The following is a 124060-nucleotide window of genomic DNA, read 5'->3' on the forward strand; positions in this document are numbered from 1 at the left end:
TATGTTCTCAAGGGGCGGGTGGGTCGTGCTCTGTGTTTTACAAGGAATAATAGTTTTTAATGTGTTCCAAGTTGCAGCTGTGTTATTTTTGCAGGTGTGTAGTTCTTGCTGGTAGTAATTTTTCTTTTATGTGGTTATTAGACGTTTGACGTTTTTCTTCATTTCTTTATATTTTTGCTGTATAATCATGTTATATCTGTGATTTTTTAATATCCTTTGAGCTTTCTTGCGTTCTGCTAATGCCTCTTTAATTTCATCATTGATCCAAGGTGCGGGGGTCGGTGAAGAACAATATTAGATATCGGAGTACTTCTGTCGAGACTGGTAGTAATGACAGATGTTAGTAAAGACACCTGTTTATCGACATCGTCAGTGCGTAATATTTCATTTAGTGTGGAGGTTTCTAGGATATGGGAGCATAGAAGGTCGCTGTTACATTTTCTTAGGTCACGTTTAGTTACGGTGATGGGTTTACGCTTGGGTTTAAGGATGTTGACAGAGGCGCCTATAAGCTCATGGTCTGCGATCGTGCAAGGGATTACGTAGGTATGAGTGACAAGATCTGGCTTATTAGTGATGATCACATCTAGGAGGGTTGCAGAAGTGGGTGTCACTCGTGTGGGTGTGTTTATAATTTGTGTAAGCTTATTGTTGGCTATTATACGTGATAGTTTACTGTTGGGTAGGAGGAGGTTGTCGTTGAGGTCACCTATTAAGAAAAATGTCTTTTACGCATAATTAATGCCTCAATGTGTCTTCTATGTGATCAAATGAAATAGAACAGGCCTTAGGATGTCGGTAGATACTGTTTATAAGGATGGAGGGTAGTTTTCGCATTGAACTTGGATACAAATTTCATCTACCAATTCGTGTTTAGGTACGCCTGTATTTATCAAAGCTGAGTATAAGTCATTATATGAACATATATACATACCCCTCCGCTTTGCCTCTGTTTTGTCTGTAAAGTTTAAAGTTAGGAATGTTCGCGTGTGAGTCTGGGGTGTGTGTGAGTAACCATGATTCACTGGTGCATAGTATGTCGATTTGCCTTTCGTTGATTAATAGGTTGATTTCATCCAAATTATTGAGTAATGATTGTGCATTTATGTGTTCTATAGTTAGGTTGTCTTTTTTGTTTGTAAACTGTGAACTAACGGCATAACATAAAGAGAGAGAGAGAGAGAGAGAGAGAGAGAGAGAGAGAGAGAGAGAGAGAGAGAGAGAGAGAGAGAGAGAGAGAGAGAGAGAGAGAGAGAGAGAGAGAGAGAGAGAGAGAGAGAGAGGCTGAAACATCTAAACTTACATTCACAAAAAAAACGAAGAGTGCGGGGAGATCGGATAGAAGTATTCAAATGCGTCAAGGGTTACAACAAAGGCGATATAAGTAAAGTACTGAGAATTAGCCAGCAGGATAGAACACGCAGTAATGGATTTAAATTAGAAAAGTATAGATTTAGGGGAGATATAGGCAAGCATTAGTTTAGTAATAGGGTGGTGGGGGAATGGAATAGACTCAGCAATCACATAGTTAGTGCAGGGACGATAGCTTGTCTTAAGAGTAGACTGGATAGCTACATGGACGAGGATGACAGGTGGCAGTGAGGTGTGGGTGCAGTAAGGAGACAGGGTACTGGAGCGTACGCCCGTACCGAAGATAAACAAGGTTCAAGCCTCTACCTGTAACCCTTGAAACTACACCTCACCCATCGCGAGTAGTGGGGGCGATTCTGGAGCTGCCCTGTGTAGGCCACTCAGCCTCTTGCAATTTCCCTATGTTCTTATATTCGTATGAGAGAGAGAGAGAGAGAGAGAGAGAGAGAGAGAGAGAGAGAGAGAGAGAGAGAGAGAGAGAGAGAGAGAGAGAGAGAGAGAGAGAGAGAGAGAGAGAGAGAGAGAGAGAGAGAGAGAGAGAGAGAGAGAGAGAGAGAGAGAGAGAGAGAGAGAGAGAGAGAGATTTACATAGATTTACATAGAAAATCAGACCACACAGACCCCATGGTCCAGACCAGTGCTGTCCAAACTTTTTCGCCTATTGTACCCTTTATTACATTCTCCCACTGTTACGAACCCCCTATGGCTGACTAAAGTCAATTATATATATCATATTTGCATTACATTACATTATATACGTACATATCGTACAATACCCGTCCTTCCTAGGTAAATCCAACCGTCCTCTTCCTTCTTTTCCTTCATAGAACATGGGAAGTTTCTGCTCTGTGTGTGTGTGTGTGTGTGTGTGTGTGTGTGTTCATCGTCTTTTCACGTACCCCTTTGATCTATGCTGCGTACCCCTAGGGGTACGCGGACCCCAGTTTGGACAACACTGGTCCAGACTATGTGGTCTGTCCTTAAACCTAAGTGATTTTACATTAATCAGATGGCTCCAAAACGTTGCTTTTCTACACTAGTTAATTTTAAGTTCAAGGAAGTGACGGTCGAGCTTGTTTTTAAAGGAGTCAATCGTGTTACACTGGACCACTGATGGTGGGAGCTTATTCCATTCTCGCACTACAACGTTGGTGAAGAAAAATTTGGTGCAGTCTGAATTCACTTGTCTACATTTGAGTTTTGTGCCATTGTTCCTCGTTCGCAAAGTGTCATCGATCATAAACAATTTTGTTCTGTCTACATTCGTGAAACCATTAAGTATTTTAAAACATTCGATCAGTTTTCCTCGGAGGCGACGTTTCTCAAGAGAGAACATGTTAAGGGTGGAAAGCCTTTCTTCGTAGGATTTGTTGCGCAAGGAAGGGATCATTTTTGTTGCTCGACGCTGAACACCTTCTAGTTTAGCAATGTCCTTTGCATGTTGGGGGGACCAAAACTGTACCGCATATTCCAAGTGGGATCTGACTAAACTATTGTAGAGCGGAAGTATTACATCTTTATTCTTGAATAAAAAGTTTCTTTTAATGAAGCCCAACATTCTGCTCGCTTTATTTGCTGCATCGATGCATTGATGTGAGAATTTGAGGTTTGACGCGATTTTAATCCCCAGGTCCTTAACGCATTGAACGCTTGTGAGTTTAACGCCGCGTATTTCGTAATCGAACTTTATTTTTGTTCCAACTTGAAGGACCTGGCACTTGTCTACGTTAAAGGGCATCTCCATTTATCTGACCAAGATGAAATTTTGTGCAAATCCTCTTGGAGGCTTTGCCTGTCTTCGTCAGTGAGAACCGAGTTACCAATCTTTGTGTCGTCTGCAAATTTACTAATGCGATTATTGAGTCCAACATCCACGTCGTTGATGTAAATAATGAAGAGCACTGGGCCAAGAATCGAGCCCTGAGGGACGCCACTAGTGACCGGCGCCCACTCTGAGTTAAATCCGTCAATCACAACTCTTTGTTGTCTGTCGCTTAACCAATTCGCGATCCATTGGTTTACTTGACCGTCAATGCCTATTGCTTTAATTTATAAAGTAATTTATGATGTGGGACTTTATCAAACGCTTTCTGGAAATCAAGATAGACTATGTCCACTGATTTGGTTACGTCATAAATAGAGAAGAGATCGTTATAAAAGGTCAGTAGGTTTGACAGGCAGGATCTTTTGTTACGGAAGCTATGTTGTGAATCCCCAATTAATGAGTGGCTTTCGAGGTAACTCACAATTTTGTCTCTAATTATGCTCTCGAGTAGCTTACCTACAATTGAAGTTAGACTAATGGGTCGGCAGTTACCTGGTATTTTTTTGTCTCCTTTCTTAAAAATCGGTGTCACGTTAGCCTTTTTCCAATTCGAAGGGAGAGAGAGAGAGAGAGAGAGAGAGAGAGAGAGAGAGAGAGAGAGAGAGAGAGAGAGAGAGAGAGAGAGAGAGAGAGAGAGAGAGAGAGAGAGAGAGAGAGAGAGAGAGAGAGAGAGAGAGAGAGAGAGAGAGAGAGAGTAATGTTCGTTATCAGGCTGTGATGCAGGAATTACACACACACACACACACACACACACACACACACACACACACACACTCGTGTGTATGAACCACACACACACACACACACACACACGCACACACACTCGTGTGCATGAACCACACACAAACACACACACACACACACACACACACACACACACACACACACACACACACACACAGCGAGGCAGGGAGAGAGGCGCATACACACACACACACACACACACACACACACACACACACACACACACAGCGAGGCAGGGAGAGAGGCGCATACACACACACACACACACACACACACACACACACACACACACACACACAGAGAGGCAGAGAGAGAGGCGCGCACACACACACACACACACACACACACACACAGCGAGGCAGGGAGAGAGGCGCATACAGACACACACACACAAACACACACACACACACACAAACACACACACACACACACACACACACACACAGAGAACATAAGAACATAAGAACGTAAGGAGTCTGCAAGAGGCCGGTTGGCCTATACAAGGCAGCTCCTGTACACTCAACCCCACCTTACCTCACCATCCATGGCTTTATCTAACCTCTTCTTGAATGTATCTATGGTATTGGCACCCACAACATGGCTCCCAAGCCTGTTCCATTCGTCCACCACTCTATTAGTGAACCAATTCTTGCCTATGTCTTTGTTGAATCTGAATTTGTCTAACTTAAAACCATTGCCACGCATCCTACCTGGCTCTTTCACTCTCAAAATTTTATTGACATCCCCTTTATTAAATCCCTTCATCCATTTATAAACTTCGATCAAGTCTCCTCGCACCCTTCGCCTTTCTAGAGAGTGTAGATTTAACTGCTTTAGCCTGTCTTCATAAGGCAAGTTCCTCACCCCCTGAATCATCTTCGTCATCCTCCTCTGTACAGATTCTAACATCTTGATATCCATTCTATAATAGGGGGACCAGAACTGAACTGCATAATCGAGATGAGGTCGAACTAGTGCTAAGTAAAGTTTGAGGAGAGAGAGAGAGAGAGAGAGAGAGAGAGAGAGAGAGAGAGAGAGAGAGAGAGAGAGAGAGAGAGAGAGAGAGAGAGAGAGAGAGAGAGAGAGAGAGAGAGAGAGAGAGAGAGAGAGAGAGAGAGAGAGAGAGAGAGAGAGAGGGGGGTATGTGTGAGAGAGAGAGAGAGAGAGAGAGAGAGAGAGAGAGAGAGAGAGAGAGAGAGAGAGAGAGAGAGAGAGAGAGAGAGAGAGAGAGAGAGAGAGAGAGAGAGAGAGAGAGAGAGAGAGAGAGAGAGAGAGAGAGTGGGGGGGGTGACACTGACAGGCAGGCAGAGGCTCGTGTGCATGAAACACACACACACACACACACACACACACACACACACACACACACACACACACACAGAGAGAGAGAGAGAGAGAGAGAGAGAGAGAGAGAGAGAGAGAGAGAGAGAGAGAGAGAGAGAGAGAGAGAGAGAGAGAGAGAGAGAGAGAGAGAGAGAGAGAGACTGTGTGTGTGTGTGTGTGACACTGACAGGCGAGGCAGAGGCGCAGAGGAGGGGGGCGGAGCTTGAAAGCCAGCCGGCGAATCAGAGAGGAGCGCGGCGCGGGGCTGAAATCGTGTGCGACATCTCGTGAATATGCGTCCGGGTCTTCTTGATACCCAGGAGCTTGCAGCACTCAGCAAGGACTGTTGACTCAAAATTCCTTCCCTGGTCGGAATGGAGCTCGTTAGGCACACCGAAGCGACAGAAGAACTCCTCCACCAATACCTTAGCGATGGTAGTGGCTTCCTGGTCAGGGATGGCGTAGGCTTCCGGCCACTTGGTGAAGTAATCCATTGTGACGCAGATGTACCTATTTCCGTTCGTCGTCAGAGGCAAGGGTCCTGCCATATCCACTGCCACCCGTTCCATGGGGGCTCCAACCTGGTATAGTTGCAATGGGGCACGGTGACGCTTCTTGGGGCCCTTCTTTGCACAGCACACCTCACACGCGTGACACCATTCTTCCACGTCCTTCCTCATGCCAACCCAGTAGAACTTTTGGCGCAGGCGACTCAGTGTCTTCTTTACCCCAAGGTGTCCGCTGGTGATGCGGTCGTGCATTTCTTTCAAGACGCCTTCCCGGGACTTCATAGGTAGCACCGTGGACCAGTAGTGGTCAAGACCATCATGAGAAACCCAGTGTCGCTGCAACACCCCGTTGTCCATCCGAAGAGTGTCCCACTGCGTCCAGTAATTTGGTGGTAGGGCTTTCTCGAGATTACCTCCCACCCAGGTCGCGTTGACGATTGACTCAGCCACTCCATAATTGGTCGCAGATCTCGGTCCTCCCGCTGCAATTTTCCCAAGTCTTCCCATGTCACCTTCGCCGTCTGTTCCACTGTAGTGCGGCGGCACATATTCTGGACGTTTTCCCTCTGGAGGCAATGTTGACACTCAGGTAGGCAGGGGCGCCGGCTCAAGCTGTCCGCGTTACCGTGTGTTAGCCCAGATCGGTGCACAATAGTGTAGTGATGCTGCTCTAGTTTGCCTATCCAGCGAGCAAGCTGGCCCTCAGGATTTTTCAATGACTTCAGCCACCGCAATGCAGCGTGATCCGTGCGGATGGTGAAAGTTGCACCGTACAGGTAAGCATGAAAAAAGTCAAGGCTCTTGGCCAGGAGTTCTTTCCGGGTCACGCAATAGTTTTTCTCGGCTGGGGTGAGCTTCTTGCTGAAGTAGGCCACAACCCGTTCCATGTCGGCACATGCCTGGGACAGCACTCCACCAATCCCCTCATCACTGGCATCACAATCCAGTATAAAAGGCTTAGAGGGGTCTGGGTAGGTGAGTACGGGCGAGCTGATGAGGGCTTCCTTGAGCTTCTCAAAGGCAACCTGAGTTTCCGCCGTCCACTCAAACTTGCGCCCCTTTTTCGTCAGGAGGTGCAGTGGTGCAGTAATCGTAGCGAAGTTTTCACAAACCTGCGGTAGTATGAGCACAATCCGAGGAAGCTCCGCAGCTCCTTCACGTTGGTGGGTGTCGGCCAGTCCCTTACCGCTGCCACCTTCTCAGGATCAGTGCGTACTCCAGCCTCGCTCACGATGTGTCCCAAGTATTGGACCTCCTTTTGGAACAGGCAGCATTTCTTCGGGCTGAGCTTAAGGTGTGCAGCTCTAAACCGGGCGAAGACCTCTGATAGCCTTTCCATCTCCTGCTCGAAGGTCTGGCCAAAGACAATTACGTCGTCGAGGTAGATGATTGCCGTCTTCCAGTGAAGTCCTTCCAGCACCCTCTCCATCAGCCGCTTGAACGTGGCCGGCGCGTTGCACAGACCAAAGGGCATGACCTTAAACTGCCACAGGCCTTGACCGTAGGAGAAGGCTGTTTTCTCTTTGTCCTGCTCCGCCATTTTTACTTGGTGATACCCAGACTTCATATGTAGTGTTGAAAACCATTTGGAGCCCTCCAAAACGTCGAGCGTGTCGTCGATCCGTGGGAGTGGGTATGAATCCTTGATGGTGAGATCGTTGAGGGCTCGGTAGTCCACGCAACACCTGAGGGAACCGTCCTTTTTCTTGACGAGCACTACAGCAGACGCTGGACCGCTCGATTAACCCCTGTTACCGGAGGTCATCCATCACCTCATCTATCTCCTTGCGACGGGCTGGTGCCATCCTTCGAGGAGCTTGCTTTACTGGGCGGTGGCTACCTGTGTCGATGTGGTGCTCTACCAGGTCCGTACACCCCAAGTCCAGGTCTCCTGTGGAAAACACATCTGTATTCCTCACGAGAAGCTCCCTGAGCTGTTCCACTTGGGGCTCCTCCAGACGCTGGGAGCTCCTGGCAAACAGGTCGCGTAGATAGTCGGGCAGCTCCTCCTGGGGCTTCGTCAGGGTTCTCCTGCAGACACAGGTTCTCGGTTCCTGGTCGATCTCTTGGCACAACCCCACCATAGTCCCTTGTTTTCTTTTCTTTGGGCTGAAGGAGACATTAGCCACGACGACAGGCACTTCCGCTGCAGCAGGGTCTGCCAAAATACTGCCTACAATCACCCCGTTTTCTACCTGGCATCGACTTCCACTCTCTACCACACACACAGACTAGCTGGGGGGACACCCGTAATTTGACAGGGTAACAGCATTTCTGACCTCGGAGGAATAATGGTGGTGCGCTTGACCGTCACTGGCGGGCCATCCTTGTGTACAGTCGTCAGTGGCACCCTCCTTCCTCCTACAGTCAGTTGCTTAGTACGGAAGTCCAGCTGTGGGAGACAAGATAATCCATACCTAGAATGCAGGGGTCGTCCATTTCAGCCACGTAGACAGAGAGGAACTCTTCCTTTCCTTCTAGCTCAAACTTCACGTCCACTGGGCCTCTGAGGTCTGCATAGTGTCCAGTGACTCCGCACAGTCGATGCGACGTCTTAGGGAGCCGACGATGACTCACCACGTCAGGCCGCACCAGTGTGCGTTCCGAGCCTATGTCGACGACCACAGGCCACAACACTCCGTCAACCTCGCCTCCACTTGGCAGGTCGTCATGGTGGTTCTCTTGCACATTGATATCTTCGGGGCATGTACAGGACAGACTGGTCGTTGCCCCCGTGAACCAGTCCTCCTTAGTTTCCCGAGTGGTGGTCCCTCGCCGGGAGCGCATTTTTCCGACACTCATTCTTCCAGCGCCCCTTTTCCACAGGTCCAGCACTTGAGTCCTTCCCTGGGCTTCTTCCTAGCGCCACCTTCATATTCCTTTTCCTCTTATAGCATTCGTTCTCCTTGTGCCCAACCTTCTCGCAGTACCAGCACGTTCCTTGGAACCTGTCTGTGTCGCTGACAGCGCCCTTTCGTGCCCTAAAGCCAGAAGTCGAGTCGTCCCTGAAGCTTGACAAGCTAGAGCTAACAAAGGACTCAAACTCCATGGCACGTGCCAGAGCTTCCTGCATTGATGTTGGCTTAGCTTGGTTCACTTGTATCTTCAGCTGAGGGCTGTCCAGGGCATCGATGAATTGATCACGCAGGAAAACCGTCAGCAGGTCAGGGCTGGCACCTGAGTATGCCTTGTGCGCCATGCTCTCAAGGTCCTGAGCGAGTTCATGAAGAGATTCGCCGCGCCTCCTGTTGCGGGTCCTGAACTTAACCCTGAAGAGCTCGTTCTGGTACTTGGTCCCATATCGTTGCTCCAGCGCCTGTGCCAGCCCCCTGTAGCTGCCCTATGTCGCATTGTCGAGCTGAGCAAGGACCTCCAGCGCCGCCCCTTTCAGGCTAGTGGCAAGCTGAACTGCGCACTCTTGGTTATCCCATCCATTCCGAGCTGCCAACAGCTCAAACTGTGCGCGGTAAGCCTCCCAGGAGACCATGCCATCAAACTCCTGAGGCTTCTTTCTGACAGGTGACCCCAGCAGACTCATGGGGCTGGTGGAACCTCGTGGGGGTAAACTCAGGCGTAAGAGGGCTCAAACTACCCCGTACTTGCGTAGGAGAAGCATCTTGGGTACAACTAGCCCCTGCAGGCACTGGCTGTCCGTTTCCAGCAAAGCAGTCTTCAAGGGCCTTCACTCTGTCACTTAATTCTAATATTTCTTTGTGTGTTGTCTCCCGTACCACCTCCATCTCTTGTTGAAGATTTGTGTGTTCTTTCTCCACTTCTATCAGGCGTTGTCCCAAGTTCGTGGTCACTTCAGTCATTTCTCTTCGCATTGACTCACTTCCATCTCGTACTGCATTTAGCTGTTGCTGTAATCCTGTGAAGGATCTTCTAGCTGTTCTTGAGTTCTTGGAGTGTTCCTTCTTGTTGTTGCTGTGCTTTTCTTGTTGTTACTGTACTCTTTCTTGTTGTTCTTGAGTTCTTGGAGTGTTTATTCTTGTTGTTGCTGTGCTCTTTCTTGTTGTTCTTTGAGTTCTTGGAGTGTTTCTTCTTGTTGTTGCTGTGCTCTTTCTTGTTGTTCTTTGTGTTCTTGGAGTGTTTCTTCTTGTTGTTGCTGTGCTCTTCTTGTTGTTCTTGAGTTCTTGGAGTGTTTCTTCTTGTTGTTGCTGTGCTCTTTCTTGTTGTTGCTGTGCTCTTCTTGTTGTTCTTTGAGTTCTTGGAGTGTTTCTTGTTGTTGTTGCTGTGCTCTTTCTTGTTGTTGCTGTGCTCTTCTTGTTGTTCTTGAGTTCTTGGAGTGTTTCTTCTTGTTGTTGCTGTGCTCTTTCTTGTTGTTCTTGAGTTCTTGGAGTGTTTCTTCTGTTGTTGCTGTGCTCTTTCTTGTTGTTGCTGTGGTCTTCTTGTTGTTCTTGGAGTTCTTGGAGTGTTTCTTCTTGTTGTTGCTGTGCTCTTCTTGTTGTTGCTGTGCTCTTCTTGTTGTTGCTGTGCTCTTTCTTGTCGTTCTTTGAGTTCTTGGAGTGTTTCTTGTTGTTGTTGCTGTGCTCTTTCTTGTTGTTGCTGTGGTCTTTCTTGTTGTTCTTTGAGTTCTTGGAGGGTTTCTTCTTGTTGTTGCTGTGCTCTTCTTGTTGTTCTTTGAGTTCTTGGAGGGTTTCTTCTTGTTGTTGCTGTGCTCTTCTTGTTGTTGCTGTGCTCTTCTTGTTGTTCTTGAGTTCTTGGAGGGTTTCTTCTTGTTGTTGCTGTGCTCTTTCTTGTCGTTCTTGAGTTCTTGGAGTGTTTATTCTGTTGTTGCTGTGCTCTTTCTTCTTGTTCTTTGAGTGCTTGGAGTGTTTCTTGTTGTTGTTGCTGTGCTCTTCTTGTTGTTCTTGAGTTCTTGCTGTGCTCTTTCTTGTTTCTCCCCTGTAGTCTCAAAGCTTCCAAGAGTTCAGTCAACACGTCGTCCCTCTGGGCAACTTGGGAACGAGTCTCCATGGCGAAAAACAAATGCCTACATTCCTGACGCCAATTGTTATGCCGGACGTGTTACTTGGGTTCCGTGTCGCCGTCAGGAGACTCCGTGAGGAGATATAAACACTTTGCACAGCTTCTGTAGTTTAATATTCTTCCTTAGTAGCACAATTCACTCTGACTCTTCACTGACCACTAGCTTACTATGACTGGGACTGACTCTTCGCCCTTCTCCTATATATATATATATATATATATATATATATATATATATATATATATATATATATATATATATATATATATATATATATATATATATTGTTATGCCGGACGTGTTACTTGGGTTCCGTGTCGCCGTCAGGAGACTCCGTGGGAGGGAGATATGTAAACACTTTGCACAGCTTCTGTAGTTTAATATTCTTCCTTAGTAGTACACTTCACTTTGACTCTTCACTTACCATTAACTTACTATGACTGGGACTGACTCCTCTCGCCCTCTTCTCCTATATATATCCAGAACAGTACAGTCTAGAATGTTACAGTATATTTTAGATCATACAAGAACATGTAGCAAAAATATATGCGAGTTGGCAACACTTCCCGCCTGGCGCCTGGACGCGCCCCGCGGGGCGCGGTCGAGGCTTTGCTACCCGCCCCCTTGCTCGTTCTTCCCAGTGCCTTCTAGAGCCCCATGGACGCCGGGGGCAGCTTCCAGCACAACACTATCCACTTTCTAATTGTGATCGTCCTGATCACACACTTAACTATATACCACCATAAGAAATATAATAAAAAACATAATAATCGTCGTATCGCTGTGGACGCCTGCGTTGTCTCTGTCTTCTGCTCTGTGCCTCCTGCGCGTCTGTCTCCTGGTGCGCCTTGTCGTCGTCCGCTTCTTGGGGTGTCCCTGGAACATCTGCCGAAGCCGGGAGGTTCTCTCCCTCGGCTGAAAGGTCCAGAAGGCCTACGTCGTCGTCGACCTCCTCTCGGTCCTGGACGTCCCTTGCGTTTTCGTCGGCTGCTGGGTGTCTGTGGTTGTTCCAAGTGTAGTTTCCCGGACCGTGGTACCTCCATAGGCGGTTGACGTGGACAACTTTCGGCTTGGTCCTTTCCGTTCTCCGGATTCGGTAAGCCTTCCCAGGGCTCTGTAACTTCGGAGACTGTCCTTCTTCCTCTGCGGGGTGTAAAGCCAGACTTGGTCTTTTTTCTTGAAGTCAACGTGGCGTGCCCTCATAGTGTAACCGCGCGTCAGGGCCTCCCCGGAGAAGTTCAAGGCACCTCTGACTTGATGGTGCTCCTCTTCCAGCCGTTCCTCTAGTTGTCGGGCAAACTGAGGCGTCCCTTGAAGGCTTTCCCAGGAGGCCTTCAGTCAGTTGCAGGTCCACCGGCAATCGCAGCTCACGTCCAAACATCAGCTTTGCCGGTGAATACCCTGTAGTCTCGTGGGCGGCAGACCTGTAGGCCATGAGGAGCGCAGGCAGCTTCTGATCCCATGAAGACTGATCATTGTTGCACTGCTTGGCCAACTCCTGACCCAACGTCCAATTAAACCTCTCCACCATTCCATCTGACTGTGGGTGCAGAGGGGTGGTCCGGGTCTTCTTGATACCCAGAAGCTTGCAGCACTCAGCAAGGACTGTTGACTCAAAATTCCTTCCCTGGTCGGAATGGAGCTCGTTAGGCACACCGAAGCGACAGAAGAACTCCTCCACCAAAACCTTGGCGATGGTAGTGGCTTCCTGGTCAGGGATGGCGTAGGCTTCCGGCCACTTGGTGAAGTAATCCATTGTGACGCATATGTACCTATTTCCGTTCGTCGTCAGAGGCAAGGGTCCTGTTATATCCACTGCCACCTCATGCTTGCTTCTCATACGCAAGTCCGGGGTAGTTTGAGCCCTGTTTCGCCTGAGTTTATCCCCGCAAGAAGTTCCGCCAGCCCCATGAGTCTGCTGGGTTCGCCTGTTAGAAAGAAGCCTCAGGAGTTTGATGGCAAGGTCTCCTGGGAGGCTTACCGCGCTCAGTTTGAGCTGTTGGCAGCTCGAACGGATGGGATGACCAAGAGGCGGTACAGCTGGCCACTAGCCTGAAAGGGGCGGCGCTGGAGGTCCTTGCTCAGCTCGACAATGCGACAAAGGGCAGCTACAGCGGGCTGGCACAGGCGCTGGAGCAACGATATGGGACCAAGCACCAGACCGAGGTCTTCAGGGTTAGGTTCAGAACCCGCAACAGGAGGCGCGGCGAGTCTCTTCAGGAACTCGCTCAGGACCTTGAGAGCATGGCGCACAAGGCATACCCAGGTGCCACCCCTGACCTGCTGACGGTTTTGCTGCGTGATCAATTCATCGATGCCCTGGACAGCCCTCAGCTGAAGATACAAGTGAACCAAGCTAAGCCAACATCAATGCAGGAAGCTCTGGCACGTGCCATGGAGTTTGAGTCCTTTGTTAGGTCTAGCTTGTCAAGCTTCAGGGACGACTCGACTTCTGGCTTTAGGGCACGAAAGGGCGCTGTCAGCGACACAGACAGGTTCCAAGGAACGTGCTGGTACTGCGAGAAGGTTGGGGACAAGGAGAACGAATGCTATAAGAGGAAGAAGGAATATGAAGGTGGCGTTAAGAAGAAGCCCAGAGAAGGACCCAAGTGCTGGACCTGTGGAGAAAAGGGGCACTGGAAGAAGGAGTGTCAGAAAACTGTGCCCCCGGCGAGGGACCACAACTCGGGAAACTAAGGAGGACTGGTTCACGGGGGCAACGACCAGTCTGTCCTATACATGCCCCGAAGATATCAATGTGCAGGAGAACCACCATGACGAGCTGCCAAGTGGAGGGCGAGGTTGACGGAGTGTTGTGGCCTGTGGTCGTCGACACAGGCTCGGAACGCACATTGGTGCGGCCTGACGTGGTGAGTCATCGTCTGCTTCCTAAGACGTCGCATCGACTGTGCGGAGTCACTGGACACTATGCAGAGCTCAGGGGCCCAGTGGACGTGAAGTTTGAGCTCGGAGGAAAGGAAGAGTCCCTCTCTGTGTACGTGGCTGACATGGACGACCCCTGCATCCTAGGTATGGATTATCTTGTCTCCCACAGGTGCGAGCTGGACTTTCGCGCTAAGCAGCTGACTGTAGGAGGAAGGAGGGTGCCACTGACGACTGTGAACAAGGAAGACCTGCCAGTGACGGTCAAGCGCACCACCATTATCCCTGCGAGGTCGGAGATGCTGTTACCCTGTCAAATTACGGGTGCCCCCCCGGCTAGCCTGTGTGTGGTAGAGAGTGGAAGTCGATGTCCGGTAGAAAACGGGGTGATTGTAGGCAGTACTTTGGTAGACCCTGCTGCAGCGGAAGTGCCTGTCGTCGTGGCCAATGTCTCCTTCAGCCCAAAGAAAATAGAACAAGGGACCATGGTGGGGTTGTGCTAAGAGATCGACCAGGAACCGAGAACCTGTGTCTGCAGGAGAACCCTGACGAAGCTCCAGGAGGAGCTGCCCGACTACCTGCGCGACCTGTTTGACAGGAGCTCCAAGTGTCTAGAGGAGCCCCAAGTGGAACAGCTCAGGGAGCTTCTCGTGAGGAATGCAGATGTGTTTTCCACAGGAGACTTGGACTTGGGGTGAACGGACCTGGTAGAGCACCACATCGACACAGGTAGCCACCGCCCAGTGAAGCTAGCTCCTCGAAGGATGGCACCAGCCCGTCGCAAGGAGATGGATGAGGTAATGGATGATCTCCGGCAACAGGGGTTAATCGAGCGGTCCAGCAGCCCGTGGGCGTCTGCTGTAGTGCTCGTCAGGAAAATGGACGGTTCCGTCAGGTGCTGCGTGGACTACCGAGCCCTCAACAATCTCACCATCAAGGATTCATACCCACTCCCACGGATCGACGACACGCTCGACGCTTTGGTGGGCTCCCAGTGGTTTTCAACCCTGGATATGAAGTCTGGGTAGCACCACGTCACCATGGCGGAGCAGGACGACGCGAAAACCGCCGTCTCCTACGGTCAAGGCCTGGGGCAGTTTAAGGTCATGCCCTTTGGCCTATGCAACGCGCCGGCCACGTTTGAACGGCTGATGGAGAGGGTGCTGGAGGGACTTCACTGCAAGACGGCACTTATCTACCTCGACGACGTGATTGTCTTTGGCCAGACCTTCGAGCAGGAGATGGAAAGGCTATCAGAGGTTTTCGCCCGGTTTAGAGCTACACATCTTAAGCTCAGCCCGAAGAAATGCTGTCTGTTCCAAAAGGAGGTCCAATACTTGGGACACATCGTGAGCGAGGTTGGAGTACGCACTGATCCTGAGAAGGTGGCTGCGGTAAGGTACTGGCCGACACCCACCAACGTGAAGGAGCTGCGGAGCTTCCTCGGGTTGTGCTCATACTACCGCAGGTTTGTGAAAGGCTTCGCTACGATTGCTGCACCATTGCACCTCCTGACGAAGAGGGGCGCAAGTTTGAGTGGACAGCGGAAACTCAGGTTGCCTTTGAGAAGCTCAAGGAGGCCCTCATCAGCTCGCCCGTACTCACCTACCCAGACCCCTCTAAGCCTTTTATACTGGATTGTGATGCCAGTGATGAGGGGATTGGTGGAGTGCTGTCCCAGGCATGTGCCGACATGGAACGGGTTGTGGCCTACTTCAGCAAGAAGCTCAACCCAGCCGAGAAAAACTATTGCGTGACCTGGAAAGAACTCCTGGCAGTAGTCAAGAGCCTTGACTTTTTCCATGCTTACCTGTACGGTGCAACTTTCACCATCCGCACGGATCACGCTGCATTGCGGTGGTTGAAGTCACTGAAAAACCCTGAGGGCCAGCTTGCTCGCTGGATAGGTAAACTAGAGCAGCATCACTACACTATTGTGCACCGATCTGGGCTAACACACGGTAACGCGGACAGCTTGAGCCGGCGCCCCTGCTCACCTGAGTGTCAACATTGCCTCCAGAGGGAAAGCGTCCAGAATATGTGCCGCCGCACTACAGTGGAACAGACAGAGGAGGTGCCATGGGAAGACTTGGGAAAACTGCAGCGGGAGGACCGAGATCTGCGACCAATTATGGAGTGGCTGAGTTAGTCGTCAACGCGACCTGGGTGGGAAGTAATCTCGAGGGAAAGCCCTACCACCAAGAATTACTGGACTCAGTGGGACACTCTTCGGATAGACGACGGGGTGTTGCAGCGACGCTGGGTCTCTCATGATGGTCTTGACCATTACTGGTCCACGGTGATACCTATGAAGTCCCGTGAAGGCTTCTTGAAAGAAATGCACGAAAGCATCACCAGCGGACAACTTGGGGTAAAGAAGACAATGAGTCGCCTGCGCCAAAGTTTCTATTGGGTTAGCATGAGGAAAGACGGGAAGAATGGTGTCACGCGTGAGGTGTGCTGTGCAAAGAAGGGCCCCAAGAAGCGTCACCGTGCCCCATTGCAACTATACCAGGTTGGAGCCCATGGAACGGGTGGCAGTGGATATAGCAGGACTTGCCTCTGACGACGAACGGAAATAGGTACATCTGCGTCACAATGGATTACTTCACCAAGTGGCCGGAAGCCTACGCCATCCCTGACCAGGAAGCCACTACCATCGCCAAGGTTTTGGTGGAGGAGTTCTTCTATCGCTTCGGTGTGCCTAACGAGCTCCATTCCGACCAGGGAAGGAATTTTGAGTCAACAGTCCTTGCTGAGTGCTGCAAGCTCCTGGGTATCAAGAAGACCCGGACCACCCCTCTGCACCCACAGTCAGATGGAATGGTGGAGAGGTTTAATTGGACGTTGGGCCAGGAGTTGGCCAAGCAGTTCAACAATGATCAGTCTTCATGGGATCAGAAGCTGCCTGCGCTTCTCATGGCCTACAGGTCTGCCGCCCACGAGACTACGGGGTAGTCACCGGCAAAGCTGATGTTTGGACGTGAGCTGCGATTGCCGGTGGACCTACTGACAGGAAGGCCTCCTGGGGAAAGCCTTCCAAGGGACGCCTCCAGTTTTGCCCGTCAACTAGAGGAACGGCTGGAAGAGGTGCACCATCAAGTCCGTGGTGCCTTGAAGTTCTCCGGGGAGACCATGAAGCGCGGTTACAATATAAGGGCAAGCCACTTTGACTTCAAGGAAGGAGACCAAGTCTGGCTTTACAACCCGCAGAGGAAGAAAGGACAGTCTCCGAAGTTACAGAGCCCTGGAAGGCCCTTTACTGTGCTAGAACGCCTCCGACGTGACTTACCGAATCCGGAGAACGGAAAGGACCAAGCCGAAAGTTGTCCACGTCAACCGCCTATGGAGGTACCACGGTCCGGGAAACTACACCTGGAACAACTTCAGACAACCAGCAACCGATGGAAACGCAAGGGACGTCCAGGACCGAGAGGAGGTCGACGACGACATAGGCCTTCTGGACCTTTCAGCCGAGGGAGAGAACCTCCCGGCTTCGGCAGATGTTCCAGGGACACCCCATGAAGTGGACGACGACGAGGCGCACCAGGAGATAGACGCGCAGGAGGCACAGAGCAGAAGACAGAGACAACGCAGGCGTCCACAGCGATACGACGATTATTATGTTTTTGATTAATTCTCTTATGTTTGTATATAGTTAAGTGTGTGATCGAGACGATCACAATTAATAGGGGGGGATAGTGTTGTGCTGGAAGCTTCCCCCGGCGTCTATAGGCCTCTAGAAGGCTCCAGGAGAAGCGAGCAGGGGGCGGGGAGCAAAGCTCGTCCGCAATCGCGGCCAGGCGCCAGGCGGGAAGTGTTGCCAACTCGCAAATACTTTAGCTACATGTTCTTGTATGATCTAAAATATACTGTAACATTCTAGACTGCACTGTTCTGGATATATATGGGAGAAGAGGGCGAGAGAGCCCCTAGTCCCAGTCATAGTAAGCTAGTGGTAAGTGAAGAGTCAGAGTGTTCGAAGTGTACTACTAAGGAAGAACATTAAACTACTGAAGCTGTGCGAAGTGTTTACATATCTCCCTCCCACGGAGTCTCCTGACGGCGACACGGAACCCAAGTAACACGTCCGGCATAATATATATATATATATATATATATATATATATATATATATATATATATATATATATATATATATATATATATATATATATATATATATATACCGAACAGTACAGTCTAGAACGTTACAGTATATATTCGATCATACAAGAATGAACATGTAGCAAAAATATGTGCGAGTTGGCAACACTTCCCGCCTGGCGTCTGGCCGTGGGCCCCGCGGGGCGCGGGCGGGGCCTTGGTCCCCACAAGGCAAGTAAAGAGAGGTATAGTCACTCTCATAGAACGTGAAGAACCAAATTTTGAAATGAGCTTTTTTATTAGGACCTCTCGGATGTTTTTTATGTTATAAACTACTACAATAAAATAAAATAAGATGTGGATTATTTGTTATATACCCTATGAAGCAATTGTCGGTGAATAAAAAATATAAATAGAAATGTTCACGGCATCTCATCCTGGGCGATGATTGGCTGGCGTCTCGATAAGCTCCGCCCCTTCCTCGAGTTTCACTTTTCAGTTGCTCACACCCTGTTTCACTTTTTTAGTTTCAGATCTCATCTGCATGCTTTCGATGGTGAGGTATACACAGGGTCAAAACACTCCAAACATAAGCTGCCGTGATGTTGTTCATAGCTGGTTAGTTTACTCGCAGACTTGCTGCTCTCACCTCACGCCTCATCGGTATGTGAGCGGCGAGTCTGACTTGAGTAAACAAATGCCGAAGTGAATGAAAGCCGTCACGGCGCGGCATATGTTCGGAGACGATTTTGACCCTGTGTATATTTTTACCTCGGGAGATACCACACACCATCAGAAGCAGAAAAGCATGCAGATTCAGGATCTGGGCTTAGAAAAGTGATGCGACGAAAACCAGCTGAGTACTAAGGAGTTGAAGGGAAATAAGTGCAAGAACATGTTTACTCCATCCTTCACTTAACTCTGATTTTCGTATGTGTAATTTTACATTATTGTTACAAATTTATGCTAGTGTGATGCATAATTTTCTCAAGAAGATGATGGTGGTCTTAGTTTTTCGTAAAAATGAATGTTGGGGTCAGGAAACAGGGTGGGAGTGAGGTGTGTGAAGTCGTCGGTTTGGGCAGACAACGAGGATGGGGCGTGGCCAAGCGTGAAGGCTATAGGAGTTGCCAACGAGTGATTTCCTCCCGCCTGTATGACGATACCTTCTCTATACTTGCCTTGGGTCCCCACCCCCCTGCTCTCTCCTCCCGGAACCTTCCAGAGGCCCATAGACCCCGGGGGAAGCTTCCAGCACAACATTACCATTGAAACGTGTTGCAACGTGTTGCTGTATAGTGTAATATTTTTTTACATATATTTAAAGAAATAATAAAAACACTTGAGGGCAAAAATTTGTACTATTTACTAATTAATGTCATTGGTAAGCTCCATATTGGGGAGCTCCCGCGGCTACCAACTCCGGCCGTTACCAGAGGTTCCAATCTCTGGTACTGATGCAAACAAACAGCGCCGCGAAAGGCGACTGTGACAGCGGCTGTCTTGTTGGTAGCGGCGATCGCCGCTCATTGGTAACGATCAACACAAACAAACGTGACTGCGAAAGCGGCCCTTAGGCTGTGAAATACGTATTATTTCTAAGTAAGCAATCAATCAATCTGTCAAATACAATTTACAAGAAATAAATATAGGGTCACTACAGCAAAGTTTTTTTTTTTTTTTTTTTTTGGCGACCCATAAATAAATATTATTTTCTCATTCAAATCATCAAAGAAAAAAGTGTCACCCTTTACCGCTTGATTGGTGACTTTTTTTTTTTTTTTTTTTGGTATTTCGTTGGGGATATACCCCAATGGAGGAAGGCGGTGCATGCCTCTCAACCCCCCAGACGGCTGGTAGAGAGATACCCAATTCTTTCAAGGAGGAGGCCCAACAACGGGGCTGATCGAGGGTGTCGGAAAGAGCCCACCTTTCCACCCCCATGGTAACTGATAGGTCTCGAACCCACGTCCCAGCAACCCGCCGAAGCGCAAGGTAGAGACTCTACCACGGGACACGGGAGCCCCCAAGATTGGTGACTAAAATACAAATTACTACAAGCATTAACATCAAATTTACTGTTTGCTGTTAGCTTGTAGCATTTATTCTTTTCAACCCACTCAAATAATAGGCTACGTACTTAAACAAATGCATATCATATATGATACTATGAGCATGTTACAATCAAATAACGGGAAAACGTAAGTTCTCTGACACGTACAAGACGTGACTCACTGAGCGCTGCGTGGGTGGCATCCTATCCTATCGTTGGACTTGACTTAAGCTTAGTGTATCAATCATTCACGTAACTAAATGGATTGTTATGCGAGAATTAGTGATTCTCATAAAAAATTAAAAAATAAGATAAAAATAAAAATATGTATTGCATTATACTAGACTGGTGATAAATCACTTTGTTTTCGTAGTTTTATAATGAATGCATCAAGATTCAGACAGCAGCCAGTACCGCCAGTTCGGATAACAACTATTTTCTGAAGTTATACGCGTCCGCCCAGTTGACACGATAAGCTCGCTCACACGCTTCTTATCACATCATCAACACTCAGCACCACGGTGAGCTCGATCTCCTCCTGCCGTGACCTACTGAGAAAGCTTTCTCCACGACTTAAGAGGAAACACACATCGAGGTAGGTTTGCCTACCGCAGAACGCTTTGGAGGCTCAGGCCCGTAATTTTGGCAGCTTTTTGGGAGGGGAGCTGGAGGGCATCATGGGTTCATGTGTTTTTTTGGGGGGCGTGGGGGAAGCGAGCATGCGCAGGTGGTGGATTTTTTTTTAAATAAGCACTATTAGGGGCATTTTGAGGCCGATATAGATATTACGCCGATATTACGCGGCGTTAAACGCAAAAGCGTTCAATGCGTTAAGGACTTGGGGGTCAAAATCGCGTCAAACAGCAAATTCTCACAGCAATGCATCGATGCAGCAAATAAAGCAAACAGAATGTTGGGCTTCATTAAAAGAAACTTCTTATTCAAAAATAAAGATGCTATACGGTACTTTACAAGAAGTCCGCCTCCCCCTCTGCCACTCCAGCCCCCCCCACCCCCCAACACAAGCCTGGGGACCTGTGGAGAACCGGGGTTTTGGGGTGGGAAGGCAAAATCACTGAAAAATGGGCTTCCAAAATTTCCCTAGAAAAATCCCTAAATTAAGGAAAATTCCCTTGTCTCAAAAGTAAGGAAAGTCAACTAACACAAATGAAAACCATTGGAGATATAAACAGTCAGGAATTTCAAGAGGTTGAGAACGAATACAGGTGCACAAATAACCAGGTGAGGAATGAAACAAGGAAACGGATAAAAAGTAGAGAACGGTTAATTGCAAGATATGCAAAAGAAAACCCAAAATTATTTTGGAAATATGTCCAAGAGAAGTTAACAAGAAGAGTTGGTGTACCAGAACTCAACATGAATGGTGACAGTATGACCAAAACTAAGACAGATAAGGAAAAGGGGGACGTATTAGCTAATCAGTTCAACAAAGTATTCACAGAGGAACCAGACGGAGATGTGCCAAATCTTCCACTAAAGCAAGTACCTGAAATGACAAGTGTGGAGATCTCATTAACGAACATTAAAAAACCCATTAAAGCCATGAAACAGAATAAATCAACTGGACCGGACGGACTGCATCCTAGGATAGTGAAGGAAGGAGGAGAGCAACTGGCAGAACCTCTCAAAATACTATTTGAAAAATCATACAGTGCTGGACAACTACCGTTGGATTGGAAAAATGCAAACATAACTGCCATATTTAAACAAGGAAGCCGTTGTGACCCTGCAAACTACAGACCAATAGGTCTCACAAGTATTGTGTGTAAATTGATGGAGTCACTAGTCAGAGAGAAAATCTTGAATCACATGAAATCAAATCAACTATTTAGCAAGAAGCAGTTTGGATTCTTACCTGGTCGATCTACAGTTCTTCAACCAATAAAGGTGTTGGATAGATGGACTCAGATATTAGACGAGAAGTAGGCAGTGGACGTGATTTACAGTGACTTTATGAAGGCCTTCGATAAAGTGCCACACAGGAGACTTCTAGAAAAAAATAAGAAGCTACAACATTGGAGAAAAGTGTTTGCAGTGGATTGGTGCTTTTGTGGAGTTCAGAAAACAATGTGTAGTAGTGAATGGCCAAAAATCAGAATGGCATGATGTGAAAAGTGGTGTCCCTCAGGGGTCTGTGGTGGGACCTTTATTGTTCATCCTTTATATTAATGATCTCCCCGAAATATTAAAGAATGGAAGTGAAATATACCTGTATGCGGATGACACCAAAATCTACAGACAAATTAAAACCCAGGATGGCATGAAACTTCTTCAAGAGGACATAGACTGTATGAGGGAATGGTCGGAAAAATGGCTATTATTAAGTCATCCAAAAAAGTGTAAATCCATGTGTATTGGAAATTGTAATGTAAGAAATAATGGATATAGCATGAATGAAAAGATAACAGAAACAAGCTCTGAAAAGGATATAGGGGTAATAATCGACAACAAGTTACAGTTCTCAAACCATCTCGCAGAAAAGGTAAATAAAGCAAATAGGATTGTGGGTCTAATCAGAAGAACCTTTGTATCTCTGGATGAAGACATTTTTAAGTCGCTCTATGTGGCGCTAGTCAGACCACACCTGGAGTATGCGAACCAAATATGGGCACCGTATTTGCTGAAGGACATAGAAGCTGTAGAAGGAGTGCAGAGAAAAGTGACCAGGCTGGTACCAACACTGAAGGAATTGAGCTATGAAGAGAGGTTGAGGAAACTGAAACTACCCACACTATCGTATAGAAGGGCACGAGGTGACATGATAGAAACATTCAAGATCCTGACAGGAGTGTACGATCCGGAAGTATGCCAAGATATTCTTGTGCTATGGGAGAATGGTAGAACCAGAGGACATCCTATGAAAATAGTGAAGTAAAGGTCAAAGTTGGATAAAAGGAAGAACTCTTTTTGTAATAGAATAGTAAATAATTGGAATGCATTACCCCTGTATGTGATAGACTCTAAATCAGTTATTAAATTTGAGAGTAATTTAGATAAAGCATGGAGTAGCCAAGAGTTATTATATAACTATAGAGCCAAAATTCAATATAGTAATATTATTCAAATTGACACCACCACCACCACCACTTATTCACTTAAGAGTCCAGAGCTGGATACACAGGCCTGAGCTGGTCCTCTTCCAGAAGACTACTGTGAGTTACTGTGAGTGAGTTATAACCTAGCAGCCAACAGGGGGGTTCGCTCCCCTGGACCCCCCCACATGTATGATGTAAAATCTTTTTCTTTTTCTAACCTCAACCCCCCCTGCTAACCAGGGGGGCCCCCCACACATGTATGATGCACCGTAAAATCTTTTTTTTTTTTTTTTTTTTTTGGTGGGGAAAGTATTTAAACTACTCTAACCTAACTTTACATAACCTAACCTAACCCCCCCACATGTAGGATGTGCTGGAAATCGGTTCCTTTGGGTGGGTGAGCATATTTACACTACTCTAACCGAACTTTACAAGACCTAACATCTAACAGGTGGGCTTTGACCCTCGACCTCCCACATGTTTGATGCGCTCGATTAATCCCTGTAGGGAACTGTGGTTTTGGTGGTGGAAGGCCAAATCACTGAAAAATAGGCTTCCAAAATGTCCCTAAAAAAATCCCAATAATAGGGAAAAATCCCTAGTCTCAAAAGTAAGGAAAGTCCCTAACATATACTCTTGTAATTTATTCCAATATAACCTAGCAGCCGCCGCAGCGGGTCTGTTGACGAGTGTCGGGCATGTAATTGATGGTCAGCATAGTGGAACCACCCACCCCACCACCGCTGCCTCCCCAATCTGTAGTTGAGCAACTCTTGGTAAATGTCATGTTTCATATGTCATATTAGCAAAAGGAAAGAAACTATACACTGCCTTCATGGATTTGGAAAAAGCTTATGACAGAGTCGATTGGATTGCATTGTGAGATGTTTTAAAGATTTATGGTGTGGGAGGAAAACTGCTTAGTGCAATAAAGTCTTTCTATGAGGATGCATCTGCATGTGTCAAAATTACTGGAGAAACAAGTGAGCATTTTGAGATAATAGTGGGCTTAAGACGAGGGTACGTCATGTCACCATGGTTATTCAATATTTATATGGATGGTGTTATTAGAGAAACTAACATGTTACCTGCGATGCGACCCACCGGTGGGTTATCAGCTTTTTATATTGTTGATATGACCCAATCGTGGGTCATAAATTTGTTTTCATATATGTCATGTTTTCTTTTTATTATTGAAAGGAATGGATTATATAGTTAAATTACAGTAGTCAGCAGGTGTAGGTGGCCATAGAAAAATGATAGATAAATAATATTGAAAATATTTCATTATTTCATTTATAAAAAAAATAATACAAAAAAAGACTTTATTTTTGTGTGACATTTTCCTGATACATATAAAAATACATATTATCTTCTATTTTTTTTCATTCAGAATAACATGGAAAACTTTCCTATAACAAATAATGCAAATAGCTCTTTCATAAATGGAATTTTTCTGGCTAGGCTTCAGTGATGTTTTTGTCAAATTTCCTTTTTTTGTGAAATTCCTTATATAATCTGCTGAACAAACTATGACAAGAAATCAATCAATGGTGAACATCATAGATCTTCTATCGTATTGATAAACACTAGTAATGTTGGCCAAATCTTCCCTTCTGATGATGATGAAGCTCTCACACAGAGTTCTTCCTCTCCTGGGAATGGAAAGGAGTGCTGTGTTATTATCATGTTTTTCCAACTACAAAAAGATGATACAGCTAAATCATCAACAAAGTCCTCCTCTTCCTCCTCCTCATCAGTCACTTCATTTTCAGAATCTTTTTTTTTTTTCTTACATATCCACCTGTAGCACCAGTAGACTTTCTTCATGGGCCTGGTGGTCGGCCCAAGCCCGTCAGGGCTCAGGCGATTTTTCATAGTGGTGCCAGTTATGCTTGGCTCATGCTGCCCCCCAGAACTCATTCTTGATTCACTTGGACAGTTTCTTCTAGAGTCCAGGTTGATGGGTGGTCTTCAGGACAGCATGTGGGTAGTCTTAGGCAACTCGGCGGTGACTAAAAAATCCCAGGTGGTAGCGTGGGGATTCGAACCTACGCTGTCCATGGCCCGGTGAATGCGGGGCCCACACGCTAATCACTCAGCCACCGCCTACCCTATATCAAGAGATTGGCTATCAAAGGAGCAAGGAGACTGTTTCATAACGCGGATCATCAGAGTCCTCATTTGGGCTTTCTTCTCTCTCCTCTGTTGAACTAGGATGACCATAAAAGCTTGCATTATTTATTTTCTCCATCTGAAACAAAGCGACAATAATATATAAACAAGCTGCTAGGTATGAAAAGTTCAGGTATGTAAAGACACGCACATAATATTGACAATTAAAGTATGTCCACTGGTGGGTCATATCGCAGTAATGTCATATATTCCTCTTGGTTTGCGATACGACCCACCGGTGGGCGAACTGTTTGGCATAGCCAATGTGTTCAGGGGTACCACCAAACAACGCTCACCTTCTCTCGCTCCACTGGGTTGAGCCGCACTGAAGTGAGGGCAAATTGTTCGGATCGCAGTACTGGAGAGTTCGCCGTGCTGCCAGCCGCAGGCAACGTGTTAAGGGCAAAGTTGGAGAAGTTGGAGTAAGACTGTTCGATGAGGGAAGGAAGTGGGTACTGAATTCGATACTGTTTGCTGATGACACGGTGCTCATTGCAGAAAATGAAAGTGACCTACAAAATTTGGTCAGTGTTTTTTATAGTGTCTGTAATAGGAGAAAGCTGAAAGTAAATGTCAACAAAAGTAAAGTGATGGTTTGTGAGCGAAGTAGAAGTGAGGTTGTAGATTTTGTATGCCCATATAGAGTGGGAATTGAATGTGAAAAAGAATGCAAAATAATTTTGAATGGTGAAGAAATGGAGGAGATCAATGAGTTTAAGTACCTTGGATCAGTTATGTGCAGTGACGTACCGAGGGGGGGGGCCATGGGGCCATGGCCCCCCCCCCCTTTTGCAAAGAAAAATAATATTGAATAAATAAATGTTACAGGAAAATAATAGGAATATGTATATTAGTATTACGATTACGAATGTGTGTGTGTGTGTGTGTGTGTGTGTGTGTGTGCGCGCTGAGTTGAGAGCTCAGTGGCACCGAGTGACCGAGTTATTTCCCCTTTGGTTTGGTTTTGAGTTGATGGTAGGATATAAGGTGTGCTCTGAGTGAAAAAAAAAGAAAGTAAGATGTTAAATGATGGATTCATAAAATTATGTGTAGAGTGCGATGTCAAGCTGTCAACTGAAAGCGGCGGAGGGGTGTTTGTAGCAGGAGCGGGGAGACAGGAAGAAGAGGAATACGAGATTGGGATGGCTCTGGCAGAGAGAGAGAGCACGAAAGTCGTAAGTGTGCCTTCTCTCCTTCTTGCCTCTCAGATTTACTTGATTTTAGGTGTAAGGTGCAGTCAAAGTGATTGGAGGACTATATAATTACCGCAGTAATCTTGTGCCACAGGCCTCACGCCTGAGATGCTAGGCGAGTTTTTAAAATTTTTGAGTTGTCGGATGCAATTTTCTCGCCTCATAGTATAGTGTATGGCGATTGTGAATATGTTGTGACTTTGCTGGTGAAGGTTTCCATGGCAAATATGATCATATTGAAAAGATATTTGCATGGAAAGATATTGTTGTGCTGAGTTTTTGTGTTCGTGGGAATCCCGTAAACAAACGTGGGTAGTTCACGAGTCGTACAGCTAGTGGACGCAAAATGTTATTGTAAAACCTGGTTACATTTGACGAGCATAGAAAACCACCAAAAAATTACGAGTGAAAACACCGTCATCACTTGCTGAATTGAAAGTCCAAACAATCTAAACTGATACCTCAAATGAAGCCCACAGCCTAAGGATTACTTTAGGCATTTGGGTTTGAGTCTTGGTGCAAATCCAGATTTTTAAGAAATTTATTTATAAAATTGTACGGGCTGTGAACACCTCGTGTACGAGCCGTGACCCCCTGGTCACAAGCTTTACAGCAATTGAAAAAAAAAAAAAATAAAACCTTCCTCTGGAGATAAAATATTCTCTAGGGAAGCTCAACAGATACTCATAGAGGAAGACCATTTCCTGAGGAGTATTATGCACTCTTTGTTTTGCTTGTTAGGACAAATACAGATTTTTAATGAATATTTTCCCACCAGTAGTACGGGTTGTGTCCACCTCACCCTACATCTTTGTTGTACTGTGTGGCAAAGTTTATACATTTTTTACATATACCTTGCTCTGTCATGTCAAGATATGACCAAAGAAATTCAAACAGTTTGTTCATCTGAAAGATGACCTGGTAACGTTTGTTTATGCCCTCACATATACTGTCAATTACCTCGTAAAACACATCTTCCTTAGACCTATCTACTTCTGACTGTTCATTTGTAGCTTCACTAGACAACTCATCAATGTCATCACAAAAACACTTTCTTTTTCGTTTCCTAGTGACTGAAAATTGTGGGTTAATGTTCATGGAAGTTGCAACAACTGCTGCTGCTTCATTAATTAAATGCCATTTCTTTCTGAGATTTTTTAATTCATTTTGTAGATCCTCTAAATTCCTTACTTCTATGTCTACGGTAGAATCTTGAGCTTGAATCACTTGATTTTTTTGATCTTTGGAGCTTAGCACCTTAAACCAAAAAGCAGCCATGAAGAGACACTCAAAAGAAGACACATACTTAATTGAAGCTGCTACATCTACCTTTGCCTTACTTGATAAACATTTTGCTCAGCTATTTCTCTAAGTGCAGAGATAATATTTGGTAAATGGCATGCAAAAGGTCTGACAGTGGCTACTCTATCTGTCCATCTTGTTCCACATAAACCATGAAGAGATTCCCCAACGTGACCGGAAGAGATTATTCTGCCTTATCAATAATCGAAATGCAAATAAATAGCAAAGTTTAGTGACTGAGAAAACAATTTAAAGGGATGACAGTCGTGCTCACAGGCTGCCTGCTGAGAGGCAACTAAACCACGGGTAATTATCACTTCAAATCCAACAGCACGAGAGAGTTGGCAACTAGTTTATTATATAGGTCTAGCTTGGATACTTTATTTTTGGCAAATTTTTAAAAGTTTTTGACGCGATTCGAGTCAAAAGCTCAGATGTAGACGATTCCATTTTGACGTGAATTGCGTTGTGGTGTGTGAATAGTTTAATCCATCTTATATATGGTAGTAGCCAAAATTAGGATGAAGGAGAAATGGGAATTCATAGGGAATGGGAAGAAGGAAAAGGGTAGGAAGGAACTAGCAAGTGAGAAATTGCATGACAGTGGCCACAGGGAGTTGTATAGGAGGAAAGTGGAGGAAATACTTGGAAGTGCAAGAGCAGGGAAAGAACTCAGTGAAGGAGTGAATGAGGGCAGGGCAACTAAGAAAGTTGTCGGGTACAGGTCGTGTGGAAAAGGAAAGAAAGGGAGTGCATGGTGGACGGATGAGATAAAAGAGGCAGTTGAGGAGAAAAGAAGGAACTACAAGAAAATGTTACAGAGAAATGTGACGGAGGCGGCGAGAGGGAGATGGAGAGAAAGTACAGGGAGAGTAAGATGTTGGTAAAGAGGCTGGTTAGGGAAAGTAAAGAGAGAGTGGATGAGGATTTTGGTAGGAGAATTTCAGCAAAATACCAGGAGAATAAAAAACTTTTCAGGAAAGAAGTTAAAAGAGAAATGGGGGGAAAAAATTTGTAGCATGAAGAGGAAAGATGGGGTGCTGGTGAGAGGGAATGAGGAGATAAGGGAGGTGTGGAAGCAGCACTTTGAAACTGTAATGAATGAGTGTGTGGGAGGGAGAACAGAAGTGACTAGTGTAGGAATAAAGATCAATGTAGGGCAGCCAGATCCACAGGGGAGGGTGGAGAGAGGTGAGATAGAGGAGGCAATGAAGAAGTTAAAAGAAGGAAAGGCCCCTGAAGCTGATGGCATAACAGCAGAAATGTTGAAGTATGGAGGAGGTGTAGTTGTGGAATGGATGTTATGGATATGTACCCTGGCATGGGAGCAGGGTGAGGTGCCAGAGGACTGGAGAAAGGCTATTGTTGTGCCGGTGTACAAAGGGAAAGGGAGCAGAGGTGATTGTAATAGTTACAGGGGAATAAGTCTACTCAGTGTGGCAGGAAAAGTGTGTGGAAGGGTTTTAAATGAGAGGATGAAGAAAAATAACTGAGAAAAGTGTAGGTGATGAACAAGGGTTTTTAGGAAAGGGAGGGGTTGTGTAGACCAAATATTTGCACTCAAAATGTTGGTTGAAAAATACATAGAGAAGGAGAGCAAGCTGTTTGCTGCATTCAAGGACCTGGAGAAGGCATATGACAGGGTTGACAGGAAGGGGTTGTGGGATGTTCTAAGGATATATGGTGTGGGAGGGCATTTGCTGGAGGGAATCAGATCCTTCTATAAGGATACGAGTGCCTCTGTACGCGTGAAGGGTGAGTTGAGTGAGTTTTGGTGTTGTTGTGGGTGTGAGACAGGGGTGTGTGATGTCACCATGGCTTTTTAATGTGTACATGGACGGTTGTATGAGAGAAATGAAAGCCAGAGTAGGGGAGCTTGGTTCAAGCCTGAACGTGAGAGTACGAAGGAGTCATTGGTGGCAGGCCTGTTTGCAGATGATACAGTGTTGATAGCAGAGAATGAGGGGATGCTGCAGAGGATAGTGGATGAGCTTGACAGGGTGTGTTAGAGGAGAAAGCTGAGAGTGAATGCTGGAAAGAGTAAGGTTATGGTATTTGAGAGGGCGAGAGAACAGGTCATTGATTTTGCAAAGCCGTACAGAGTTAGAGCAAAGGGTACAACGAAGTGTTGGATAGGGTTAGGGGAGGAGAGAATGGAGGGGGTGACTGAGTTTGAATCTTTCAGGACAGTTTTATGTAAGCATGGCAGTATGGAAGGTGAGGTGAGGAAAGAGCAGTGAAGGGCAGACAGGTAGTAGGTAGTAGTAGGTAGTAGGAGAGCTATGAAAGGAAGAAGTGTGAGCATGGAGGTAAAGAGGGGAATAAGGAATCGTATTATCCTGCCAACTCTGTCTTATGCATCAGACATGGACATGGAATGCAGCACAGCAAATGAGAATGTCAATTGGAAATGAGTTATATAAGAGGTGCATGTGGTGTGTCAGGATGGGATGGACAAAGTAATGAAACTGTGTATGAGCGGCTTGGTATGGGTGCGACAGCGAAAGGAGTGTATCGAGTGTGGAGTGGGTGAAGCGTGGTTTATTGAGATGGTTTGGACACATGATGAGAATGGGGGAAAAGGAATTCATGAAGAGAGTGTATGAGGGAAGGATTGAGGGAGGGGGTATCAGGGGAAGACCACCTGTGAAGTGGATCAATAGAGTGAGTGAGTACTGGAGCCAATGCCGGATTTATGTATAAGCAGACTAAGCACCTGCTTAGGGCACCAAGGCTCTGGGGGCACCAGGCTGTCTGGGCAAAAAATAATGGTGATTAAAAATATTATTTAAAAAAATGTAAAACCTGGTTTGCCAACTGTTCGCCAGAGTGATTCTCTAACACAAGAAATGATAAACATGTTTTAACTGGTTTTTGCATCAAGTGGTGAGACATAACAGTGATTAAAAATAAGGTGATAATGACAGAGGGTACCTGCCCAGGAGCTTCCACAAGTTAGGGGCCTCCATAATTTAGAAGCACCAAAATAAGTGAGAATTTTGTATATGAACTCAAGCGTTGACTTGAACGTAAGTTACATCAGGAGAAAGAGAGAGAGAGAGAGAGCAGGTTGCAACACTCGATCGTTTCATTGTGCTTGTTTTACGAGATCATTTGTGATACATTTACGGTGGGACCCGACGGAAAAATCGCCCAGGTTTTTTCCACCCCACCCGTAATTGAACCGGGCCCTCTCGGTTGTGAGCCTAGCGTGCTACCCACTACACCATGGGGATCCCAAAAGAAACCCTCAATCTAGCATGCTTTTTTACAAATGCTGCATATCAATTCAGTTTTCATTAAATTATGTAAAATATTGTGCACTTTCATTTCATTATACCACTCGGTCATCATGGTAAGCGAAAAGTGAGTTAGCATAATTTTAGCGTAATTATATATTCCATTTAGCATATTTTTTGTAATGTTAGCATAATTTCGAAGCAAGTCTAGCATATTTTCGTCAAAACGATTTGGCAACACTGTCCTTGGTGATTATTTACCCACGCAGAGCCCCCACCCAGTGACCACTAAGCTCTTGATGCAGGTAAAAGATTGTTTTTCTTACCTTCCTTTGTATTGTTTCCATTGTTTATCGTAATCTGTCACTCTATTAATATGTCAAGAACCGGTAGGGTGTATCAATATGGTGCAACAGTGATGCATTAGGAAGAAATTTCCGTAAGAGTATAGTTTATTCAAGCGAAATCTCAGTCAAACATGCGTGTTCGGTTGTATATATATTCCTCGTGTCCAGTTATTATGAGGTTAATTGTAAATTTTAGCACGTCTTCTCCGACATAAAATAGTTGTAAATTTGAATGTGCTTTTACATCTCCCATAGAATGTCATACAAGTGGGAAAATTACAGGTTTATGTGGCTATTTCTCGATGGCGGGCAGATGGCTGGCGGATATATTTTTATTTCTAGATATTGTTTCTTAATTTTTCATGGTCTTTTTATATTAATTATTGTACATTTAAAGTAAATTTCGGTCAAACTATACAATAGCGCCTCCACACGAAAATGAATAATTTTCATATGCATAGAAAGTGCGTGTCATGCATGATGCACAGCTTGGTAACGTTTTCACAAATGTTTCTTATGAATTATATTTTCATTAGTTGATCTTGCTGCCCACTATTATATTTCGTGTCAATAAAAGCATTTTCCAATGCACCAATGGTATTTATTTATTTATTATTTATTTCTGATGTGTAATAAAACATATTATGTGTTATCCTTGTGGTATGGGGCACCATGTTACCGGGTGTGCTTAGGGCACCAGGATACCTAAATCCGGCCCTGACTGGAGCGAGAGAGTTGGAAGTAGCAGGATTGAGTGTGCTGGGAAGATGTGCCAGAACAGGGAGAGATGGAGACACTTCTGCTGTGTCCACCCCCCGGAGGGAAGTTCTGGTGAGGAGTAAGGCGTTGGAGATGTAGATAGGTAGATAGATAGATGTTTAGGGCTGTTCCAGACTTCCCCTGTCACTGCCTTCATAAGCTGGCTTCCATTCTGTTCTGCATTGCATATTTTGTATTGTTGAACTTTTGTTTCATGCCTCGAGAGTCGAGAGTAACGTTTGTTGCATAGCTTGCTGCACCAAGAACTTTTCTGCAGACAGTTTTTATCCTTTGCTAGATGTCCATTTGATTTTGATTTCAAATTACTGTGCTGATCCCATTATAACACATAGTAGTAAAACTTCAGATTTCCAAAAGGTCTTTTCTATTGATAATTCACTACATTCTCTTGTTGCATGAGCCATTTTTCTACATATATTAATATCATCTTTTATATGTTTCTTTAAGTACTCCATTTTATCATTTATGGTTACCTTCAATTATTTCATACCTTCAACAACCTTGATACTTCTCACGCTCTCTGGTTTGTTTCTTATGTTTGAAATTATACATTTATTTCTATCTCTATTGATATTCAGTGTGCAGTTTGCTGTCACCTTCATTAGAAAGTCATAAGGCATAGCAGAATGCTGGCATGTATATCACTTCATTTTTGTATCCCATCCTTGTTTCTCAAAATTTTATAGTGACATCTATTACTATTATAAGTAACTGTGTAAACCTCATGCAGCCCTTACATATGTCGCTGGCAGTGGTGGATCCAGGGGGAGGCGGGGGGGCTAAATTGCACCCTTTCAAAAATTCACAGAGATCTTGGGTTTTATCATTCCTGAGAACACTACTACTAGCCTACTAATTATAATGATAATAATAACAACAATACGTACTACTTCTACTACTATTGCTATTACTACTTCCAGTGAAACTTATACATATGGAACGGACACTTGCCCCAGCTTTGTCATTAAGCCGCGAATTTTGAAAAATCAACCGCTTTGGTGCGAATCGCCACAACTCCCTTATTTCTGGGGCTACAGAAACGCTATTGGTATCAATCGACGGTAAAATGCACAGGCTATATTTTTGTAATTAGCGACCGGGCTCGAAAACCGACTCGAAAGGGTCGAAAATCGAATAAATTCGCAAAAAAATGAATCGAAAAATAACGTATTTTTGAGCTCCCAACCTTGAGACGAATGAGACCCACTCATTTTTTGAGACTTTCAAAACACTTATTTAACAAATGATTTATCCCTGCCAATGTAATTTCTAAAATGGTATATAACATTTCCCTACTCCCAGTAGTTTCGTCGCTAGATCTCGAAACGTAAACCCTGTTGAGAGCGATTTTGACGAACTCCAGACATTTTGCCATTTTTGTCTAATGTGGCCTTGCTATTGCCTCTAGAAGGCTGTAATTTGGCATGTAGCCCTTCTTGGCAATGTAGTTTGACCAACTCGAAGGATATTGTGATGGCTTGATTCTACGTTCGTCGTCGAACCGTCACAAAATAACCTGTTTTTCGGCCCTTTTGCCGCGATTTGGACACGTCTATTTTGTGACGGCTCGACGACGAACTTAGAATCGAGCTATCAAAATATCCTTCGAGTTGGTCACACAGCATTGCCAAGAGGGGCTAAATGCCAAATTACAGCCTTCTAGAGGCAATAGCAAGGCCACACTAGACAAAAACATCAAAATGTCTGGAGTTCTTCTAAATCGTTCTCGACAGGGTTTACATTTCGAGATCTAACGACGAAACTACTGGGAGAAGGGAAACGTTATGCACCATTTTGGAAAGCACATTGGCAGGGATAAATCATTTGCTAAATACGTTTTTTTTTTTTTAATTCTCAAAAAATGAGTGGGTCTCAAGGTTGGGAACTCAAAAATACTTTTTTATTTTTTTTATTTTTTTTATTTTTTTTTGCGAATTTATTCGATATTCGACCCTTTAGAATCAGTTTTCGAGCCTGGTCGCTAATTAAAAAAATATAGCCCTTGCACTTTGCTGTCGACTGATACCAATAACTTTTCTGTAGCCCCAGAAATAAGAGAGTCATAGCGATTCGCACCAAAGCGGTTGATTTTTCAAAATTCGCGGCTTAATGACAAGGGCGCCGCTAAATCAAAAGAGAAAGACATCCATTACTTGAGATGTTTCTACTACTACTACTACTACTACTACTACTACTACTATTAATACTATTTATACTAATACTAATACTAATAATAATAATAAAAGAAATAATAAACATACAAAACAAATAAAAGAAATTGCTAACATTATCGTATTAATATTTGTAAAAAAAAAAAAGTGCGCCTAGATGCGCCAGATGGATTTGATATATATATATATATATATATATATATATATATATATATATATATAAGTATATATATATATATATATATATATAGATATATATATATATATATATATATATATATATATATATATATATATATATATATATATATATATATATATATACGTATATATATATATATATATATATATACGTATATATATATCCCCCTTCACCTGGAGCTGGATCCGCCACTGGTCGCTGGTGACCCCAGGTTTACATATTTCATTGTTAACTAGATAAGATGATTGATTGATAAAGATTGGGAGTGATTGTAATTAACTTTGAGTCATATCAAGTCCTATATTAGTTTTTTCTTATTAATAGAATCAAAGGCTATTGTAAAGTCAATTGCTGTTCATATGAACCTCTCTTTTCATTTTTTTGCATCTCCAGTACAGTAATTTAACAAAAGAAAATTGTCATCTGGCAGGGTTGATTGGTTTATATCAAGTTGATTTAAATCAAATGATTTAAATTTTTTTTATCTAAATCTAAGTTTAACCCCTTCAATACAAGCAGACAAAACATAACCTCCATGCCATATCCTGGTTTTACAGACTACGTAGAATAGTCCAATGACCATGACGCACATACAGCGTCTCTAGGATATGGTTCGAGAGATGAAATGACTCATATACTGCGTCATGGTACTGAAGAGGTTAAATTATATATTTTTTTTTAAATATCATTGCTTTAAATCTTGATCTAGATATAGTGCAACAATGTCGAAGGGAAAAATAAACTAATGAAAACTCTTTAACTTTTATATCAATATTTTCAATCAAATTCACAAATTTTTATCAGTTGGTTAGCTCATTATTATTAGCTGGTATTAGTATTTTTTAGGTGCTGCTTGTAGCACCAGTAGGCTCTCTTGAAGGGCCTCTTGGACAGCCCCAGCCTGTTAATTTGAAGGCCAATTTTATTAAGTGGCTAAGTGGGTTATGGGAGGCTCGTTCACCAGGCATAGTCGCCGCACTACATATACTATACTTGTCAGCAATTTACTTTCATGTTGAACAAGTGTATCCTGGCCACAACTTTCATTTTATATCATTTTATAAAACTGAGGATCTTCTACCAGTCTGAATGGATGGTTGTTATGCCTATTACCTTCAAGTTTATGAACACAAGCTCCAGCTAAATAGACATGTGGCACCCTGCTCACTTGGTTGTTTCTTAAAGACAAACCAGAGTGAAGGAGGCTAAGGGACGTCCACAAAGTTTGTGACTTGAGCAACTTGATGTATACTGCCATGAGGTACATTGGATGGAAAAGAGGCCTGCATGGAGACTAGCTTGGAGGGACAATTTGGGTTGGCATCGTAGGATAGAATGAGTGATGTATCCCTTCGCTATATGTCCCTATTGATTGATTGATTGATTATATAGGCAAGGGCCCTGGAACAAAAGAACATGGATAAGGAGGGGCAACTGTAAATGTATTAGTGTATGTACATATCTGAATACTCATACCACCAAATTAAAAGAAAAAAGTGACATCAAAATGAAATTTGAGCAAGCTATTTATTTGTTTATTGGGGGCAGTGATTAGCAGACTTTTTTCCCAAGTAATCTTTTGCTCTTGAGCCGCTTCCTTTACTGTAAAAAAAATAATAATAATAATAAAAAAATTAAAAAAAATCTTATTTAATTCTGGGCACTTAGATTTTTTTTATCCTATTAACAGACTAGGTTTACGTATAATGTTATACCAACATAATGTCATCAAATATTTTAACCGTATGGTACTATGGTATAGTATGGTATGGTGTATGTGCAAATATTTTACTTCTAATCTGTTGGAGAAATCAGTTAGTTTGGATCACTAAGAAGCAGATGAGCATTTCAGGATATAAACTGGAACTCTAGCTTGGTGTCAACAAAATTTCTCAATGTTTATAGTAGACTGAAAAAATTGTCTGTATCTTTCAGATCATGGCGTCAAGATCATGTTCGGTGTGCCTAAACCCTTGGGATCGTGAGGATCATCTTCCAGTGGCATTGCCTGCTTGTGGACACAGCTTCTGCAGGAATTGTCTTGTAGTGATGTATAGAAATGACGAGTGTATTAGGTGTCCCACATGCAGGTCAGTATCACTTGTGCTGCACTAACCTTTCATAGTAGTCACAGTGTTCTTTATTAGAATCGACTACATGTCTAAATCACTCATATCAGGACTCAGTTGAAGTTTGAAGATCTAGAAATTTATATAGTCATTTGTAAGCTAATAATACAAGATACGTGTATACAGTACCCTCCTGAGTTTCGTGCTATCTGAGTGTCGCGATCCGAGAGTTTCGAAGTTAATCCTAAATTCTTACCACCCCGACTTTTGCGCATTATTAACCCAAGTTTTGCTCTGCTTTGACATGTACGGATCATGTCTACTTACCATTGGCATCACGCACGCTACCTTAAAAAGACAGTGTCACACTGGACGTTTTCCTCCAAACATTGGGGAGAGAGAGAGAGAGAGAGAGAGAGAGAGAGAGACTTATTAAATGATGAAGCTAGAGTTGGGGAGAGTGGGAGGGGGTAGGATGTGAGGGACTCCTGTCCAAGTAGAGTCTCAAAATACGTACCTTGGAAAAAGGAAGAAAATGGGAAGAGAGGACGGGTCGTTTTGAAGCCGCAGTTGAAGGTGGCTGCCTTATGATTGGCTGACAGTTCTGAAAACACACTTGTGATTCGCTGGGAGTCCGATGATGTCATCGCCGGCACTCACCCAATCAGCAGCCTCACTGCCATGAGGCGGTGTCACACTGGCCGTTTTCCTCCAAATGTTGGGGCTACGGGCAACGCCTGTACGCCCAACCGGGAGCGAGTTGACCGTTATCCGTAAGCTGGTGTCACACAGGGCCTTTTTCTTCCCACTGCGTTGGTGGCAGGCAGCTTGGGCAACCGGTAACTCCAACTTTTCTGGGTGTGCGTCACACACGGCCAAGGTCAGTTGCCCGCATCCACATCCACAATGTAAACAAAGCACTTGCCTCGTATTGACATGGCGTCGTTTGCTAAAGTAAGGGCTGTCGCGGCTTGTGCTGCCATTAGCCCATTACCCAAGTTATGGACTTATTGCTGCAGTTAAATGGAAGGAAGAAGCGGTTGTGGGTGTGGTGTGCCTGTGGTTCCTCCGTGCCAGAAGTTCTCATTTTCACCACTGTGCATGCGTGGCCAACCTACCCATCTAGACTCCGGCCACATAAACGCAAAGATCGAATAACAACACACACACACACACACACACACACACACACACACACACACACTGGTTAATGCAAGGTGTGCTAAGGCAAAAGAAAAAAAGAGACAAAACATGGAAAAGATTAAAAAGAAATATAAACCTTAGGAATAAAGAAGACTTTAAGATAGCAAGAAATGAATACGTGAAAATAAGGAAGGAAGAAGAGAAGGGATATGAATAGGATATTGTGGAAAAGTGCAAGGAACAACTTAAACTATTTTATAGATTCATAAATGTAAAGATTAAACCAAGAGAAACAATTGAAAGACTGAGCGATGGGAATGTGACAGTCAATGAACCTCAAGACATGGCGGAGTTACTAAACAAAAAGTTCCAGCAAGTTTTTACTAATGAACCAATATTTAATGATCCACAAGAAAACAAGATCAATGTTCATATGGAAAAAGTTACAGTAAATAAAGAGGAGATATATGAATTGTTGGAGGAGCTGGAAGAGAGGAAAGCTGTAGGACCAGATGGAGTCTCAGGGTATATACAGGTAACTCTCGATTTACGCGAGTTTGGTTTACGCGTTTTTTAAATAATGCGGGGTCCAGAATCCAAATAAATGTTTAATTCACACGTTTTTTTCACTTATACTCAATATTTTATGGAGTGGTCACCAGATGTCTCACGCAACTGGACTCACACGGCGCCACGGCCACACAGCTGAGCTCAGTCCTTCCCGCGCGCCACTTGAACAACTTGAACAGCAATACAGTACCCACGCTGCCATGATACTCAACAATAGGGGTGGAACAACTTGAACAACAGTACAGTACCCACGCTGCCACGATACTCAACAATAGGGGTGGAGCAACTTGAACAACAATACAGTACCCACGCTGCCATGATTCTCAACAATAGGGGTGGAACAACTTGAACAACAATACAGTACCCACGCTGCCACGATACTCAACAATAGGGGTGGAACAACTTGAACAACAATACAGTACCCACGCTGCCACGATACTCAACAATAGGGGTGGAACAACTTGAACAACAATACAGTACCCACGCTGCCATGATACTCAACAATAGGGGTGGAACAACTTGAACAACAATACAGTACCCACGCCACGATACTCAACAATAGGGTGGAACAACTTGAACAACAATACAGTACCCACGCTGCCACAATACTCAACAATAGGGGTGGAACAACGAACAACAATACAGTACCCACGCTGCCATGATACTCAACAATAGGGTGGAACAACGAACAACAATACATTACCCACGCTGCCACAATACTCAACAATAGGGGTGGAACAACTTGAACAACAATACAGTACCCACGCTGCCACAATACTCAACAATAGGGGTGGAACAACTTGAACAACAATACAGTACCCACGCTGCCATGATTCTCAACAATAGGGGTGGAACAACTTGAACAACAATACAGTACCCACGCTGCCATGATATTCAACAATAGGGGTGGAACAACTTGAACAACAGTACAGTACCCACGCTGCCACGATACTCAACAATAGGGGTGGAACAACTTGAACAACAATACAGTACGCTGCCATGATATTCAACAATAGGGTGGAACAACGAACAACAATACAGTACCCACGCTGCCACGATACTCAACAATAGGGGTGGAACAACGAACAACAATACAGTACCCATGCTGCCATGATACTCAACAATAGGGTGGAACAACGAACAACAATACAGTACCCATGCCATGATACTCAACAATAGGGGTGGAACAACTTGAACAACAATACAGTACCCACGCTGCCATGATATTCAACAATAGGGGTGGAACAACTTGAACAACAATACAGTACCCACGCTGCCATGATACTCAACAATAGGGGTGGAACAACTTGAACAACAGTACAGTACCCACGCTGCCACGATACTCAACAATAGGGGTGGAACAACTTGAACAACAATACAGTACCCACGCTGCCATGATACTCAACAATAGGGGTGGAACAACTTGAACAACAATACAGTACCCATGCTGCCATGATACTCAACAATAGGGGTGGAACAACTTGAACAACAATACAGTACCCATGCTGCCACGATACTCAACAATAGGGGTGGAACAACTTGAACAACAATACAGTACCCACGCTGCCATGATACTCAACAATAGGGGTGGAACAACTTGAACAACAATACAGTACCCACGCTGCCATGATATTCAACAATAGGGGTGGAACAACTTGAACAACAGTACAGTACCCACGCTGCCACGATACTCAACAATAGGGGTGGAACAACTTGAACAACAATACAGTACCCATGCTGCCACGATACTCAACAATAGGGGTGGAACAACTTGAACAACAATACAGTACCCATGCTGCCATGATACTCAACAATAGGGGTGGAACAACTTGAACAACAATACAGTACCCACGCTGCCACGATTCTCAACAATAGGGGTGGGCTGGTACCGATACCAGTACCGGTACTAACGGTACCAGCTATACAGTATGGTACCAGTACCAGACTGCTCGGTACCGGTACCAATACTAGCCAGTCGCTCATGGTGTCCCCCATTTCTTCCTCACACGAGTGCCTGAGTGCCTGAGTGGATATCTCGGTGATATGGATATTCTCTCTCTCTCTCTCTCTCTCTCTCTCTCTCTCTCTCTCTCTCTCTCTCTCTCTCTCTCTCTCTCTCTCTCTCTCTCTCTCTCTCTCTCTCTCTCTCTCTCTCTCTCTCTCTCTCTCTCTCTCTCTCTCTCTCTCTCTCTCTCTCTCTCTCTCTCTCTCTCTCTCTCTCTCTCTCTCTCTCTCTCTCCACTGAATGAAGTGAATATTCATTTTTCGATAGAATCCTACCTCTTGTTTGATTTACACTGTTTTTGATTTACGCAACCTCTTCAAGGACACAATACTCGCGTGAATCGAGAGTTATCTGTATTGAAAAAATGCAGAAATGAGCTGGTTAGACCAATGTATGACATCATTAAATGCTCACTAACAACTCGTACTGTGCCTAGGGAGTGGCGGAGGGCGAAAGAAGAACCCTGAACTACAGACCCGTATCATTGACCAGTGTAGTATGTAAACTATGTGAGAAAGTGATAAAGAAACAATGGACACAATTTCTAGGAGCATAATTTAACCACAAGTAAACAGTATGGATTTAGAAAGAGGCTCATGTGTGACAAACTTACTGAGCTTTTACTCAAGAGTGACAGATAAAATACAGGAAAGGGACGGATGGGTTGATTGCGCCTACCTAGACCTAAAGAAGGTGTTCGACAAAGTTCCACATACAAGACTGCCATGGAAACTAGAAAATAAAGGAGGATTGAAAGGGAAACTGAAGAACTGGATGGAAAGCTTCCTAAGGGGAAGAGAGATGAGAACAGTGGTTAAGGACATAAAATTGGAATGGAGAACTGTAGAAAGTGGAGTGCCTCAGGGATCGGTATTGGCACCAACAGTTTTCCTTGTATATATTAATGACATGCCAGAGGGAGTAAATAGTTATATGAGCCTGTTTGCAGATGATGCAAAACTGCTATGACATATAAGAAACAGTAAAGACTGCAAAATTCTGCAAGAAGACCTAAACAAGATTTGGAAGTGGAGTACGGAATGGGAGATGAAATTCAATGTGAAGAAATGTTATGTAATGGAAATGGGAAAAAGTGATGGAAGACCAAAATGGACATATAAAATGGGAGATGGTGAAACATTAAAGAAAGTACACGAAGAGAGAGATCTGGGAGTAACAAAGCAAGATAACAAACAGCCAGAGAGTCATGTTAATCGGATATTCGGTGATACATATAACATGGTGAGAAATATAGGAATAGTATTCCACTACATGGATAAGGATATGATGAAAAAATTAATAACCACTATGATCAGACCAAAGTTGGAATATGCAGAGGCAGTGTGGTCTCCACATAAGAAGAAACACATAAAGAAACTAGAAAGAATACAAAGGATGGCAACAAAAATGGTTCCAGAGCTGGAGGGATTGACACACAAGGAAAGACTAATGGAAATGGACTTACCAACACTAGAACAAAGAAGTGAAAGGGGAGACCTAATACAAATCTACAAATTATTGAGGAAAATGGAAGTAGATAACGCAGTTACTACTAAAAGTAGAAACTACCACCAGGAACACCCACCCACCTGCATCCCAGCAGGTGTCGCCTCCCTTTCACCAACACGTGGAGGGCGCGCATACAACTGATGGCGGCTGTGTGTGTGTGGACACAGGCGAGTGTGCGCCGGGCAGCGCGGCGTCACAGCGGCCGCCATTGTTTGTAAACACTGGCAGGTGTGGTGCATGTGGTGGTGCGTGGGCCTATTACCACACCAAAAGCTACAAGAATTAATTAATAAATAAGAGGTTGGCAGGACATGTTACTTTTTAGCCCAACTTGCCCTATGTTTTTTTTACCCGGATTGACTATATAACCTTTTCTCTCAGCTGACTTCTCTCTTCCAACTTCGAAGGTAAACACTAAATGTGCAACGTTAGAGCTGGGCGATACAGACCGCATATATGCGAATTTTCATCCGCGTTCGGTGGGGGGTGTTGCAAATACCCTACCTGCGAATAAGCGAATCCGTGAACGGTGAGGCCGCGGACGGCGGGGGGCTTCTGTATACAGTACTGTCTTCAAGTTTGCGATAAATAGGTCGGCGTTGCGGGTCACAAACGTTGAGATTGCAAACTTTGAACCATTATTCTTATGGCGAAAATTGAAAACCGTCGACATCTCATCTGAAATGCCAGGCCGAAAGCCGATGATAGAGAGAGCCGGAGCCCCCGTGCCCACGCAGCCTAGCGCGTTCCACGGAAGGGCTGGAGACACGCCGGTCCGAGCTCTCGGCACTAGTGGTGAGAGGGCTCGACTGCCACCGCGAAATGCGAGCCGCAGCACACCGGGCCATTGTCCCCACATTGCATGAGCGTGTCCCTCCTGCGACCGGCGCTGTGTTAACCCCACAGAGGATCCCTGCCACTGCCCCGCTGCACGGGCTTTAGCGCGGACGGCGGAGGGGGATAGGGAGTGAAAAAAGAGCGCCACGCTGGGGCTTTGAGGGCCCAAACGACATGGGGGTAGAAGTGTGGGTGGGACCAAGGATGAGAGACATATAAAGGATAGCTCGCTAAGCATTTGTCTTTCCCACAATGCACCGCGCTCGTGACGTCACATGTAAACAGAGACGTCACTGGAGACCCACATGTGTGGCCGCGGCTCCGCTGGATTGAAGTTTCAAAGAACACCACACTTCACAATATGATGTGTAAATCCTTGAATAAAACCAAGATTCAAATGAGACTCTTACTGGCAAGGGTCTCCAGCACGCGTCACTGCCGTGATGTCATAGAACACATGACGTCATGGCTGAGTTGATGAAGTTTCACTGAACTATTGGCCGCGGCCACAGGTGTGGGTCTTCAGTGACGTCATGGCTGAGTTGATGACGTTTCACTGAACTATCTTTAGTTGGATGGGACCGCGGGAGTGAGGTGAACAATGGCAGTGGGTCGCAGAATACAGTGTTGTTGTGGTGATGCCGCAGTGCGCCCTGACGTCATGACCCCCTCCGACCCATTAACTAGAACGGAAACCACCACTTTCTCACGTGCGCCACCTGCAAAGTTCGGGTCATATCGCAATTTCAGTTTTCAATCGCAAACTCGGTGAATCGCAAACTTGAAACTCGCAATCCTGGAGACAGTACTATGTATATATATATATATATATATATATATATATATATATATATATATATATATATATATATATATATATATATATATATATATATATATATATATATATATATATATATATATATATATATATATATATATATATATATATATATATATATATATATATATATATATATATATATATATATATATATATATATATATATATATATATATATATATATATATATATATATATATATATATATATATATATATATATATATATATATATATATATATATATATATATATATATATATATATATATATAAAAAAAAAAAAAATTAAATGTAAAGTTTTAATGGAATAAAGTTACATGAAGGGACTTCAAACTTTGTATCTTGACTTAACATTAAGAAGAACTGAAAAACGTATTGTTTTGGTATGAAAATCAGGTACTGAAAATGTTACTAAAATAGGAAAAATGTTCAAAATTTAAAAAAAAATTTCATAAAAAATTATCATCCGATGGCTTCCAAACTTCTTGTATGGCCTCCCAGGTCCTGTGATCCACTGCACAGGTGATCACTAAAAAATGCAACAAACAATATCCTAGGAACATGTACAACACCCTGTATCACCAACCATGGGTATGCTGCACCCAATGTAGGCCTACAACAAAAGGTGAGCAGAGAGTGAGACAACGTGACCTTCCCTACACTGTCAAGCAGGCACATGAAGCTACTGAGGAGGTGGGTACCCTCAGAGCACGGAACCATACACAATGGCAATGACAATGGCGCTTGGTACCTCATACCCATAGTTAGCGTTCTATATATATATATATATATATATATATATATATATATATATATATATATATATATATATATATATATATATATATATATATATATATATATATATATATATATATATATATATATATATATATATATATATATATATATATATATATATATATATATATATATATATATATATATATATATATATATATATATATATATATATATATATATATATATATATATATATATATATATATATATATATATATATATATATATATATATATATATATATTCACAATATAGATGTATTATTGAAATACTTTTGTCCCAGGCTATATCATGGTCATAGTTACCCAACAATTTTGAAATACTTTTGTCATTATATGATTCATTTAGAGCCCCCTTACCCAACCCTGGGGTTGCCAAGCGTTTTTCCTGAGGTTGCCAAGACCTCAAAATATCAAACATGGTGTTATTGTATTACAATATCATATATACAACTAAACTAGTGGGGTCGCGGTCATGTCTAGAGGTGCATGATTGGGGTTGCCTTAAAAAAAGGTTGGGAACCACTGATTTAGAGTATGATTAATGACTTTAATTATAGCAAACACACACATACACACACACTGATCGATGTTGCCGTATGGAATTCATTGTTGTAACTATTAACTGCTATGATACACCACGTTCTTTATTGTTCCTTATGGTAATCTTGATGTTTATCATATCAACGTCATTAAGAAATAAAATGAAAATGGAAAATAGTAACCACTGATATTAATAAGATTGAACGGACAGCATGCTGCCCTCCCTTCCTCCCCCGAGTATACTGCCGGGGCGTTCATATTTAAATGTTGTGAAGGGTAACTTGTAAACCGTTGCGATAAAAACATTTCACTATTGAACGTTTCTGACTTAGAATGACTTGATCTCTCATTATAGAAAATGTGACGACCTGTAGCGGGAGATTTGCACTGGCCCTGCATAAAAAAACCTACGGTCATAGGGATGGTATAATATTGGAGTACTTACCTTGCTGCTCTGATTAGGTGTTAAATTGTCCCTCTTTATGGCTCTAACCCAATCACGTGCCAACGTTTCATCTTCTGGGAATGAAAATATAGCTACTTTAGAACCAGTAGGATAATTTCCGTTGCAACGAGGTACACAATACTTGCTAGGCATGTTGATATGAGGTACGGAATTGAGGAAGTTTGAGATTATATCAAAGTTCTTGAACTAAATGTTCGTGATACTTCACTGTGACCGTGTGCTCTCCTCCACATTCACAGCCAACTACCAGCGTGTGCCGTGCAGGCCGTGCGGCTGCTGTTATGACCAAGCATCGTGACGTCATGGTGTATCTGCATCCAGGCGCTCGGGCCTTCTATTAGAAGGCCATGGTTGGCCCTGCACACGCAGTGGTGGCAATGAGCAATTCTAGCACGAAGGAACCACAGACAAGCCACACTGACAATCGCTTTTTCCTTTCATTTAACTGCAGCAACAAGTCCATAACTTGGGTAATGGCAGCACAAGTTGCGACAGCCCTTACTTTAGCAGACGATGCCATGTTGATACAGGGCAAGTACTTTGTTAACGTTGTGGATGTGGATATGGGTGACCGACCTTGGCCGTTTGTGACGCACACACAGAAAAGTTGGAGTTGCCTGTTGCCCTAGGTGCCACCAATGCGGTGGGAAGAAAAAGGCCCAGTGTGACACCAGCTTACAGATAACCGACAACTCACTCCCGGTTGGGCGTATGGGCGTTGCCTGTAGCCCCAACGGTTGGAGGAAAATGGCCAGTGTGACACAGCCTTATGGCAGTGAGGCCGCTGATTGGATGAGCGCCGGCGATGACGTCATCAGACTACCAGTGAATCACAAGCGTGTTTTCAGGACTGTCAGCCAATCGTAAGGCAGCCGCCTTCAACTGCGGCTTCAAAATGACCCGTTCTCTCTTCCCGTTTTCTTCGTTTTTCCAAGGTACGTATTTTGAGATATCAAGAGAGTAAAGGGGGAAAAAAGGTCAGCTTTTCTAACTGGTTGGAACAAATAAGCGGTTTTCAGTGTTTTCAATACCCCGAGTTTTGCAATTGTCAAGTTTACAGTATGCGCGGAAAGTGTTTTCACCGCCTAAATAAAACATTGATTATGACTTTCTGGGAGAATGGTAGACAAACAAATACGTATCATTGGACCAGTTAGTATTTATTTGCATTATCCTTCCTTTTTTACAATATCCTCAAGACGTTTGGGGAGGCTGGTTGCAAGGTTTTGCAGGTAGGTGAGTAAAAAACTGGCCCACAGTTGCTTGATTGCAGCCTCAAGTTTTGGCACTGATGACGTGTCCATACCATGCAGGTGTCTCTTCATGTATCCCCATAAGTTTTCTATGGGGTTAATAGCTGGGCTATTTCCAGGCCAATCACTGATGAAGGGAATGTCACAATCAGTCAACCACTGCTTCACAGATTTTGCTACATGTGCAGGAGCAGAATCCTGCATAAATACTCTTGCCTTTGTTTTTTCGAACGAATCGCACAGGACATCACTTAACCCTTTCCTTGTACGCGGTGCGGATGCGACTATCCCCTCAGGTGCAGTCAGGGACCCCAATGGGTGGTCTCTTTTAACCTCTGTATCTCAAAAACTATTCATCACAGCTAAAAACCAAAAACACCATTGGAAAGAGGAGGTCCAGATCTATAGGAGTCGGTTATGTATGCTTCTCTTGCGAACGTATATGCACGTTCAGGGAGTGTTAAATGTTAACACTTACGTCGGTGTGGGCGGGATGATCAGCCATATTGAGGGAACTGCGGAGATCTTTTTTTCAGATTCTAGCAAGGGAGTATTGCCAACTGCAATATTTACAAGTATTTGGTCAAAGAATCAGTCAGGTGATAGGTGAAGCTATGCAAAAATGCCACTATATTGGGCAAGAACATCCACCAGTTACTCGTCCGTACATTTCCTGCGCTGGGCTGATATGATTTTCCACCAAATTTAGTGAAGAATCCACTCAATTGGCAATCCTGTGTTGTGAGAATTAGTGTTGGAACACTCTCATACACGGGAGATTTGAGTGTGGGTGGAGGTCGCAGCGGGTGTTTAGCGCCACCCAGAGGTGGGCACTTCCGATCATCAGTCCGACTGTCTGATCTTCCGATCTGATCAGAACAGCAATTGGCGATCGGAATGCAAAGATTGGATCATCTTTGTAAAAGGTAATCGGACTGTGGAGATCGGAACTTCACAAACTAACTTGCGATCACCGATCACAGAAAAGAAAGTGGTCAACGTTGTCATGGCAACAAGTGACTGTGGACTTCTTACAATTATTTTTATACACGTTGCTAAATAGTTACTTCAATAAGCGTCTTTATTTATAAAATTAAGCGATAATTATGGATCGTTAATTTATTTAATCCTGGTAAGGTATCGTGAACGAGACGCGCAGGTGCAAAGTTGCTTTATTTGCCTGGCGGGACTTGTTACACGACGCCATGACAGTGTGGTGTGGGCTGCAGCAGGATCAAAGGACACGGTCAACCAGTGCGCAGAAAATTACGTCAGCAGGTGAAGCGAGGAGAGATGAAAATTTAATAGAAAACAAAGTATTTACGTCGAACGATAACACAAATAAAATCGAAAGTATTTACGTCGAGCGGTAATGTAAATAGAATCTAAACGCTTTCATTGTCTTTGTCTTTTATTGACAAATATCGTATCTTCTATAGGTTTCTGTAGTGAATTTAACACACAAAGAAATTATGTACACACATCTTTAGGTAATGTTTCTTGCTTATACTCACTATAATTCACTTGACTGTCTATATATGCATATTCTAGACACAATATAAAAATACAAAACAAGCTAAATACTTTTTGGCCACAATGGGAGAGCCTAAACATTAAATCTAAGAATAATGACTGCCTGTCCCTTTGTTATGGCTCACAGTAGTAAGCGTGGGATTGCCTTTGTAACGGCTCACATCTTGCTGTGTAATAATAATACGTACAATGAAAACTATTAAGCTTACATTCAAATTCTCTAATGAGCATGATGCTACTCGATCCTCTTGCAATAGGATTCAATAGTTTATCCTGTATACATAAATAAGATAAGACAGAAAATAGATTCCTTTAAAGGTACACTTGCCTATATCTACTTACATTCCTTAAAAAAAATACATAAATAAGAAAATAAGGAATCTGCAAGAGGCCAGTTGACCTACACGTGGTAGTTCCTGTAAAACTATAAACTCTAAAATCTGTCTCCATCCATAAATATACTGAGTGGCCCGACTCTATATTTTCCGCATGTGGCCCTCTGTGAAAAAAAGTTTGGACACCCCTGACTTAGACAGTCTATGGTGCTTTCTCTAGAGGGTTAAATAGCCTACTTACAGACTTGCAGCCAGATATTTAACAACTGCAAGGCATTGTGATTTGACAAGAACAAGCAAATCGTACACAACTGCTTCCGGCTGGCTACTGGGCCTAGATTCACAAAGGCTTAGTGCGTAGTTTTGAAAACATTGTGATACACAAAGCTCATGCTGTAATAACAACCAACTAATCGATGACGTCACGGGTTAGCGCGCAGAGTCACAATGCATTACCGCGCTCTGTGTGACGCTAAATTTGTCGTTAAATAACTGCTGCCTCGGGGGTGTAGTAAACGCTTACAATATCATTATATTTACTTATAAATGCTTATAAATCGCATTTTTCAACTTGAAATATAACTTAGCGAGTAGAGGAAGCCCATTTCTTTATAAAATGATGAGATATACACACTTTGAGAGGTACTATATGATAAGTGTGGGCGGTATGGCAACACCCGGCCAGGGGATTGCCAGACCTCCCTCCTCCTTCATCTTCCTACCTCCTCATCCATTCGATCATCCATCCATCTCTACATTTTGTCCCTCCATGGGACCATGGACCTTTGTCGGGTGACAGCCCATGAGTTGGGCTGCAGATGTGGCAAGACAGTCTTAACTTTTCCTCGTTCCTTCCTTCTGTCCTTGTCTGCCTCGGTATATATATGTGCTACATTATTTTTAATTTGCTCTCTTCCTGCCTCAATCTCCTCCTTATCTTCTTTTTCTTCCCCTTAAGCATGTTCTTAGCTAACAAGACATTGAACAGCAGAGTTACCTTGACGTAAATGTGCAGCAAACAACGAAATAATTGTTCCTAGATTATGATTAAGTACAGTTTGCCTTAAAAGAAAGAAAATGGGAAAAGAGAACGGGTTCTTTTGAACCAGCAGCTGGAGGGGCCTCCCTAGGATTGGCTGACGGTTTTGTGAACATGCTTGTGATTCGCTGCAAGGCCAATGACGACATCAACCAATCAGCGGCCTCGCTGACTTAGCGCGCCTCTAACTACCATCTAAAGTTTGCTTTGTGAATCTGATGCTAATGTCGGGCGCTAAATCAATAGTGCGTAGTTATGTTAGTTCGTAGTTAGTGAGTATGTTTGTGAATTCCAGCCCTGAGGCGTAAACCATAGCTGAACCCACCAACCTTCCACCTGATGACGTCATGCGCCAGTTGATTCAAAATTTGACGCGCTCTCCGGTAGACCCTGTGTCCTTTGATCCTGGGCTGCAGTAGTTGGCTTCCGCTCACTCCAGTAACCGAGTGGCCTGCCCCAGTTGTCAGTTATGCATTTTCTGCTGCAGTGTTACCACCCTCTAATGGTGGCAGTGTCAGTTCATTTTCGGGAAACCAACAAGACCTAAGCTAAAAGGGGGGGCTTTGCCCTGCCTTGACCCCCCCACCTTCTTAGCCGGGGGGAGGGCTTTGCCTTCCCTCGAACCCCCCACCCACCCATCGGGCTCCCCCAGCAACAAGAGGACGAGGAGGAAGGAGGTCTCGCGAGACAGCGCAACATGCCGCCTAGACCACAGCACCAAACTAACGCCCCAAACCCCTCTCATTCAAGAACTTATCTAACCTCTTTTTGAATGTATCTATCATGTTGGCGCTCACCACATGACTTCTACGTTTGTTCCAGTCATCCACCACTGTTGGTAAACCAATTCTTGCCTGTCTTTCTTGAACCTGAAGTTATCCAACTTAAACCCATTGGTACGTGTCCTACCCGGTGTGGTGTCATCTGCCATCCACGTATCCTAAGGCATTCCATCCAACCTGCACATGCGCGGGATTTGTTTACAAACAAAGGGTGGATGAATTGCGACACGCTACCATGTCTTTATCGACTGCCTATCGCGATATGTCCCACCTGAGTTTTAATTTTTTATTTTTTTAAAAGTAAATGTTGACGTATGTTTTGAAATTGAAAATTGCTTGAAATATGAAATTTTCTTCTGCACCCTTTGTATGTCAGTAAATGAGGTAAATGAGGTATGTCGGTAAATGTGATAAATGAGATAACCTACTCCCCTTGTATGTCGGTAAATGTGATAAATGAGATAACCTGAACCCCTTGTATGTTGGTATATGTGATAAATGAGATAACCTACACCCCTTTTATGTTGGTATATGTGATAAATGAGATAACCTACACCCCTTGTATGTCAGTAAATGTAATAAATGAGATAACCTGCACCCCTTCTATATGTCGGTATATGTGATAAATGAGATAACCTGCACCCCTTCTATATGTCAGTATATGTGATAAATGAGATAACCTGCACCCCTTGTATATGTCAGTATATGTGATAAATGAGATAACCTGCACCCCTTGTATGTCAGTAAATGTGAGAAATGAGATAACCTACACCCCTTGTATGTCAGTAAATGTGAGAAATGAGATAACCTACACCCCTTGTATGTTGGTAAATGTGATAAATGAGATAACCTACTCCCCTTGTATGTTGGTAAATGTGAGAAATGAGATAACCTACTCCCCTTGTATGTCAGTAAATGTGAGAAATGAGATAACCTACACCCCTTGTATGTCAGTAAATGTGAGAAATGAGATAACCTACACCCCTTGTATGTCGGTATATGTGATAAATGAGATAACCTACACCCCTTGTATGTCGGTATATGTGATAAATGAGATAACCTACACCCCTTGTATGTCAGTAAATGTGATAAATGAGATAACCTGCACCCCTTGTATCTCTGTAAATGTGATTAATGAGATGCTCTCCACCCATTGAATGTTGGTAAATATGATAAATGAGGTACCCTACACTCCTTGTATGTTGGTAAATGTGATAAATGAGGTACCCTACACCCCTTGTATGTTGGTAAATGTGATAAATGAGGTACCCTACACCCCTTGTATGTTGGTAAATGTGATAAATGAGGTACCCTACACTCCTTGTATGTTGGTAAATGTGATAAATGAGGTACCCTACACTCCTTGTATGTCGGTAAATGTGATAAATGAGGTACCCTACACTCCTTGTATGTTGGTAAATGTGATAAATGAGGTACCCTACACCCCTTGTATGTTGGTAAATGTGATAAATGAGGTAACTTTTTTTTGTTTACATCTCAGCCTATAGCGCCGGAAGGCTTTCTTCAGGGGCCTGGTGGTCGGCCCAAGCCCGTCATGGTGCAGGCAATTTTTATAGTGGCGCTAGTTATGGTTGGCTCATGCTGCCCCCTGGAACTTATTTTTGATTTTCTGGTGCGGTTCCTTCTAGAATCCGGGATGATAGGTGGTCTTCTGGACAGCCTGTGGGTAGTCTTAAGCCACTCAGCGGTGACTAAAAAATCCCAGGTGGTAGCGTGGGGATTCAAATCGACATTGTCCATGGCGTGATGAATGCTGGCCCCGCACGCTAATCACTCAGCCACCGCCTACCCTTGTATGTCAGTAATTGTGAAAAATGAGATAACTGTCACCCCTTGTATGTTGGTAAATGTGATAAATGAGGTAACCTGAAACCTTGTATGTCAGTAAATGTGATAAATGAGATAACCGTCACCCCTTGTATTTTGGTAAATGTGATAAATGAGATAACCGTCACCCCTTGTATGTTGGTAAATGTGATAAATGAGATAACCTACATCCCTTGTATGTCAGTATATGTGATAAATGAGATAACCTACACCCCTTGTATGTCAGTATATGTGATAATTAAGATAACCTACACTCTCTTCTGATTGATGTCATTCTTGAATTTGGCCATTTTCCCATAAAAGCTGCCATGCTGTCTTGCTGCCATCTTGCCTGGACAAACTACGATATCAACACTGTGTTTGTAAACATCGGGTTCCGCGCATGCGCAGATCAGGATGGGATGTCTTAGGATACGTGGATGGAAGATGACACAACACCGGCTCACTTAAAATCAAAACCTTATTGCTTATGTTCTTGTAACTAATTTATTTATGGACCAATATCTTTTATTCAGAAAGCTATTTCATCAGGAAGGATAGGAGATTAATGATCACTATCGCTCGTTTTTTATAGAATAGTAAAAAATATTTCCTAGACATCGATGATAAAATATTAAAAATTTGAAAAATGTTTGTAAAAAATCTAAATCATCTTCAAACAAAAGTCAAAATAGCGAACATAATTACTTTTTCATACTTTCAGAAATTGAATAAAAAGAGTAGACTTAAATAAATGCCTAAAATAAGAAGTTAAGATTACATTTTTTCTTTACCATGTCCTATATACCAAAAGAAAGAGGAAAAATATATTTACAAGCAGATAATTAAGTTCTTACTTATTTGAAATTATTACTTACAGAACGCCTAAAATAGGTGGTTCTTGTAATTATTATTTTAAAAAATAATAATAATTATTATTATAAGTTTTAACGATCGGATGATTGGAATGGTGATCGGAACAGCAGTACTTAAAAAATGATCGGATGATCGGAATCGAATCAGCTGCCCAAAATGATTGGATGATCAGGGATTGGAACAGCAAAAAAGTGATCGGTGCCCACCACTGGCGCCACCAGCAAATACACCTAACGCCCGCTGCAAGCGTTTAGCAATGAAAGGGTTAATAGCTCCAAATAGGTGTGTTGGTTTACCCTAACATTAGCAGGAAGAATAACTAATTCACCAACTCCATAGCAGGTGAAACAGCCCCACACCATGAGTGAAGCTGGGTGCTTCACAAACTTTGACGTGTTCTTGGGGTCCAAGGGGTCGGTGCCTGGCTTGCGGTACACTCGTGATGACGGTGTCCCAGTCACGGTGAAGGCTGCTTCATCACTCCACAGCACCGTCTTCCATTCCTCCTCACTCCAGGCTAGGTATTTCTTGCAAAATTTTACTCTCTTCTCCTTTTGAACGGGCTTCTTCCGGGCGTGGTAACATTTGTAGCCGAGGTCATCGTGCAGCAGCTGCTGTATGCTCCTTAGAGATACATGTTCCAGTAATTGTTTTTTTTTTTCTTTGATTCCTCGTGCTGTCAGCCTTGGTTCCTTAGCAACCTGCCTGGAGATAAGTGCACGGGTCCTAGAAGTAGTCTTACGAGGCCTGCCACACTTGGGAAGGGGTGCCAGTGCAGTAGCCTCTCCAACGTCCTTCAAACGCTGCACCAGCCGCTGTGTTGTTCTCAGCCCAACACCAGTTTGACAGGAAATAAATGGGAGATCATGACCAGCCTTATATAAAGTGAACACCTCAATCCGTTTGTCCCTGCTTGTAGTCATTTTAGGCTTACTGAAAGGGTGGAAGGAAGCAAAACGACAGCGCCATTAGCCTTCGTCTGGCACGGCAGACGATTGTACAACCTCTCTAAATGGCAGCTGAGCAGCTACTATCGGTGACTGTCAACACTGGCACCTGCTCCCCAGAGAGCATAGAGGGTTGCCAGTTAGTGATGCAAAAGCGTCAGAACATCTTGTGATCCCGGGAAGGTAGTTGTGAGCCTCTTTCATACTTAAAAGAATTGTCGGTAGCGCTTTGACAACACTTTCACAAGATACTGTAGCTTTATACCTACAGAACAAAGCATGTGCAAAACTGAAGGGACTATATATATATATATATATATATATATATATATATATATATATATATATATATATATATATATATATATATATATATATATATATATATATATATATATATATATATATATATATATATATATATATATATATATATATATATATATATATATATATATATATATATATATATATATATATATATATATATATATATATATATATATATATATATATATATATATATATATATATATATATATATATATATATATATATATATATATATATATATATATATATATACATATATATACAGTCATCCCTCAAATAGTACGGTTTCCAGTAGTATGGTTTCGGCTTTATACGGGTTGTCATGGAAGAATTTTTTTAAGATTTTTAAATTTCCCGCTCATTGCACCAAGTAGCCATGGCATGAGTGGCAACACTGTTCGACCAAAACACCTGCTGAAAACACCCAAATCATTTGAGAAAGGTGTTCACCTTGCAGAAGAATTCAGATTTAGGGAAAGTTACATTATGGGATGAGTTACGTTGCAGTAGGGAGAGCATACCACGTGAATGAGAGCAGTGTTCGCTGTATTTATCATAGTGTAAAACAAATTTTTGTCGCAGTAACTGCCAGTGCTCCAAGAGTGCTGCAAGAGTGGAGATAAAGGCCGTCCATTTACTACGCCTCGTCGTTGCTATGGTAATGGTGTGTCACTCGCAGCAAAATGGCGTACGCTGATCTTCCTGGCGACGTTTAACATGCATTACTAGCTGTCCTGGCTTATGAACTCCTTACAACAGAAGATGAAAAGGAAGCTGCAGTGGTCATGGTGGCATATTGTGGTGAAATGCAGTGGAAACACTTATATTTGTTTGTTTGGGCCATATTTGCTGATGACATCATCACACCACCTCTCAAAGCTGGGAGCCAGTGGACGTGCCAAGTTGGCAACTCGTGCTGCTGCGTCACGCATTTGAGAGCACTCGGGACGTTCCGAGAGTCCCGATTCCCTCTCTCAAACGCAGCCCAGGAGTGTTTCTAGGGGGGCACTAATTTTATATGGATTTTCGAATAGTACGGGGATCCTGGGTCCCTAACCCCCGTACTATTTGAGGGACGACTGTATAAATATATATATATATATATATATATATATATATATATATATATATATAGAGAGAGAGAGAGAGAGAGATATATATATATATATATATATATATATATATATATATATATATATATATATATATATATATATATATATATATATATATATATATATATATATATATATATATATATATATATATATATATATATATATATATATATATATATATATATATATATATATATATATATATATATATATATATATATATATATATATATACAAACCACTGTGCAGGAATAACCATTTTCTGAATAGAAATCAAGGCATATCAACCATGCCACCTGATGAGCTAAAGACTTCACGCCAGAGGTTGCATTTAAGCAGCCAACCTGGCGCCCCACCCTCTTACGCTGGGGCAGTGGAAAGAATTTTAATCAATCCCAGACGACATAACGCTGTGGTATATATCAAGGAACTGTCTTTAACCGACAGAAAAACATCCTTTCATTCCTCGTAAGAGGGTGGGGCGTCAGGTTGGCTGCTTAAATGCAACCTCTGGCGTGAGAAGTCTTTTAGCTCATCAGGTGGCATGGTTGGTGTGCGCCTTGATTTCTATTCAGAAAGCACGGGTTCGATTCCTCGCACAAGTGGTTTGTTGAGATGTTTTTCTGTCGGTTACAGACAGAATATATATATATATATATATATATATATATATATATATATATATATATATATATATATATATATATATATATATATATATATATATATATATATATATATATATATATATATATATATATATATATATATATATATATATATATATATATATATATATATATATATATATATATATATATATATATATATATATATATATATATATATATATATATATATATATATATATATATATATATATATATATATATATATATATATATATATATATATATATATATATATATATATATATATATATATATATATATATATATATATATATATATATATATATATATATATATATATATATATATATATATATATATATATATATATATATATATATGCAGTAAACCTCAGTTATCCTCGGTGTTGTGATCCCACCTCACCCGTATCCGCGTGTTTTTTGTCGATTTTTTTTTCCCAAAAATTAAAAAAAATTGTCGCACGCTGCCAAAAGTCGTGCAAATTGCCCTCGCGATGCCTCTTAACTCTACCTGGGTGGCGTACTGCACCACCAAGGTAAAGAGATTCTCTTTACCTTGCGCACCACAACACAACAAGCGCCCTGCACGCCCTTGTTTACGTAATGTTCGCCATGGCCCAGTTGATTGCTTTTGTGCGTGTGCCCTGCCTTCTCCAGGCATTGCTTTGCCTGTGTGTGGTGTTTGTGGTGCTTACCATGGCGCCGATGTATATAGGTCAGCAGGGTGTACAAGCATTAATTACCCCGTTAGGAGCGAATCTTAACACCCGCGTTCTTGGGGCCATGGCGTGTGCTGACTAGCCCTGCAACGCCCCAACAATTTTTCTTAGGTTAAGTCACTAATTATCGTTTGCAAGAGACGCTACAATGCCCACGCATTCATTGTGGATGGGGAAGGGCTTGCCTACACTGGCATTAGCATAGATAATGTAATATTGCAGAAAACAAGGTAAAACATTCTCGGGGCGGCGGGACAAAGCTGGCAGTTTGACGTAACCCGTAACATTTTTTTGTTTTTACGGCTATAAGACATCCTTCCTGCACTCGTTTCATATATCCATGTGTGTGCAGGCGTAAAGGGCTGATGTGGGCGTTCGGGTGTGAGCTTAAGTAGCTCCGTTTGCGAGATAATAAGGATATATATTCTAAGGGCAAGCGGGGCGGGATGACGGTGCCGCGGGTGAAATGTAGCCGAACCCGTAATATAATTTTCTTTTTTACGACTACAACATATTGTCCCTGCACTCGTTTCATGTATATACGAATGCGCTGGCGTGGAAGGCTGTCGTGGGCTTACGGGCGTGATCTTAAGTAGCTTCGTCTGTGATGCAGTAGGCAAAAGCTGGATTTTCGGGTCCGTAGTCTTAACCTACACCATATCCGGGTGCCCCCATGGCTCTATTAACCCGGGTACCAGAGGGTTTACTGTATATATATATATATATATATATATATATATATATATATATATATATATATATCTATATATATATATATATATATATATATATATACACATTTATGTTTGTATGTATGTAAATGTGTGCGTGTGTGAATTTATTCATGTATTTATCAACAGGAAGGTGTACAAAGACATAAGGCCTGAAGATCTTCCACCAAACTTTGCCTTGCTGGACCTTGTTGACTCAAATGTGCAGGTGAGTAATTTTTTTATGTATGGGGATTTAAATAATATCTTTCTGCAGTAGGGTAGGGTCTTTTTTTGTCAATTAATTCCACAGTAAGAGTTGTTACAGTGGTGCACTGAGTTTCGTGCCTGATTATGTGTGTTGCCTTCAACTCTGTTTTTAATACATTAATATCAAGTGTAGCTTCATAGTTGTTATGGTTGTTAGGGTGACGCAACACAAGGTTAAATTATGAGGTTTATTCACATTATGTTGGTATATAATGTTAGCGAGCTTACTGAAGTTAAGCAACAATATTATTTACAATTCATTATTCTATTGGTAATGGTAGCGAGCTGACTGAAGTTAATTAACTATTATTTACAATTCATCATTTAGTTGGTAATGGTAGCGAGCTTGTACCGAGTTACTTTACAACACTGATTACAACTCAGCATTCCAATCACCAGAAGGGCCTACTCAATCACAGATAATTTCATAAAATATATATAGATGTAGAGTCCTGGCCATAGCTAATAAAAACTACCCTAGTCAAGCTTCTATGGTGCATAATTATACAATAAAATGTATCCCTTCAACCACCGACCGATATGTGTTCACAAAGATGAGTATGGGGGCAAGGTATTCGTGTGGGGTTAAGATACCAAGTGGGTGATCATAAGCCCACACAAAAGGGGATGTTCACGCACTACATAGTGACACACAAGTGAGGTACCAGCTCAGTCAGTATGCTAGGGAACCTGTGGGGGTGAGGTCCAGATGGTGTGTGTGACAATTCACTCTTTAAGTAACATTAACATTGTATCAAGATAACACTAACAAGTTTGGTCCCTAGGAGCTGGGTTCAACGTACCTGTGGGGGTGAGGTCCTGACGGTGTGTGAGGGAGACACCCTCACACAGTCGGCTTACCACCTCCCCTCCCACTGCCTTCGGCTAGCCAGAGGCTAGTGAACGCATTTATCGGTGGTTTAGTTAACATCCAATTGGCCTGTTCCGCCAGTTCAGCAAGGGTTTTGAAGCAACTGGTTCTCTCACTCAATACAGGTGAAAAATTCTGCTCGTCAATCCTCCATGAAAAAACTAACTAATGATCATTCGGCACCTTCGGCTGAGGTGTAGTCACACCACCAGCTCCACATCTGGTTCGTCTGTCTGTCTTGCGGTTCGTAACCACCTGATTCACAAGTAACACATCAGTTATTACAGGTTACTGATTTCTCGGTTTTCCCCGCCCTACATATGAGCTTTATAATCAGTGTGAGATTCAAATTCGCTAAGCCACATGCATTGACTTTATTGGAAATAAGCCAAGTGGGAGACAGTGACAGGCACTGGTATGAAGGTATTATGTATACGGAGATTGGTGGAATGTATGGTACAACTGTCACTCAGTTTTGTGTCATAATGTTCAGGTGAGGTCAGGCTGTGTGGGTATATTTTCATTGAGACTGTATATACATTAGCAAGTTTGTATAATATAAATCTAGCTTACACAGCAATTTTGAACTCTCCAGAGAGAGAGAGAGAGAGAGAGAGAGAGAGAGAGAGAGAGAGAGAGAGAGAGAGAGATTTACATAGATATTCAAGTCACACAGACTCTATGGTCCAGACTTGGTGGTCTGTCCTGAAACCTAATTGAAATTTTATTAAATTTCATGTCATCAGGACTTTGCATTTCAACTTGAGTGAATATCAAGTTGAAGGAGGTGGCAGTTGAGCTTGTTTGAAATGACTTATTCGTACTGCACTGAACCAGTGAAGGTGAGAGTTTATTCCATACTCACACTACAATGTTGCTGAAGAAAAATTTGGTGCAATTTGAATCTATTTGTTTACATTCAAATTTATTTATTTATTTATTTTTTTTTACGTTGCGGTCTATTGCACCGGTAGGCTTCTTCCCGGTGGGGCCTGGTGGTCGGCCCAAGGCTTCTTCCTGGTGGGGCCTGATGGTTGGCCCAGCCCGTTCTGGCACAGGCGAGTGTTTATAGTGGCGCCATCTTGCATCTTGCCATTATTTCTCGTTCGTAATGTGTCATCAGTCAGTAACATTATGGATTTGTCCACATTTGGGAAACATTGAGTATTTCGAAACATTCAGTTTTCCTTGGAGGCGATGTTTCTCAAGAGAGAACAGCTCAAGGGATGAGAGCCTTTCGTTGTAAGGTTTGTTGTGCTAAAAGGAGATCATCTTTGTTGCTCTATGTTGCTCACCTAATTTTGCAATGTCATTTGTATGGTGAAGAGACAACAACTGTACCACAGAGAGGTCCTACAAAACTATTGTACAGTGTAAGTACAGGTTGAGAATCCCTTATCTGAATTTCCTGGACCGAAAATGTTGCAGATTTGGGATTTTTTCAGATTTCGGAATATTTTTAGTTAGCACTAAATAAAATTAAAACTGAAATAGGGGATTATTCACGAGAGGGTAGCCTACTAATTTCGAGATGGTGACTACTTATTTCTGGACCAAATACGATGTCATTTATTATGGAGATGGTATTTTTCTCCAGAAATCTCTAAGTGATTGACTTTTCAATGCATGTTGTGCACCCACCACCACCCGCCGCTGCAGGTGCAAAATAGCTCGCAGAGTGGTTCAACTTGGTTACTGTTTCTGTATTTCACTCACTGCTGACAAAGATCACAAGTGAACAAACTACAACAAAACCAGGCAAGTTGATGTTTTTCCTGCTGTGTATTCCCCCAGTGTGCATGTGTATTGAACAGTATAGCGACTTATCACTGCGAGAGGTATTTCTTGCAACACTAATCCATGTATAGTGGACCGCCGCCGCCATGTCCTGTCCTGCGCTGCGTTATATATTTCTACTGCCCCACACTGCATGCCGAATAAATTTAAACTAACCAAACCTAACTTTATGTATGCCATTTGTTCTGTATTTGTCTGTCTGAATGGTTAAGCAGATAAAATTTCATATTTTAAAACTGTTGTGAGCGCATTTTTCAGTGAACCGCAAAACCAGTCCATAAAATTATGTTTGTCAATGGTCGTCCTGAAATATGTGTAAAATATGCATCGTAACGTCCCTCCCCCATCCTCCTGCCTCCACCAGTAGTAGGCAGCGGCTGTCAGTCTTGGCAGGCTAGATAAATTTTAGGGTTGCCACCCATCCCTAAAAATATAGATTTTTTTCTATAATGGAGAATGGGATGTTCCAATCCTTATTTTTTTTAGCTCAAGGTTGCAACCCTGAGACTCTATTTCCATTTTTTTCCGTCTTGAGCACTCTCATCTTGCAGCGAACAAAGAAAACCCATGCTCACATCTTTGACTTGTACAGAAAGACACACCAGTCCTTTTCGAAAGACCAACTTGGTCGGCTAGGCTAACAACAGGCGATAGAGTCGGTCTATTAGCATCCTCCCCTCCCCTTCATGACCTGGCAAGGGTCTGTCGTCCCATCTCAGAGGGACGTATGCACTTGGCCCTAACAGCCTCCATATAGGCATCATGTTAGCATTAAAAACTTTCAGATTTTGGAGGTTTTCGGATTTTGGAGTTTCGGATAATGGATTCTCAACCTGTATCACGTCTTTATTCTTGAATGAGAAGTTTCTCTTGATGAAGCCCAGCATTCATTTCAATTTGTTTGTTGCATCAATGCATTGCTGTGAGAATTTGAGGTTTGATGCCATTTTGACACCCAGGTCCTTGGCACTTGAGTTTCACTCATTTTGTGATTGAACCTCCTACTTTTTGTACCAATTTGAAGAACCTGGCATCCATCTATATTCAAGGGTATCTCCCATCTGTCAGAACAGGCAGAAATTTTATGCAAATCTTCTTTTTGTCAGTGAAGATCTTTGTGTCATAAGCAAATTTACTAATGAGATTATTAAGTTCAACATCAATGTTATGTAAATTACAAACAGCACTAGATCAAGAACCGAGCTGTGAGGGACGCCTCTAGTGATAGGCGCCCACTCTGAGTTAAATTCATCGATCACAACTCTTTGCTGTCTATTGCTCGACCAATTTGCAATCCATGGGTGTACTTTACCATCAGTACCTAGTCGCTTGAGTTTATAAAGTAAGTTATGGTGTGGAACTTTATCAAACTATTTCTGGAAATCAAGATATACTACATCCAGTGATTTGGTTACGTCATAAAGTGAGAAGAGGTTGTTATAAAAGGTCAGTAGGTTGGACAAGCAGAATATCTAATTATGGAAGCCATGTTGAGAATCCTTAATTAATTAGTGACTTTCAAGGTAACTCATAATTTTGTCTCTAATTATGCTCTTGAATACCTTACTTACAACTACAGTTCGGCTAATTGGCCTGTAATTACCCGGTACTGTTTTGCCTCCTTCCTTAAGAATTGGTTACGTTAGCCATTTTCCAGTTGGAAGTGACTTTGCCTTGATGCAAGGACACATTGAATACAGTTGTGAGAGAAGAGAGTATTTTGCTTTTTGTTTCTTTATGTACTATAGGATGTAAATTGTCTGGTCTTAGACTTAATTTGTTTTAAGAGATTGAAGAGTGTTTAGGACTTCCTAGGAAGTTATTACAAAATAAGGCAAAGTCTGCGTGGGATTACTGTTAATACAATTGTCATTGCTGATGTTAATGGTGGTGGTGGTATGAGTGGCAGTATTGAATACTGAGGAAAAATAATTCAAAATGGTAGAACGACCTGTGAAGGAATGTGAGGAAAAATGACCGGAGCATGGTGAACACTTCTTCAAGCCCATCGTTACAGAGTCTAGGCAATAGATGAAGTATAAAGGTGAGTATGAGAGGTCATTTCTTAGGGTGGGGCCAGGTGTTGAAGTGGCTGAACAGGTGTGACTGGACGGGGACTTTGACCTTGAGGTGAGGTAGGGGTGTGGGGGACAGCTGTTTCCTGAGAGTGAGGGTTGGAGGAAGTGAGGTAGGCAAGGCACCTCCCCAGGGAATACTACCTGGTGTGCAAGAGTGGTGCAGTGTTGCCACTTAACTGAGGTGTGGAAATATTTAATAACTAGCACAGAAAGAGTTTAACATTGGTGTTGTGTGTGTGTGTGTGTGTATTTACCTATTTGTAGTCTACCGGGCCCGAGCTAAGCTCTAATAGTCTTGTCTCCATATCTACATTCATCCAGCCTATCCTTCATTCGTTGGACACTGCTTGCCTCCACCACCTCTTCCTGTAAGCTGTTCCATGTGTTAACACTTCTATGTGGAAAACTATACTTTTTTGTCACTCTCTCAGCCCCTCCGTTCTCACAGTTAAGGAGATCATCTCTATCCACCTCATCAAACTTATTTACCAACTTATACAGCATGATCAGAATTCTTCTCTCCCATTTTTGTTCCAGTGTCATCAAGTCCATCTCTTTCAATCTGTCTTCATACGTCATATTCGAGAGTTCTGCAACCATTTTTTTTCTTTGTCCCAAGATTTCATCCGGTCCCATAGCTTTTCATCCATCTAAGGTTTTCATCAGCTGTATCAGTTCTCCTTTCTCAACCATTACATGATTTAATTTCCCTTCATTGCAATTTTCGAGACCCCAGTCAAAGTCAGTTTCTTCCGTAAATACTTTATTAAAATTTTCATTTAATATTTCTGCAATTTCTTTGTCCTATTCGTTGAACACATTTTTTCCCCTTAGCCTTTCCACTCCTTCATTTCATTTTAACTTCCCATTTACGAATTTGTAAAACATTTTTGGTTCTTCTTTACATTTAAAAACTATTCTTCTTTCAAATTTAACTTCCTCCTCTCTCCTTATTTTCACATATTCATTTCTTGCTTGTTTATATTTGTCTCTTGTTTTTATTTGGTCATTTCTTCAAATTCCTCCATGCCTTATTTCTATTTCTTCTTGCTGTCTCACACCTCCATCCAAACCATGTTTTCTCTCCTTTAGTTTTTTCTGTTTAGAATGAAACATGTATCTCTATTCCTCTGTTGTAAATATTCATAAAAAAAGTTCTATTTCTCTTGAATATAACTTTAGTTTTTACTATTTTGAATGAAACATATATCTCTATTTCTCTGTTGTAAATATTCATAAAAAAAGTTATATTAGTACTCCTCTTCAGATCAGTCCAGTCTACCCCACCGAAGAAAGTCGAGTCCAGCGTAATCTGCCTTAGCCTAGTTTTTCCTTTTTTCCTTATAAGCCTCTTATTGATATTCACAACTTTCCAAAGTTTTCATGTCCAATAGTTCATGGTCACTCTTTCCTAAGGGGCACTCATGACTGACTCCTTCATCCAACTCAACATTTTTTGTGAAAATTAGGTCAAGTCTTGATGGTTTGTCATCCCCTCTCAGCCTTGTTTCTCCTTGCACCCACTGCGTCATCAGGTTATCTGTTACCAGCCTCATTAGTTTACTTCCCCAAGTATTCTCACCACCCTCCATTACATAATATTTCCATTTCACTTCTTTGCAATTGAAGTCTCCTGTTAAACCGAGAACAGCAACAGACATCAATTGAGGCTTGCCCGAGGAGAGGCGACAAGCCTCAGTTGAACGTGATTTTTTAACGCGTACAGAAACCGCGCCAGTAGGTCAAGATCAGTGACGTACCGAGGGGGGGTCCATGCGGCCATGCCCCCCCCCCCCCTTTTGCCAAGAAAATAAACAAATGAATATTTATTACACGAAAATAATAGGAATTAGTGTTACGATTACGAATGTGTGATTCATCTCTTGGTCTGCTGTGGGTCTCTCTCAAGGCAGCCAGCCGTTCCCCTGCGGAAGAGCACAGAGCTCATAGTACTGATTTTTTGGGTAGGACTGAGACCACTCACACACAACACACCACGACAGTGAGGTCACAACTCCTTGCCTGACATCGCGTACCTACTCACCGCTAGGTGAACAGGGGCCTGCTCAAAGTTTCTCAAAGATCTTTACCCCCTCTCCCTAATGTACTCTTGCACCCTATCCCTCCATTTCACTGGAGGTCATCCTCTAGCATTCCCTCCCTCTATCTCACTCACATATACCCTTCTAGTCATCTTACTCTCCTCCATTCACTCCATGTGGCCAAACCACTTTAAAGTCTGTCGCTTCACTTCTTCCACCACTCCACACTTCTTCCCTTCACCCCTGTGATACATTCCAAAACGCTCATACACACTTTCATTACTCATTCCATCCATTCTACTCACACCACAAGCACTCCTCAAATAACTCATTTCCACTGCCTGCACTCTATATCTCTGACTTTCATTCCAGGCCCACGTGTCACTAGCATATGTGAGGGTTGGTACTATTATTGTATTTCTCAAATCCCTCTTTACCTCCATGCTCACACTTCTGCCATTCATGATTCGTCCCAAAGACCCTACCACCCTTCTTCCTTGCAATGGCCTTTCTCTTATCTCTCCCTCCATACCACCATGCTTACACATAACTGATCCAAGGTACTTAAACTCATTGGCCTCCTCCATTTCTTCACCATTAAAAATTATTTTGCATTCTTTTTTCACATTCAATTTCCACTCTATATGGGCATACAAAATCTACAACCTCACTGTAGGTCACTTTCATTTTCTGCAATGAGCACCGTGTCATCAGCAAGCAGTATCGAATTCAGTACCCACTTCCTTCCCTCATCAAACAGTTTTACTCCAACTTCTCCAACTTTGCCCTTAATTTCTCTAATAACAATCCATATAAATATTGAATAACCATGGTATCTCAAAATGTTCACTTGTTTCTCCTGTAATTTTGACACATGCAGATGCATCCTCATAGAAAGACTTTATTGCACTAAGCAGTTTTCCTCCCATACCATAAATCTTTAAAACATCCCACAATGCAATCCAATCGACTCTGTCATAAGTTTTTTCCAAATCCATGAAGGCAGCGTATAGTTTCTTTCCTTTTGCTAATATTTTTTCTACTACCATCAAAGGAACACAAAGGAACAAAGGAAGAACAAACAACAGCAGACCTGCTGGTCCTTACGAGGCTGTTTGTGACAAGCTACACTAACTATCTAATCAAAGGTGGAAGATGAAGGACAGCAAAGGCGAAGGCTCCTCCCCACCCCCCCATCCCTCCAGCCAAAGCTGGCAGGAAAGGAAAAAGAACCATGCAGCATGGAAAAACTGCATGGAAATTATGTAGGAAAGAGGAAAGAACTATCATTACTGCTACCACTAACCGGGCGATAAAAGCGGACAAGGACACCAGTATTCGAAAGAACTTAACGTTATTATGACAATGAGTAATATCTTAGTTGCTGGTTCGATTCAAAATACTTGTCTAATCTATTCTTGAAGGCCGTAACTGTTGTACTATCAAAGACATCACAGGGTAGAGAGTTCCAAACATTAACAACTCGATTGAAGAAGAAGTGTTTAGCTTCGTGCGACAAGAATCTTTTACCACTTATCTTCAAATTGTGATTTCTTCTTGTTCTATTTGATCGATCAATTGTAAAGTAATCTTCCGCATTAATATCACTGAATCCTTTAAACATTTTAAACACTTCTATTAGATCGCCTTGCATTCTTCGTTTTGATAGGCTGAATAAATTTACTTCTTTAAGCCTTTGTTCATATGATAAATTTCTCAACCTAGGAATCATCTTTGTTACTCTTTGTTGAACCCGTTCCAACTTTTCTATGTCTTTTCTGTAATAGGGAGACCAAAACTGTACACAGTACTCTAGACGGGGTCGAACCAACGAATTATACAGTTTTAATATTACTTTTTCCGATTTATTATTAAAGACTCGTCCGATGAAGCCAACCAATTTGTTTGCAGTTTAAACTACCTCTGAACAATGCTAACCGGGCTTTGAATTGCTTGATATAGTGATTCCAAGATCCTTTTCTTTACTTACTGCAGAAAGTTGTTGGCCATTCATTACGTACCGAACGCGATTGTTATTTTTTCCGATGTGCAACACTTTACATTTGTCAACGTTAAATTTCATTTGCCATTGATTGGCCCAACGTGCAAGTCGATCTAGATCTGATTGTAAAGCTTCTTCGTCGAGTGTCGCAGTTACTTTACTAGCAATTTTTGTGTCATCAGCAAATTTTGATACTTTGCAAGATATCATTATCATAAATTAAGAAGAGCATGGGGCCAAGCACTGATCCTTGAGGTACGCTGCTTCTGACTTCGAGCCAGTTAGATGTAACACCGTTTAGAACTACTCTCTGTTTCTGCTCAGAGAGCCAGTCCACAAGCCAATTGTGAATGTTACCCGAGATACCGTGCGCCAGTAGTTTGCTGAGCAATTGTTGGTGGGGGACATTATCAAATGCCTTTTGAAAATCCAGATATATGATATCTACTGATCTGCTTTCATCGAACACCTCAAAAATATAATGAAAAAAATCAAGTAAGTTAGTCAAACACGAACGTTTACTATGGAAACCATGTTGCGAATTATTTATTATATTATTTTCTTCGAAGAATTTCACCATATTGTCGCGAATGATAGTCTCCATTAACTTACAAACAATCGATGTCAGGCTAATTGGTCGATAGTTTCCTGGATGAGACTTGTCCCCCTTTTTGAAAATTGGTGTAACATTTGCAAGTTTCCAATCCGACAGAACTTTTCCAGCTGTTAAAGATTTATTGAATATGATGGAGAGCGGTTTACAAATTTGATGTTTGATTTCTCTTAAGACCCTAGGGGTAATTTTGTCTGGACCAGGAGCTTTGCTTACTTCAATCTTTTCAATTGTGCATAAAATGTCACTTTCTACAATGAGCACACCACTTAACATCTTTTCGGCCCTTCTAACCTCTGCCGCTTGAGGTGATAAACAATCTTCGTCGGTAAATACGGATGTGAAAAAGTTATTTAGGATTGTAGCCATTTCATTTTCATCGTTCGTGTGGTTTCCATTATCATTAGCAAGCGGTCCGATACCACAAGTCAGTGACTTTTTATTATTTACATAGCTAAAAAATTCTTTAGGACTAGATTTACTTGTTTCCGCTATATATTCTTCAAGATTTTTCTTGTGTGGCGTGGCGAATTCTGTCCAACTCTAGTTTGTCAGCCTCACTCTGAGTTGATATGTATCTACTGTATACGCGTTTTTTAAGAGATAGGCTATTTTGAATATTGTTATTCCACCATTTGGATTTCTTCTTAAAAGCTGAACATCTGTTACGATAGGGTACGCATATGCTTATGGCATTGTTCAATATTGTGGTGAAGGCCCCCCAAGATTTACCAATATCTGTTTCCGCCGAGATTTCAGTCCAGTCAGAATTATTTAGAATTGATCGGAGTCTTACGAAATTCACTCTCTGATAATCAGGCACCTTTTCTTCACTAGGAGTTATTTTACTTTCTTTCATATTGATGCTGAATGTGATTGTTCGGTGATCGCTAGAACTAAAATTGGACCAACATTTACTTCATTAACTAGATCAGCTGTCGTTGAAAAGATAAGGTCAAGTGTATTATTTTCCCGAGTCGGTTCTTGAACGTGTTGATGCAAATCACTTTCTATTAAATTTGTGTGCAGGTCGAGCCCTGTATGACAGTTCAACGGTTCACCCCATCTTTTCACTGGCAAGTTGAAGTCCCTAACAATTACTGCCTCGCAACTGCTACTTGATTCTAATAATAATTCACTTAATGCGTGGTCGATATCAAGACTCTGCCTTGGCGGTCTGTAGATAAGTCCAATTACTATTTTACGAGATTTATTTTTAATTTCAATGAAGACCGTGTCTACATTGGTTATAATATCTGTTTTCACGGATACTGGATGGAGAGAGTTGTGGATATAAAAGATAACACCTCCACTCTGTCTGTTCTCTCTTTCATGACTAAAGATGGTATAACCCGGTAATCTATATTCCGCAATGAAATCTCTATTTGAAGTGTCTATCCAAGATTCTGTGACTCCGATGATGTGATAATGATTTGTAGCTGCGAGGACTTCTAAGTCTTCAAATTTGTTATGTAGGCTGCAAGCGTTTACATAGCAAGCTTTAATGTGATTTGAGTCGGGGGTTTCGCAGGTTGAGTGCTCCCTTACGGTGGAGCTGCTGGTGTTCTCGCCTCTGCGATATTTGGCTTTCGAAGAGCCACTTGGTCACAGAGCAGCCTCCCGAAACGGGCTGCTCCAACAGGGTTTAAGTGGATGCCATCAGCAAGGAACAAGTCTGAATCGTAGTAAAAATTGTTCCACAAGTTAGCGAACTGGACATTTTCTTGTGAACAAAGGGATTGAAGTCTGTTGTTTGTGCTGAAGGCCTTACTGTAAAAGCTAGATTCGGCACCGACCCTCGGAAGGATTCCTGAGATTATAATGTCACTGGCATCCGTTTTACGTTTATACTGCTTGATCATGTGGCGGTATATCTCAAGCAGTTCCTCAGAACGGGTAGTCTTTACGTCATTCGTCCCCGTGTGAATGACAAAGAAGGTGTTTCGGTCGGCATTTCTCGTGACATCATCACACGCTGCGGTGATATCGTCCAGTCTGGCACCTGTATAGCAGTAACGTTTTCTACGGCCGTTTGATGAACGACCACAGAACTCAACCAGCTGGCCACGCACCATGGAGTCCCCAACTAGGCGAGTCTCAAACTCATCCTCCATGGTGTCTGCCAGCACCTGGAACCTATTGAAGGTAGTGGGGGTCAGTAAATCCTTGGTTGCCTGCTTCGGTTTGGCTCCATTCCTTACAGGTTGGAACTCGACATCCTGTGAAGCAGGAAGAGAAGCGTTAAGTGGGGCAGGCTGGAAGTTGTCCTGTGAGGCAGGCTGGGAGTTAGCCTGTGAAGCAGGCTGGGGGTTAGCCTGTGAGGCAGGCTGGGGGTCAGCCTGTGAGGCAGGCTGGTGGTTGTCCTGTGAGGCAGGCTGGGGGTTAGCCTGTGAGGCAGGCTGGGGGTTATCCTATGAGGCAGGCTGGGGGTTAGCCTGTGAGGCAGGCTGAGGGTTAGTCTGTGAGGCAGGCTGGGAGTCAACCTGTGAGGCAGGTAACACGTCCTCCCGTGAAGCAGGAGGGTCGTCTGGAGAGGGCACAGTCTCGGTGGAGGGCCTCTCCACCATTGATGGTGGAGTCACTGCCACATTACTTAAAACAAATTCCTGAAGGGCTTCGAATATCTTTTCAAGATCATTGTGCTTGACTTTCCATTCAGTCACAGCCTTCTGAAGTTGTAATCTTTGAACGCAGAGGCGGCAAGTTTTACTCAGCTGGAAGAACTGAGCTGCAAATCGTCCGGGACAGACGTCACACTTAAGGTTCGAAGGCATTGTTAGAAATTTAAGCGAGTTAACAGTTTGGGCAAATAATAAAAGCACTTTCAAAATAACTTAAAGTGTGACCATAAATTGAATTGTATAAAAATTGTGCATGGAAATTAGGTACTGCTGTGTTAGATGCCTCCAACACTGGGAGTTCACTCCCACAGGGTCTTGAAAACGCCTCAAAGACCAGTCGCTTGTCCTGAGCCTCGGTCACGAGAGAGACTTTCACAACCCGGCGCTTTTCAGCTATTGTCCTCAAAGTTTTGTCCCATAGAATGGGGCCAGCGTAGTCACACAGAGCAGAGCTGGCAAGGGAGGAGGAGGAACCAGCAATTCGTTCCCACTTTCTGAAACGTCTAACCCAACTCTGCGACCCTTTCGAGGCCTGGCCAGTGGCACCTGTCACCAGGTGTTCTCCACCAACTCTAGAGAGTATCAGACGCCCTTCCTGAGAGACCAAAAAGCTGAAATATTCCTTGAGTATAAGAAAAACCCTCAGAAACTCCACTTAGAAGCCGGGAGGTACAACCTCAAGTGGCCCACGGAAGACATCTCTTTCAGGAGAAAACAAGAACCAGCTGTTATGCAGAATAGGGATGGGAGTACTGTCGACAGAGGGGAGGGACGGGGAAGCTCACACCGACAACTGGTTCCCAGGGAGGCTTTTTAGTGTAGAGGTCGCCACACTCCTCTACAGGCCTAAATAATAAGGCACGGTCCAGCTGACTAGGACCCTGGAACTCCAGCCATTGTCTCATAAAGAGATCCTCTGCCTGCAGTCCAATCCACCACTGCTGCTGCCCAGAGGCTTCACCGTGACCCTGGCACGGGAGACAGATCAGGTATTACACCTTGACCTGAGACTATGCAGGGCAGGGACGTCTAGTTCCCTGAGGTGAAAACACTTCACCCGCATACCCGCAAATCCTGAAGGCAAATATCTGATCCACACATCCCCTTCCCTTCCTGAAGCCTCCTTGTTCTTCACTGATTTTCTCTGCTGTAAGTCTTTGCACCCTCTCTGTTATGACTTTTCCATATACCTTTCCGGGTATACTCAGTAGACTTATACCTCTATAGCTCCCACATTCCCCTCTCCTGCCCTTCCCCTTCTAAAGTGAGACAATGATGGATTTCGTCCAGTCTGCTGGCACCCCCCCCCTCCCCCCCTCCTCCCATGCTACTTCACATATCTTGACCATCCATTTAACAACTACATCTCCTCCACACTTCAACATTTCTGCTGTGATTCCATCAATTCCTGCTGCCTTTCCATTTTTTAATCTTTTTATTGCCTGATTTACTTCTTCATATACTTCTTTCTTTATATACTCCTCCTCTACCTCTACTCAAAACTGCTGCTGTTACGGCTGCTGGACGTCCATCCTCAAAAGTCATTAAGTTTCTGAAATATTCTCTCCATCTCTCCTTCACAGCTTCCCCGTCTTTCAACATCTTTCCATTCTCATCCATAACTTCATTTATTTTACTTGAGGAGATATTTTCTGCATTTCTTTTGTTTTTTACTTCTTTCCAATATGATTTCCTGTTCCCTTTATATTTTTCACTTAGTCTTTTTCCAAAGTCTTCATCAACTCTCTTCTTACTTTCTTTTATTGCTTGTTTTAATTTAATTTTGCATTCTCTATATTTCTTTTTCCTTTCCCTCTTTACTTGTTCAGTCACATTTCTTTCTTTTCTTAAAAAGTTCCTTTTTTTTTTTTTTTTACTATCCTCCTTATCTCTTCTGTCCACCATGAATTTCCTTTTCTTTTTCCATCTCTCACCACTTTCATCCCTAACACTTTTTTTGTTGTAGTTTCCATTATTTCTTTAAATGTTCCAAAACCTTTTTCAATATTTGTGTTATCTTTTACACTTTCCCATTTTTCACTTAAGGCCTCTGCCATTTCACGGTTGTACTCATCTTTTATTTCTTTTTCCTGTAACTTTTCTATCTTCAGTATTTCCCTTTTTAATTCACCTTCCTTTTCAAACGCCCACTTTTCTTTCAGCTTTAACTTTGCCAGCACTGCAAGATGGTCAGATCCATTGAACATTCCTCTTACTACCTTCACGTCACAAATTTCTTTTCTAAGCCTCTCATCTACTGCCACATAATCAATCAATCCTTTTTGCTCATTATCCTTCCCTCTCCTCCATGTGTATCGGTGGATATTCTTGTGCTGAAAGAAGATGTTCGCTAGGAACATTCCCCTCTCAGCACAGACTTCCACCAGGCACTCTCCATTTTCATTCTTCCCAGGTATCCCCCATTTTCCCACCACATCCATCACCCATTCATCACCCACTTTAGCATTCATATCTCCCATCATAATAAGTTTCCTTTCTTTCTCAAAACTCTTCAAACATGCATTCACTTCCTCCCAAAAAGCTTCCCTTTCCCTCAGTCCTTTTTTACTTTTCACATTTACTGGTGCATAAATACACACCCATGCATACTTTTCTAAACCTACTTTTCATTGAACAAAAGTAATGTAGATTTGTCTACATTCATAAAACCATTTTGAAATATTTGATCAGTTTTCCTCGGAGTCGACATTTTTCAAGGGAGACCAGCTTTAGGGACGAGAGCCTTTCGTCGTAAGGTTTGTTGCGCAAGGAAGAGATTATCTCAGTTGCCCTACATTGAACACCTTCTAACTTAGCAATGTCCTTTGTGTGGTGGGGAGACCAGAACTGTACTGCATATTTCAAATGGGATCTGACTTTCTTTTTTACAGTAAGGGAGGCAGCTCAAGTGCAAAACACTAAAACAGGAACAAAAAGACCTGCTAGTTGCTGCTCCAACAAATGAAAACAGAATGAGAGGCCGAAAGAGAGGTCAGTTTTGGGTGGGGAGGTACCTTGATACTCTCCTCTTGAAAGAGCTCAAGTTATAGACAGGAGGATATACAGGTGAAGGAAGGCTGTTGCTGAGTTTACCAGCAGAAGGGATAAAAGAATGAATATGCTGGTTAAGTCTTGCATAAGGGATTTGGAAAAATAGGGATGAGCAAATGTAGAAAGTCGTGGAGGTGGCAGGAGGGGGCAGGCATGCAGTTAGCATGTTCAGAAAAGCATTCAGCATGAGCATATCAATAGAAGATAAAGAATTAACAATGCAACAGAATATAAGAGGTAGAAGACTGCCAGAAAGAGGAGGGAAGTTGATGAGATGAATGGCCTTGGTCTCCACTCTGTCCAAGAGAGCTGTGTGTGGAGCCCCTCTGGATCTGGATGATAATGCGCAGGGCACCTAGCAGTGCATAACACACATATTTGTGTTGGCTGTTGGGGGGACAGGGGAGGCGGGTGTGCAAGGGAGGGAAGTGAATTAAGTGTAATTGTCAGTGTTGGTGTGTTGTGGTGACAAGTGAGTGTGTATTTGTTTTCTGAATGAGTCTATTGTACCGCAGTCTAAAAACTATTGAGGAAGGCTGTTCCAGTCACGTATGGTGCGTGGAAAGTATGAGTGCTTGTATGCGTCAGTGTTAGTGTGATATGTTTGGTATTTATGAATGTGTGTGTTACGAGTACGTTGACTGTTTGCGATGTGTAAGTATGTTTGTGGGTCAATGTCGGTGTGAGTGTTTGTGATCTTGTACATAATTGTAAGTCTGTGTGCTTGTCTGTGTACGTAAGAGGTTCCATGTTTATTTGTTGTTTGATCCGTGTTGTGATGCCAGGCGTTCAAGTGTAATTGTTTGTAATGAACCTAGCTGCCTTGGTGTTGATTAGCTCTAACCTATCAATGTTTCTGTGTGTGTAAGGATCCCACACCGTGGAGCAGTATATTCAAGTGTTGGTCTCACAAGTGTGTCATAAACTATGTGTTCAATGTCAGGTGTGCAGTTATGTAAATTCCTCCTCAGGAACCCCAGTGTTCAGTTGGCTGTGGCACTGATGTGGTCTATGTGAGTGTTGAACTGTAGGTTAGTGGAGAGCTGTACTGATTCTAGGTCTGAATTATGGAAAGTGTAAGTATGATGGATGGGATTGTGAGCTCTGGCGAGTCTTAACAGCTTGCACTTGTCAGGGTGGAAATGCATCTGCCAGTTGCACTCCCACCACTGGAAGGCGTCCAAGTCTTTTTGTAGCAGTCTGCAGTCGTCAGTAGCCTTTACTGCTCTAAAGAGTAAACTATCGTCGGCAAATAGTCTAGTGGAAGAGTTAAGATTTGAGAGTGGAAGATTGTTAACTCCTAAAGGACCGGAGGTGGCTATAGCCACTTTATCGGGGAAGGGCCGGAGGCGGTTATCACTGGCGTGCTCACCCCACAAGTCTATCCTATTCAACTCGCTGTTTCCGTAACCACAGCACATAGAGACTTCTGGATGGCGTCTTTAGAAAGAGGAAGACTTGGTGGTTAGTACAAAATCCATCTTGTTCACTCGTGCAATGTAGGTTAAGCGTAGAGAGTGTGTGAATATAGGCAGTTTCCGGGTTTAGCGCCGGAAGGCCAGTCCCAGCGGTACCGAAAATACAGCCACCCCAGGTCCTTTAGGGGTTACCCTTTCACGCACCACGACGCGATTTGCGTCAAAACGGAATCGTCTACATCTGAGATTTTGACTCGAATCGCATCAATAAACTTTTAAAATTTCGACAAAAATAAACTTTCAGAATCACGTCAAAATTTTTTGTGTCAAAGATCCAAGCTTGACCTATAAAATAAACTAATCATCAACTCTCTCCTGCCGTTGTTTGATGCGAATTGTGCCGTGGTGCGTGAAAGTGTTAGTGTACAGGAGGAAAAGAAGGGGGGCCTAGAACGGTGCCTTGTGGGACACCTGAAGAAACAGGGACAGTGTCAGATGAAGATCCATCAAGAAGAACACGTTGAGTCCTGTTAGTAAGAAATGCAGTGATCCAGTGTAGAATAGGTCCTGAAATACCGTAGTTTTTCAATTTCAATGTCAGTCTTTTGTGCGGGACTTTGTCGAAGGTTTTGGCAAAATCTAAAACAATAGTGTCAACTTGTTTAGTGTCACGTCGGTCAAGTAACCTCGTAATGTCGTGATATGTAGTAATGAGTTGCGATTCACGTGAGCGTTTAGGTCAAAAGCCGTGTTGTGAGTCAGTAAGGACGTTGTTTGTGTCAAGGTGATTCATTATGTGTTTGTGTATTATGTGTTCGAAAATTATACATGGAATTGATGTTAGTGAGATGGGGCGATAATTGGCTGGGTCAGTCCGGTCACCTGTCTTAAATAAAGGATTAATATTTGCCAAAAGCCAGTCAGAGGGTAATGAGGTGGATGATAGTGATTGGGTGAATATGGCCTGCAGGATGGGGGCAAAGGATTTAAAGATGAAGGCGGGAATGTTGTCGGGGCCAGTGGGTTAAATTGTGTCAAGTCCTTCCAGTAATTTCTGTATTCCGTTAGTGGCAATGTCAAGGGGGCTATGGGGGGGAAGGGGCTGTGTGGCATGTTTGGTGTCAGGTTGTGTTCTTGTGTGTATACCGATTGGAACTGTGTGTTGAGTATTTGTGCTTTGTGTTGTAGGCTGGTTACTAATGTGTTATTGTTGTTTTTCAGTGATGTAATCGTGTTAGTGTCATGTTTGCGTGTCTTAAAGAATTTGAAAAAGTTTCTTTTGTTATTTCTTACGTTGTATGCGAGGTAGGTTGCTATGAGTTTGTGTTCTACTACTTTAATGGTTTTTACAAATGTCTTTTGGTGGTTTTTGTAGGCGGTCCAATTATCTGTTGTGTTGTATGCCTGTGCGCATCTGTAGAGCCTTTGTTTCTTGCGATGTTGTCTGCGTAGATCCCTGAAAAACCAGGGAAGTGTGTACCTACTAGAAAGTGTTTTTTGTGGTATGTGTCATGGAGTCATGGAGTCGTGTATGGCGTGTTTCAGGTTGTTCCAGTTGGCGGAAGGAGGTCTTGTGTGTGGGTCTGTTGCAAAAAAGTCAGTGCTGAAGGCAGTTAGGTCTTGTTTGATCATGTCTAAGTCAGCCCTTGAATAAAGGAATATCTGTCTGGGTCTCTGTTTATGTCTAATCGGTCTTAGGTCAGCGTCAGTGATAAGTATGTCATGGTCACTGAGTCCTGGAACAACCTGAGTGTTTGTTATGTTAAGAATGTTGTTGGTGAGAAAAAGGTCAAGTGTGTGTGCTGTGGTCAAAGGGCCACCGTGGCCAGTGGGGCGTGTTAGAGTATGTGTTCGCGTTGGCTGGAGTACTGTTTGTGAGTGAAAATGTATTTATGATGTCAATGAATGTATCGTGTTGTTGGCGTCTGTTTGTGTGGGGAATAATGGGGTTGGAGGCATCAGCATCGGGAGGATCAAAAAGGGAAATAGCAGTCCAATCAGTGTCAGGGAGGTTGGAATCACCTGTGATCCAGATGTGTTTGTCTGCTGTATTCTTTTTTATTTATTTATTTATTTTTTTTACGTCTTGGTCTATTGCGCCAGTAGGCTTCTTCCCCGGTGGATCCTGAATTCCTGATGGTCGGTCCAAGGCTTCTTCCCGGTGGGGCCTGATGGTCGGCCCAGCCCGTTCTGGCGCAGGCGAATGTTTATAGTGGCGCCATCTTGCATTGGCTCATGCTGCCCTCCCAGAGCTCATCTTTAATCCTAGAATCTAGAGTCCAGGTTGATAGGTGGTCTTCTGGACACCATGTGGGTAGTTTTAAGCCACTCGGCGGCAGCTGAAAAATCCCAGCTTGGTGGCACCGGTCGGGGATTGAACTCACATCCTCCTGAATGCGGGGCCGTCTCGCTTTTCGTTCAGCCACTGCCGTGAAAGAGAAATGTGAAGATTGTGTAAATAGTCTGTATTAATAGAGCCATACTGCTTATGAGAGTGGACAGGGCTCCTGTATATGAATAGCGTCTGAGAGGGGGAGAAAAACTGGCGGAGATGATACAGAATACCTAACATCAAAGAAGCTGATTTAGCGAGAGAGGAGATATGAAGTTTCCAGTTAAGATTTTGAGTTAAGATAAATTGGAAATGATAATTATAGAAGAAGGTGACAGCTGAGTGTTATCGAAGAATAATGGACAAGTGGAGAAACTAAGTTTTTGAGGTATTGAAGGACACCAAGTTCCTCCTGCCCCATTTGGAAATGACAGCAGGATCTGAGGTTAAGTGTTCTGTAGTGTCCAGCCTAGAGTCATGTAATTCCTGTAGCAAGGGTCTTCTGCCAAAAGATACTGGCTAATGCAGAGTAGAGTCTTCAGCTTAGGAGTGGATAGGGCAGTTTGTTATGGAAAGAAGATCATTAATGAACAACTGATAGAAAGTGGGAAATAGAACAGATCCCTGTGCCGATGAAAAACTACCGGTATAGCTGTATACTGATGTGATAAAAATACTGTTACCGGTATACCGAAGTGCTGCTGATACCGGTAATACCGAAACTAAAACACCAGTATTCCGGTATACCGGATACCGGTGCACATCCTTAGTGGAGAAAGAATGTGGAATATGTACCTCCATTCCAGAGACAATCATCTCGGTGATGGGCTGGGCACTTATGAAGTAGTCTCTCTCCTAGAAGCAGTAATCATTCCATGGGAAATCGGAAAAGAACAACCTCAGATTGTCTCATCGAGCTGAAGCAATATGCCAGAAGCACTGCCTCTGGTAGATTCAGAGAATGTGCAGTAGTGATAGGACAGATTACAGAAATAAGGTTGTGATCGGAGGAGCCCAATGGAAAGAACTGTTTGACAGAGTAAGTCGAAGGGTTAGAGGTTAGGAAGAGGTCTAGTATGTTCAATGTGTCTCCAAGGCAGTTGGGAATATGTGTAGGGTGCTGAACCAACTGCTCTAGATCACTGAGCAGAGCAAAGTTGTAGGCTTGTTCACTAGACTGGTCAGTGAAAGTGTTGGTGAACATTGAAATCTCCTAAGATGGAGACTTCAGCAGAGTGAGTCAAAGTGTGCGCCACTTTGGAATTCAAATAGTTAAAGAATATTACATAATTGGTAGAGTTAAATGAGAGATAGACAGAACAGATGTATTTAGTACTAATAGAGCTTAAGCCTTAGCCAGAGGGTGGAAAATTCTGAAGAGTCAAGGTCGTGGGCACGAGAGCAAGTGAAGTTGTTGCATACATGGACGCAACCTCCAGCTTTGGTATGAAATTTAGGATAGTGAAAGGAGGAGGGAACAGAGTAGAGATTACTGTCAGCAGGCTCAGAAACCTGTGTTGTGGTGAGGGATAGAAAGTGGGTTTTAGAGGAGGAGAGGTGGTGTACCACAGAATGTAAATTAGAGCAAAGACTGCAAATGTTTCAAAGTTGATGAAGAGGAAATTGGAGGAGTTTATCAGGACACTTTTTCTGATTGGTGCCAGGAAGGGAGTCTGATCTGACTCAAAGAATTTCTCAATTTCAATAAGTCAGTGTTTACCCTGCCACCTTGCCTTTCACATCTCTTGTATCTCTCGTCTGATGCTTTTTTACTCTGCTGCCCTTCTACAGTAGCTACAAGTAAGTATGTACAGTGGATCCTCGGTTCATGAACTTAATTAGTTCCTGAAGGCTGTTCGTCACCTGAAATGTTTGTAAACCGAATTATTTTTCCCATAGGAATCAATGTAAAATGGATTAATCTGTTCTTGGACCCCAGATGATTGCTTATTTAAACTTTTACAACAGTACTTTGTGCATAAATTCATAACACAAAACTTGTTTTTGGATATCTAACACAAAAAAAGATAAATACAATACTAAACATAAAAAACAGATGAAAACTTAATTTAATTTTACTGCACATGTATGGATGAGAGTTGACGGCGCAGTAGGCTGTCACACTGGCTGTTTTCCCCCAATGGTTGTGGGTACGAGCAACTAACTGTATGTAAACAAACAGACGACGGCTATTGCCGAGTGAGGATCAGCGAAACTACTATGACCTACCAAGAGACTCATAAAGCGCACTGCCAGAGCTGCTGTGCTTACTATTAAATTGACAAGATAAGAGAACACCTCATGCTGTGGGACCAAAGTTCAAAATATCTTTTCTCCATTCCCTAAAAATTGTACGACTCATGGTCTTCACAGCACAGTTCTCTGACGAGGTTTGAGTAAACACTTCTGCCCTTTCGCTTAACCGCAGCAATAAGTCCTTAACTTTGGTAATGGCAGCACATGCTGCAACAGCCAATAGGTTAGCAGACAGTGCCATGTCGATACAGGGTGACTGCTTTGTTTGCGTTGTGGATACGGACAGCCGACCTTGGCCATGTGTGACGCAAACCCGGAAAAGTTATAGTTCCCAGTTGCCCTTACTGCCAATGCGTTTGGAGGAAAAAAGCCCCATGTGACACCGATTCTAATAAGTGGAAGGTGGTAAGGAAGGAAAAGGGAAGAGATTTTATTGTTTGGAAGGGGAGTCCCCTTCCATATTGTGTACTGTTTAGCGAAAGCTACACAGCAACTGGCGCTCTACCACCGATACTGCCGGCTTGTCGCCCCATGATATTGCTGGCTTGCGTGTTCATGGCTTGAGACACCGTTCATCACCCGAGATGTTTTTGTTCGGAAAATTTGTTCGTGAACCGATTTGTTCGTGATGAGAGGCATTCATGACCCGAGGTTCCACTGTACAGTAAACCCTTGACATAACGGACCCACTTATAACGGATTTTGGATATAACGGACAAGGTCAGAGGGTCAGGTATATTCATCATATCATGGGAACTGACTGAGAATAGTTTCTGAACCAGCTGCGCCCAGTAGCTACAGTAACGTCTGCTAGCCACCTCACTCTCCTCCCTTTATCTGCGGCCCCATCCTCTGGTTACTGTAGTCTTTTTCACCCAACCTGATGAAATATTTTCCTCCTTGTGGTTCCCATTCAAATGAAGAATGTATTTACATCACAAGATAATCTTATACATCAATCCAGGGCATAAATGTAATGGAAAATAGCCAAGTGTTTGTGAGTGTCGTTACTGACACAGGTTAAGGGGTCTGTTAGGTAGGTTAGATTAGATTAAGTTGAGTCTGGTTAGTTTAAATTTCTCCGGCATGCGGTGTTGGGTGGTAGAAATCTGGAGGAAATACGCAGCGCAAGACGGGTCAGGGCAGTGGTGGGGGTGACCCACTACACAGGCCGGTGTTGCGAGAAATACCTCCTCACAGAAATAAGTTGCTTTGCTGCTGTCCACCACTGGGGGAATATGCAGCAGGAAAAACATTAATTTGCCTGGTTTTGTTTTAATTTGTCCACTTGTGATCTTTGTGACTGGTGAGTGAAATATAGAAACAGTAAGCAAGTTGAACTTTTCTCTGCGAGCTATTTTGTGGTTGCGGCAGTGGGCGGTGGCGAGTGCAAAACAGGCATTGAAAAGTCAACCATTTAATGATTTGTGACAGAATCAGTTATTAGATTATTTCATAACACCAAAAACTACCCAAAATAAAACTGTTCCATCTGCCAGTGTGAGATAGGCACACTCTAAACTTTTACCCATACCCAGTGATGGGATTCAGCCAGTTCGCACCGGTTCGCAAGAACCTGTTCTTGGAATTTCTTTAATCCTGAGAACCGGTTGATGCTGTTAGCTTAAATCAGGGGTTCTCAATTTTTCCCCCATGAACACCATTTACTTATAAGTTATAAGAACCTGTTGTTAGCGAGTCTTGGAGTGAGAGAACCTGTTCTTAAAAAAATTGAATCCCAGCACTGCCCATATCCGTAACAATATGGTCCCCCTTGCAGGACCCCATTGCCACCCTGGAAACCTCAGTGCCTCACAATCCATTGCCAAGTGTACTGTGTGGCTATACAGACAACGTGCAGATAACATACACAATAAAAAAAGACTATACTTACTTTTATTTGGTACATCGGTAATATTATAAGTATTTTTTAATTTCTGCTGCTTTCAGCAGACTTTTGACATTAACGGACCAAGCTCCCCCCTAATTAGTCCATTATATTGAGGGTACTGTACTGTGCAGTAATATTCATCAGTGATATGGGGTGACAAAAATAACCACTGCAGGCACAAGATTTTGAACTTCCAATAACTTTGATTTTTGGTTATCTCGGTTCAGTTTTCTTCTAGTTAGTTTGACTTATGCTGGGTTTACTGTAGCTAGCTTACTGGCATATAATGAGGTCATTCTAAAACTACATAGATAATTATTAATAATTATCTTCAAACAAATCAAATTGTAGGATGGACCTGCACCAAGCCCCGAATCTTCTGATGTACCGCTTATTGGATCACCTAGTGAACCTCCTGCACCAAACCCCGGGTCTGGTGTACCGCCTGATGAACCTGGTAAGCGTGGTCCTGGAAAGGGTCTACTGTATGGCTGTGCTGCTGTTGTTGGAGGAGTGACTGCAGTGGCTGCAGCACCTGCTGTACTGACAGGTAAGTGGAGTTTATACGTATTTTATGGTGAAGACATGCTTTTTTTTTTTGCAGTGCCACCCACAACCTACGCAGCATTCCAAACACAGACCTGCTGCAAGGTAAAAGTTAGTGCACTTCATCATGTCACAACGGAAACACCACATGATGTAGTGACTTTAAGTTTGTGGAAGACTGAAGAGGAAGGATGGATTAAAGAGGTGCCCATAAACTTAAAGCTACGTATTGGCTTAGGCAGAGCCATGAAATTGATAATGGAAAGAGCAATTTTTGGTAAAATGTCAGAACATTGCTGTACAGGATGAAGCGATTTCATATAACATCCCTGCCCATTAGAGATTTAGTGGCTGCTATGGTTTATGACAGTGGTTCCCAACCTTTTTTTCAGGTGACCCCAGTCATGCACCTCTAGACATAACCGCAACCCCACTAGTAGCTTAGTTGTGTATATGTATTATCATAATTAGGGTTGCACCGATTAATCGGTAAAAATCGGTAATCATCAATACCTAATGTTGATTGATTAATATCGGTCGGTAATTCTTCTTTTGACCGATTAATATTTTTATTTTTTATTTTTTCTCTTTTTATAATACATACATAACAATAATAATAATAATGATGTGTATGTAAATGGAGTGTTACCAAAACTCCTTTTTCTTTCATTTTATTTTAACTCCAATCTAAAAAATGTATATTTCAATATTCAATATAAAATAAAAATATATGATATGAACTGAAGCACTTTCTGCTTCAACTTTGAAACTAAAAAAAAAAAATCAACAAATTACTTTATTAATTAAAGAAAAATTATAGATATTTCAACTTGTTAGCTTATTAACTGTTGTAGCAGTAATGTCCTTCACCAAGCCTGCTGGACAGTAAATTGCATAGGACAGTAAGATTGTGATAAACTTGAAGAACCATCTGTTTTCTACCACTACTAGCATTAAGAGCATCTAAGATAATCACAAGAATTCTGAAAAATTTAAAAAATTCAAAATAAAAAAAGCTATGTTTAAAAGCTAAATTATAAGTAACAAATTACTTTTGCAGTTTCGTATTTGTTTGGATGGCAGTAAGAAAACAGGTAAACATGTGGTGTGTACATGTGGTGTACGGTGTGTCTTTAACTTTAATCATTTAATTAATAATGAATAATTTAGAATGTAATTTATAAATAATCGGTAATCAAATTCGGCGTTATAATCGGTCGGTTAATCGGCAATCGGTAATCATAATATAATAACACCATGTTTGATAATTTGACGTCTTGGCGACCCCAGGAAAAACACTTGGCGACCCCAGGGTTGGGAAAGGTTGGTTTATGACTTGGTTGTCCCATGTTGACCCCCCAGTGCTCCTCCTGACTGAAGTTACTGAAGTAAAGGTTGATTGAAGATCTAGACAATATGTGGGTATCTTCTACCACTCAGCGATGGTTGGAAATTATCAGTGTCTTGTGGTGGAACTCAAATCTAGGTCCTTGGAATCACCACGTTAACATTGACCACTACACTACTGTAGGAAGTTTTAGGGTGAAGGTGACCCCCATGTAACCAGCAGGAAAGCTACAAAAGCACATTAGCTCCATAGCTACAGGTACTTGATCCTGCGACTCCTGTGCCATTATGTTTTTTTAGTAGCTGCCAAATCCTGAAGTTGTTTTCTTCTGAGCTCAGTTACTCCAATATTCTCACTCCAGTCAAGTTCATTTTGGTTTCATTAGATTCTGCTTACCTTGAACTCAATGATTGATGTTGAAAACTAAGCATGAGCCTTAGTGGGAGCAGGAGAGGTGGGAGTGTGAATGGGGGGCGTTAGCTCTGTGTTTCCGGATATTTCTGGATGCAAAAATATACAGCAATGATGAACCCTAGATTACTGTCCCTCCAAATAGTCGTGAACCGCTGGCCCTGTATACGATCATATACAACCTTTTGGAAATGAATAAAAAATCTTTGCCGTACGAATTTCATTACAACTATTTCTATAATAAAATACTATCCTTTTGAAAACAGTCTATGTATTATTTAATGAAAATAAGCTCAACATAAAGAATATAAAAAATAGATGAATGTAATTGTGAAAAGTGATAAATAAAAGTTCTTTATAGGCCCCTTGGTAGGCCGGGTATGCTGGGAGAGAGCCCTGGCTTGCCCCATGTGGGGTCAATACGTTCCCCGGGATGCCCAAGCTGAACCACGGGTTGGTGTGGACCAGGCTGTCAGAGATTGGGTGTATTTCAGTAATGAAAGAAAGTTAAAAAAATATCTTGAACCTCCTCTAGTTCGTCTCACCTTGCTGGGTAAGGCAAGTAAATGATAACTATGATGTCATCTCTTTGCTGGGGCATTATAGTGGCTAGGGTGGAGGTTTTCCACAGTGAAGGGGCCAGGTTTGGGGTCAACTGGGGGTGGTGATGAGGTTGGTGAAATGCTGTGGTGTCTCTCCTGGTGTGGAGGTTATGGCTGTGTTGAAACCTTCCTCACCCTCAGTGTCACTGTTAGTTACTTCTTCACTCTTTCCTCTTTCCTTTTCATTTCTTACTGTGCATTTACTTTCTTTACTAATTGTGGACATAATACCTGGCTGGTTCACTTACTCTGCCATCAGCCTTTAAAAATTTATCAACCGTCATTTCATTGCATCAGGAGTAAATGGAATACCGAAGTGCTTTCGTCTGCTCTGCAGGCACGAAGTGGCTGTCTGGCAGATTAAATCACTGGAGTGGACAATCTTGTAATGAGCCAATAGGCTTTCTGTTGCCTGCATTTCCATGTTTCCATGTAGTGTTCAGCCTCCTCCTCCTCCCCCTGTCCCCATGATGACTTCAGGCAGTATAAAAAAGTTTTTAAAACATTACAATATGCCTGAAAACCAATTGAAAAAAATTATACCTACCAATTGAATGCATCATTATGTACCACTATTTCACTGTCCTTGTTTACAATAATCATTTTGGGGTGTTAGGAATTAGGTCAGTTAACCAGGGGATTTGACAAATTAACTATTTCCCTTATGGAACTAGTCTCGGGCCGAGAGTTCAAGCCAACTATGAGTATCGTCTGAGCTCAAATAAGCCTTGGATGGTACTTAAATACTTCGCTCATCGGCTCCCAGACCGAGACAGCCTTATTCACTGCCTGAAGACTAAACACATTTACCATGAAAGGAATAACAATAGTTCAGTGTTTCCTTTCATGAAATAATAAATAATTGCCCTTGCGGAATTATAATTAAAGAGCAAGGATAATTTAACCAATGGAAACAAAGATCGAAAGCCACGCCATCTGGCGAGGGAAATTTAAAATACTTCAGACCCACGTGGTTGGTTTTCGTTCACTCCATCATCTACTCTCAAGTAGTTAACACATCAGCACTTGCAGCTCCCCCCATCAACTCGTGACAGTGCTTATTTATACTTTGACTTGAGGATTACAAGACCCTCTAGGACGAGCCTTCGAGAGACAACCACTTTTGAAACCCTTCTAAGATAAGTGCCCTCCTACAGTGATTACAATTAGGTTTTACTATCAGGCCTGTTAGAATTATCGTTGTAACTGGGAGGCGCTTGCAGGGAAGCCTGTACCCCTGTCTTGGGTGGTAAGTTTGTTTAGTTTGTCATGGGGGAGTTCAGTGTCCTGGCAAAAACGTTGGGTAAGGTAACTTCACTAAATCCCAAAATATTTTCAAAAGTGATTATTCTAGTATCAGCTGCTCCTTGCTGAATTCAATTGAATTCAGCAATGGGTACAGCCCAGTTTAGAAACATCCTCTGAGGCATTTAAAATTAAAATGAAAGTAGTGCTATTTGGACATTCTTATGTACGGGATCTGTCTCGGTATGGGAGCTGGGATCGCAAGTTAGAGTTGGCTACCGGAGAAAAGGTACCACTGCAGTTTGATTTCAGGGCTTATCCCAGCAAAGATTACAGTTTCTTCTTGGAACATCCAGAAGAAGTAAATTAAGTTCAAGAGGTAAGCCCCGATATCATCATTGTGGTTCTGGGGGGAAACTCAGTAACCTCCTCCCTGTCTAACATCCAAATAAAGGAGAACAATGCAGCCTTTTACACATTGCTCAGGGCTGCAGTGAAATCTGATTGCCTGAAACTTGCAGTCGAGATAGTGGCTCGTTTTGTGCCTGCCGGCAACCACCATGACGTGCCCGAGGCTGCCGAGTTCAACTGGCGCCGGCAAGTTTTGAATAATTTCACTATTAAAAGCCTCAAGAGACAGGGGTTGGTTGACAGGGTTATCCAGTTGGGGTCGGTGGATTTCCTCAACAACCCTAAGTACTACAGGGATGGTGTACACTTGAGTGGAACTGGGTTGGGAAAGTATAAGGATGCAGTCTTGGGTGGCCTGAAATATGCCCTTGAACACCGGCAGTGAGTATAGTTTATTTCCAGATGCCCAAAGCATTATTCAGCTGAATAGCTAGTGGCAATTGAGGGCCAACTAGCCGGTCCCGGACTGCCTCCTTGTACATTTAAGGGTCTTTTTTTATAATTGCCCTTTTAATTGAAACCACCCCTATTAATCAAACCCTTTTAGATTGTTTTTCAATATTGAGCTTGCTTCTATATTTACCTCAATGGATTCAAAACTAAACCCTGAGGATGCAGCCACCCATGGAGTATATAAAGACTCTGTTCCCCAAGAGATAATTAAGACCCTGAGAAGGAGCAGGGGAATCTTTAAAAGAAAAATAACACTCCTTCTTAAACAATTGAAAGAATTAACTCAAACAGATTCCTTGACACCCTCCCTAAGTAAGAGCTTGACCAATAAAATAGAATTAGAAATGGTACAAGTGAGACACTGATGACAGAATAAATAAAATAATGGATCAAACAGACCTTGAAAGTAAGGATGAAACTTACTATGCCTCAGAGTTGAAAGATCAAATGAATTTCTCACTACAGATTGATATAGAATCAGATCAGTATGTTGAGCTAAATAAGGATCAGGATGTAAGAGGTGCTCAAAGTGATATTACTTCACAGAATCTTATGCAGTTTGTCACAGATGAATTTTAGTGAAGGTAAGCCTCCTCCATTGAATTGTGGAACATTTTCGGGAAAGGAGAAGGACAAGTTTGCTTTTAATACCTTTTTAAACCAATTTAATAATGTGATTGGGACGAGAAAGCATCTGACTGATGCTACCAAACTAGTCTATTTAATTGGCTATTTGAGAAATTATGCTCTCTCAGTAGTGAAACATTTATCCATTACGGATGCTAATTACAAAACAGCCATCCAAATGCTGGAGAAAGAATTTTTAGACAAAGAATTCATTATTGATGAAACTTACAAGAATATAATGAAATCTTATCCTAGCTCTTCGTTTGACCCTGAATATACTTCCACCAAGATTTTCATAAATGAGATAAGGGCCTATTTAGCCGAGTTAAAGGCACATGGCTTTAACTTTCTGGAACCAGACTCAGCTGGTCATTCCCTTATCAGCCATATTATATTTGACACAAACTGCCAGCAACAGTAAAAAGGGAATTCATTCATCTTTTATCCAAGAATTACCCCACCATAACTGAAATCTTTGAAAATTATCACAGAGTTCTCACCACTCTGAGTAAAACTTGTTCTGTAAAGCCTAAGAATTTTAATAAAGGCAACAATAAGCCTTCCTCAGTTGAAAACAAACCACCAATGAAGGCCAGAGAAAACCAAGAACCAAAAGGTACACTCCAGAATTACAAATCCTTCTCCACAGAATTAACTTGTAAGTTATGTGGGGCTGGTGGGCATTCTTTGGGCCAATGTACGAACTTTACCAACTTGGAAGCCAAAATTGCCCAACTAAAAGAATTATCTATGTGTACCAGGTGTGCTGGTTCGGGGCACGATGAGAACAACTGTTATGGCAAACAAGGTAAATTTAGATACCAATGCAGAGTCTGTCGGTCAAAGGAACATATTACACCCTTGTGTCCCCTCTGTCGGTCAAAGAAAGATAAGGCTAAACCTCAACTTAAGACAAATATAAGCTTGTGCCTGGCACAAAGAAGTTTTGACTCTTGCCAATTGCTGCCAACAATGACTTTAACTTTAAAGAATGGCAGAAAGAGTAGAAAGGTTAGGTGCCTTGTTGATACCTGAAGCCAAAGATCATATATTTCGGAAACCGCTGCCAAAGACCTTTGCCCAGATGTGAATAAATTGTTTTCCCTAGATTGTGATGTTGGAACCTACATTGGTGCAGAAACAAAAAGCTTTAAACAAATGGCTACAGGGATTAAATTAAAAGATTGATGCACTTTTGCTCCCTTTAGTGGACAAGACCTTGGACATTAATTTTTACGTTCCAGGGATGAACGCAGTCATTTGCAAATTCAAGGAAAATAACATAAAATTGTTGGATGAACACTTCTGTGAGGCCAAGAACCATGAAACTATCCAAGTTGATATGTTGGTAGGCATTGACATACTACAGTATATGTCATCAGTGTCCTGGCAAGAGAAATTAGGAGGTAAATGTTTAGTTATGCACAACAAAGTAGCTCCCATTGGAAATGTATTTAACTTTTTGAGTCCAGCAGAACAGCAATTTGTTATGCATCTCCTAACAAAAAAGGGAGAAAAACCTATGCAACAAAACTAAAACAATGGTTAATGCCATTTTGGACCCTATAAAATCATATTTCAATCCACTTGAACACCTTCTAGAGGACACAGAAGTGGACAATGGACTGGAACATCTCATTAGCCTCGAGTCCTTAGGAATAAAAACCACTGATCAAGACCTGGTGTCCCTAGAAAGCGAACAAATAAAGCAGTTTGAAGATGGTATTACTTTCAAAGAGGGTCATTATAATGTTGAGTTGCCATGGTATTCAGACAAAATAGATTCTGTTCCTTCAAATCATTCTGTTGCACTTAACGTGCTGGACCGAACTCTGGACCACTTAAAAAGAAAGCGGTTACTTCAATAATTCATAAAAAATCCATTTTTCACCCGATTTACTTGATGTATTGATGTTAATATGAAATTTATACAAAAAATAAATAGTTATCTGGATTCTTGAATAAATTCTCTATGAATCCATGTGATTAAATGTGTTCCAGGATTATCATTGCCTTTCAAACAAGACAAACATTTCTCTAAAAATTAAATGATTCGCTTTACTGAAATTAGGCCTTGTACTGCAAGTGCCATAAATAACACAGCTTTCAAAGTAGAATTTTAAAAGAACAATTTTTGGAAAGTGCTTAAAATCAGCAATCATTGTGACAAATGTCAATGTTGAAGGATCAGCGATGACAAGATGCCACTAGGTTGAACATATTTGTTGTATTTTATATCGGCCACTTTTCAGAAATGTTAATTTAGGGTAGTGTTAGAAAATGCATGATAGCACACATATAGCTACCACTTGTACAATGCTCTCATATATTTTCAAACTCTTGAGATATTTTCCTTGCCAAAAATCACCATGAGCATTATTCCCCTCAGATGGTACCGATCAACCCTACTGGCTCACCGACTAATAAGTGCTTAAGAAATTCTCTGTTAAGCAATGTTTTAACAGGTTTAGAAAGACGAGAAAGGAAAGCTATAGGACGGTAGTTTGAGGGCTTAGAGCGGTCACCCTTCTTAGGCACAGGATGTTTGTAGGTGTATCTCCAGCAGGAAGGAAAGATAGATGTTGAAAGGCAGAGACAAAAAAGTTTGACCAGGCAGATGTCAGCATGGAAGTACATTGGAGGCATTCCATCAGATCCATAAGCCTTTTGAAGATTTAGGCCAAAGGGGGTATAGAAAACATCATTCTTAAGAATTTTAAAAACAGGCATAGTGGTGTCAGAGGGGGGATGAGTAGGAGGAATATGCCCTGAATTTTCTGGATTGGAATTTTCAGAGGAGACTGTCAAAAAGTGAGGTTTGCCTGTATTTATTTACTTATGAGGTGGCATCCTTAATAAGCTTGCTGCATCCCCTTGCCTCCCACTTAAATAGGCTTGCTCCCCTTATGGGCACATGTTTGACTGTTTATTTGGTGGTGCTGTGTTTGTCTAAAGTTTTGTCCATCACATTCTTACACAAACAAGAAAACTTAACATCTCTTTCTAGATGATGAGTGTTGGAATTTTGGCAAAGTCTTTATTTTTTAACAGTATTTTTTAACAGTTTTTAACAGTATTTTGTAACTTACAACAGTATTTTGTAACTAATTTGTAACAGTATTTTGTAATTGATCAGCAATGGTAGCCGCAATTTTCTTAGTAGATATCTACATGAACTTGTATCGTGGAATCACAAGTATATCTACTTCCAGCTGTTGGATTTACTTCCGCGGGCATTGCCGCCGGTTCCTGGGCTGCATCCATGATGTCTATAGCTGCCGGTTTTAGTGGAGGAGGGGTTGCTGCGGGTGGAGTGGTAAGTAATTTTGGAGGATGCAGCAGGATATTGTAGATGAATTTGAGGTGGTGTGCAGTAAAAAAAGAAAGTTGAAAGTAAATGCAGACAAGATCAAAGCTCACGCAATGCACATCAGGTCAAGATTGTGACTTACTACTCACTCACATTTATGACCAGGCCAATAATAATATAAGTAATACTTGGTTAGGTAATGAGTTGACAATTTAAATATCCCGCCGTGAGTAAGCAGCTGTTGGTGTTCCCGCACTTACTACCTTACCCCCTTTATACAATTAGTTATCATGTTATGGACTGGTTTAGGACTGACAGACTGGTCGTAAGTTGAATTGGTTGTAAGTCAAAATCTGCATTGGAAAATAAAATAAAATATTATTCAAATGACCTGCCATGAAGAATTACACTAGACTGAGCAAGAATTTACCCAAATCTAGCAAAATTCCTGCGTTTCTTGTTCTAGCATGTCAGATTTTCAAGAACCCCGCAATTCTTGACAAAAATCGGGGGTCCCACGCAAGCCGCGGCAGAGCAGGGTATGGCCACTTTCTTGCTGGACGCACCTCCTTAAGGCATCATCTGGCGATATCTGGCATTCTTGGCCCCCGCCCCATTCTTGATACTGTTTTTCACCTCCCACCCGTGATCCGCCAGAGCACTCTTCTTGCTCATCTGACTGGATGAACCAACACTATTTCTCATTTTGTCACTCATCAAGGACAACATGCGTTAGTTTAGTCACAGTTACGAGATCTACAGTTCATTAGGAACATTTCTCTAGCTGTTTAGCGTCACTGCATGCGACAGAATTTCTTAAAACGTCCTTTTCGCGAAAAAAATATTGACAAATGGCATCGTTTCACTTTCTTGTCTCTAATGATGACAATGATGTTTTCATAGCGGAAAGTTCTTATTTATCCTACAATGATGCTTTGAAATGTTCAGTGGTGTAGCAGTAACAAACAGTAACCTCATGAATTCTATATCCACCCCTACCTGGCAGGGTTACCCATAGGAAGCTCAAGAAATGGTCATTGCCAGAGGCCAGCAAGAAAGTGGCCGTACCTTGCTCTGCCGCAGCTTGCATGGGACCCTCGATTCTTGTCAAGAATTAGGGGGATTCTTGAAAATCTCCCGCTGCCATGTTTCAACTCCCTGCAGCCAATATCTAGTGTCTCCCTCCTCTCATGGAAGGGTACCATTGGCACCTTGAAGCTAGCATAGTATCTTTTCCATAAATACCTTATGATAAACCAAAATGCATTTTTACAGAGGGTGGCAGTTTGACAATATGGAAGGTTTCACAATCATTAGAAATGTTGGAAATGAATAGGTTGCTGCCTCACAAAAATAAAACCAATGTCATTTGCATCATCATCATCATTTCATCGATGCCTGCTCCTAGGAGCTCCCACCAGGGGATGGCCACGGCAGAAGAGCTTCCATCTTTCTTTATCCAGACACTCAATCCTTGCCTGCTCAAAGCTTCTCAAAGATCTTTCCCCCCTCTCCCCAACGTACTCTTGCACCCTATCCCTCCATTTCACTGGAGGTCGTCCTCTAGCATTCCCTCCCTCAATCTCACTCACATACACCCTTCTGGTCAACTTACTCTCCTCCATTCGTTCCATGTGGCCAAACCACTTTAAAGTCTGTCACTTCACTTCTTCCACCACTCTACACTTCTTCCCTTCACCCCTGTGAGACATTCCAAAATGCTCGTACACACTTTCATTACTCATTCCATCCATTCTACTCACACCACAAGCACTCCTCAAATAACTCATTTCCACTGCCTGCACTCTAGACCTCTGACTTTCATTCCAGGCCCACGTTTCACTTGCATATGTGAGGGTTGGTACTATTATTGTATTTCTCAAATCCTTCTTTACCTCCATGCTCACACTTCTGCCATTCATGATTCGTCCCAAAGACCCTACCACCCTTCTTCCTTGCAATGCCCTTTCTCTTATCTCTCCATGCTTACACATAACTGATCCAAGGTACTTCTCATTGACCTCCTCCATTTCTTCACCATTCAAAATTATTTTGCATTCTTTTTCACATTCAATTCCCACTCTATATGGGCACACAAAATCTACAACCTCACTTCTACTTCGCTCACAAACCATCACTTTACTTTTGTTGACATTTACTTTCAGCTTTCTCCTATTACAGACACTATCAAAAACACTGACCAAATTTTGTAGGTCACTTTCATTTTCTGCAATGAGCACCATGTCATCAGCAAACAGTATCGAATTCAGTACCCACTTCCTTCCCTCATCGAACAGTCTTACTCCAACTTCTCCAACTTTGCCCTTAATTTCTCTAATAACACCATCCACATAAATATTGAATAACCATGGTGACATGACGCACCCTTGTCTTAAGCCCACTTTTATAGAAAGACTTTATTGCACTAAGCAGTTTTCCTCCCATACCATAAATCTTTAAAACATCCCACAATGCAATCCAATCAACTCTGTCATAAGCTTTTTCCAAATCCATGAAGGCAGCGTATAGTTTCTTTCCTTTTGCTATTATTTTTTCTACTACCATCCTGAAGGCAAATATCTGATCCACACATCCCCTTCCCTTCCTGAAACCTTCTTGTTCTTCACTGATTTTCTCTTCTGTAAGTCCTTGCACCCTCTCTATTATGACTTTTCCATATACCTTTCTGGGTATACTCATTACCATTACCATAGGTTATGTCATTTACACTTTTGTAAATAATACACTGTAATAATAAGCTAACATTTCGTATTCTGATGCTTGTTGCTTCTGTTGCTTATCACTGCCTCATGTTGTTTGCTCTCTGTTTTTTCAGATAGCTACACTCCAGTCAGTAGGGGCTGCTGGATTAGGTGCAGCTGGAGTTGCTGGTGTTGGTGCTGTTGGAGGAGTTGCAGGTGCCGGAGTGGCTGCAGGTGCTGCTAAGGTGGTTGAGGGAATATCTGGCGATGAGAAAAAAGATGATGAACCTAGGAAAGGAAATTAAAAAAAAAATAAATAAATAAAAAACACTGCACACACACACACACACACACATATAGATATCAGACATTAAAATTGGATACTGTTATTTGGATGAGGATATACTGAGAGAACTGATTGTGTTTAGTGTAGGATGCTGTTGTGTGGTCACCTCATAACAAAAAAACATAACCTAGTTAGAGAGGATTCAAAGAGTAGCAACGAAAATACTGAGAAACTACTGACATGAGTTGTAATGCAAAGGGAGGAAAGACACATTTGCGATGTATAAAGGACTGTTACCCTTTTTAGTAACTAATTTATATGTCTGTTTGTTTAGGGTAACACATGTATTGTTTATTAATGGTATTCAGGCTCACACTTACCTAGCTGTCTGGGCTCGAGTAAGTTACTTGTGGCTCAGAGTCAATTGAAATTAGGGAAGTAACAAAAAGTCTTACCATAAGTTGTGTAGTGGAAGTGATGTGGATCTGGCCAAAAGGACTGCCTTCACTTCTGCCATTTCTCTCTCTCTCTCTGGTTATAGAAATGTGTGTTAAGTTTTCAAGTATATTATACAGTCTTACGCGTATTTACAGTGAGGATGAGGAGTCGCCTTTAAAAGCTGACACCCAGAGGCACACGTCTTGGCGTTCGCCCAGTTCGTCTTGTTCTGCCTTCACCGTCACGAGTTCTGTCTGTCATCAGTGATGACCTCGATTCAGCCAGTGTCCACCTCAGCACATTCTAGATGTGGTGCCACCCTCTCTCAAGGCTAACAACAACCCAACTCATCTAAACATCCAGTGGCACCATACAGAACTTGTGTTTCGACACTTACATTGCTTACATTTCTGTCTACATGAGGCAATGGCCGAGTGGTTAGTGTGCGGGTTAGGTGAGCCCGGGGACATAGCATGGCCTAGGTTTGAGTCCTCACTGAAACACGCTGATTTTTCAAGTCATCGCTGAGTGGGGGAAGACCACCCACATGCCGTCCAGATCTTCAATCAATCCTAGCTTCAGCAACTTCGGTCAAAAGGAGCACAGGGGGGGCAGCATGGGCCCAGCAAGAGTCTTACATCGCGGCAGCCACTATAAAGAAAATTAGCCTGCGCCACTAATAGCCTGGGGCCAAACATAAGGCCCCTCAAGAAAGCCTACCGACGCTACAGTCAGCACACACACACAGACACACACACAGAATAGTTTTTTAACCACCCGCTTCCAATAACTACAAAAGTGTTTGCTAGCTACCGCTCCGGTGGCTCAATCGGTAGAGCGCTGTACTGCGAGGCTTAACGGCCAAACAGGCGGCGGTTCGAGCCCCACTCAGGCCAGATTCTTTCGGTTGACTAGTAGTGGTTACTGTCCCCCCTTGAGCAAGGGGGATGGGGTGTGTGGTGTGTGAGGTCCTGGCAATACCCAGAGATCGATGATACTGAGCACTTGCTCTTGTTGGGAAGGTACCTGCTGGCGAAAGCGAGAGGGTTTTCTAATGTATAGTAGTGGAAGCACAAGAATGTGCAAATTTATGGTGAAAAATTCTAGATGTCAAAATGTATGTTAGGAAATTCAGCTTCATATTAACAGTACTGACAATGTTAACAGTAAAAAGCCAGAGGAGGTTCAAATGAGGAGCATTCTTAAGTTTAAGAATTATAGAGGCAGGACAGTATGAGTGTGACTCAAATACTGTAAACAACCATGTAAATATAACTATGCAAATACAGTAAACCCTTGATATAACGGACCCACTTATAACGAATTTTGGATATAACAGACAAGGTCCAACGGTCTGAAATCCACGGAGACCGACCTAAAATAGTTTTTAACCACCCGCTTCCTATAACTACAAAAGCGTCTGCTAGTCACCTCGCCCTCCTCCCTTTATCTGGTGTCCCATCCTTCGGTTATTGTAGTCTTTTTCATCCCATCTGATGAAATATTTTTCTCTTCATGGTTTCCATTCAAATGAAGAATGTATTTATGTCACAAAAAAGTCTTGTGCATCAATCCATTTAATTTAATGATTTGTGACAGAAACAGTTATCAGATTATTTCATAACACTCCGAAAACTACCAAAAGGAAAAAAAAAGTTTCGTCTGCCAGTGCGATATATTGGTGCACTTGTAAAATTTTACCCATAAATGTAACAATACAGCTTCCCCACAGGGCCCCACTGCCAACTTGGCAGCCTCACTGCCTCGTAGTTCATTGCCAAGTGTGCTATGTGGCTATACAGACAACATGCACACAACACATACACCAAAAAAACTATACCTACGTTTATTAGGTTCGTCGGTATTATTTTACATTTTATTTTTATTTTCGCTGCTTATAACAAACTTTCGGCATCAACGGACTAAGTTCCCCCCCAATAAGTTTGTTATATCGAGGGTTTACCGTACATACACATGCATTAACACATTGATCACCCGCTTTCCAGCTACTCATGAGTATTATGCATGGGTAGTCTTGGTAAATCTCTCAGTGTGTATAGTTTCAAATTATCAGGGTAAAGAAGAATATGGAATGTGCTTGGGTGAATACTATTTTAGAGAAAACAATTTCACAGCAACTGCCACTGCTACTGTCACTGCAGCTGGCATGACCAACAGACTGAACAAATAACTTGTATGTAAAGTGGAATTCTTGCATGTGATGAAAAATATCACAAGAAATATATTTACTTGTCTTGTTGATTGACAAACATTTGAAAAATTATCAAACTTGAGTCAAATAAGAAGAAAAATGTTCATATATTAAGCCATGTTTGGAAAACATATACATATACGAGATAAAAAAGTATTATATCATAGATTGATAAATGTGGAGCTCACCTCAACACATAATCATCTCGTTATTTCTCTATATAATTAATGGTTTTCTACTTAGAGACAGTCTTTTGTACATTAATCTTCTCTGGGTTTTGTACCATATGATCCCTTGTTAACCCTGCAGACAATAAAGATTTAGCCCTCTTCTGATTATGAATCACTTATGCTCTCCTCTCACCCTCTTTTTAAGGAGGGCGCCACGGGGGGTCCCTCCTGGGCACACAGTATGTCCTATGGCTTTGAAATCTTAGTATGTTGTTAGTTGGTGTAAATCTATGACATTCTGTGAATTTTGTGAAATTTGGGTGAATGTGTAGAGGAGAATCAAATGGAGCATAAAATCTTTTTGTTTCACAGACTTTATTTTTTAGTTAATTGCTTTGAAAAAAAATACCATAGAAACTTTGTGTATATATCTACATTTCTCAATTTGTAAATTTTAGAATTTTTGTTTGGGCTTCGAGAAAAAAAATTAAAAACTTTTTTTCACACTAATAATTTTGTCCACTTTTTCTCCCGTTTTCTTTATACATTTTTAAAAATCAACAAAATGGGAAACATTGCCATTTAGTTGTAGTTTATATTGATACCTTACAAAAAGACTGTCAGACGTTTTCTTGACTTTGTGAAATTTTTTGAAGTGTAAAAGACAAATTTTCGAGATTTTGGCTCCTAAAGATTTTTTTTTCCATTTCATGTGTCTTGCCATTTGTATTCATTTGATTGGCATGAAATCTTCACATATGATTATTTATACCTTGTTCACTTACTGGAGAAGGATAAGGCATCTGGTCCCCCTTTATAATAAAAAGTATTATCACTCAAAAGTGGTGGTGGTGAGGTTGGTGTGAAGACAGTCATGACTCTTGGTTCTAGCGTTGCTTTCTTGCGTTTTTCCTGGGTCTCCATTTTGTTCCAGGAGCCTTCTTCATGTTCATAAATCTGCTCATGGTCGCTTTGCGCTTGTATTGTAAGGACGTTTTTGGGTTGTAGCGCGGCGAAAAATTTCAATGTCCTCCCCAGTCAACGTCTGGGTGAGAACTGAGCAACAGAGCGCGCATTTCATATTCGGCAGCTGTCACAAGTAGATAAAGGGAGGATGGCTGACAAAATTTAAAGGGAAAAAGACTATTTTCAATGTGAATTTTCCATGTTTAAGCCGATAAATACCACGTGTGTTGGCGCGCTATGACGTAACAGCGCAGGGCATTTAAATCTCTTAAAGGAACCCTGTTTTTAATATTCTACAAAAATATGCTTCATTACCTGGTAGTACATAGCATCCCCGACATGTTGAGCAAGAAAAACTAATTTAGTCAGTTTAAAATATTCATCAAAAATACCCCCCTGCTGCCCCCTTAACTCTTTTGTTATTGTGGATAGGCCTCAGGACCAGGGATTAGTGCTTGACTACAACAAAGAGCTAAATACTCTCCTCTCTCACAACCATGTTCGATATGTCCCTGCGACAAGGCATCGTCCCTTCAGATTGGAAAAAGGCTAACGTAGCACTGATTTTTAAGAAATGAGAAAAAAAATACTGGGTGATTATAGGCCCATTAGTCTAACTTAACTTGTAGGTAAGCTACTCGAGAGCATAATTAGAGACAAAATTGTGAGTTACCTTGAAAGCCACTGAAATACTCATCAATTTCTGCAACATTCGCGGTCTTCGCTCTAATTTTCATTCTGTGGAACACCATCTCTCCTCCTCTAAACCTCACCTTCTCTTCCTCACTGAAACACAGGTTTCTGAGGCTACTGACAGCAATCTCTACTCTGTTCCCTCCTACTATCTTTACCCTAAATTTCAATCCAAAGCTGGATGTTGCGCCTACGTGCGCAACGACATCACTTACTCTTGTGCCCACGACCTTGACTTCAGAATCTTCCACCATCTGGGTAAGATTTCATTGTCATTCTATTACTAAACACATCTGTACATGGTGTTTACCTCTCACCTAACTCTACTAATTATGTAAAATTCTTTGACTACTTGAACTTTAAAGTGGAGCACGTCTTGACCTACTCTCCCTTCGCTGAAATATCCATCTTGGAAGATTTCAATGTTCACCACCAGCTTTGGCTTTCATCCTCTTTCACTGACCAGCCTAGTGAGCAAGCCTACAATTTTGCTCTCCTCAATGACCTAGAGCAGTTGGTTCAGCACCCTACACGTATTCCCGACCGTCTTGGAGACAGGCCCAACATAGTAGACCTCATCCTTTCCTTTAACCCTTCTGCTTGCTCTGTCAAACTGTTCTTTCCGTTGGGCTCCTCCGATCACAACCTTATTCCATTATCTTGTCCTATCGCTCCTGTGCATCCTCTGGACCCACCAAAGAGGTGATGCTTCTGGCATTTTGCTTCCGCTCGGTGGGACGATTTGAGAATGTACTTTTCCGATTTCCCGTGGAATGATTGCTTTCAGGAGAGAGACCCCTCTGTGTGTGCCCAGCGCATCACAGAGGTGATTGCCTCTGCAATGGAGGCACACATTCCACGTACTTTTTTAAAAAGCCTTGGTTTAATCACGCTTGTTCTCATGCTGTCAAAGATAGAGAGGCAGCTCACAAAAGGTACCAGAGCCTTCGAACTCCCGCTAACCATGATCTTTACATTTCTGCCCGGAATCGTGCCAAATCTATTCTTTGACTAACCGAAAGCTCTTTTATCAATAGAAAATGTCAAAGCCTTGTTTTTTTTATTCTTCCCAGAATTGAATCTTCCCAGATTCCTAGGTGCCAGATCTGGCACCTAGCCAAAAATATCTCCTCCAAAATAACTTCATCTTTCCCTCCTACCTCATATAAGATTCTTCTTAAGCTTGCGCAAAGATCTCATTCTCGCTCTTGACTCCCGTCGCAAGGTAAAGGCAGGCAAGTGCAGGTATTTCCACGGTGGGGGGGCGCTGTACCAGAATTTCTGTGGACTGTGCAGGCAGACCGTGACTTCAGAATCTAGACGAGGAAGAGGTATGATTGCTGCTGGGACCTCAGCCAGGGATGTGTGGTATCGACAAAAATACTGGTATTGGGGTATTGCCGGTACCGGTTTCCTGAAATAATACCGGTATGCCTCTTACCAACATAAGTCATGACACCGGTAATACCGGTATTTCCTCAAAATACCGGTAATACCAGTAATGGTATTTACTCGTACAATATGTAATTCTAAAACCGTACAAGGTAGTTTTAGGTGACTTTTAACTTTTATTATTTTTTGCATAAATAGTATTTTTGACATAATGAAAATAAAATAACAATTCAAATCTCCTTAAACATTTATTTTGGGGTCTGTGTGTAATAATAATAATAATAATAATAATAATAATAATAATAATAATAATAATAATAATAATAATAATAATAATAATAATAAATGATTTAGAAAACTGCATCATAATGATGGAAATACTAATGGTCATAGAAATAAAAGTAATAAATAAAAAAATAAAGTAATGGTAATAATAATTATTAAGCTATTCATGCACTACACAGTTTCCGCTCATGGACCCCGGGCAGGAGCTAGGCAGCCTAATATGTGACGTCATGTGCCAAACTGATTCAATTATCGTCCTGACAAGTGAACAGACTGTAAAGCATATATACAAAGGAACACAAAGGAAGAACAAACAACAGCAGACCTGCTGGTCCTTACGAGGCTGTTTGTGACAAGCTACACTAACTATCTAATCAAAGGTGGAAGATGAAGGACAGCAAAGGCGAAGGCTCCTCCCCCCCCCCCACCATCCCTCCAGCCAAAGCTGGCAGGAAAGGAAAAAGAACCATGCAGCATGGAAAAACTGCATGGAATTTATGTAGGAAAGAGGAAAGAACTACCATTACTGCTACCACTAACCGGGCGATAAAAGCGGACAAGGACACCAGTATTCGAAAGAACTTAAAGTTATTACGACAATGAGTAATATCTTAGTTGCTGGTTGGATTCAAAACACTTGTCTAATCTATTCTTGAAGGCCGTAACTGTTGTACTATCAACGACATCACAAGGTAGAGAGTTCCAAACATTAACAACTCGATTGAAGAAGAAGTGTTTAGCTTCGTGCGATGAGAATCTTTTACCACTTATCTTCAAATTGTGATTTCTTCTTGTTCTATTTGATCGATCAATTGTAAAGTAATCTTCCGCATTAATATCACTGAATCCTTTAAACATTTTAAACACTTCTATTAGATTGCCTCGCATTCTTCGTTTTGATAGGCTGAATAAATTTACTTCTTTAAGCCTTTGTTCATATGACAAATTTCTCAACCTAGGAATCATCTTTGTTACTCTTCGTTGAACCCGTTCCAACTTTTCTGTCTTTTCTGTAGTAGGGAGACCAAAACTGTACACAGTACTCTAGACGGGGTCGAACCAGCGAATTATACAGTTTTAATATTACTTTTTCCGATTTATTATTAAAGACTCGTCCGATGAAGCCAACCAATTTGTTTGCAGATTTAACTACCTCTGAACAATGCTGACCGGGCTTTATATCGCTTGATATAGTGATTCCAAGATCCTTTTCTTTACTTACTGCAGAAAGTTGTTGGCCATTCATTACATACCGAACGTGATTGTTATTTTTTCCGATGTGCAACACTTTACATTTGTCAACGTTAAATTTCATTTGCCATTGATTGGCCCAACGTGCAAGTCGATCTAGATCTGATCGTAAAGCTTTTTCGTCGAGTGTCGCAGTTACTTTACTAGCAATTTTTGTGTCATCAGCAAATTTTGATACTTTGCAAGTGAGCCCATCATCGATATCATTAACATAAATTAAGAAGAGCATGGGGCCAAGCACCGATCCTAGAGGTACGCCACTTCTGACTTCGAGCCAGTTAGATGTAACACCGTTTAGAACTACTCTCTGTTTCCGCTCAGAGAGCCAGTCAACAAGCCAATTGTGAATGTTACCCGAGATACTGTGCGCTGATAGTTTGCTGAGCAATCGTTGGTGGGGGACCTTTTCAAATTCCTTTTGAAAATCCAGATATATGATATCTACTGATCTGCTTTCATCGAACACCTCAAAAATATAATGAAAAAAATCAAGTAAGTTAGTCAAACACGAGCGTTTACTATGGAAGCCATGTTGCGAATTATTTATTACATTATTTTCTTCGAAGAATTTCACCATATTGTCGCGAATGATAGTCTCCATTAACTTACAAACAATCGATGTCAGGCTAATTGGTCGATAGTTTCCTGGATGAGACTTGTCCCCCTTTTTGAAAATTGGTGTGACATTTGCAAGTTTCAATCTGACGGAACTTTTCCAGCTGTTAAAGATTTACCGAATATGATGGAGAGCGGTTTACAAATTTGATGTTTGATTTCTCTTAAGACCCTAGGGGTAATTTTGTCTGGACCAGGAGCTTTGCTTACTTTAATCTTTTCAATTGTGCGTAAAATGTCACTTTCTACGATGAGCACGCCACTTAACATCTTTTCGGTCCTTCTAACCTCCGGCGGTTGAGGTGATAAACAATCTTCGTCGGTAAATACGGATGCGAAAAAGTTATTTAGGATTGTAGCCATTTCATTTTCATCGTTCATGTGGTTTCCATTATCATTAGCAAGCAGTCCGATACCACAAGTGAGTGACTTTATTATTACATAGCTAAAAAATTCTTTAGGATTAGATTTACTTGTTTCCGCTATATATTCTTCAAGATTTTTCTTGCTTCGTTTTATTAATTTCTTGGTTTCGCGGCGAATTCTGTCCAACTCTAGTTTGTCAGCCTCACTCTGAGTTGATATGTATCTATTGTATACACATTTTTTAAGAGATAGGCTATTTTGAATTTCGTTATTCCACTATTTGGGTTTCTTCTTAAAAGCTGAACGTCTGTTACGATAGGGTACGCATATGCTTATGGCATTGTTCAATATTGTGGTGAAGGACCCCCAAGATTTATCAATATCTGTTTCCTCCGAGATTTCAGTCCAGTCAGAATTATTTAGAATTGATCGGAGTCTTACGAAATTCGCTCTCTGATAATCAGGCACCTTTTCTTTACTAGGAGTTACTTTGCTTTCTTTCATATTGATGCTGAATGTGATTGTTCGGTGATCGCTAGAACTAAAATTGGACCAACATTTACTTCATTAACTAGATCAGCTGTCGTTGAAAAGATAAGGTCAAGTATATTATTTTCCCGAGTCGGTTCTTGAATGTGTTGATGCAAATCACTTTCTAGTAAATTTGTGTACAGGTCGAGCCCTGTATGACAGTTCACTGGCAAGTTAAAGTCCCCAACAATTACTGCCTCGCAACTGCTACTTGTTTCTAATAATAATTCACTTAATGCGTGATCGATATCAAGAGTCTGCCTTGGTGGTCTGTAGATAAGTCCAATTACTATTTTACGAGATTTATTTTTAATTTCAATGAAGACCGTGTCTACATTGGTTATAATATCTGTTTTCACGGATACTGGATGGAGAGAGTTGTGGATATAAAAGGTAACGCCTCCACCCTGTCTGTTCTCTCTTTCATGACTAAAGATGGTATAACCCGGTAATCTATATTCCGCAATGAAATCTCTATTTGAAGTGTCTATCCAAGATTCTGTGACTCCGATGATGTGGTAATGATTTGCAGCTGCGATTACTTCTAAGTCTTCAAATTTGTTACGTAGGCTGCGAGCGTTTACATAGCAAGCTTTAATGTGATTTGAGTCGGGGGTTTTGCGGGTTGAGTGCTCCCTTACGGTGGAGCTGCTGGTGTTCTCGCCTCCGCGTTTCTTGGCTTTCGAAGAGCCACTTGGTCACAGAGCAGCCTCCCGAAACGGGCTGCTCCAACAGGGTTTAAGTGGATGCCATCAGGAAGGAACAAGTCGTAGTAAAAACTGTTCCACAAGTTAGCGAACTGGACGTTTTCTTGTGAACAAAGGGACTGAAGTTTGCTGTTTGTGCTGAAGGCCTTACTGTAAAAGCCAGATTCGGCACCAACCCTCGGGAGGATTCCTGAGATTATGATGTTACTGGCATCCATTTTACGTTTATACTGCTTGATCATGCTGCGGTATTTCTCAAGCAGTTCCTCAGAACGGGTTGTCTTTACGTCATTCGTCCCCGCGTGAATGACAAAGAGGGTGTTTCGGTCGGCATTTCTCACGACATCATCGCACGCTGCGGTGATGTCGTCCAGTCTGGCACCTGGATAGGAGTAACGTTTTCTGCGGCCGTTTGATGAACGACCACAGAAATCAACCATCTGGCCACGCACCATGGAACTAGGCGAGTCTCAAACTCATCCTCCATGGTGTCTGCCAACACCTGGAACCTATTAAAGGTAGTGGGGGTCAGTAAATCCTTGGTTGCCTGCTTCGGTTTGGCTCCATTCCTTACAGGTTGGAACCCGACATCCTGTGAAGCAGGAAGAGAAGCGTTAAGTGGGGCAGGCTGGAAGTTGTCCTGTGAGGCAGGCTGGGAGTAAGCCTGTGAGGCAGGCTAGGGGTTAGCCTGTGAGGCAGGCTGGGGGGGTCAGCCTGTGAGGCAGGCTGGCGGTTGTTCTGTGAGGGCAGGCCGGGGTTAGCCTGTGAGGCAGGCTGGGGGTTAGCCTGTGAGGCAGGCTGGGGGTTAGCCAGTGAGGCAGGCTGGGGGTTATCCTGTGAGGCAGGCTGGGAGTCAACCTGTGAGGCAGGTAACACGTCCTCCCGTGAAGCAGGAGGGTCATCTGGAGAGGGCACAGTCTCAGTGGAGGGCCTCTCCACCATCGATGGTGGAGTCACTGCCACATTAGTTAAAACAAATTCCTGAAGGGCTACAAATTTCTTTTCAAGATCATTGTGCTTGACTTTCCATTCAGTAACAGCCTTCTGAAGATGTAATCTTTGAACGCAGAGGCGGCAAGTTTTACTCAGCTGGAAGAACTGAGCTGCAAAACGTCCGGGACAGACGTCACACTTAAGGTTCGAAAGGCATTGTTAGAAATTTAAGCGAGTTAACAGTTTGGGCAAATATTAAAAGCGCTTTCGAAATAACTTAAATTGTGACCATAAATTGAATTGTATAAAAATTGTGCATGGAAAATAGATACTGCTGTGTTAGATGCCTCCAACACTGGGAGTTCGCTCCCACAGGGTCTTGAAAACGCCTCAAAGACCAATCGCTTGTCCTGAGCCTCGGTGGAGGTGGAGAAACAGGAGGAATTACATTTATAAAGGAATTGTGGATCTACGATGCGGTTAAACAGTCGAAGCAAATGTGGAGAGACAACAATAAAGGCGTGGAGAAACAGATGGAGATTACATTTCTTCTAAGGTGTGGAGGAGAGAGATAAAGAGGAGGAAGAAGTGGAAGAAGAGGAAGGAGGAGAATGAGGAAAAAATATTTACAGAAGTTGGAGAAAGACTCGATGGCAGGGCAAGGAATTGGAGGTGAAATTGGAGTGAAAAAAGGAGGAACAAGAGATGGAGGAGGAGGAGGAGTAGGAGGGACAAAGATTAATAGGAGGTTGACAAGGTTAGTGAACCTGTAGGACACGGAAGTGGAGGTAAATATTTTACAGACGAATCCTAAAAAAACGGGCAAGTGGTATAAATGGGTGACTAAAGACAAGCGGTGAGACACCAAGAGGTCGTGTGGATGAAGAGAATGAAGAGGACGAGAAGAAGAAAGGAGACAAAAAAAGCAAATCACGGAAACATTGTGTAGTGTAAAAGGAAAACAGTAAACATGAGGTTCTAGAAAAGAAAGATTTGATAGTAACAAAAACAAAAGGAAAGAAAGATCGAAAAAAAACGAAGGAAGGAAAAAAGGAGTTTTAATATGTTCAGAAGACATTGAAAAAGCGAGGAAAACAGAAAATTCGACCGTAAGAGAGCTGAGAGAATTGAAAGCACAGAGAGAAAAGAAATAAGGAAGGCAAGAGAGACAGAAAACAGAGAGGAAATAAGGAATAAAATAAAATAAACATGATAAGGAGGGGAAAGAAGACGAGAAGGGAAAGCAGAGAAAGACAAGCGAGGGGAAGGTGTGCGACAAAAAGTGGAGAGTAAGGAAAAAGTGGAAGATGGAAGAAGGAAGTGAAGGAAAAGTCAATGAAGAAGGGGAAAGGGAGAAGAATCAAGGAAGAGGCAGTGATGGTGAGGGCAACGAAAATAAGGAGAGGAAGAAGGAGGAACTAGGAAAAAGGGAGATAAGGAAAAAAGGCGTTGATGAATGATGGAAAAGGGCGAAGGAGAAGAAGGATTAAGAGGAGAGATCAGAGAAAGTAGATTATGAATGTCAGAGGAAGAAAGGAGGAGGAAGAATAGAGATGAAAGGAAGAGAAAGGAACGAAAAAAGAAAAGGAGAAATAGACGGACAACGAAGAGTAAGAGGAGAATGGGAAAAGACAGAACATTCAAGTGCTTAAAAAACTATGAGAATGAAAGAAAAAAAATATAGAAAAGGTAAATGACAATAGAGCTACAAAAGGAGAAGTTACAAAAAGAAGAGAACAAAAGAGAAGAATGATACAAAGATGAGGTGTTTTAGAAGGGAATTAAGTAAAAAAAGAATGAAATGAAAAAGGAAAAATGAAATATTACAATTAATGAGAGGTTATGATGATACAAAATTAGGATAAACGCAGTAGATAAGAAACAAAGCAAAGAAATATAGACATTGGAGAAACAGAAGAAGCACGAAGAGAGAAAGAATAAAGGCGAATGTATGTTTATTAAATAAGGAAATGGAACGAAGATAAGGCAACGAATAAATGAGGGAGGAAGGGGAAGAAGATAACAACCGAACTAGGGAACTGGAGAGAGAGAGAGAAGTAACAAGAGAGAGAGAGAGAGAGAGAGAGAGAGAGAGAGAGAGAGAGAGAGAGAGAGAGAGAGAGAGAGAGCATAGAAAATCAGACCACACAGACCCCATGGTCCAGACTAGGTGGCCTGTCCTTAAATCTAAGTGATTTTACATTAATCAGATGGCTCCAAAACGTTGCTTTTCTACTCTAGTTAATATCAAGTTGAAGGAAGTGACGGTCGAGCTTGTTCTTAAACGAGTCCATCGTGTTACACTGGACCACTGAAGGTGGAAGCTTATTCCATTCTCGCACTACAACGTTGGTGAAGAAAAAATGGTGCAGTCTGAATTTAATTGTCTACATTTAAGTTTTGTGCCATTGTTCCTCGTTCGCAAAGTGTCATCGATCATAAACAATTTTGTTCTGTCTACATTCGTGAAACCATTAAGTATTTTAAAACATTCGATCAGTTTTCCTCGGAGGCGACGTTTCTCAAGAGAGAACATGTTAAGGGTGGAAAGCCTTTCTTCGTAGGATTTGTTGCGCAAGGAAGGGATCATTGTTGTTGCTCGACGCTGAACACCTTCTAGTTTAGCAATGTCCTTTGCATGGTGGGGAGACCAAAACTGTACCGCATATTCCAAGTGGGGTCTGACTAAACTATTGTAGAGCGGAAGTATTACATCTTTATTTTTGAATAAAAGTTTCTTTTAATGAAGCCCAACATTCTGTTCGCTTTATTTGCTGCATCGATGCATTGATGTGAGAATTTGAGGTTTGATGCGATTTTAATCCCCAGATCCTTAACGCATTGAACACTTGTGAGTTTAACGCCGCGTATTTCGTAATCGTACTTCTTATTTTGTGTTCCAACTTGAAGGACCTGGCACTTGTCTACGTTAAAGGGCATCTCCCATTTATCCGACCAAGCTGAAATTTTGTGCAAATCCTCTTGGAGGCTTTGCCTGTCTTCGTCAGTGAGAACCGAGTTACCAATCTTTGTGTCGTCTGCAAATTTACTAATGCGATTATTGAGTCAACATCCACGTCGTTGATGTAAATAATGAAGAGCACTGGGCCAAGAACCGAGCCCTGAGGGACGCCACTAGTGACCGGCGCCCACTCTGAGTTAAATCCGTCAATCACTACTCTTTGTTGTCTGTTGCTCAACCAATTCGCGATCCATTGGTTTACTTGACCGTCAATGCCTATTTGATTTAATTTATAAAGTAATTTATGATGTGGGACTTTATCAAACGCTTTCTGGAAATCAAGATAGACTACGTCCACTGATTTGGTTACGTCATAAATTGAGACGAGATCGTTATAAAAGGTCAGTAGGTTTGACAGGCAGGATCTTTTGTTACGGAAGCCATGCTGTAAATCCCCAATTAATGAGTGGCTTTCGAGGTAACTCACAATTTTGTCTCTAATTATGCTCTCGAGTAGCTTACCTACAATTGAAGTTAGACTAATGGGTCGGTAGTTGCCTGGTATTTTTTGTCCTTTCTTAAAATCGGTGTCACGTTACCCTTTTCCAATCTGAAGGGACGATGCCTTGTCGCAAGGACATATTGAATACGGTAGTGAGGAGGAGTATTTCGCTCTTTGTTTCTTTAAGCAGTATAGGATATACTTTGTCGGGTCAGGACTTTTATTTGTTTTATGTCTTGACAGCTTAGAGACTTCATCGGTTGTTATATATATATATATATATATATATATATATATATATATATATATATATATATATATATATATATATATATATATATATATATATATATATATATATATATATATATATATATATATATATAAAATCATAACAAGCCTTGGCCCCCGCCTGTCTTCTCAATTTCTGCTGGCATTCGCGGTCTCCGTTCTAATTTTCATTCTGTGGAACGCCATCTCTCCTCCTCTAAGCCTCAACCTTCTCTTCCTCACAGAAACACAGGTTTCTGAGGCTACTGACACTGCCCTCTACTCTGTTCCTCTACTATCTCTATCCTAAATTTCAATCCAAAGCTGACAAAGATGTTGCGCCTACGTGCACAACGACATCACTGCTCTCGTGCCCCTGACCTTGACTCTTCTGAATTTTTCCACCATCTGGCTACAGACTTCATTGTCATTCTATTACTAAATACATCTGTGCTGTTTATCTCTCACCTAACTCTACTAACTATGTAAACTCTTTGACTATTTGAACTCTAAAGTGGAGTACTTTGTCTTGACCCTCTCCCTTCTTGCTTCAATCTCCATCTTAGGAGATTTCAATGATTCCTTAACCACCAGCTTTGGCTTTCATCCTCTTTCACTGACCAGCCTGGTAGAACAAGCCTTCAACTGCTCTCCTCAACGACCTAGAGCAGATGGTTCCAGCACCCTACACGTGTTCCCAACCGTCTTGGAGACAGGCCCAACATTCTAGACCTCTTCACTTACCTCTAATCCTTCTGCTTACTCTGTCAAACTGTTATCTCCGTGGGCTCCTCCGATCATAACCTTATATTTCTGTATCCTGTCCTATCGCTCCTGTACATCCTCTGGACCCACCGATGAGGCGATGCTTCAGCATTTTGCTTCAGCTCGGTGGAACGACCTGAGGATGTGCTAAATCTTCTGATTTCCGTGGAATGATTACTGCTTCCAGGAGAGACCCTCTGTGTGTGATTCTCTCTGGAATGGAGACATACATGCTATCTCCGTAACTCTCTCTACTCCTCATGCCAAAAAGCCTTGGTTTAATCTTGTACTTAGTTCTCGTGCTATTAAAGATAGAGAGGAAGCTCAAGCAAAAGGTTCCAGGAGCCTTCGAACTCCCACTAACTTTGATCTATACATTTTCAGCCCGGAATCGTGCCAAATCTATTCTCCGACTTACTTCAAAACTTCTTTATATAAATAGAAAATGTCAACACCTTGCTTCTTCTAATTCTTCCCTGTGACTTCTGGCATCTAGCCAAAATATCTCCTCAATTTCTTCTTCCTCGTTCCCTCCTCTCCTTAACACTGACGGCTGCACTGCCGTCTCATCTATCTCTAAGGCTGAACTCTTCGATCAAACTTTCTGTAAGAACTCCACCTTGGACGATTCTGGGCCTTCCTCATATTCCCTACTTATTCACCCTCTGACTCCGTTATGCCTATTATTAAGATTCTTCCTAATGATGTTTTCTATGCCCAGTCTGGTCTCAACTCGCAGAAGGCTTATGGACCTCATGGAGTGCCTCCTATTGTCCTTAAAAACTGTGCTTTCGTGCTGACTCCCTTCCTGGTCAAACTCTTTCGTCTATGCCTATCAAAATTTACCTTTCCTTCCTGCTGGAAGTAAGCCTTCATACAGCCTGTGCCTAAGAAAGGTGACCGCTCCAGTCCTTCAAACTACCGCTTTATAGCTTTACTTTCCTACCTATCTAAAGCTTTTGAATAATTCCTTAACCGAAAGATTCAAAAGCACCTTTCCACTTTTGATCATCTATCTGATCGTCAGTATCGGTTCCGCAAGGGGCGTTCTACTGGCAATCTTCTTGCTCGCTTAATAGATTCTTGGTCATCCTCTCTTAGCCGTTTCGGTGAAACTTTCTCAGTTGCGCTAGACATATCGAAAGCCTTCGATAGAGTCTGGCACCAGCCTTTGCTTTCTAAACTGCCCTCTTTCGGATTCTATCCCCCTCTCTGTTCCTTTATCTCCAGTTTCCTTTCCGGCCGTTCTATCTCTGCGGTGGTAGACGGTCACTGCTCTTCTCCTAAACCTATCAACAGTGGCGTTCCACAGGGCTCTGTCCTATCACCCACTCTCTTCCTGTTATTCATCAATGATCTTCTTTCCATAACAAACTGTCCTGTCCACTCGTACGCCGACGACTCCACTCTGCATTATTCAACTTCTTTCAATAGAAGACCATCACAACAGGAAGTACACGACTCCAGACTGGAGGCTGCAGAACGCCTTGCTATCATTTCCGATTGGGGCAGAAGGAACCTTGTGTCCTTCAATGCCTCAAAAACTCAATTTCTCCACCTATCAACTCGACACAATCTTCCAAACACCTATCCCCGATTCTTCGACAACACTCAGCTGTCACCTTCTTCAACACTAAACATCCTCGGTCTATCCTTAACTCAAAATCTCAACTGGAAACTTCATATCTCCTCTCTCGCTAAATCAGCTTCCTCGAAGTTGGGCGTTCTGTATCGTCTCCGCCAGTTCTTCTCCCCCGCGCAGTTGCTATCCATATACAAGGGCCTTGTCCGCCCTCGTATGGAGTATGCATCTCACGTGTGGGGGGGGCTCCACCCACACAGCTCTTCAGGACAGAATGGAGGCTAAGGCTCTTCTTCTCATCAGCTCTCCTCCTCCTACTGATAGTCTTCTACCTCTTAAATTCCGCCGCGACGTTGTCTCTCTATCTTCTATCGATATTTCCACGCTAACTGCTCTTCTGAACTTGCTAACTGCATGCCTCCCCCCCTCCCGCGGCCCCGCTGCACACGACTTTCTACTCATGCTCATCCCTATACTGTCCAAACCCCTTATGCAAGAGTTAACCAGCATCTTCACTCTTTCATCCCTCACGCTGGTAAACTCTGGAACAATCTTCCTTCATCTGTATTTTCTTCTGCCTACGACTTGAACTCTTTCAAGAGGAGGGTATCAGGACACCTCTCCTCCCGAATCTGATCTTGCTTTTGGCCACCTCTTCTGATTCTTTTATGGGAGCAGCGATTAGCGGGCTTTTTTTATTATTATTTTTTTGTGTGTGTTCCCTTGAGCTGTCTCCTTTATTGTAAAAAAAAAAAAAAAATCAAAGGAACGTATTACGACATTAGGAGAAATGTTAATTTGAGTGTTGTGTTGGAGGCCTTTGCGAAATACAAGGTTTATATTAATGTACTTTGTAGTTGGTGCGACGTGAGCCACAATTTGAGTATCCAGCACCTTTTTCACCCACTGGCTCCTCGAGAATGCCATTCCTACGTAAGTCACCCGCGATGCATATTCTGCTCTTATTAGAGTATGAGATACCAAACTCTGCTGACAACAACTTGTGTGTGTGTGTGTGTGTGTGTGTGTGTGTGTGTGTGTGTGTGTGTGTGTGTGTGTGTGTGTGTGTGTGTGTGTGTGTGTGTGTGTGTGTGTGTGTGTGTGTGTGTGTGTGTGTGTGTGTGTGTGTGTGTGTGTGTGTGTGTGTGTGTGTGTGTGTGTGTGTGTGTGTGTGTGTGTGTGTGTGTGTGTGTGTGAGAGTGTGTGAGAGAGAGAGTGAGAGAGAGAGAGAGAGAGAGAGAGAGAGAGAGAGAGAGGGGGGGGGGTTGAAGGGCCCGTAACACTAGCTTCATGCTCGTGAAGAATGATGGCAAGGATATTTTTGTATTTGTGTGCAAGGTCACACAAACACACACACACACACACACACACACACACACACACACACAAGGAAGCGGCTAAGGGACGAAATGATAATAGACTAAAAAAAAACGCTAAACACTGCCCCTGTAGAAATAATTTAGAAGAGTGGCCAAAATACAGGTCAATTTTTGGAGGCGGTGTGTCTCAATGCTCTCTTCTTAAATAAGTTCAAGTCGTATGCAGGAGGAAATACGTAAGAAGGAAGGCTGTTCCAGGGTTTACTAGTATAAAGGAAAAAAGAATGAAAGTAAGGTACAGTAAAGTTGGGGGCATACGCTGTAGCAGCGCGTGGCCTCGGTGCTCATCTCCGTAACATTGTCCCTTGAGCCTGTGGTGGTAGGGAGCCCATTACCCCGGGACACAGGGCCAGTGTGACATCCGGGTTACCACAGTTTACCTTCCCCAGGTTTACCCAGTTACCCATTTATTGGCCAGCCCGAGAAGGAGGATGAACTCATGGTAAAAGAAAACAGGTAGTCTCGATCCCCCCTACCCCACCTCCCTCTGCGCATTCTAGGTGACGTCACTGCCTAAACGAGAGCGATAGATAGATAGAGAGAGAGGAAGACAAAGAGAGTGTGAGAATTTAAAGTTGTCCTAATGTAGTGTAGTCCGTTGCATGTCTAAGTAGGTTCTGATCCTGGAATGCATTTTCAGTACTGTTTTAGTGCCCTCTGCATTAATTTTCCCTGGAGTGCTGGGACAATTCACTCATATGGTAATAAGAATGACTAAAGGGCATGTGGATTCACATATAATCCATATATATAATCCCCCTACAGTTTGGCAGCTTCCATTGTGCTGTGTAATGAGGGTACAGCCTTATGATTTATCTATGTACAGTATATGTCTAATGAAATTAGACACAGTACTAAACAGTTGAATTAGCCTAGGCTCTAATAAAAAAAACTAAGCCAAAAAATATATTATTTGTAACTTCATCTTTTGGGAGACTGAAAAAAGCAGTGTCGTCCCTTTGGGATGCAGGGATCTGCACCCACGAACAATGCAACACGAAGGCATACTAAACAAGAGTTTCCCATATCACAGAAAGCGGACCACTCAGATAGACCTCCTCTAGCCGGTGGCTGGGTCAAGCCTGAAGTCCCCGCAGCAAATATACCTCTTCCACGTCTAGATTGTGACGCCACGTTCTGCCTGCGCAGTCCATACCAATTTTGGTCCAGTGCCCCCCCACGTGAGAATACCTGGCTTGCCTCCCTTTACCTTGGATGAACAGCTGGGTGAGCTGCACGCCGACTGCCGGCCGGCAGGATTCGAACCTGGGCCCGCGGAGTAGAAGCCAGGCACGCTGACCACTAGACCACAGAGGCGTATAAAGAATGAAGGTGCTGGTTAACTCTTGCATAAGGGATCTGGACAGTATAAGGATGAGCATGAGTAGAGGGTCGGGTGAAGCGGGGCCGCGGGAGGGCGGGATGCCTGCAGTAAGTAAGTTCAAAGAGCAGTTAGCATGAAAATATCGGCAAAAGATAGAAAAATATGCAACATGGCGGCGGAATTTAAGAGGTAGGGGACTGTCAGTAAGAGGAGGGGAGCTGGTGAGACGAAGAGACTTACGGCGGTATTTCACGGGAACGATTTTGCTCGGGACCCAGACCTTCGGGCGGTGACTTTCGCTGAGCTGCTGAGGGAACATGATATGCACTAATCACACGAGGATGCTACGTTTAATGGACATTGGGCATCTTGGTCTTGATCTTGACTCTCAGGGACCGTATAGCCATCCTACTTTCAAGTAGAAATAGATGTGAATAATTTCTATAAGTCATATTATGTTCTAACATAATTATTTTCACACCGAAAACAAAAATTCATTTACAATAAATACACACCTCACCCTTCCTCCCTCCCTTCCTCACCTCACCTGCATAAATGAGATAAATTTAAGAGTTGTTCAGTTGATACAAATACGGTTGGAGATTTAGATGTAATATTAAACAGTTTTAAAGACAGAGAAGGCAGAAGGTGAATGAATAACAAGTGTTCACGAGTAGTATTGTGGAGCGAAAACATTGGATTGCAAAAGATTCATTAATCAGAACTCAACTAGGAATAGATACGATGTATGCAAAGTCCCTACCTATAAATATCCAAAGTAGTATAAAAAAAGGAGAGAGAGAGAGATTTACATAGAAAATCAGACCACAGACCCCATGGTCCAGACTTGATGGTCTGTCAAACCTAAGTGATTTACATTAATCAGAAGACTCCAAAACGTTGCATTTCTACTCTAGTTGATATTAAGTTGAAGGAAGTGACTGTCGAGCTTATTTTGAAGGAGTCAATCGTGTTACACTGGACCACTGACGGTGGGCTTATTCCATTCTCACTACAACGTTGGTGAAGAAAAAATTTGGTGCAGTCTGAATTTACTTGTCTACATCTGAGTTTTACGCCATTGTTCCTCGTGCAAAGTGTCATCGATCATAAACAATGTTGATCTGTCTACATTCATTGAAACCATTAAGTATTTTAAAACATTCGATCAGTTTTCCTCGGAGGCGACGTTTCTCAAGAGAACATGTTAAGGTGAAAGCCTTTCTTCGTAGGATTTGTTGCGCAAGGAAGGATCATTTTCGTTGCCCGACGCTGAACACCTTCTAATTTAGCAATATCCTTTGCATGGTGGGAGACCAAAACTGTACCGCATATTCAAGTGGGGTCTGACTAAACTGTTGTAGAGCGGGAGTATTACATCTTTATTCTTGAATACAAAGTTTCTTTTAATGAAGCCCATCATTCTGTTCGCTTTATTTGCTGCATCGATGCATTGTGAGAATTTGAGGTTTGACGCAATTTTGACCCCCAGTCTTTGACGCATTGAACGCTTTTGAGTTTAACGCCGCGCATTTCGTATTCGAACTTCTTATTCCTCGTTCAACTTGAAGGACCTGGCACTTGTCTACGTTAAGGGCATCTCCATCTATCCGACCAAGCTGAAATTTTGCAAATCCTCTTGGAGGCTTTGCCTGTCTTCGTCAGTGAGAACCGAGTTGCCAATCTTTGTGTCGTCTGCAAATTTACTAATGCGGTTATTGAGTCCAACATCCACGTCGTTGATGTAAATAATGAGGAGCACTGGGCCAGGACCGAGCCCTGAGGACACCACTAGTGACAGGCGCCCACTGAGTTAAATCCGTCAATCACTACTCTTTGTTGTCTGTTGCTCATCAATTCGCGATCCATTGGTTTACTTGACCGTCAATACCTATTTGCTTTAATTTGTAAAGTAATTTATGATGCGGGACTTTATCAAACGCTTTCTGGAAATCAAGATAGACTACGTCCAGTGATTTGGTTACGTCATAAACAGTGAAGAGGTCGTTATAAAGGTTAATAGGTTTGATAGGCAGGATCTTTTGTTCGGAAGCCATGTTGTGAGTCCCCAATCAATGAGTGGCTTTCAAGGTAATTTTGTCTCTAATTATGCCTCAAGTAGCTTACCTACAACCGAAGTTAGACTAATGGGCCTGTAATTACCTGGTACTTTTTGTCTCCTTTCTGAAAATCGGTGTCACGTTAGCCTTTTTCCAATCTGAAGGACGATGCCTTGTCGCAAGGACATACTGAATACAGTTGTGAGGGAGGAGTATTTCGCTCTTTGTTTCTTTCAGCAGAGTTGGATATACTTTGTCAGGTCCAGGACTTTTATTTGTTTTTTAAGTGAATGGAGAGCTTTAAGGACTTCATCGGTTGTTATTTCAAAATTAGGCAATGCTCGAGATTTACAATAGTACTGGTGTTGGTGGAAGCGAAGACTGTTAGTATTAAACACCGAAAAAGTAATTGTTTAAGAGGTTTGCAATGTGTTGGCTGTCAGTCACTAGTGCACCGTCGCTGTTTGTTAAAGGTCCAATACCACTTTTGATCGCCTTTCTGTTGTTTATGTAACTGAAGAAAGATTTCGGATTATTTTTACAGTTGGCTGCAATATTTTCTTCGTATCTACGCTTTGCCTGAGAGAGAGAGAGAGAGAGAGAGAGAGAGAGAGAGAGAGAGAGAGAGAGAGAGAGAGAGAGAGAGAGAGAGAGAGAGAGAGAGAGAGAGAGGCCGGCACACCAAATATTATAAGCTTGCTCGTGTCTTCTGATTCTAGAACGTTCGAATCTCAACTGCTAATTTCGAATGCTCCGTTTCGCTAATGGATTACCTTTACTTCCTGAACATCCCTTAATTCCTAACAATATAGGCACTCAGTGACCCACGTAACCTGTGATATAGGCGCGTCAAGGCGAGCTGCTTGCGACTTTGTGAGGTAGCATCACTCAAAGGCAACTGAGAGACTTCAAACAAGTCTGGGTACTTCTTTTTGAGCGCTGCTGCTGTGATGGATATATTTAATTAATACTTATAGCTGTAAAACATTATCACCAGCAGATGGGGAAGTATTTCTCCTACTTACAAATCACTTCCTCGTGTGAACCTTGGCCGCAGGGAGGGACACTGCCTCCTGAACGTCGTAAGCTGTTCACCTTGATGTAGGTGGCGTGCACGAGAATAACTGTTCACCATCAGAACGGTTACGATTTGGAGGTCCAGCAAAACAACACGTGTCGGCGGCGAGGAGGCGAAGGTGGAGATGGCTTCTTCTTCTTTTGGAGTGTTTAGAGGTTACTCTACCTATTAGTAACGGCTACCGGGGGATGCAGCAAGGCGATATGAGGAGAGAAGAGGCGCGGTTTGTTTTGCTGGTCCTCCATCCCGAGCCCGAGCCTGAACTTGATGAGTTGTGCACGCCACCTATACTTGTCACTGGCCACGTGGCCAACACACTACCCAAGCTCCATTAACGCCAAGACGCTTTGCTTCTTTTCTGTTACTTATTTGCAGTAAACTTTAGCCGATGGTGAGGAAATTTGTGCAAAGTAATGATGGGGTGGACAGGGCGCCGTGCTGCTCTCTTTGCTATGTAACACACACACACACACACACACACACACACACACAATTGGCGCAACTGGTGAGCGCTGCTCTGCCAGGCTTCACGATCTGACAGGGCGGCGGCTCAAGCCCGCTCAGGTCAGATTCTTTCAGTTGACTAGGAATGATTACTGTCCCCCTTGAGCAAGGGGGTGGGATGTGGTGTGTGAGGTCCTGGCAGTACCTAGAGATCGATGACAAAGAGCACTTGCTCATATCGGGAGGATACGTGCCGGCGATTCCGAGGCCAACACGTGATCATCCCGTGGTGAATTACACACACGCACGAGGATGTAGTTATTGTACCGTGCCTTTCGAGTTTGTGAAGATCATTCGTCAATGATTATCATTCAATAACACTGGATTGAGATGCTTATTGTTGGTAAAAATAATAATAAGACGTAGCCTATATTAAAATACTAAGGCCATATAAACGTTTAATTTTGCTTGAGTGTCAAAATAGGTTTTGAGAATATTGTAGAAATATGTCTTCACCATGTTATAATGACATTAGCTCCCAATGGAAATGAAGATTGTGCAGAGTTACACATTAGCATATTAGATAAAGATGGACTTATAACCCTACCTGGAGGAGTTTCTAGCTGCAGACCCATCGCCTGCGCAAATAGTAACCTATCACTGCTAAAATAGTAACTTTTCCCCGCATGTGTTAATCTCAGAAATGAGTAATAATAATGGAAATAGTTATCAGAGCTTAGGAAATATGATATAAAAACATAATATGTTAACTATCTAAATGAGTTGGGTGGGATTCTAGAGTTTTACCAAGACGTATGGTACACCAGAAGTTACCTTCTTTTCATCTATATTCTTGTAAAACGTTCAGTCTATGAGGCTGTGGCCTTGATGAGACTGTGAAATATCCACTGTGAGTCTGTTATACCAGCTGAAGCCCTGTGGGAGAGATCACATCCAATAATACTGGCAATCACCTACGATGTCTGGCCCTCTGGTGAACCTGAGGTGAACGATTGTTTCAGTCATTGTAGCTTATCTCTCACAATGATTTCCATAGACAGTACAAAGGGAGGGTGGTTATGGCAGCAACACACACACACACACACACACACACACACACACACACACACACACACACACACACGCACACACACACTACATATCTGGCATAGACCTGACCAACGAGATGGTTTTCTTCCAAGACGACTGACTGTTAGCACAACTCTGTCTTCAAGCGCAGAAATTAATATATTTTCTCTACCCTCTGCGGCCTGTTGCTGCCGCTGAAAATCGGTCAATAAGGCATTCCTACGTTAAAAATAGCTGGATCCGCTTCAAAATAGGGACAATTATTTTTTTAGTATCTCAGGTAAAAATGGCGCAGTGATCGGCCAGTTAAAATGGCGCCAGCAACCTTACATAGGCCCTATGTCAATACTCTACCATAGTCCAGGCTCCAGGGGTGATTTCTGTGGATCTCTCCTTTAGAAAAATACTATCCATCTTATTGAAAATATGTCAAAACACTCCAAAAAAGTTTGGGTGCCAATTTCAAAGCAGACAAGTTTGGTAATTACAGGACGTGAAACAATTTTTCGGCTCGTGAGAAATTTTGAATATTGTGTTACCAGTTTCCATCCATATTTCATCAGATTATATGTAAAAAAAAGCTTAATGTCGTATTTTCTAGAGTAGTAGTGAAGTATATGAAATGAAAACATTTGTGACGATTTTAAGGACTTCTGTGCTTCAGATACACTCTCTTGTGGACGTTGCTGTCACAGATAATGCCAGATGTATTACAGTACCGATCTGTCCTGGGTAAATATGTGCTGGGAGACCTTCTAAGTGTTTCAGAGCGATACGACCTATGACCAAGATTGTCTGAGGCACTTGAGTCCACTGCTTTTATGCACTTTTTTTTGTAGATATCCTGTCCAATATACTGTGCAGTGTGTACATTTATTTCAATTGTTATTGACATGTTATACGAAACTATCACTAGAGTTCAAAAGTCAGTCTTTGTCTCACCATATCACCTCGAAGGTTACTTGCGTCAAGAATTCTTTTTCGGACACTTTCAGTGCTGGGTATTTTTTCCGTCGAATTTTCCTAACATATTCTGCACAAGTCTTTGTCAACATAGTTTCTTCCGTCCGGTAAGGATATGGGGGTCAGTTCAATTTGCTTCATCATGATGGTGTATTACTGCACTACTTCATTATGTTTGAATGTTCTCCGGGACATCAGTAAGCGCCTAAAAAACATGATCTGTCTTGTTCATATCTGTACAGATAACCCATATCAGCTTTCATAACTCTCTCTCTCTCTCTCTCTCTCTCTCTCTCTCTCTCTCTCTCTCTCTCTCTCTCAAAATTCGCGTCAAATCTCAAATTCTCACAGCAATGCATCGATGCAGCAAATAAAGCGAACAGAATGCTGGGCTACTTATTAAAAAATAAAGATGTAGTGCTTCCACTTTACAGTAGTTTAGTCAGACCACACTTGAAATACGCGGTGCAGTTTTTGGCTCCACACCATGCAAAAGATATTGCTAAATTAGGTGTTGAACGTCGGGCAACAAAAATGATCCCTTCCTTGCGCAACAAACCTTGCGACAAAAGGCTCTCATTTCTTAACATGTTCTCTCTTGAGAAACTTCGCCTCCGAGGAAAACTGATCGAATGTTCTAAAATACTCAATGGCTTTACGAATGTGGACAAATCAAAATTGTTAATGATCGATGGCACTTTGCGAACGCGAGATAATGGCACAAAACTTAAATGTAATAAAGGAAATTCAGACCACCATTTTTTTCTTCACCAACGTTGTAGTGCGAAAATGGAATAAGCTCCCGCCTTCAGTGGTGCAGTGCAACACGACGGACTCCCTCAAAAACAAGCTTGACCGACACTTCCTTCAATTCGAGGAGTTCTGTCCCCCCAAAATTGCCAGTGATTGCTAGCTTATTTAACTAAAACAGACTCAAGGTCTATTGAAGCTATGAGGACTCGCACACCTTAAAATGTCTCACGTAATAAATCATGATGCACTGTGCCTGCAGTCTACAAGACATTGATCCCAAGTGTTTATGCTAACATTTTTCAGGTGAAGGGGTGAGAAACACTCTACCATTCAGTTATTACAAGCTAAATACTCGATAAGCAAACATTTTAGTAGACCCACTTTTCTGTACCAAATTATGCTTTCCAGATAATCTGGCATTTTTTTTCGAGGGCCAGAACTCCACTAATTTAATTTTTACTAAAGCAGAAATGAAAAGATTTGGAGCTATTAATGTATAATCACTTAGGTTTAAGGAGAGACCACCAAGTCTGGACCATGGGGTCTGTGGGGTATGAATTTCTATGTAACTCTCTCTCTCTCTCTCTCTCTCTCTCTCTCTCTCTCTCTCTCTCTCTCTCTCTCTCTCTCTCTCTCTCTCTCTCTCACACACACACACACACACACACACACACACACACACATCTGCTGCCCTATCAGTATCTCAGTGCTTTTACTAATCCCACAACTCTATATTTTTCCTCTACAATATTTTCCCGGGGGATTCGCTGTGTCCGTGTGTGTGTGTGTGTGTGTGTGTGTGTGTGTGAGAGAGAGAGAGAGAGAGAATGCTGCAGAAAATAAAATAAAATATCGTAATAAATGGATATAATCAAAGGTTACTTCGCTATAAACAGCACCGACTAATAGCCTACTCCTGAAACATCTCTCTCTCTCTCTCTCTCTCTCTCTCTCTCTCTCTCTCTCTCTCTCTCTCTCTCTACAAATATACACACACACACCTCTCTGTTTAATAAAGTCCTCCCGCCACCACCACCAACACCAGTACTAATGTAAATCCCGAGCATGCATTGTCTAACTTTGAAATAAAGCCCGATGAAGTCCTTAAAGCCCTCAAATCACTTAAAACAAATAAAAGTCCTGGACCTGACAAACTATATCCAACTCTGCTGAAAACAGAAAAAGCGAAATACTCTCCCTCACAACCATTCAATATGTCCTTGCGACAAGGCATCATCCTTCAGATTGGAAAAAGGCTAACGTGACACCGATTTTTAAAGGAGACAAAAAAGTACCAGGTAATTACAGGCCCATTAGTCTTGTAGGTAGCTCCCTAAGCTACTTGAGGGCATAATTAGAGACAAAGATTGTGAGTTACCTTGAAAGCCACTCATTGATTGGGGACTCACAACATGGCTTCCGAAACAAAGATCCTGCCTATCAAACCTATTAACCTTTTAACGACCTCTCCACTGTTTGACGTGACGTAATCACTGGACGTAGTCTATCTTGATTTCAGAAAGCGTTTGACAAAGTCCGCATCATAAATTACTTTACAAATTAAAGCAAATAGGTATTGACGGTCAAGTAAACCAATGGATCGCGAATTGGTTGAGCAACAGACAACAAAGAGTAGTGATTGACAGGATTTAAACTCAGAGTGGGCGCCTGTCACTAGTGGCGTCCCTCAGGGCTCAGTCCTTGGCCCAGTGCTCTTCATTATTTACATCAACGACGTGGATGTTGGACTCAATTTATAACCGCATTTGCAAGAGTGCAGACAAGATTGGTAACTCGGTTCTGACTGGTCGAAGACAGGCAAACTCAGAGAGGATTTGCACAAAATTTCAACTTGGTCGGATAGATGGGAGATGCCCTTTAACGTAGACAAGTGCCAGGTCCTTCAAATTGGAACGAGGAATAAGAAGTTCGAATACGAAATGCTGCGGCGTTAAACTCAAAAAGCGTTCAATGCGTCAAGGACTTGGGGTCAAAATCGCGTCAAACCTCAAATTCTCCATCAATGCATCGATGCAGCAAATAAAGCGAACAGAATGTTGGGCTTCATTAAAAGAAACTTTGTATTCAGAATAAAGATGTAATACTCCCGCTCTACAACAGTTTAGTCAGACCCACTTGGAATATGCGGTACAGTTTTGGTCTCCCCACCATGCAAAGGATATTGCTAAATTAGAAGGTGTTCAGCGTCGGGCAAGCGAAAATGATCCCTTCCTTTCGCAACAAATCCTACGAAGGCTTTCTACCCTTAACATGTTCTCTCATGAAACGTCGCCTCGAGGAAAACTGATCGAATGTTTAAATACTTAATGGTTTCACGAATGTGAGCAACAGATCATTGTTTATGACCGATGACACTTTGCGCACGAGGAACAATGGCGTAAAACTCAGATGTAGACAAGTAAATTCAGACTGCACCAAATTTTCTTCACCAACGTTGTAGTGCGAGAATGGAATAAGCTCCCATCATCAGTGGTCCAGTGTAACACGATTGACTCCTTCAAAAATAAGCTCGACCGTCACTTCCTTCAACTTAATATCAACTAGAGTAGAAATGCAACGTTTTGGAGTCTTCTGATTAATGTAAAATCACTTAGGTTTAAGGACAGACCACCAAGTCTGGACCATGGGGTCTGTGTGGTCTGATTTTCTATGTAAATCTATGTATCTCTCTCTCTCTCTCTCTCTCTCTCTCTCTCTCTCTCTCTCTCTCTCTCTCTCTCTCACATATACACATTTCACCTTCCATTTACGCTATGCTCTGTCTCCTTGTAGCCTGCAGGTGGACCTCGCCACACTACAAGTTTTACTTTTATGCTCTATAGCACACTCACGCCGCGTATTACATACTTGCTTTCTTCATCATTGGGTAGTAGAAAGACAGCAGATTATGACTGTCGAAAAACAACTCGTATTTACTAAAAGAAACAAAATAAATAGTGCGAGTTGAGGTCAGAAACGGGGTTACTAATGTTTATATAATTTTTCTTCCATGACAATTTTTGCATACCATTATTAAACTACTGTAAAAACAAAGTGTCAACTGATAAATAAAATTCTCCTGAAGACGGTGGTGTCAACAGATTACCGACACGCTAGACATGAAGGGAGGCAGGCTAGCTATTATACACAGTTGTAGGCGATGGACGAGTGTTTCGTGGCGTAAAGCACAGATAGCCTAATACTGAGTTATTAACGTAAAAAACTTACCTCCCTTGCTTTCTAACACATCGATAATCTATTGGCACCATCATCTTCAGGAGAATTTTCTTCATCAGATGACATTGCTCGTTTCTACAATAGCTTAATAACTGTATGCAAAAATCAGCATGAAAGAAAAAATTATATAAACATTAATAACCCGCCTCTGAACTCAACTACCATTATTTCTTATTCTTTAAGTATATATGAGTTGTTTTTAGCGAGTCATAATCTGCTGTCTTTCTGCTATCAATGATGAAGAAAGCAAGTATACATGACATGGAAGTAATGTGTGCGTGTGTGTGTGTGTGTGTGAGAGAGAGAGAGAGAGAGAGAGAGAGAGAGAATAAAAATGTGTGTGTGTGTGTGTGTGTGTGTGTGTGTGTGTGTGTGTAAATGTGCATGCCTGTATGTCTACATGTGTGTGTCTGTGTGTGTGTGTGTGTGTGTGTGTGTGTGTGTGACAAGTCTTCCCCACCAACAGGTATGAAGGTATTCGTTTCCCCGGTGCCTCGCTGGACTTCGGTGGATACAGGCGGCTGCTGGAAGGACTGGGGGCAGCGGGCGTGAGGGTGGACCGATATGTTGCTGTGCTAGACACCGCCATCACTGAGGCCGAAGAGAAGCAGCTGAACACCCTCGCTAAGTCCTTGCTGGGGTGTGGGGTTGTAAGGTAAGGAGAAGAAGGAGAAGAAGAAGGAGAAGGAGAAGGAAAAGAAGGAGAAGGAGAAAGAGAAGAAGGAGAAGGAGAAGGAGAAGAAGGAGAAGAAGGAGAAGGAGAAGGAGAAGAAGGAGAAGGAGAAGGAGAAGGAGAAGAAGAAGGAGAAGGAGAAGGAGAAGAAGGAAAAGAAGGAGAAGGAGAAGAAGGAGAAGGAGAACGAGAAGAAGGACAAGGAGAAGCATGGAAACATGGAAACATGGAAATGCAGGCAACAGAAAGCCTATTGGCTCATTACGAGGTCGCCCGCTTGGGTGATTTAATCTGCTCGACCGCCACTTGGGGCTTGGTAAGCAGATGAAAGCACCTCGATATTGAGGAGCAGATGGAAGCCCCTCGTTATTCAGTTTACTCCTGACGCAGCGAAATGACGGTCGATTCTATATTTGAAGGAGTTGATGGTATTCGCATTTACTACTTCTGAGGGAAGATTGTTCCAGTGGCGGATGACTCGGTTTGAAAAGAAACTCCTTCCAATGTCTGTGTTACATCGACTCGACTGAATGGGTAAACCGTTATTTCTAGTTCTTGAGTTGGTTTGCAGTTCAAAGAATTTGGAGTAATCGACGTTATTGAACTTTTTTAGATACTTGAAGACTTGAATCATATCCCCTCGTAGGCGTCTTTTCTCCAATGTAAAGAGATTGAGTCGCTTGAGTCGTTCCTCGTACGGTTGAGCCCTGAAGGTTGGAATCATCTTTGTGGCGCGTCGTTGAATCCTTTCCAGTAAAGCAATGTCCTTTCTGTAATTGGGAGACCAGAACTGCACTGCATACTCGAGGTGCGGTCTTACCATGGAATTATACAAGGATAGTGTTACGCCACCCCCCCTACCACACGCCATACACGGGCAGGCAGGTGGCGTGATCCCCACCAGAACAGCCACACGGGCACCAGTCACTCACAGCGGCCCACACCGAACACCGAGGGAGGGAACAGGGCAGGCACAAAGGATACACGTTCAACACTAAGTTCTGGATTTAATGACAGGTTCCTCACACAGTACAGAGTACAGCAACTTTCAAGGGCACAGAACAGTTAGTTAATCAGGCACAGTACAGGGCACGGCAGACACGCACACGGATGCACACAGCTCGCGAGCAGCTCAACACTCTCTCACGCCCAGACACGCGTCCTCGCCCCTACAACTCCTCAGCCACCCGTGCTCCCCACCTGCTCGACTCAGCACGGCCTGCCCGGCGGCCCGGCGGCCCCGGGCCCCCTCCGGTCTCTCTTGTCCCAACAAGTAGAGTTGCACCATGCTGAGCTAACATTGCATCATGCTACAATTTCATCACATTACACATACAATCATTCACATACAGCACATTCGTAACACTATCTCCCCCTTCAGAAGGCAGTCGACCCGGCTGCCCCAACATTCAACAAACAAAACATGAAATAAATCAAACTAATCAGTCCCCTGGGACATCACTAAAGTCTCTTAACCATCCCGGCCGACGCCTCTCTCGCCGAGGGCGCCGCTGGGATGCCGGCGGCAGGCAGGCGGTGGCACCCAGAGCGTCGTCGGCCCCAAGTACTTGCTCAGGGTCGTCACTGACATCTGCCGCTTCGCCCGCACCGCCCATGTTCTCGTTCGCCCCTTGGTCGACCTCAGACACGTCCCCTTCGCTGCTGCTGGGGCTCACGTCCCTCTTGCGCCGGTCGTATGTCTCCTTCATGGCCTGGCCTGCCACCTTGAGCTTGCCCCGTACGCGTCGGTGCACCTCAGCCAGGCTTTCCTGCAGTGCCGCTGCGAAGCCAGAGGTGACGGTGGGCAAGCTCACGTCGGGAGGCCGCCCCGTGGCCAAATCCACCGGTAGCCTGAGCTCCCGGCCGAACATTGAACACAGAAAAATACATGCAATACACATAAATCAGTCTGTCCTCCACCACGTCCTCCACAGTCTCTTCTCGCGCCCCCAAGGGGCTCCGCCTGTCAGCCACGCCGTCGACCAGCCGTCAGTCCTCAGTGGGCTCTTCCGCCATCCACTCCACGTGACGCTCAGGACAGTCGACACCA

General features: G+C 42.5%; 1 long non-coding RNA gene across 2 annotated transcripts; it reads left to right on the forward strand.

The window, feature by feature from the left end:
* The first annotated feature begins 20173 nt into the window (after positions 1-20173).
* Positions 20174-95349, forward strand: LOC126997899 (uncharacterized). 2 transcript variants are annotated; one of them, XR_007752449.1, is made up of 7 exons: positions 20174-20382; positions 36188-36342; positions 57338-57416; positions 80781-80979; positions 89285-89388; positions 92219-92318; positions 92964-95349. It is a non-coding gene; the product is annotated as an uncharacterized LOC126997899 (long non-coding RNA). The 2 variants fall into 2 exon arrangements; XR_007752448.1 differs by having other exon boundaries at positions 20176-20382; positions 92219-95349.
* Positions 95350-124060: the final 28711 nt, after the last annotated feature.

The sequence above is a fragment of the Eriocheir sinensis genome, chromosome 13 (genome assembly GCF_024679095.1).
Source record: "Eriocheir sinensis breed Jianghai 21 chromosome 13, ASM2467909v1, whole genome shotgun sequence".
Classification (NCBI taxonomy): domain Eukaryota; kingdom Metazoa; phylum Arthropoda; class Malacostraca; order Decapoda; family Varunidae; genus Eriocheir; species Eriocheir sinensis.